Source organism: Panicum virgatum, chromosome 5K (genome assembly GCF_016808335.1).
Source record: "Panicum virgatum strain AP13 chromosome 5K, P.virgatum_v5, whole genome shotgun sequence".
Lineage (NCBI taxonomy): Eukaryota > Viridiplantae > Streptophyta > Magnoliopsida > Poales > Poaceae > Panicum > Panicum virgatum.
Window position 1 is genome coordinate 5,886,382 of NC_053140.1, and position 136,341 is coordinate 6,022,722.

The window sequence follows — 136,341 nt, forward strand, 5'->3', positions numbered from 1 at the left end:
TGAGTATTAGTATACTCAGGGTTGTTGTTGAACCCCTTCTAAGCAGGTTGTGTCCCCGCTGACTTCGAGGAGGTATGTGCGTCCTGGATTGGACAACCGCTTCCTCCTGGGTGGACCGTCGAGTGGGCCCCGTCTTCCCTGTGAAGATCGGGCAGGTTGGCATCACATCGGTGGGCAGGATGTGGAGCTCACCTTGTATCGTCGTCGTAGTTATCGTATTGTATTTCGAACTCGGTTTTTAAACTTCCGTTGTGCTTTTGAACTCTGTCGTTTGTATTCGAACCTTTTATGTAAACCCTGTGTTGTAAATTAATTTGAAGATTTCTGTATGCTGGTATCACCTGTGCTCGTTTTCGTACGGGTCTACTAGTGCAATTGTGATCCTGGAGTACAGTAGTTTAATCGGGATTTACCCGACAGCCTGTCAGATTACACCGTTTTAAGTGCACAGTAACTTATTTAAGTATTAAGATGATGATTAGCGCACTTAAGCTGGTTTAATTTGGGCGGTTCTGCTACAGATAATAATTGACATAATTTTTTATGAAAGAAAAAGAAATCTGTATATTATTTTATGAAGGAAAATAAATAACATTATTGTTTGATGGAAGAAAAACAAAATACGTGCATGTGGCAGTACATCTCAACTAGTTTTTAGTAAAAAGGAAAAAAAAAGAGAGAGAGCATATGAGGGGCGTCTGTGGGCTGTGGCAGCTCAGTGAGTGGTGGGCCTGAGAAACGGTTTGTTATCGGCCTAGTAACATTGTCATGAATGCCGACACTTGGGCCTCTGTCAGCAGCGTTGCTCCCACAAATAACATGGGCCCTACTCTCAAAAAAAATAGCATGGGCCTCGAAGAAAGAGGGAAGCTAATGTATGGGCGGCCATGTTAAAGAAAGTTCGAAGTAAGAACGTGGGCGTCGCCGGCCCAATCATCACTCTTTTTAAAATTCAGCGGCCCAATGGTCATGACACCCGGCCTGTCCCGGGAAAGAATTGCTCCATTCATTATTCCACCACAGGAGAACGTAAGCCAATGTTGTGTACGGTCCAACTCCGTTGTACGGCTAGCCGGGGATACACGGTCCGTAGTAGCAGTGGACTCTACTGCACTCCAGTCCTGCACTGTTGTGTCACATGTAGCTGACATGTAGGCCCATGCAGCATCGGTTTGGTAACTGCGGTCTTTTTTACTGTCCAAGGCGGAGACGAGTTCGACGCAGGAACCCAAAAGCCCCTCCTCGAACCGAGCTTGCTTTTGCGGCTCCTGCTCCTCCCCCTTTTCTCGAGCGAAAAAATCTCTGATCAAAGCGATGCTGCGATGTTGCTCGCGAGCGCGAGCGTGAAGATCATGGAGTCGCAGCTCCTGTGGGAGTTCATCGCGTTCCTCAAGGCCCGGTGGTCCGCGCGCTCCCGCGTCGACCAGCGCCGCCGCCGCCTGCGCCAGCTCGTGTCCATGGTCCGCGCCGTCGCCGACGCCGCCGAGGGGGCCGCCGCCGTCCGCGCCGGGTCCCTCTCCGCCTGGCTCCACGTGCTCCGCGCCGAGGCGCTGCGCGGGCAGCAGGTCCTCGAGGCCCCCGGCTGCGACGCCGCCGCCGTCGCGGGCTCCGCCAGGCACTTCCTCGCGGGCCTCAGGGCGCTGCTCGCCTGCAGCGCCGAGGTGGACCGCCTCACGGAAGCCGTCGAGGAGCTCGAGCGCCTCGCGGGGCCCGGCGGGGACCTCGACATGTTCGTCAAGGTGCTCCGCCTCGACACCGCCCGCGCCGACGGGATGGAGGTCGACGGCGACATGTCCCACGGCGCTCGAGACCGCCTGGAGGAAGAATGGAGCAGCAGCAGGGCCGGCTCGGTCGCCGCCGGGCTCCCGACCGCTGGCGCCAAGAGGAAGCGCGCCGCCGGCAGCTCCGGCGCCGACGGGGGCTCGGCGTCGCGCTGCCAGGTCGACACCGCGGCCCACCTGCCGAAACGCCGGGCGCTCGCGTGGATGCGGCCTCACCAGTGGCTCCCTGCCGGCTTCGGCGGCCTCTTCGCGGCGCCCCGCGAGCCGCCGGCGCCGCTGCCGGTGTCTCGCTCGCACCGCGCCCGGGCGGTGGCGAAGGCGATGTCGAGGGTCCGACGCCGCATCGGCAAGCCAACGAGGCGCCGGCAGGAGCAGCAGCAGAGCCTCGGCCACCGCCTGTCGCGGATTTCCCTTTGATGGTGGCGAGGAGCTCTGGATCTGCTCCTGCATTTTGGTAGCAGAGTGAGGAATCCCCCTTGCAATCTGAGGGTTTCGGTGGGTGCAAATTCCTAGCTAGTTCTTCCTCCTTGAGCTTAGAATCCGTCAACCACCTAGATTTCTTCGACGATTAACTTGTTATTTTGTCTGCTGGAAGCTGGAGTAGTGATTTCAGCCTAGTATGAATCCTACATTTTCTACTGTAGTGAGGATTCCTCCAATCCTCCTGCAATTTGAGAGTTGCGGTGGATGCAAATTACTACAGTAGCTACTAGTTCCTCGTCCAACTTAGAATCTGTGAGCCTCCCAGATATCTTCGTCCTCGACTTGTGATTCTGTCAGCTGGAAGCTGCACCTGTGGTTTCAGTTCAGTACTGATCCTAATATTGACCGACATGGAGGTTAATGTCGAGATGCTCTTGCTGCGGTGCGTTGGGTAATGGAGGAAAGTTAAAGTAGAGGAGCATGCCGTTCGGGACTCCGCCTCGTCCGAGGCCTTGCGAGGAAACGGTGCGTCGTGGTGCGTGCCTGACAACCCGTCGTCGTCGTCGTCGTCGTGAGTGTGAACGCAGAGGCTGTGGCCGCCGACCGGTCAGCTGCCACGGCCCCCTTCCAGTCGTCCACCATCTCTACAGGCGATCGTTGCCTTTGCGAAATCGTGATGCAGTAAGCGAGCCGGGCCCAAGCGAAGAAGAAGGAGCCCGCTGTGCGTGCACGCCACTACATCGACTACTGCTACTAGACCGGGCCAGAGACGGTACGCCAGCCCGGCCCATTTGAAGCCGCCAGGCCTGACCCGGCGGGCTACAAGAGCTGGGCTTTGCGTGGCCATGTCTTATTTTTCTGGCAGGGTGATTTGCTCAACCAACTTGCTCCAATTCATCATTTTTTTTAAAAAAAAACTATTGCTGTTGAATTTGGTCAAGATTGCTAACTGACGTTGAGTTAAGAAAGCAACAGCCCGTTTGTGCTTGCGCTAATGATGCGTGTCTTCACTATTAGCGCCCAAATCATTGCGCGGAATCTCAAAGCGGGGGGATCGAACTAACATTATTCCCTGCACCTGCAGTGCGGTGCTATGATCGGGATTGGTGGTGGATCCTCTTTTTGTTTACGAAAATAAAGTCGCGGATGAAAATGACACGCCGGGTACAATATAGTGAAGCTTTATATACAAGCTCAGGTTTTTAATTAATCTACATTTTGAATTTGGCCTCTCTTTTTGTGTCACTGTTTCTACTAGTTCCTCAGGAGAAAATTTCAGGAACACTCACACTGTTCACCCAAAAAGGAAAAAGAAATTACAAAAGCTGTTCAAAAATCGATACAAGAAGATCAAACTCGTGGCACAAGGATTTACACTTTTTTTTGAACGATAAAACAAGCAACAGAAGAAGACACGGACGAAATTTACATGGGGGAAGCAAATGGGAGCCACGGCATCGTCCGATCACACCACGCGCGCGAACAACTCCGACTCAGAAGTCCTCGGCGATGCAGGCGAGGTGCGGCTGCCACGGCGCGGCGTGGCTGCCGGTGCTCATGCGCCTGCGGTGCTGCTGCGCGGCCGTCCGCTTCTTCGCCGGCGCCTTCTCCGGCGGCGACGCGCCGGCGGCGGCGAGCCCCAGCTGCCGGTCGCTCACGACGACGCTGCCCTCCGACTTGCTGCGCACGTGCCGGGTCGGCGTGCCGCCGCCGCTCTTCTTGGCGTCGGGCACGGACGCCGCCGGTATGAGGAAGTAGATCTCCCCGCGCTCGAGCTCCGAGTCCGGCGACACGATGAGGATCCGCCGCACCACCCCCTGCGGCGACGAGCAGGGCCTGCTGAGCACGTGGTTGGGGTGCGCCGCCAGCACCTCCCCGGCGGACACGGCGCGGCCGTACTCGTCGACGCGGCCGCTGAGGTGCACGATCCGCACCAGGTCCAGCGCGCCGCAGGGGAGCACGCACGCCAGGCAGCACCGCAGGCTGTTGCCCATGCTAGCCGATCGACGGCGACGCCGTGATCCCGCGACGCCCGCGCGCCGGCTTCCTCCTCCCGAGGCCTCCGTCTCCTCCACCTCCTCGTCCTCCTCCTCTATCTCTCTCTGTTCACTGTGGCGATGTGGCCAGCACGTATATATAGTGGAGGACAAAGAAAAGGGCCAGGGAGCAATTAACAAAGCTGATCGGGATTAACAGTTTGGTGAGGGGACAGTGGAGATGGGAACTCACCACCCATCTTATCTAGTAGACTCTGAACCCTGAACCACACCCAAATTCATCAAATGGTGGGAGGCATAATTAATCGTAGCTATATGTTTTCTTGTGAGGATCAATTATAACTTAATTAGTGCCCATGTTCCGGTGCTGATTTTATTTTTCTTTCTCTTTTGGAGCTAGCGGATGCGCCAATGATTCGCACACGGCACACTCATGCGCACAGCCATGCTGCCCTGCTGGAGCTTGGCTGTGCTGCATCCTTCCTTCCCTTCCCTCACTGATGATGTGTGTGGTTGGATTGCATGAGTAGTGCTGCAAGCGATGCAACGAGAGAGCTACAAGTGTGAATGCACGATTGCGTTGGATGTGAGAGCTTACTGGGTCTGAATTATTTAGGGGCATTTTAAGTGGAATTATTTTTAGAGAGCAATTATTTACTAGCGGTTCTGAAGTTGTGATTGATGTTTGGTTTGGGTACGCGCGTACGTACATATATGCTCCAAAACGAACCCGGCCGGGCAACGTCTTTTTCATTAGGAGAGAGGGTGGTGATCACATTTCAGAGAAATGAAAAAAATGAAACTAATGAGGAGAGGGTGAATGGGGTTGGGTCAAGGCCGGCGACTAATACTTCTGTTGGATCATTGAGTAGCTAGGTAGCTCCGAAGCTGTTCTATAATTGTGCTGGAACTAATGGCGTGATTAGCTTCCCGCTTAATACATGCCGAGCCAAGCTGGACGGAAATTATTGTGCAAGGTTGGTTGGCTAAGCTGCTTAGCTAGCTAGCTAGGTTGCTTGCTCTCTGGTCAACCCGGCTGGAGCTTCGGTGCGTGCTCGTTGTGGCCTGCCACCGTGGACCTGCTAGATTGCGTTACCGGACAAATTAATTATGTCGATCATTTTGGTATGGGTTTTGCTATGGTACACCAAAATAACTGTGGACCGTTGATTTAATGTTATATTACCCTTTAAGAGGTAATAGTTTTATTATCTATTTTATATATTTATAATTAGAAAATATAAAATTTGATCTATCTTGCATGCATGTTTAGTTGAAATCTATAGATTTCTGTTTTTTTCCACGTCGTCACATATACCCATAAGCAGATTATTTCAAATTAGAAAATATAAAATTAGATCTATCTTGCATGCATGTTTAGTTGAAATCTATAGATTTTTGTTTTTTTTTTCACCTGATGTGCCGTCACATATACCCATAAGCAGATTGCATGTAACGTTTGCATTTTTTTCTCTCTCTAAATATGACATGGTTGTGTTGTAACATTATTTTTCGTAACGAGACATAGGTGGTGTGTAATATTTATTTCGTAATGCGACATGAATGAGTTTTAACATTTAGATCTCACGATGTGTAACGTGACAATTTATTAGCTGTGACAATGTGTAGAATAGAAAGTAGAATAGAAAAAAATTAATAAGCTCCTTAACTAGGCAGGCATGTGTGCGTTTTGGCAAACAACGAATATTATATGGAAGCCAACCTAACATACCTACTGAGATCCCCCTCAAATGCATTTATGCATGCAGTTTGTTTTACAAACGCCGCGATTTTAGGAAGGCTAACGCCGTAACAGCTTTTTCTTTATTTTGCAATTGAATTTTTCTCTATAAAATTAACGGTCTAGATTTAATTTACATCCTACCTCCTGAGAGGTAAGAGGGTGTACCGTAGCAAGGCCTTTTGGTATATAGAATTAGTATTCTAGATCAGCAGGACTGACAACTCGGGCTAGAGCTGAGTTGAATGCCTGTAAATGTTTTGGCCACTGACAGAAAAGGGCCTCACGATGTTCACGAACTTCTTGGGTTCGATTCGAGGCGTCGTCCCTGAGTTTGTTCTTCGCCTAATCCAACCAGCCAGTCAGCTGCAGTAAACATACAGCTGGGATGTACGAAGTAACAAGTTGCAGTGCTCGAGTACGACGAGTGAACTCATTACTCTCTTCGTTACCGTACATGGGTACATTTGCACGTGGAGGCCGCACGTGGGAGCTTTCCGCGGGAACAGCGATCGATCGAGTGGAGAACTGGAGATGCCCCGTCGTCGGGCGATCCGATCCGCCGCGGCGGCCCATCACGACACGTGGCCCCGCGTCCACGCGGGCGCTGTCACCCCAGCCGTCCATCGATCCGACGGGCCGGTCAACCGAACACGTTCCCGAGTTCTCTCCTTCGCGAATCATGATCCACCCATGTCCTACGGTGGGAGTACGGCCGACGACGACGACGTCACGACGACGGGGTGCAGCGCTTTTTATATTTTTATATTTTTTATTTCTATTTTTTACAAAAATATATTTTCGATTGGCGGCCGGGATCTGGCCGCCCGACTGCCGGGCGGCAGGGACTTGAACGCAAAAAAAAAAGAAGAAAAAAATTACAGACAGGTCCCTGGGGCCGTTCGCCCGGCAGCTGGGCGGCCGGCCCCCGCCCACCCTATATAAGGTGTTTGCCCTGTCACCCCCATTTGGCTTACTAAAAATCCAGAAAAAAAGAAGAGAGAGGGAGGGAGATGAGGGGTGAGGGAGAGGCAAAGCGGCAAAATCCTGTCGGATTTTCAAGGCGGCGACTTTAGATAACTAAAATTGTCTACATTTTATAAATAGATTATGTTGTAATTATTTTTTTGAAACTGTAGATTAGCAATTAGTTCAATTATTGTTAGGAGTGATTAGTGTTATATTTAAGTGCAATTATTTGTAGTGATTAGCGTTGATATAATACATTTAGTGTTAGATTTAGTATTAGAAAATACTAGAAAATTGTTAGAGGAGTATTAGAAAATCAAAAAAAATGCAAGATAATATTAGAAAATTGTAGAAAATGTTAGAAAATTGTAGAAAATTATAGAAAATGTTAGAAAATTGTAGAAAATTATAGAAAATGTTAGAAAATTGTAGAAAATGTTAGAAAATAGTTTAGCAATCAGTTTAATTATTATTAGGAGTGATTAGTGGTACATTTACGTGTAGTTACTGATACTGATTAGCGTTGATGTAGTATATTAGCAATCTGATTGCTCACTTGTGATTGCCAGGGCTCAACACCATGGCATCCTCAGGATCCACGTACATTCCATGGAATAGACGGAAATAGTCCCCCAAGGAGTCCAGGTGCCTATGTGTTTTTGCGGATCCTTGTGCAAACTAATGAAATCAAGGGTTTTGGGGGACGACTTTGGCAAGAGATTCTTCATGTGCGAGAATTACGAGTACGACCCGCCCAAGCATTACGGCAAGGACCGAGCAAAGGTACTACAAAACACTATCAGAGTTTGTCACTTTCTGATCTAGTAATGACTTCTAACATGATTTGGGGAAAGACTCCACCGCCTCTATGTGATTTTGTGCAGTGGTTAGACACCGAGCAATCTCAGCAGGATATGGACCACGTGGAGCGTCAAGCAAGGTGGGCTGCACAAAGGTGGCAACGAATGCTGCATGAAGAACAGATGGAGGAGAAGCGCAAGAAAAATCAGGAAGACATTCAGAAGAGGATTGCAGAAGTGGAACGTCAGAAGGCAGAGGAACGTGAAGCTGACAGGGAGAGGAAGCGAGAGAGGGCCCGCCGTGCTAAGGAAGCAGGGTCTGAAGCTATTAGGAAGGGAAAATATCCCCGGTGCACTCAGTAAAGCACCACCATGTAATCCCGGCATTTTACATTTCCTAAGGCATGTTAGGTTTACTCACAACACGAGGTTATCGTGTTGCACATGCCATGGTTTTCATTGTTCAAGTATCTAGTAGTACGAACGTCTTAGGCCTCTGCTTTGTAATCGTAGCATTGTTTACAAAACTGTATTGCAAACCGAAAATTTATGATTCGTAACTACCCTTCTATTTTCAGGACAATTTCCAGTTTTTCCATTGAGATATGAATTTTGAGTTACCACTCTCTTCTGTGTTATTGGATTGTTCTTCCAACCATCATATATATATAATCAGGGAGCGTACAGTGGAAACTCTATTAAATGCATGAACACTTCTCATCTTGTAAAAGCGGAGTCTTTGATTTTTCTTTTCATAATTCGTCAAGGAGTGTTGAAAAGTACAGAACAACTCAAATAAAACAAAACACATAACAATTCAAATAAAGCAAAACACAGAACAATTCAAATCAAGCAAAACACAGAACAATTCAAACACAGAACAATACCTTCGTAATATTACATGCTACAATCTGGTGCAAATACATATCCATACATAACGAAATGTAATTATCACATACAGGTCGGAATACATAGCCATACATCTGTTTCAAATACATATGCACACATAACGAAATCTAGACGCGACGGGCTCCAAACTCCGGAGGCAATCCATCGGTGGGATTTCCAGAAGGTCCAACTTCAGCACCAGCATTATCTTCTTGCATTTTAGGGCACTTCTTATAAGTGTGACCATCTGCTCCACACAGGTTGCATCTTTTTTTCTTCTTTCCTGCTTCAGACTCATCCATTCCGTTACGGATACAAAGTGTCTGCCGTCGACCTACCCCTCTCCTAGCATCTTGATTGGGAATGTACATTGGAGAGATATTTGGTGTAGTGAAGGATCCCAGACTGACTATGCCATATATCTCATGGCCCCAAGTGTGCACAGCGGTTTCTTTTCTGTAATATTGTGAAACAAAAACCCCAGGATCCAACCCAGATTCTGAACATGCCGCAATGACATGGGAGCATGGTAAGTGAAGAAGTTGTGGCTTCTTGCATCTGCAAAAAACCTTGCCTTCTGGCGTTATCAAGCAATCCTGAACGACCCTTTGTCTGCGGACACCCTGCCCTGTCCTGTCCTTGCATGAAACCTCAAACCTTTGATCCTTTGTGCCCATAGAGACCACTCTGTGATATTGAGCCTTTTCAATCTTTTATTTCATGTAGTTAGTGACCCTATTACAAAAAGTCACACCTGGATCATTAAGTAAGACAGTAGCTGCCTGGTACCGCTCTCTGAAGTACCTTGTGCATCCGTATATGATGAATTCAACTATGCCAACAAGAGGAAATCCACGAACATGAGTGTTACCATATTGTAACACTGCGTGGTTGGTTGTCTCGATACCATATCGACGACCACCAGTGTCGTATAGAATTGACCAATTCTCCTTAGGTGCATCCTTAATCCACTGTGTGAAAGGTCCGCCGCCGGAACGTCTCCGGTTGGAGGTTGAGGTCTGTTCCTTTAGCAGCTCGGCGCACATGTTATCTAGTACCTGCCACAATGCATCAAACTTCCGCTGCTGATTCTGAGTGCACAATCTCTTGAACAAATTCATAAGTTTCTTATTCTTAAAGCGCTCAAAAAAATTTGCACCCATATGCCTTATGCACCACCTACTCACAACATCTGGCCATAGAGGAGGTTGTCCTCGACTTCCTTCATGTAGTTGCCTTATTGCTGCTAGAAGACCAGCATGTCTGTCACTGATGAGGCAAACATCAGGCCTTCCAGCAACAACGTGAATCTTCACACGTTCAAGGAACCAATACCAGCTCTCTGTGTTCTCATTCTCAACAAAAGCAAAGGCGATGGGAACCACCTGCTTGTTGTAATCAACTCCAATTGCTGTCAGTATTGTCCCCTTATATCTTTCTGTCAAGAATGTGCCGTCAATACATAGAACAGGAAGCCAATACATGAATGCCCTCACACATGCACCAAGGCAGAAGAAAGCACGAAGCAGAAACCCAGGTCCCCCATCTAAACTCGGTACAATATAGGTATCAGCCGCGCTTCCAGGATTTCTCTGCACAATTGCGGACAGCATGTGAGGCAAGTTATCATATGATGCCTCATATGTGCCAAATCTCATCTCAAACACCTTTTGTTTTGCCCGCCAAGCCTTTGCATAGCTGATTTTGTATTGAAAACGGTCGTCGATGTCCCTCATTATCAATTTTGGCTCATAATCAATTTTCTCCAGAATCACCCCATACATCTTCTTGGCAACAAAAGTGGATGTGATGTTACGGTGAGTTTGAGCAACAACAGTTAATCTACATGTATGTGGTGTAACAATTGAACCCTCCCAGTGTGTCTTGTACTTGCCCTTGTAGGCATGTAATCGTCATTGACACACTTCACCTCATATTCTTTGCTGCTAGACTTGAATGGCATCCGCTCACCCTCATCAGCTAAACCTTGCTGCTAGACTTGAATGGCATCCGCTCACCCTCATTATCAATTCGAGCCTCTTGGTCTTCATTCTGTACAGCTTCCACAATTCTAGGTATCCGCTCACCCTCATCAGCTAAACCTTGCGGCTCAGGTTGAATGGCATGCACGTTCTGATCTTCTTTTTCTCCTACCTGATCAGCTATACCTTGCGGCTCAGGTTCTGTGACATGTATGTTCTGATCTTCATTTTCTTGTTCCACTTCTGGGTTCATATGAGGCGATGTACTTGTTGATCCTTCACCGAAATTGCCTGCCTTCTGGTGAATCTGAATTAGCATTGCAAGAGGCCACCCGCGGTCAAGAGCTGCTTGCATGTAAGTCCGCCATTCTTCAGTGTTTGCTATAAACATCAACTCCCAGAAATCCCCTTCAGTTCCCTAATTTGTCACAGTCTGAACGGTTAGGAAATGAGTCTTTGGATTCACATTGAATATCTCGTGAAACCATTTGCGTATGGAACCAAAACTCCTCTCTAAGGGTTTATCTATTCCGCACTCTCTTCGTTCAAAAGCTGATAGATCTACTCCATACGCACCATGAGAAATATATCCGTCACCATAATGAACTTGAAAACGAAGCTTGCTCGACATATCTGGACACAGAATTATGATATTAAATTGATTGCTAATCTACTGTTTCAACAAAAATAATTACAACAAAAATAATTACTCGACATATCTAGACACACAATCATGCTATTTGTAAAGCGTAGAAGAATTTTGGTTACCTGCAGTCGCTGGCTCGAAAAACCGGCAGGGCTTCGCCTCTCTCCCTCCCTCTCTCTTTTTTCTTTGTTTCTGGAATTGTAGTGATGCAAATGAGGGATGGGGGGACCAGCCAACCCTTATATAGGGGTGGTAGAGCCGGCCGCCCAGCTGCGGGGCGGCCATGGGGGCCGGCCGCCTCGCTGCCGGGCGACCGGCCCCAGGGACCTGTCTGCAAATTTTTTTCTTCTTTTTTTTGCGTTCAAGTCCCTGCCGCCCGGCAGTGGGGCGGCCGGGGTATACTTCTGTAAATTTCCAAATCGAAAATATATTTTTGTAAAAAACGGAAATAAAAAATATAAAAATAAAAAAAGCGCCGGGGCGCACGTGTGTGTGAGCGCGTTCGATGGACGATGGGCCACGGCCCACGGCCACATACATGGTGTAGTAGAGCCTGGCTGACCTGCGCTCACCTGGGCCTGAACTCAAATTCACCGGGCTCTTAGTTGAGCCATCTAGATGTCCGAAGCGGCCCAAAAAGGACGGAGATCTCTTGCAGCCCGTCCAAGACGCGGGCCCCACTCATTCTCTCTCCAAACCGGTCTCTCGCCGACCGTGCTCCGGGGTCCCGAGTCCCGACACGGCGACGCTCCGCCCCTTTCCCCGGGGTTTTTACATATTTATCATTATATCACTGAATTATTTTTTAAAAAATAATATCTATATATTTATTATTTTTATTTTGTGTCTTTTACAATTTTATCATTTTGGCTAATATGGCACGCCACAGCGGTTTGACATATGACACTAAGTCAGCAAGGCCACGCGAAATGTCCTCGCTATCCCAGATCTCCTCCTCTCTTCTCCCTCTCCGACAATTGGGTCCCGCGGCTTCTCTCCCTGCCAGGTGGACCCCACTCGTCAGCTTGGTCTTCCTGCCCGCGACGCGCTCTGCTCCGACTCGTAGCGGGGCCAAGATTGGACTGGTACTGCTTGTTCCGCACCGACTCGTAGCAAGGCACTCCGTCTCGTCACGCCCGTCCTGGTCCCGCCCGGCCACGTCTCACCGGAGCGCCTGCCCGCCATTAGAGGGGGAGCGAGAGAGATCGGCCATCGATCCACACTCCCTGCCCACCTGTAAATACCATACCATATCGACGAGCCCTCCACCACACGTCGAGACGAGACTTGCTCTTTGTTCTTGTTGTTGAGGAATAGAGAAATACAATTCAGAGGCAACTAGCCGAGGAGCCGTCCGGCCGGCCGTGCTTGCTTGCGCCATTGATACATCCATCTACTAGCTAGAGAGAGAGAGAGAGAGTTGCAGTAGGCAGCAATGGAGACCAGAGACAGCGCGTCCTCCACCACGCGCGCTCCCCTATTCCTACTCGCTGCTGCCGGCCGCCTCCGACGAGGTCTCCGGCGCCGGCCGCGCCCACGGCCCGCTCTGCGCCGCCGCGTTCGTGCTGTTCACCGCGCTGCTGCTCCCCATCGCGGCTCTGGGCGGCGGCGAGGAGCAGGGGCCTCGGGGCCGGCGTGTCGTAGAAGACGTCCGGCGCAACGCACGGGATGCTTGGCGGCGGCAACGCCTTCCCCTGGAGCAACGCTACGAGTCGGAGCAGAGTGCGTCGCGGGCGAAGAGGAGGAAGAGGAAGACGACGAGTGGGGCCCACCTGGCAGTGAGAGAAACCGCGAGACCCAGCCGTCGGAGAGGGAGAAGAGAGGAGGAGACCAGAGGCAACAAGGACATTTCGCGTGAGCTTGCTGACTCAACGCCACCGTGTCAGACCGTCGTGGCGTGCCAAAATAATTAAATTATAAGAGACGCGAAACAAAAGTGATAAATATATAACGTCATTTTAAGAGTGATAATCCAGTGAATGCCATCCGTTATAATAGTAAATATGTAAAAAACCCCTTCCCCTCATTCGCCAGATCCAGAAAGGCGGCAGCCAGTTAGGCCCTGTTTGGCATGGCTCCGAGAGCGGCTCCAACGCCGGCTCCGGGCGGAGCCCTGCCAAAGGGGTGGAAACGGAGCAGCTCCATCCTAGAAGCAGCACCTGGAGCCGTTTTCGGCTTACACATGGGAGGTGAAGCCACGGGAACGTGGCTCCTCGTGGCTCCTCCTCCTCCTTCCCATCTCTGCCCCTGGGCACGGACTGCGCGCGGGCACGCGGCCGCAGGCCGCCGTTGGGGCGCGGCCCAGCAAGGACGAAGACGGCCAGACTGCCGGAAGGAGCAGGAGGCGCGGGCCGCCGGCGTGCGGAGGAGGAGGAGGCGCAAGTCCCCGCCGCCGGGAGGAGGACCGGAGGAGGAGGCGCGGGTCCCTGCCACCGGGAGGAGGAGGAGGCGCGGGTCGCTACCGCCGGTGTGGAGGAGGAGGAGGCGCGAGCCCCAGCCGCCGGGAGGAGGACCGAAGGAGGAGGCGTGGGTCCCCGCCGCCGGGAGGAGGAGGAGGCGCGGGCCGCCGCCGGGAGGAGAGGAGAAGGAGGCGGCGGGGCTGGCGACGAGCGCCGCGAGGAGATGGGGACGGGGTGCGGCGAATGGATAAGAGGAGAGGAGGAAAAAAAGAAAAGAGGAAGAAAAAGAAAAGGAGAGGAGAAAAAAATAAAGACAATTTAGACATTTTATAACCTCAAAACAATGGTGAAACTGTTTTGCCAAATATTTTTGAAAACAGCTCCAGCTCCACTAGAGAAGCCGCTCCATCGGAGGAGTCAGAGCCGGAATTGTTTTCCGAGGAGCCGGAGCCCTGACAAATATGCCCTGGCTTCCATGACTCACCCCGCCGTTCTTGGCTGCTCGCAACGCGTTGCTTCTCGCGAGGGTAGCCATTTCTGGAGCGGTGCGGTTCGTTCCTCGATGGAGACGCGCGCGCGCGATCGGCCGGCCGCCTGTGCTATTTACCTCGGCGCCTGCTTTCGCAAGTGCTCGCTCGATCAACTCGTCTCTTTCGGCCTCTTGATGCGTCAGGGGGTGGCCTTTCTGCACCTACTAGCACGGGATCGACCATGGGCGACGGCCACCACCACGGCCGCTGCCGCGCGGGCTGCCTCTGCTGTTGCATCTGCTGCGCCAAGGCCATCTGCAACTGGTATGCGTTCCTCGCCGAGGTGGCGCTCACCGCCGTGCTCGTCGCGGCGTTCGGCGTCGCCCTCCCCGTCCGCACCGCCGTCACCGACGCCTCGCTGGCCCGCCTCGACCTCATCGACGGCGGCGGCCCCCGCAACGGCACCGCCGCCGCCGTCTCCCTCGCGTACAACCTCTCCCTCACCGTCGTGCACCAGAACCGGAACTGGGCGATGCGCGCGGAGCTCGCGGCCCCGCTCGACTCCGAGCTCCGATTCTCGGGGCGGCGCTTCGGCGGCGCCCGCCTGGCCGGCGCGGGGAGGAGGATTGCACCGCGGGAGGCGGAGGAGCTCCGCGTGCTGGCCGTGTCGCCACCGCGCGGCGCGGCGCTGGTCGGGGACGGTGGCGGTGGCGCCGCGGCGGAGGAGCTCGCGAGGGAGCGCTCCGCGGGGGTGTTGGAGCTCGAGCTGAGGCTCGCCGGGGAGGTCAGGTACCGCCCGCTGCACGTCGGCCGGAGCAGGCGGTTGGGGGCAACGTGCCCGGTGAGGATGCTGATGGCGCCGGCGCCGCCGACCGCGCCGCGGCGGGGGACGACGCACTTGATGGTGTTCGACAAGGTCGTCACGTGTTATTAACTAGATACCAGAAAGCACCAAACCACACAACTAGACAATAGTAGTAACGTGCTCTTGCTTAGCTGCATTGGAGGACGCAGATTAGGAAGGCATGATCGGATCTGCTGCATGAACAAACCAACCTAGCATGGATTCGGATGCATTTGTAATTATGAATCATCCCATGTCTGTCATTCCCCTTCTAGTGATGATCGGCCTTCATCGCGTGCACTGTTCCATCCATCCAACACCTGCTCGTTCGTGCCTTCAAGATTCGAAGTAATTGATCGACGAGCGCAATCGATCATCTAACTGCGTGACCTGGCATTTCACCGACCGTGTCCATGCCATCCACTCCTCTACGGCACCACGAATTGGGCAATTAGCTCGCTTGCAAGCTCGGGTTTGCGATACGTGCCCTGACCTGGCTGACCAACAGAGATCAGAGATGCATGATCCATCATATGTGCCCTCTGCGCTAGCTTGTTCGTGTTACTTGCACTGACTACTGAAGACCACTTTTTAGCTGTTGAACTCTCCTTGTTCTAGTGGCGGCTACAACTAGCCCAGATAATTGAGCATGTCCAAAGGTACCAAAGATTTGGCGTGTACGGCTTCAGTTTTTGCCATCTTGGACAAGCCATTTGCAATTCGTCTTTCCCTACGAAAGCCGGACAAGAACTTAGTCACAGTGAAGTTATTGTTTGGATATAGCAGCGATTTTGAAATTCATAGCAATGCCGCGTGCCTGCGTCGAGGAACAAGCCATCATGGTAAAGCAAATCACAAAAAATGCACAATCAACATTGTCGGTACCCCAGGACTGGGGTACCCCCTCTTGCTATGTCTAGGCAAGAAGAGCCTTGTAGTTATCCTTAACTACGTCCAGCAGTCGGATCCCTGCGGTCCGGAGCCCTGTTCACCCGACAACGATCCCGGACCCGTCCCCTGGTTGGGAAAGGTCCGGGAGCACCACGTGTTCCGGAAGAAGCAGGCGCTCAGCCCGAACAGTCGGAGGCTCCGGACATCCAGCGGAGGTCCAGATCCCCGCGGAATCCCGGACCCCCCATGGGGTCACGGACCCCTGTATAGTAACCGGACCCCTCACCAAGAGAAGGAATCGACACCCCGCCTCAGAGTGGTCCGGAGCCGCCACGTGTCTGCAAGCACAGACACGTATATAAGGCCGCTTGGTCTCCATATCAAGGCTCACCTACCACTGCATTCATTGCGGTAGGAGGACGTCCGCATTGATGTAGCAGAAGCCGAGGCGATTCTTTGACCAGGGGGCACTATTACCAAGATGCATAGTGGAGCTGCTGGCGCCGCCCACGCCGCGCCTGTCAGTCTGCCATAACAGATGGATACGACGGCTCGGCTTCACCCATTATGACGCCTACATAATAGCCTCAACAGGTCACGCCGCAAGCTATGTTCCCCCAACGGGCACCTTGCTGACGGAACAAGAGAAGACATCCCTTCGTCAGAGGGTCAGCAGGGCATGGAAGCATATCGGAGGAAAGATTCGCAACCACTGTAGCCATTTAAGTACTCTGCGCAGTATGCTACACAGTCACGTTGGGCCCACCTGTCGGGGCCTCAACGTCCTATGTATCCGCACCCCTTGGTCTATAAAAGGGGGGCGTCCGGTAGAAGAAAACTCAGGCTGGGTGAAAGCCGAGACCCGGCAGAGGATAGATTCATACACAACCAAGATCAATACCTCTCCCAGTGGATGTAGGGTATTACGCTCCGGCGGCCCGAACCACTCTAGATCGTGTGTTCTTGTGTGCTTGTCTCAGAGCTAGATTAGCCCAATCGCCTAGTACTTCCCCGAGTACTCCCTCTCTGGGAATAGGCAGGTGCGTTCCGCCACCCGGCTGTGGGTACCCTAGAAATCCCGCAACATTTGGCGCCGTCCGTGGGGAGGTCAGGCGCTGGCTGGATCTTCAGGCTTCTGGGGCTGTGTTCATCCTCTGCAACGGCGAACGAGAAGATGAAGGAAGGCAGGGCATCACCCACGCCACATGCCGTGGCACTGGGGCGCCAACGCCCACGGTGCGGCGGCGCACGGCAGCGGCGTTTGTTGTGCGTCGCCACTGCGACACCTCAGAGCCGGCGCGGCAACGCACAGCGGAGGCGCCGCTGGGCGCTGCCGCCCCTACGTCGGCTCAAGGTTTTCTCTCAAGCAACGGCCACGCTTCCTCTGCGGTGGCATGGCGTCGGCTCAATGCTTTCTCTCAACATGGAGCCTGGAGCCAACGGCCATCCCGGAGGAAGTTGACCGTGTCGTCTCCGGCACCACCCGAGGTTCTTGGTGGTGCTGCAGACAAGACCCCGCCACCAGGTGCGGGGGCCCCTGGCGCTAGCACCAAGGGCAAGCCGGCGAACGACCGCCCTTCTCCACGATCCGTGCTCGTCCATACGAGCACCCATTCTCCTGCTGCGCCAGGGTGGAAAACCAGTTTCTGCCGCTGCGAGCGGCAGGTGGGCTGGCCTCCGGTAGTAAGACGCCGACGGCTGGCGGCCTCTCCCATTCAAAGCCAAAGAATTTGTCTCATGCTACCTAAGCATATGACAGCTCTTAGGCAAGGAGTGGCCCCTCGAGCTCCCGAGGTGATGCTGGATGATGCAGTTCAGGCACATCCAGGGCGCTTTCGCCTCCGACGACTATGAAGAATTCAGGAGTGGCCGTACCACTTCCAACCGGAGAAGAACATGCTGTATAGAAGGCAGCTATAGGTTACCCCTAGATAAGACTAAGAGAGTTCCTCCTTTGTAATAATGTGGCACCTACGTGTGGTCCAGAGCGGTCAAGGTCCGGCCTTGTAAACCCGATCTCTGGTTCTACTGCACAAACAGGCAAAAAGTGGTCCGGAGCGGTAGAGGTCCGACCTCGTAATCCCGACCTCTGATGTATACCATGATAACCACAATAATAAAGGAGATTTATTTTTCTTAGTCTTATCTCGACTCCACCCTGATTACATTCATTCATTTTGGTTGGCTATTTCTTGGTTAACCGTCTCTTTCTCCCAAACAGAGTCTTTTCTTTTGTTGCTAGCGATCCAAGTTAAGTTGCTGGCTTGTGGTCAGGTGGGGACACCCCTTCTAGCTGGAAGGCAGTCCGGACCCCTAAGGACCTGCTCTGGAGAAGTGGTACTTGTATCCTGGGGTAGAGAAGCTCCGCGTAGCTTAGCCTGGTAATGTACCCTAAGTTTACATACTTCACTAGCCTGTTACAGGTACTCTAGTATCCGAGACTGCTGTCTTTAGAGGTCCCGGGCTCCCTTCTAGTGTAAGGCTTGGTTTCTTGCACCTTACTGTGAGGTCCGGTGACATATTTCATCGGTTCGTCAGCAATAACTCAAGTCCACTCCGGTGGCCCGCTCCGGCGGAGACCGCCCGCCACGGTCGACTCAAGTCCACTCCGGTGGCCCGCTCCGGCGGAGACCGCCCGCCACGGTCGACTCAAGTCCACTCCGGTGGCCGCTCCGGCGGAGACCGCCCGCCACGGTCGACTCAAGTCCACTCCGGTGGCCCGCTCCGGCGGAGACCGCCCGCCACGGTCGACTCAAGTCCACTCCGGTGGCCCGCTCCGGCGGAGACCGCCCGCCACGGTCGACTCAAGTCCACTCCGGTGGCCCGCTTTGGCGGAGATCGCTCGCTACGGTCGCCAAGAGCCGGGTCCGAGAAGTGGTGCTTGCTCCCTAAGCGATCCGAGGTCTGTGTAGCCGCTTAGCTTGGTTCCGCACCCTAAGCCTACACCTTCGTCGCCCTGTGGAGAGCGCTCTAGAACCTGAACCAGGCAACCGGTGTACCGCCCTCAGGGGTCCGGAGCACCCGCTCTTTGCATGAGCACACCGACGCAATCAAGTTTGCGTGGAAACACATCACGATAGTAGGCCCCACCCGCGGGTTCGTGCCTCTCCCGAGGTGGGCCCGGGGGCCACTGTCGGTACCCCAGGACTGGGGTACCCCCTCTTGCTGTGTCTAGGCAACAAGAGCCTTGTAGTTATCCTTAACTACGTCCAGCAGCCGGACCCCTGCGGTCCGGAGCCCTGTTCACCCGACAACGGTCCCGGACCCGTCCCCTGGTTGGGAAAGGTCCGGGAGCACCACGTGTTCCGGAAGAAGCAGGCGCTCAGCCCGAACAGTCGGAGGCTCCGGACATCCCGCGGAGGTCCGGATCCCCGCGGAATCCCGGACCCCCCATGGGGTCTCGGACCCCCTGTATAGTAACCGGACCCCTCACCAAGGGAAGGAATCGACACCCCGCCTCAGAGTGGTCCGAAGCCGCCACGTGTCTGCAAGCACAGACACGTATATAAGGCCGCTTGGTCTCCATATTAAGGCTCACCTACCACTGCATTCATTGCGGTAGGAGGACGTCCGCATTGATGTAGCAGAAGCCGAGACGATTCTTTGACCAGGGGGCACTATTACCAAGATGCATAGTGGAGCTGCTGGCGCCGCCCACGCCGCGCCTGTCAGTCTGTCATAACAGATGGATACGACGGCTCGGCTTCACCCATTATAACGCCTACATAATAGCCTCAACAGGTCACGCCGCAAAGCTATGTTCCCCCAACGGGCACCTTGCTGACGGGACAAGAGAAGACCTCCCTTCGTCAGAGGGTCAGCAGGGCATGGAAGCATATCGGAGGAAAGATTCACAACCACTGTAGCCATTTAAGTACTCTGCGCAGTATGCTACACAGTCACGTTGGCCCCACCTGTCGGGGCCTCAACGTCCTATATATCCGCACCCCTTGGTCTATAAAAGGGGGGCGTCCGCTAAAAGAAAACTCAGGCTGGGTGAAAGCCAAGACCCGGCAGAGGATAGATTCATACACAACCAAGATCAATACCTCTCCCAGTGGATGTAGGGTATTACGCTCCGGCGGCCCGAACCACTCTAAATCGTGTGTTCTTGTGTGCTTGTCTCAGAACTAGACTAGCCCAATCGCCTAGTACTTCCCCGAGTACTCCCTCTCTGGGAATAGGCGGGTGCGTTCCGCCACCCGGCTATGGATACCCTAGAAATCCCGCAACAAACATTGTCAATTTCACATGTAAGACACATTATTTTGATTCCCGTTCCTCGCTAGAGCAGAGGGGGCAGGTCGGCCGGAGCGTAAGAACACCCGTGCCTAGCGTCCAGGTGACGCAGGGCTATTCTAGCCTCTGACCCCTCATGTAAGGCACATTACTTGAATGTTCTGTTGTTCAATACATTTTAGCGAGCCAAAGGAAGTTGGCTCGAGCTTTTCATAAACCAAATCAAACTACACAAGATATGAGGACAATTTTTTTCCATGCTTTCATTTTTTTTTAGCAGGGAATGATGAATGTAAGAGCATCTTCAAGAGCTCTTATATATTTGATGAGTTAGCTAAAGAAAGAAAATTTTTATTAAAACTCGGATCCAGCGTACTCTGAATTTTGTTCAGCTAGATATCTTGTTTTCTGTTTCTTCCCCTATCTAGGGAAAAAAAAAAAACATATCCCACTAGCCATCTTTCGTGGCCCACTACCCGGCGCACCTCCGCGGTCCGCGGCGCCCCTGCCGTCGACGACTCGACGCCCCCGCCATCTCGGAGCGCCGCCGAGTGCTGCCCCCGCTTCCATCGTCCCGGGCCGCTGCCGAGCGTCGCCCCTGCCGTCGCCATGGGCGCGGAGCAGCTCTCCCTTTCCGGCGCCCGTTCTCGCACGCGTGCTCCCCGCGGCCATGTCGTGTGCGGCGGTGGCCGGCGGCCGGCTGGCCGTGCCTCCATGGCACGTTCTGGATTGAGGCACGTCCTTGGCACATTCTGGATTGAGGCATGCGCGGGGTGGCACTCGTTCTCGTCACGGCGTGTCATGTGCGGCGGTGGCCGGCGGCCAGCCTTCTGATTGAGGCATGCGCAGGGTGGATAAAGAAGAGAAAGAAAGGAGATGACATGCGGGACCACGCGTCAGTGTATGTGGAGGTGAAAGGTGAAAGGTGAAAGAGGTATTAGGATTTGGAGGGTGAGAAATGAAGACTGTTGGATTTCATCACGCTGTTGTTAGCTATTTTGTTTTATATAATAACTAAATCAGAATTTTAGCTAAACGTAGATACAAGAGGTTTTAGAGATGCTCTAAGTGGTCTTCCATTTGCTGACCCTTTAGCGCACTGGTTTTTCGGTGGAGAGAGACAATAGTCAAGTTGTGTGCAGGATAGATGAGAGGTCAAAGAAATTTTAATAGTTTGCTTACTCATAGTATTTTTCTATTTTCTTTTTAAAGGGAACAAGCTCCTTAAGGTCCTGTTTAGTTCCTAAAAATTGTTTTAGAGTACCCGTAATATCAAATATTCAGACACATGTATGGAGCATTAAATACATTTGAAAAATAACTAATTATACAGTTTAATTGATTAGCATGAGATGAAATTTTTAAAATTAATTAGTCAATAACTAAATATTATTTATCAAATAACAACAAAATGTGCTTACCAAAACTAACAATTTGGCGGACAGGCGGGTACTAGTCCCACGAAAGCGCAGTGCTGGTCCCTTATTCACGGAACGGGCCCGCTGGCAGTCCCCGTCCCCTCAAACGAGCACCCACCGCCCCTGCGCATAGGGTTGAAAACGGTCGGGATATATCCCGTTCCGTTCCGCTCCGATTTCTACATTTTACCGGCTCGTTTTCGTATTTTCGAACAAATTCGGAATCAGTACGAAATACGGGATGTCAAATTCGAAAACGGGTCGAAAACGGTTTGCCCTGTATCCCGATCGTTTCCGTATTTCCCGTATTTGATCGGGATATCCCGTTTTCATAAATTCGAACTATCCCGTTTTTTACAGCCCAAATCCACATCCTTGACGGCCCAGCCCAAATCGATCTAGGGTAAACTCACACGGTCACACGCACTAGTCAGGCTGGCAGTCACCACTCACCACGCCCCCGCCTCCCTCCAGTCCTCCCGGCTCCCAGCCTCCTCTCGGGCGCCGCCAGGCCGCCGGCCCCTCCTCTCGATCCCCGCCTCCCTCCAGTCGACCCGGCTCCCTGCCTCCTCTCGGGCGCCGCCAGGCCGCCGGCCCATCCTCTCGACCCCCGCCTCCCTCCAGTCGACCCGGCTCCCTACCTCCTCTCGTGCGCCGCCAGGCCGCCGGCCCCTTGCCCCCTCCTCTCGGTCGCGACTTGCGAGCCGCCTCCCTGCCTCCTCTCGGGCGCCGCCAGGCCGGCCGGCGATCCTCCCTGAGACAGCCCCTCCTCTCCTCCCTGCGACGGCCCGCACACACGGCCTGAGACAGCCCCTCCTCTCCCTCCGGTCCTCCCCCACACGGCCGGCGAGGTCTCACCGCCAATCCCTCCTCCGGTCCTCCCCAGACGGCCGCGAGGCCTCACTGCCGACGTGCACGGCTGAAGGAGAAGGACGTTGCATCCTGCAAGCTGCAACCACGATGGATCCGCCGCCTCGTCCGGGAAGGGGCAGGGTAAAGACCAAGAGCGTCCGCCGTATTCTCGATCCGTCGCCGCCCCAGCCACAGCCAGCGTCTAACTCAGGTACTGTCCTCGGTTGTGAATTAGAAGTGATCTCCTAGTATGCTGTGCTTGTGCTGTGCTTGTGCTTGTGCTTGTGCCTGTGATCCGTCGCCGTATGCTGCCTGTGATGTGAATTAGAAGTGATCCGTCTATTGTAGTGGCTGTTGAGCTCGAATTGGAGAGATGAGCAGAGGAGCGGTGAAGAACAGAGCAGGAGGGGTGTAGGTGTGGCAGCCAGGAAGGGAGAAATGAAAAGAGAGAGTGGATTAGCTGGCAGTAGATATGGACAATAGCACCTGACATGGTTATCTCTGTCATCAAAATAAGCAAATCCACTGTCTATTGTTAAAACCAGTTGCTTGGCTGACCAGCTTATGTTTATGTATTACGCCAGTTTTATTTCAATTAGAGATGTAGAGCTACTTTCTGAATGTGTATGGGTCCTTTTTTTTATACTGCAGCTTATCATCACTTTGTTTTATACTGCAGCTTATGTTAATGTTTAGTTATGCTGCTGATGTTACATTTTTTTTGCTGCAGCTGCCCTGCTTGCCTCCTATGTGTTCATTTCATTGCTGTTACAAATGGCCACCAAGAAGCCTCTTGTGTGTTCAGCTCCTATGTGTTCTTTTCATTGCTCCTAGTAGATAACTTTTTCATTGCTGTATGCTGGCTGTGATGTGAATTAGAAGTGATCCGTCGCCGTATGCTGCCTGTGATGTGAATTAGAAGTGATCTCCTAGTATGTGCTTGTGCTGTACTTTTGTTTTATTCTATATGTGGAACAAATTAAACTATTTGTTTCTGAGATTCTCTCCTTTGCACTACTATGTGTGAAGTGTGGTCGTGTCGTGGCTGTGAACAAATTAAACTACTTGTGCTATTAATATTTGTCTAGTGTTTTCGTGTATGTATGTCAAGTTTGTCGGATGATTGGGTACGATACTGGGTCGGTGTTTCCGTTTTGCCTTTCCGTAGACCGTTCGCTTTCGACACATTTCCGTTCGAATTGGTTCGTTTTCGAAATACCGTGAGTCCGTATTCGTATTCGTGTTCGACTTGTTCGTTTTCGATATCGTTTTCGTATTAAAATATAAAAGTGAAAACGGTAAAGGGCTTATCCCGACCGATCCCGACCGTTTTCAACCCTACCTGCGCAGCACCTGCGGCACGTGCTGCGCACACACTCCCGCGGCCGCACCTAGGGGTGGTAATGGGCCATGGCCCTAATGACTTCTTCACAGCCCAATAAAGCCCTTAAAATTTTTAGTTCAAAAATACATATGTTTAGAGCCCGGCCCTTTTAAGACCCGTTCCTTACATTTTTTAGTTCAAAATGTTAGGCCCTTTACCGCCCCTAGCCGCACCACACGAGCACACGACACAGGCGCCACCACAAGCGTCCGATGGTTGCTGCCTCTCGCCGCCGCCGCGCGCAGGCGAGCCGATCGAACTAGCGGCGGTTCTCAGCAAGCATCCCGCGATCAACCCCGCTCCCCAGTGCCTGGGCATGTAAGCGACCCCTCCCCTCTTCTTCGTGCCTCGATTTGGGCCCGACTGGTGCTGGTTTCCCCCCGTCTCGGTGGGGGTTTAGGAGGGTTCTGTCTGTGGTCGGGGAGGATGGGGCACGGATTGAGTTCGCTTGTGTGTGGTTGCTGCAGCTGGCGATCCGGCGCCGTTTTGGGTAGTTGGGGGGTTGGGACTAGGGTTTGTGGAGATGGGGGAGAATGCGCGAGCCCGGGATGCAGCGGATTGAGGTGGTTTTGGATTTTCGGTGATTTGGGGTTGGAGGTTGCGAGCTTTGTAAGTGCGGAAGTGAGATTAGACGTCTTCTGCGCACTTGGCAAGGGGGCGGTGCCTCTGATTGGGAAATTTGTGGATTATTTCGATTTTTTCAGACCTGCATTTGCTGTAACAGTTTATTGCGTATGGCTCGGATGATTTTAATAGCTTGGCCACCCTGAATCGCTGGGATTTTGGTAATTTTGGATCTCGGAGGTTTGTGGAGGCGAGATTGTGTAACTGTTGAATTTGATGTTTATTTAAATTGCATATAGCAAAGCACGGGAGTGTTGTAATTGACTTAATCTCAGAAGTTATTCCAATTTTCTGTGCCGCTCTTCTCTATGATGTGGAGTTTTTTAGTAGCCTTTTGACCTTTTTTTTTACTGGAGGTCTTGTTCACCATGATCCTTTTGTGACTGTCCTGAATGGGCACTAAAGAAAACATGGTGGAACATCACATGGAATATTTGAATGAGCGCGGTTTTTTAAATTGTTGTTTTAGCAAGTGTGGCATTTTGTCCTTCTAGCTCACCTGCATGTATAATGTCCATGCATTGCTGAACTTCAATTTTTATCAAAGAATGGGGGTTGACGCAAGCTTTATACAAGGAAGAACTTGTAACTGAGATTCAAAGTTTGTTTGGAGAAGTTTCAACTCGTAGATTTTTTTTCCTTTTTCCCGTTATAGTAGATGATGTTCTGTATATCGCTATCTGTACTTTATATTTCCACAGGATTTGAGGTAGTGTTACTGTTTCAAATCCATGTTTAGCTGTTTCTCATTATTCTATGTTGCTATCCAGTTATCTCTATACCAAGTTGTTTGCTCCAGTGCATCTGCATGTATGCATATTCTTAATGTTTGCATTTTGCATATTTTTCATAATTTCAAAGAATGGGTGCTGGAAGGAAGACCGAGACTTTCTACGCTGGAACACCTAATACAGCGACGCAAACTCAAACCAATTCATCGTACGGGACTTATTCTAATGCTGCTCGTAATCTCCGGGATGATGAGCTGGGAGGAGTGATTTTTGGCTGCAAGAACAACACGATGAATGAATGTCTCTCTAAACAGCTGTTTGGTTCGTAAATTCCTTTCCCCCTCTTTTTTTTTTCTTTTGAACTAACAGGTCCTTTCCACCTTATAATGCAGTGCCATTACTGCAAAAAAATCGTCATCCCCATGAAACTATAAACTGTCATTGTCACATTAGTTCTTGTTTTTTTGGAACATTGATTTATGCAACATCAGCATTTCATGCTACCTCTTGCCTGATTGGAATGGATTGGCTTGCTGTATTTTGTTCATAGGTTTGCCGTCAGGCCATTTCACATATGTGAAGAATGTTAAACCTGGCATGCCTCTGTTTCTGTTCAACTATAGTGACCGGAAAATGCATGGAATTTTTGAGGCTGCATGTGCTGGCCAGCTTAACATTGATCAATTTGCTTGGAGTGATGGTGGTAGAATAAAGACACAATTCCCTGCACAGGTATCATCAAATAACAGCCCTTCCATATATATGGCATAGTAAATTCATCCATGTATGTATGCTTAAGCTGTTCATAGTTTTATAAACTGACTGACTTGTGAGTGATTTGTGTATTCTTCAGGTCCTCATCTCTATGAAGACTCAGTGTTACCCAGTTCCAGAGTCTCACTTCAAAAGTGTGATCAGTGACAATTATCATAGACCTCGGCACTTCTACTTTGAGCTAGACCATGCACAAACAAGAGCTTTGATATCTTTGTTTAAACCTGCCTCTGTTCATGATGTTACAAACAAATGGGATACTTCCAGATATCTTCAATCTCCAACAACCAAAGCATATCTTAATCCTGGCCCAACAAAGTCAGAGTCTTATGCAAAGGATCTAGATCCATTTGGTGTTTCTTCTGAATCACATTGCATTGCCGCTTACAAGTTGGTTGATCCAGATGGTGAATATGCTAGTGCTAGTGGAACATCAGCGAGCCACCTTGATGAGGAATCTTCCAACTGGGATGATTTGGATCCTGCTGCAACCAAGGAAGGAACAGAATCTGTCAATGATGACCATCCACACATTAATCCACCATATGAAGAACAGCATGACACAGTGGCTGTTAGGCAGAAATTACAAGAGCTGTTTGTTTTACGACAGCAGGAGGTCCAATCCTCCATGGACACTGTTGATTCTACTTCAGATAAATCAATGCCTCAAGAAGCACAGTTTGGTGCTGCTCTCCCAACAGACCCACCTGATTCCACCTCAAAGGATGATGCACATATTGAAGACCTGACATCATTGGGAAAATGTCACGGAAATGCTGAGGTGCTTTAAGATAATACTGCAATTATTTTGATATTATGTTCTGTATTTTTAGTGTATGTTTTGTAAAAAAAATGGCGATTATGTCCTGCTATCTGACGTGACTCATTGTCTGTAGCTGCTCCACATCATCAATGAGTTATACAAGAGGACCCAGGCAATAGAGAAAAAGCTGGTACTGATCTTTGTGATCGTTTGTATAAAAATCAATAGCACCATTATCTGTTAGAGAAGAAAGTGTGAATAAATGAAGTTACTTTCCTCATTGGTGTGTCCATGGTTTATGGTTACTCAGGTTTTGAGTCTAGCTCAAATGTTCCTAAATTGTGGTTGTTCTTTGTACCAGGTTGAGTCAGATAAAGAAAAACTGTTTCTGAGGGAATTGGTAAAGGGCACAGAAAGTAGAGTTCAGCAGCTGGAATACCAGTTTGAGAAACTACAGTTGAACTATAACTCTTTAGCGCCACTCCTTGGTAGACCACATGATAATGTGGAAGTACCATCAGTATTCCTACTAGGTGGATACAGGGCTAGTACTTGCTTGTCATCACTTGATGCATTTTGCCCCAGAACAGACAGACTAGTGCCTTTATGTCCAATGAGCTCAGCACGTGCATATGCAGCTGCTTCTGCACTGAATGATCGTATCTATATTTTTGGTGGTGGGAATGGCAGTTCATGGTTTCACTCAGGTAAACATTCTAATAGTGTCGAGTACTTTATGTAAGTTCCAAGCTGTTGACAATCTCCATTTCTTTTATTGTAGTGGAATGCTATAGCAGGGAAGGAAACAGGTGGATGACATGCCCACGCTTGAAACATGCGAAAGGGAGCCTTGCTGGGACTATGTTGAATGATAAAATATTTGCAATTGGTGGAGGAGATGGGTCTGCAGTTTTTTCAGAAGTTGAGATGTTTGATCCAGCACTTGGGAGATGGATAGATAGTGTGTCTATGCGGCAAAATGTATGGTGTCAGTCTCTCAGTCCCTATCACATTTGTTGTTTGGTATTTAGTAGAGTATTCCAAACTTATCTCCAGTGTGATTTGATTTCAGGGCTTTACTATCTTTCTACTCTGATATTTAATAAGGTTCAGGATCCATAAGACATCAGAAATGAAAAGGAAATTTTACTTAGTGAAGGTGTTTGAACTATCATATGAATTCATCATCGTTTACCAGTAGAATTGTTGGATGCTTTTGCGATAACTTATCATATTGGCACACTATTGTTAATAAGTATAGTAAGATCTGCACCAATCTAATGCATTAGAATACAGATAGCTATTTGAGCATTAGAACAGTGCGTGTTGTATTCTAGGGCGCCTGCATTATTTGGACAAATTTAATCTATTCTTTAGAACTAGCATAGATCCTAGATATTTTGATATCCAGGATGTATGAAACTATGATAGCAAACTACAATGCATGTCAGCATATTTTCTGGAGAGAATGAGGAGCCAGATCATGTGATTTCCCACAGGATTTTGCGCTCTGTAGGATAAAGATACTCTGGATCTGTCGACAACTTTATCATTCTGTGCTCATCAATTGATTCCTTTGTCCAGTTTACCCTCAACGGTTTGATTTTGGAATTAACATTCATGCTTTTGTGTGCTATGTTGTTCCAGCGATTTGCTCCTGCTGCAGCCGCATTTAATAGCGCGCTCTATGTAACTGGTGGTTATGATGGCAACATGTACTTACAGTACGATTCCTAACCAATATCTCCCTGTTGCAGTTGTGGTTTAGATATCGTTTTGTACTCTCCTATTGAACAAAATTGTTGCAATACACAGATCAGCAGAAAGGTATGATCCAAGGGAAGGTTTCTGGGCCCTGCTTCCAAGTATGAGCGTGAGAAGAGGATCCCACTCGGTAGCTGTCTTGGGGGAAGCCCTGTAAGACTCTGTCTCTTGACTGGATGCAATCCCTTTTAAGTTTTATCATATGTGATGTGACCTCACTGCTGCAACATGAAACTTGCATGCTTGCTTCATTGCAGATATGCTGTAGGAGGGTATGATGGAAGCAACAGGATATCTACTGTAGAGATTTTTGACCCGCGCACCAATTCATGGAGAATAGGCAGCCCATTCAGCATCGCAAGAGGATATGGATGCGCAGTTACAATGGATGATAATTTGTTCTACATTGGTGGGGTCAACGATGCTGGAGAAACCGTCGATACTGTAAGTCTGTTTGCCGTTACTATTCAATTGTTCATATTTATAGAACTTGGTAAATCTGTCTGGTGTTACTATTCCATTGTTCATCTTTCTTGGACTTGATAAAGGACCCTAAAACACTTCCATTGATGTTTTGCAGGTGGAAGTTTATAATGAGAGGCAAGGCTGGTCGATCTCCGGTTGTCAATCAGTAGGGAGGAGGGCCTTCGCCTGTGGTATTGCCATTTGACAGGATGGCAGGTCCCATATCCTGCTATCTGCTCCATGCTTCGGTTCTGTACATTGCCCAAAAATCACAGGGTTGAGGAAAATTTTTGCTTCCCCCACCCGCGGGTCCACTGATATACAGAACAAAGCCATTCCCTCTTCTGTGCATGTTTCAGAACCGACAGGTTTGACACCCGCAGTGTAACATCACCATGTGGCTAAGGCCTCCATTAGGTCTCGTTCGGTTAGCCTGGAATGAGTCTAGGTCTCTAGGAACCGTTCTGGCTTAATTTGTACAGTACAAATTAGCTAACCATTCTGGCTGGCAATCTTTCCAGGGTTCCCAAAGAACTGAAAGAGGCCTTAGCATGCTTCTGCTATGCGTCCGTTAAGAAAGTTTGCTGATGTTGTGGCAATTTTGATAAACTAGACATGGTATGCTATAACATGTAGATAGTGAGGGAACAAATTAAACTGTTCATGATCCATGCGTGTCTTCAGAAGTTGGAAACGTGCATGACGAGAATTTGCAGCATTTGAGCGACTCTGTATTTTGGAGCATCATTTCTTACTCTGTAATTGCCGAATGCTGATGGTAGAAAACTATCTAGCTCGTTAGGGAGTCGTTGGGAACTTGGGATCGCTTTTCAGTTCGCGACGGTATACTGGTAGCATTTCTATTCTTCTCCATGACATTATAGTCCGAGCGGTTGGTGGAATCTGAGACTCTTGGCGCAGTGCAGTTTTGCTTGTGAATGAAATGCAACGCTACTAAGCAAGGAATATGGTCCTAACGCTCGGGGTTTAGCCTGCCAAACTGCCTACCGTAGGCCAATGATGCTGTGCGACCGCGAGCATGTTGCTTCTTGCTTGTGCGAGATTTCAGGAGGATAGTGGAACTGGTCCGTTCAGAGATTCTTCGCAGGGATGCCGCGGAGCCTGATTGCGCATTTCTGGGTTTTCTTTTTTGCCTGACGATGCTTGTTTGCACATGCCAAATAGGATTTCTGATCAATTAATCTTAGCTACGACTACGATAATAATGTTTGTGTGTGGGGGGTGTGGGTGTGGGTGTGTTGGGGCGGGCGGCAGGGGCGGAATGGTTACATTAGATGAGCGCAAATGATAAGCAACTGGAGCTGATCAACCCTGAAACCTTACAAAAGCAGAAAAGGCAAGATGCTTCCGGTGCCTGACTGCCAATCGACGGCATAAGTTTCCCGTACAAGACTAGCATCCATTCCTCATCCAGAAAGGCAGAACCTACCATCACGGCTCGTTCCTCCACCCATAATTTTGCAGTGCAACACCAACACTGGACTCGAGCAGACGTACACACCAGCCAAACCAACACTGGTCATCACTGCAACCAATTATCCAGTAGCTGCACCAACTTATCCGCTTAGCACCGTGCTTTCCCAGCTTTTCTTTAAAGCACTATATTCTCCTCATTTCAGACAGAATAAATTACCAACCTGAGTTTGAAATTCGTTGCAGCAATTTACCTTCTGCTCTGCACGTTAGTATAAAGGGAGATTCCTCAAGGTCCAATTGACAACAGGAATTCTTCAAACCAGACACTAGTTATCAACCAGAGAATCTGCTTTGCCCCCAAACTTTGCCGGGCCTTACTGGACTCGATCATTGAAGGCCAATATTTCATCCACAAAACATTGCCTTCATTCTCTATAAAACCTCCCTAGTTCCCCCACCGATCAAAGCACCAGCTTAAGTTCCCAACACCAAAGCAATGGCCTCCAACTTTGCTCCTGATGCATGGGCTTGGATCACCAGCCTCCCCCAGTTCTCCCAGTGGCGCACCAATGCCATGTCCCTTTGTATTTGCAGCACACCATCGGCACTCGCGTCATCACAGCCAACGATGAACCTCTCGATTGTGAAAAACCCTCCCATCCTCCAGCCATCCTATGTTACCTTCTCCATCTTTGCAAACTACAGTGTGCCGATTTCCCTGTGGACGTCAAAACCAGTCCACCTGAAAACAAACACACAGCAAACTCTAGATGAACAAGATATGATACAGGTGTTCGTCGACATTGTCAACTCAGTCCTGAGGTATGGCCCAGACAAGAAATCATCCTTTCGGTTCCCTGGGGCACAGCATCATGGCAACTTCAAGGATGTGTTCAACATAGTTTTCTTGTCCCTGGCCTTCCTGGTTTGCATCTATGAGGCTCCTCGTGACCTCCGCCCTGGATGCTTGGATTCATTGAGAGCCCAGCTTACTGGTTCAAAGTGCAGAACTGCTGCAAAGAACCTTGTTAAAATGCTTGGTGCAAACCTTGAGGACCAGTGGATGCAGACAATGAATCTTGCAGTAACTAACTGGGTTCTCGAGCTTAGATCCTCAAACCACTCATTTGGAGTGTCATCGCCACTGTTCTCATATGCCCTCTCGGCAAGCGGGCTCTGGAAGGTGCAGCTGTACTGCCCAGTCATAGCCATGGGTATGGAAGAGCCTGCAGAAGCAACACAGGATGAGCGCCTTCTCTTCTCACTAGTTTATCAGCAAGTCGAATGTGTGATTCAGCTAGCTTACAGAACAGTCAGAAGGGACAATTGGATAGACATTGAAGTGAAGGTGGATAACATAAGGTCAGTGATTTTAACATATAAGGAGTTGGCTATTTTTCTTACATTAATCAATAAAATCACTATTAATTTAGGAACCAATTGTCAATTACTTTCCTGAAGTAGAAAGAACAACTTTGATCTTTCAGTAAAAAGGTCAAGAATAATTAGATATTAACAGAGATAACTCAAAATTTGGTTGATCCCTAAGGCAAGGTAAAATTGACCTGGAGAAAGCAATCATGTATATTTTCGTAACATGTTCTCAGCTATGAAAAAAGGCTATGTTGTTGTTGTTGTTTTATGTTCTCAGCTATGAACAATATAGATCTTAGTAAAAATCATGCTTGACTAGTCTAAATCAGAGCTATCTAGAAATTCATTAGCATACTGTAATCTAAAAGCTGGATTATTTCACAGATTATGGTTAACCATAGAAAGCATCTTTGTACAGGAAACAAATACAAATAAAAAAGCACCAATTGTCCACATACACGAACTTACTAAAAAGGGAAATAAACTAAAGAACAACACTTACTTTTGGCTTCCATCGCAGGTGTGATGTGGACTCTTTGGTCTCTGAGACCCTCATGGCAGAACGCGGATATGGCTCCGAGGAGAAGCACTTCCCATCGCGTGTCATGCTGCAAATCACACCTATGCAACAATCCGATGTACTATCTGTATCAGTCGGCAAGTCCAACGATAACCCAACACATGAGTTCGGTATTGAGAAGGGCTTTGAGGGTTCATTCGATCCCCCAAACTCATTTGGTATTAAGGCATCTGTCACTGAAAGCCTTACACTGGCCATAAGGCCCTGGAAATTTGAACAGTCTGTTCATGGCAACACTGCAACCTTGAATTGGTTTCTTCACGATGGTGTAAATGGAAGGGAGGTTTATTCTTCAAAGCCTTCAAAGCTTTCGCTGCTTCAGCCAAGAGCCTGGTTCCGTGACAGATACTCAAATGCATACCGCCCATTCACAAAGCAGGGTGGCGTCATTTTTGCACGTGATGAGTATGGAGACAGTGTCTGGTGGAAGATCTGTGGTGCAACATTAGGAAAAACTATGAACTGGGAGATCCGGGGCTGGATTTGGCTAACCTACTGGCCTAACAAACAAAGGACCTTTCACAGCGAAACAAGGTGGCTTGAATTCAGAGAAAGCGTGCAACTTCCCCTAACAAATTTTTCATAAATCACTTGTAATCTGAATAATTGTATAGCTGTGTGGCATCTAAGTATTGAAAAGTCCATGCATGTATCAGGCACAAAAAGTAAGATTATCTATTGTAACTGAATGTGCCGTTACAGAGAAATAACTTCCTCATATGACCGATTGAGCAATTTAATGCAATCCTAAAGTCTTATTTGGTGTTCTCAAAACACCTTTTCCTGAGCTAACTTGAATTCTCCCGCGCAAATGTGCAATATTAACAACCAAGAGAGCTCATTAAACATGGACTCATTTCCTACTATGGTACAGGAACTCAACACACAGGACAACTTCTTGTACTGGTTGGCTCATAGTATAACTCTATGACTCAGTAAGATGAAAACCACAGATGACTACGAAGCTTCAGGTTGAAGTGTTTCCTAACAGCTAGAACAAAGTTATTCCTACTGCTCCACATGACCACACTTCTAATATGCAAAAAGACTAAATCCATCATCTCCACCGAGACATTCTTCATGTACTTCAATTTTTTTATCTGCATTCAATTCTATAATTATCATCTCAACAACTTCTTCGACGTTGAAGTAGTCACAACTTACGCTCCCTTCTTTTTGTAAAACACTCCCCCCTGATTGAAGTACCTCCACGGACTTGCACTCCACGTGGACACTTCCCAAGTCATTGTTCACTTCTGCCTTCACATCATGCACCTCAGTCTCCACAGATTCCACCTCATCCTTCTCATTAAACCCATGCAATGCAACAGCTGGTACACTAGACGCCAACAATGAAAGTGCTGACGTGCAACCGGAGTTGGCATCAGGAGAGTTTTCGGAAAAGTTGACACGTGCCTTGGCACCATACATCGCCTTTGCCGCCTCATCGTATGCATAAGCAGCCTCCACAGCAGTAGGGAATGAGCCCAGCCACAGCCGCCTGCCACGGTTGGGCTCGCGGATCTCAGCCACCCACTTACCCCAAGTCCGCTGCCTCACACCGCGGTACGCACAATTCCCATTCTCAGGACCTCCTTTCCCTGCCATGCACCCTTTCTTGGAACCCTTGGCAGGTGCTTTCCTGGAGCCACTCTCATCCTGGAGCTTTTGGTTCTGCTCCTTCCACCACTTGATTGTCTCAGCAATGGAGTCGGGGCCGGTGCTTTTCCTCCTCGTTCTCTTCTTCCTGACCCAACAATGCAAATCATTTCATAAGGCCCAAACCCGAAACATTCAAATGAAAATCATAGGATATGGAAGTCATCTATGATCTATTATCCAATAAGCTTCAGTGAAACAAAAGAGTACTCCTCATTCATGTCTCCCAAGGCCAGTGGCCAGCAGAAATCAAACCCAACCAAAGAAAACAAATACGCAAACTGTACAGAAGAGGAGGGTTTTCTTTCCTGGATGCTGTGCACAAATCATCTCTTCCACCGTAGCAGCATTCCAGCAGGTAGCAATCGGCGTGCACCACCAAGAACACGAAAGACTTTCACATCCGCTACCAAGGACAGCATCACCTCACTCAATTTCACAATCACACACAGCTCCCAGATCTTTCTCAACTCGAATCCCCCACAAAGCAGCTCGATGAAGAAACACAACCTCATCGAGAAACATCGCTTGGAAAACAGATACTAGAAGAAACATATACTTTGCAAAAAATAGTTGCAGGAGCGCAGGGAAGACCGGAGCGATTCGGCCTCAAATCCACCCCCGCCGCGCGAGACACGAGCGAGATGGACCAAGCTCCAGGCCGGCACGAGCACTCCGCAACACCAGCAGGCAGCAGCTACCAAGCACCAGCGCCGCCGCCACACACCCACCGAATTCACTCAGCGCCCAGCTGCTCCGCCGCCAGCCGCGGCAGCACCGCCCCGGGCCCCAGCAATGCTCAGCGAGTAACACAGCGCGAGAGAAAGAAGAACGCGGGGTAGAGAGCGAGAGAGATGGAGGAGAGGGGCGCTGCTGACCTGACTTGCCCCCCGGAGGAGTCCCCTTCCCCTCCCTGGCCGCCATGTCCGAGGTCCATGGAAGAGCGAGAAGGGAGATCTCCGTCCCCCTCCCCCTCCCCGGCTCCTCCCTAGATTTCCTCCGGCTGCCCGCTCCCTCCCTCCCTCTCGCTGGCGGTGGTATCCTCGTTGTTTCTTCTATGGGCACCAACCAGATCTTCTACGGCCGGCGCGCCCCCTGGATCTCTCCCACCACCTCCACCTCACACCGCCCGCCTCGTAACGCGGCAGGTGTCGGTGTCCCGCACCCGCAGCGCAGGCCTCTCCCTCCTCTGACGCTGCCGCCGCTTCGGTTTTGACGTGGACGCCAGCTCGCGGTGCGGCTAACCTGGCGGTGGCCGGGCGGGGTCAACAACTCAACGCAGGCGTTTCCATTTCCTTTCCATTCCAATTTCCACCCACTAGCGTCACGCATCCGCCGCCCGCCCGCCCCCCCCCCCCCCCCCCCCCCCCCCCCCGCCGCCGCCCTGCGAGCCTACGCATCCTCCCTCGTGCCAGAGGTTGGTGGTTACCCCGTGCGGCCGTGCCACTGTGCCGGTCTAGTGGTAGTAGTATCTCTTCTTCTCTTCGAAGATCGTGTCCGTGTAACGAAAACTTTGGATGGCATTTCCCATCTTAAAAGACTTCACATCGCCTTGGCTTACGATGGATGCCGCGGCTTGATGGTGTGTTGGTGTTATCATCATCGCAATGATAATGGTTTCCATGGATGAATGTTTTGGGGGTGCTTACCACTCTACGATCGTTCTTGGCTTCTCGCGCGCGCGCAGGTTCCATGGCGAGGGAGCGTGGTTTGAAAAATATACTGTACTATATATTCCCTCGCAAAAAAAATATATACTACGTTTTTATAAAGAATTGTTGCTAAATTTTAGAGGTATGCCGTTCTATCAACAGAGTGGAAAACCGACGTAACGACAATAACAATATGTAACGGCAATAAGATTTAGAGCCTTGAATGAGATAGATGCTCATGCAGATTAGAACTACCTTTTGTCGGTATCGACAAGAATATAAGCTGACTAGTACTGAAACACGAATGAGATTTTAAAACATTGAATAACAACAATAATAAATATATAACAGCAATAAGATTTTAGAACCTTAAATAAGATAGATGCTCACGCAGATTAGAACTACCTTTTGTCGGTATCAACAAGAATAGAAGCTGATTGGTACTGAGATACGAATGAGATTTTAAAGCATTGGATAAGAAAAACGCTTACGAAAGCTAGATGTTGTCGAGGGCGGAGCTAGGTAGTACTAGTAGTTGCGTGTGTGGGTGCGGCTGCACCTAGAAAAAAAAACCGTAGTTATTTATCACTTTTAGATTTTTAACATGTTTGCTTGAATGTGGCATCATCAAAAGGTAAGGGTGTATTTAGTTCCCTCGTTTTGCAATTTTGAAAGAGAATCTTTGCATATTTGAAGTACTAAATATAGACTAATTACAAAATTAATTACGGAACTCGTCTGTAAACTACCAGACGAATCTAATGAGCCTAATTATTCCATCATTAGCTTATGTTTATTGTAGCTTTACTGTAGCAATTTAGTGTCTAATCATAGACTAATTAGGTTTATTAGATTTGTTTCGCGATTTACGGTCCATTTGTGTAATGCAATTTTTTTTCAACTACATTTAATACATCACGCAGGCGATTTACAAATCTTTTGGAATTTTGAAGTTTAGATCTAAACAAGACCTAAGGGCATTTGAACAATGTAATAGTGGCATGAACGAGTCATAATTTTTATGGACCAATAATAACTAACTGCAGTTACCTTTTAAAGTTTTTATATGTATGAGATGTGATTTGAAGTTGTGTATATATAGAGTTGTAGCAAGCTAGATAATAATTTTGCTTATTATCTATGGTTAATGAAGGTTGAAGGAATCTATATACACCAGTACATGTTACCTTATCAATTGGAAGTAGAAGCTGATGTCACGACACTGAATATGAAAACACTAATTTTTTTTGGAGCATCCAATAAGATATATCCTCATGCAAGTAATACCTGTATCTTGTTGGCATCGTAAGAATGCAGCACTTAATACAAAAAATATAGGCAACATGCATAACATGTTATGTTTTGTCACGTCATCAATAGCCAATGATAGATGACTTGCTCGAAGAGGGAAGGATTGTGAAGCGAATAGAAAACAACACTGGCATTTCCATATGACATGCTCGTGTTAAAACTTCACGAGCCTAAACAGCAGAGAATAGAGTCAAGAGTTTTCTAAAAGTGTCAAATAACATGTATATAATTGAATATCTTCATTCCTCCTTTGCACTCGGTCTCCTTTTTAACTTTGAGCTTAGCTATTCTCCCTCGGCTTCGTGTCTCATCAATGGATCGTGTTGTGATTCCCATGGTAATCAGGTTATCGGGCTTTGATCTCTAGTCGCGACTAAATTAAAGGAGTGGTTGATTGTAGGCTACAATAAAGTGAAAATTTCAATTTTATGCGTTCACATATTAGTTAACGAATAAATTTTTTATGTATCGACTTTTGCACGATTTTGGTCCTATAAGATCAGCAACAATACAATAGACGTCGACGATTTCACATATCAACCAGTGAACCAGATTTAGATTCCAGATAGACGTCAGGCGGAAGTCTTGCAGAAAAGGATTCTGCAAGGATTACATTTTGTTGAAAAGTTTGTTGCCGGTAGCCAAAGCCTAAAGGAGAAAAGTGACAACATCTTCGATGGTACCTTGGTGTTTTTTTTTATTGCTCACATGTATAGCGGAAAACATCAGTTTTTTTTGTGCTGTTGCGTCGGGCTTTCCCTGAGGCTGAGATCGTCACCGCCGTTCAGGCGTTTATCGTCCTCGTACATCCACAACCGGTGCCGTGCCGGCAGTCCCGGCTAGGCGGCGCTGTACTGGTGGGAGGAGTCACGCCGTCACACCCGTCGGAGGATAAACAGCAGGGGTCTCTGGGGGGTGCTGACGACGACGTCAGATGAGGGCCGTGCCGCCCCTTCCTACTTTTTTCCCTCAGTGGCAGCCGAGGCCGAGCGCCGCCATGCGCGTTGGCAGCTACGTAGCTACTCTGAGTACGCCGCCCTTTTTTTCTTTTTTATATTTTAAAAAAAAATCAAAATTTCAAAAATATATGTCCGTTTTGAAAAATATCAAAAATACCCCCGGTCGCCCCCATAGGGCGACAGGGCCTAGGTATATTTTTTTTTCAAATTCGCAACGAGGTCCCCGGGCAAAAAAAATGCAAGGGGGCCTGTCGCCCCCCTCGGGCGACCACTGGGCCCCGCCCACAGGCGCGGCAGGGGGGCCTGTCGCCCCCCCTCGGGCGATCGGGGTACCCATCCCTATATATGCCTCCGACCCCATTTCCTCCTCATTTGAGCCCGAAAATTCCACCAAAAATTCAGAAAAAAAGAGAGGAGTGAGGAGAAGGGAAGCAGCGAAGCCCTGCCAGATTCAGCACTTGTGATCTGCAGGTTAGTACATTTAGTTTATGTATTTTTTCATTGGTATTGTAGAGTAATTTAATTTAATTAGTGCTATAGTAGAACCATTTAAGTAGGAGTTTAATGATACTTTAGTTTTTAGTTACGTAGTAGTAAATTAGTTTAGAAAATTAGTACTACGTATTTATTATTACAATTGCAGTACTATTAGAGACGTGTTTATAAATTAATTATGATTTAGAATAGAATTTGGCATATGCAGTATAGAATTTGAGTGTCATCACGTAGTTATGAATACTTATACGTTGTAGTTGAATTTCATACTTAGTTTTTACGGATTATTGAATAAGGTAGTGAAGTAAAGAGTATAACTCGATAAGTATTCTGTGATATACAGATATGTCGAGCAAGATGCAGTTTCAAGTATTTTATGGTGACTATAATGTTTTGTATGGGCCAAATGGAGTAGATCTTTCTGCCTTTAAGTGCACATCTAGCGCCATAAATAAACCTCTGGAAAGGAGTTTTGGTTCCATATGTAAGTGACTGCAGCGTGGGTTCGGTGTTGATCCGTTGACACATGTGATCACCGTCCAGTCTCTTGTTAATTGGGAGGTAGAAACTGATTCATGTGAATTGATGATGATACACAGCACTGATGACTGGCTGAAGTACATGCAAGCAGCTCTAGAGCGTGGGTGGCCTCTGGCCATTTTTGTTCAAATCCGGGAGAAGACACAAAATGAAATCCAACATGGTGCAGATCAAGCAACTCCGTGTCATCGGGGTAATCCTAGCATATAATTAAAAAACAATGTTACTGTTTCTTAAATATGGATTCGAAATGACGGACGAGATTACAACTGAATTAGAGTTACCTTAATGTGCATCTCATACACCTCTAGCCGCATCCATATCTTACAAGAACTTTGTAAGAATCCAATGATATTAGGATGATTCGCTAGTTCACATACTCTCATGTATATCTTTCGACGTTCTAGTAGGTGTCCCTTTACATCTTGCGTCGTAATATCTTGCGTCGTAATACCTCGAAATAATGTGAAATCTTTAAACTCTACTACTTTAGACAACACCATCTCTATCGTACCATCCGCTAATGGATCCAACTTCTTACTGATAACAAGATGTGTCATGATATCAAGTATTATATTAGATTTTTCTTCGGTCCATGAAAATCCTCCATAATTGGAGGCAGCCATTGCCTTATGATGCAATATCAATAAGGTACTTTCATAATTCTATTCTAATTCATAATTAATTTAAAAACAAGTCTGTAATAGTACTGAAATTGTAATACTAAATGAGTGTTCTAAAGCACCAAATCTAATTCAGCTAATCCGCTAATTAAATTAAATTGTTATACAATATCAATGGATTCATACGGAAGTTACCGGTAGATCACAAGTACACAATTCGGCAGAGCTTCGCCGCTTTTCTTCTCCTCACCCCTCTCTTTTTTCCTGAATTTTTAACCTCAAATGACAAAGGAAATGGCGGCGAATGACGGTCAGGGCTTATATAGAGGGGAGGGACCCTGTCGCCCCCCCCCAACGGGCGACAGGGGCGACAGGCCCCCTTGTATTTTTTTTTTGCCCAGGGACCTCGTCGCGAATTTGAAAAAAAAATACACTTAGGGCATGTCGCCATATAGGGGCGACCGGGGGTATTTTTGAAATTTTTCAAAACGAACATATATTTTTGAAATTTTGATTTTTTAAAAATATATAAAAAAGCGCGAGTACGCCGGACCATTCCTGCGGGCCGCGACCGCGGGTGCTGTTGGGCCGTGCGACGCCCGCGCACGCTTGGCAAGGTCGTCTCGTTGCCGGCCCGTCGGCTCCACTTCCTTGGGGCCCACCGAAAACGGCGAGAGATAAAAGCGTCACGCTCGCTCACGCAGTCACGCGGAAGGAATTCAGCTCCGGCGCCAGCTCGATCGTTTCCCTCCCACTTCTCCGCCCAATTTCGAAAACATTTTCCTTCTCCCGTTCTTCACCGCGTCTCCGTCGCCGCCGCTCCGCCTCCTCGCCGCGGTCCGGGACCCATGCCGATCAAGTGGCAGGTCTGGACCCAGCCCGACGGGAGCCTCGTCTGGGTCCCCGCGACCGAGACGCCACCCACCCCGCCCCCGCCGCCCCTGGCGGCCCCGGCGGCGGCGGGTCCGCCTGATCCTGCCCCTCCTCGTTCGCCGCCGCCCGACGGCGCGCCAATCGAAGGTTCGATCTCCACATCCATCCGTGTATACCCCTGCATTCGAGTTGGCCTCAGTTATGGATGGGTTGCTAATCCCTGACCCTCTCTCCCCTCGCCGTCAGAAAACCTAGGCGCCGACGGGGGGCGCTTGCCCTTAATGGCCAGCCTACTCCTCCAAGGTATCCGCCTTCTCTCCATACACGCGCGCGCGCGCCCGTTGTTCTGTGTCTTCGTGTGTGTTTGCTGCTTCCCGCGGCGAGTGGCGCGGTGTCTAACTGGGCGGTGACCTCCTGTTTCCCTTGATGGGATTCGCAGCGCTGGACAAGTTGACTGAACGAAATGGGAATGATGCACTGGCTGAGGGTGTCAATACGGGTGGAATGTTCTCCACTGGGTCGGGGAGGTCGGTGGCCGTCAGCGAGAGGGCCATAAGGAGAGCCAGTGCGTTGGTCGGTGAGGAGATGGAGGAGGCTACTAACAGTAACAGGAAGAGAAGTAAGAGCTTTTGCACCTGAATGCGGTTTGATTTGGTTTAATTGTTGTGTATTGTTGGATATTTGGTTGCTTGGAACTGGCACTGTTTATGTTCATTTCTCTGTGCTTCAAAGAGGTTGATGTGTTTGTCTATTGCAGAGCAACCATTTGGTGATGATGCTGGTCTGCAGGGCGAACAGACAAACTTAGATGTTCCACTGGGAGGTTAGATTTGTTTCGTCTTTTCTGTTCTGAAGATTAGATTGCAACTTGCATCTAGAGATAAATGGTGCAAGTTTTGATAACTTTTATGAAATTATGTGATTCCATATTGATATAGTATAATGTGAAATTTAGGTGGTGCAGGTGCACATAAAGATAACTTGTTGCCAATGTTCCAAACTGGATCAGGCAAAATAGTCCCGCTCAGCAAGGACTCGGTTCAGAAGGCAAGAGCTGTTTTAGAAGGTAGGACTAGGATCTTATTTCACATGTGATGACTTGATGGCATTTAGTATCCCTCTGTGTTTTATGTCATTAATTATGAAATACCTTTCTCTTCTTTTAAGAAAATGTTGAGAATGCTGCTGGTGCCAAACAACCAATGTTCCATACTGGTACGGGTAAATCGGTCCTAGTCAGCAAGAGCTCCATTGATAAGGCGAGAGCTGTTTTAGAGGGTCAAACCGTCGCAAATGAAGGTAGTTTATCCTAATAACAATCTATGTTAAGAAGTGTTGAAGATTTTTCTGAATGATTTCAGAGTTCAGACATGCCTTATTTTGTGATTAACGAGCACTATTGTCTATTGCAGGAGATGCAGGAGGCATGGAACAGTTTCCAATGTTCCAAACTGGTTCAGGTAGAGCTGTATCAATCAGTATTGCATCTGTACAGATAGCTAGGGCTGTGCTAGATGAAAATAATGTAAATACAGGTAAATTTGGTTATTGTACTGTTCACATATATTATAAACCATTTACCTAATTACTTCGGAATGGGCGCTTCTGTGACATGACGCAATTAGTCTATTGTTAGGGAACGTTGAGTGTCCTGGTTACCCCGATCAGTCTCTGATATTTCAAACTGGTTCCGGAAAACCAGTCTTGATCAGCGAAAGATCCATTGAGAGATCTAGGGCTGTGCTGATGGATGAAGGTGTTGAAAATACTGGTAAGATATGAAAATTCAACTACATGTCTTTGCACCTTTCTAAATTCAATCTTGACAATAACTGTTACTTCTTTGTGTGAAGGACAACGGGATACTGGCTACCAGCTCCCAATTTTCCAAACAGGAATGGGAAGGCCTGTTGCTGTGAAACAGGGCTCTATTAAAAAGGCAAAGGCAGTTTTGGAGGATGGAGATGTTAAAAGAAGTGGTAAAAACACTCTTACAAACTTAATTTCTTTCTTTACTAATTAAATGCCCAGGATTCACTAAGTTTGCTTCCTGTGTGAGATTCAGGAAATGGAGATACCGATATTTGTGCTACATCTTTCCAATTTGAAACCCCAACGTCTGTTTTGATGAGTAGCAGTTTGATTATGAACGACAGAACTGTTACACCAAAGGAAAATACTTCAGTGCAAGGTATATATTCCTTTCCCGACTTCACTGTGAAAACCTGTCTCTTTTGTGCCATTGTATGTGCATCTATTCAATTTATTAACAATACAAAATGCCACTATTTCTACATGTTAGATGTTTCTCACTTGTTAATCTGTTTCCCTGCAGGAAGATGTTACGAGGGTGATGGGCACTTGCCGTTGTTCCAGACTGGGTTAGGGAGGTCAGTTACAGTAAGTAAGAGCTCAATTAAAAAGGCAAGTGCAATTCTGGAGCCAAGGAACATTGCAAAGGAACTGGAAGGTACATCATGCTCAAAACATCACATATCACCATTTTGTAATTGTCGTGCACATGTATCTTTTTTACCTGACAAACATGTTTTCTACTGTGATTTCCTCAGATGAAGCTCATCTAAATGATGTTTGTGCCACCTCAACAATTAAAACTGGACTTGGAAGGTCTGTTTTAAGCGAGAACTCAAGGGAGAATGCACAAATTATCTCAGAGGCTGTAAAAAGAGGTATATTTATGTTCTAAATTGAGAGTTCTTTCTCTTGGATTTTAAAATTGCTACAGATGGCTTTTGTGTAGCATGCTAAATACTCATGTAGTCATGTCTTGTGCAAACCAGTGAATAGTGACATTGGGGATGGCGTTGCTGAGACCCCAATGTTCCAGGCTGGAATACAACAGTTTTCACCTGAGAATGGAAGTTCAAAACATAGGGCCACCCTCTTGGAGCAAGGCAAATTGGCAACAAAAGGTATCTCTTGAAATACTGGGTTACACTGTAAGGTTTTTTATACAGCTGATTTTAGTATAAATTGTAAAACCTGACTAACTAGTTTGGGAAGGAAGAATGATGCAATGGAGAGGAACCAATGGAGCTAAAAGTATGCTCTTTATTGACTCACAAAGGTTACATAGAGTTAGAGCACCCCACCTAGCCAACCCGACCATAAAACCCAGGTGTTATAGTGGGAGGGGTGGGGGCCTTTATCCTTGGTCCAACATTCCCCCTACGGCGTGCGAGCCCGGCGTAGCCCGCAGCAGGTCTCAGCACACGAGAGACGTAGGGGAAATCGCGCAGCGGAAATGCGTGGCCGGGAGGGATCGAACCCAGGACCTCGGCTCTGATACCAAGTTAGAGCACCCCACCTAGCCAACCCGACCATAAAATCCAAGTGTTATAGTGGGAGGGGTGGGGGCCTTTATCCTTGGTCCAACACATAGACTATGGGGGTACATGTCCTTTTATAGGACTTACAAACTGATACACAATTACAACTCACCATTAGCTAAACACTAGCTAGTAGTAAAATCCTAGTTTACTTGTACAACCTCAACTTTACAACTAAGCAACACCTAGAAATATAGACATCATGATCCAACTATAATGATCATGTATGCTCCTCAAGCTAGTCAAATTCAATATGACTTTTACTTTCTCAAGAATATAAATTAACTTCTAACATAAATTTACACATTCAATTCCTTTGTTGACTTGTAAACTTTTGTTTACAACATTATTTTGAAAGGATATGAAGACTGTGGAAATTCATTGCCAATGTTTCAAACTGGATCCGGAAAATCGGTCTTGGTTAGTGAAAGCTCAGTGCAGAAGGCAAGGGCTGTTTTAGAGGAAGAAGGTGATGTAAACCGAGGTATTTACTATTTAGCATGCATATCAAACTTTATAGGCTATTTTGCTGTGCAGCAACTGATACTTCATACTCAGTAACCTCATTTCTGACTTTTTCTTCTGTAGAATAGATTAGTACTCCCTGTATTAAAAAATACAAGGCATATTTTTTTGTTTGCTTTTCAAAGTTAGATTTTGACCAAGGTTTTCTCACAAAATATATAATTATAGCTGTAAAAGCTATATATATTGTGAAAGAATTTGAAATGTGAATCTAGTTATATTATACACCTGACATACTTTATAATTTTACTAACTGTTGGTGAAAGTATCCAAAGTTTGACTTTCCCGAGAACAAAATAGGCATTGTATTTTTGAATCAAGGGACTACAATTCAAGAAATTTATAATATTATAATGGCAATTCTGATGATAACCCTACTCATGTAGTTACTGTTAATGCACAAATTCTAAAAGTCAACTAAAAAAGAGCAGACAGAGTATAGAACTAGAGTATATCGGCAAAGATTATTTTCATAAGGCACACTCACCACCATTATGATAAGATATCTTCTTGGTTAAATCTGAGGTCATATCATTCCTTTTTAGTTGTGGAAATTAAGCTAGCAAACACAATTTACAATACTGCTACTAATGAATCACCGGTTTTTTTGAGAAAAAAAAGAATCACCAGTTTTTCTAGTTACCATAAAAAGAAGAAAGAAAAAAATGTTTCATCTTTGTCATAATCTATTTCTTTGGTTATGTAAACCATCCATTCTGGCATGCTCATTTAGAGTGTTGGACTTCACTGTTCAGACAGTTGCATCATCCTTATGGCAAGGGTCCAAATTGAAATGTATGATGTGTGATCAAATTTCAAGATTGTGACATGATCAGTTGGCAGTTAAATCAAGTACTGAACTGCTGATATAGTTATATGGCATGATGATGATGTGTTGATTAATAAAAAAAACTTGTTCTGGGAGTATGTGTGCATTTCCCCTTTATTCATTGCTGATATGAGTTGTTCTTTGTCAGAGAACTGCAAGTTGGTTAAAATGGACAAAAAGTTTCCAGTCTTCGCTTCACCTCTCAAGAGAAGCTGTGCAAGAACAGTAAATGTATCTTCAGCTGGTGTTTCTCGAGCTGCTACCTTATTGGGCTTGGAGGAGGATACCCTTTCAACACAATTTTTTGGACATGTGGGTGATAAGTTAGGTACGAAGATAACTGTTAAGCTGGAAAATCCAGAACGAATGCTTGATGTTGCATCCACACATGCAATTTCTGGTGGCCCTCATAAGGGTTTTTGTCCAACAGAAAAACCCATACTTATAGAAAGACATCAGCAGTTTGGATTTTCTAAAACTACCTCTGATGCTGGTGGGTATTCTATTAGGTTCAGCACTGCTGGTGGCCGATCAATGGCTATTTCTACTGATGCATTACAACGTGCAAAAAACCTTTTGAGCGATTCAGGTTCAGAGATTTCACCAAATGGTCCAGTAGGCTGCTCCCTGGCATCAGCTAAAGAGAAGCAACCAGATTCAACTATTTCTCCAAAAGGAGACGAATCTAACTTATTGCACGGGACTAAAGTAATTGGATATGATGTACCTGATATCCCTGTAACTAAAGGAAATGCTAATAAGTTTCATATGGGGAGTCAATATCTCTCAATCAACGAAATTCCAAAGGCCCCAAAGCTTCCCAGATATTTATCTGAAAGTGACAATGCAATTGACACCAAAGACAAGACCCATAGGCACCATATGCCAGCTGGACCTTTGGTTGACATCACTAACTACATGGCTACTTGTTCTGGAAAAAATACGGACCACTTTGCTAATGGAAAGAGAGTGATCGGAGGAAGAAACTCCATATCTCCATTCAAACGGCCCCGTTCTACCAGGTCCTTTGATTTGCATCCTGTCTAGCAGTTGTATACTCCTTGATGTCATGCTTCTGATACATCCTTGATAAAACTGGCTAGGTTCATCACACCAATAAAAACCAACAAACTTTCCTCTTCTGGTAAGCTGATGGTGATATGTAGTTAAGCACATTTTTGAGATTCATTCCTACTTGATTGACTGGACTGTTGTTCACAGGAGAATCCAAAGTAGCACCAACTCAGATCAGCCCCTGTAGGACAAAGCTGTCTGCTCGTTATCCTTTCCAACATCAAAGGAAAAGCTGCAAAGAATATTTTGGTGGTCCTCCTTGCTTCGTACAGGTGCTGTATCCTTGTATTTCATTCCTGCAGGTGTGTTGTTTCCTCACTTTAGTAACTATGAATCTTTCTTGTGACTAGAGTGAACATGTAGCTGATGATGTGAAGCTCATGGATGCAAAAGGAGCTGAGAAGTTTAAATTTCAGCATATGGGTACTGGAGCAGAAGATTTCCAGAAGATGCTGCTCAGATGTGGTGCTTCATTATCATACGCAACTAAAGAGTAAAGATCGTTCTTGGATGTCATGCTCTATTATTTCATGCTGATGATACAAGATTGACCCTTTTGGGTCATTTGAATTGTGGGATACAAAAGAATGAAGGGTTCAACCCACCAGAAAAGAAAAAAATCACAAATCAAAACAAACACTATGTTAACTTAACTAACTTGATATGGTGCTTTTGCTCAGCAAATGATGAAAAAAGCGTTTGATCATTACCTTTCCGGTTTATTGTGTTTCTAGTTAAGGTTAATGAATTTTTTATGGACCTGTTCATCTAGTTCTTACTTTTCTTTTGCTTCATTTCAGTCATGCTAGGATTGATAAATACTGACCTAGATGTTCTCCTTGCTAGATGGCAATAAAATTACGAGAATGTTTAGACATCCTGTATATCAAGTCACTTTGGTTTTCTTGTTTTAGATGGGTCAGTAATCACTATAAATGGATTGTGTGGAAACTTGCTTCACTAGAGAGATGCTACCCAACTAGAGCTGCTGGTAAATTCTTGACGGTTGACAATGTTTTTGAGGAGCTTAAGTACCGGTGAGATGATAGCATGCTATCTATTTATCGATTTCAGTTGTATGGACACATCTCATTTTATACATGAAATTTCATGAATTTTAGGTATGATAGGGAAGTGAACCATGGCCACCGGTCAGCAATAAAAAAGATTTTAGAAGGGAATGCCTCACCATCTTTGATGATGGTCCTGTGCATTTCAGCTATTTACTCTTGTCCTGACCAAAGTGACAATAAGTTGGAGGTTGACAAGATAGATAATAATGAAGACAGCAATGGCAATAAAAGCTTGTCAGCCTCTAATAGAAACATGTCTGCAAAAATTGAATTAACTGATGGATGGTATGTTGTCGTGCTCGCTCTATTGCATTGTATTGAAACTGAAAGACATCAACAATTTCCAATGTCTACCTCTTCGCAGGTATTCACTTGACGCATCGTTAGATATGGCACTTTCAGAACAACTAGAAAAAAGAAAGCTTTTCTTAGGACAAAAGCTTCGGGTACTATGCTATTTTCACTTCTCATGGGGACATGGCTATGATTAATTACTACTAATGTGTTTGACCTAATAATATGCACTCCATCTTGGCAGATATGGGGAGCTTCTTTATTTGGTTGGTCTGGGCCTGTGTCATTTCATGAGGTTTGCCTGATCCCCTGATCCATAAATTAGCTGTGAATAAGGACTAACATGTAATTATATATCTTTTTTGGCGTCATCATATTTTCAGGCATCTGGTTCTGTCAAATTAATGGTCCACATAAATGGCACCTATCGTGCAAGATGGGATGAGACCTTGGGATTCTGTATGTGCCTGATGTACCCATTCTTTTTAAAGAACAATATCATTATGATTACTTGTAACTGAATATTTGCACTCCGCATTCTGCTTATCCCTTATCAAACAGTCGTATTCTCTTTGATAACCATTCATACATATCAGGCAAGCATGCTGGACTCCCACTGGCATTCAAGTGCATAAAAGCTTCCGGTGGTAGAGTTCCTAGGACTCTGGTTGGAATCACAAGGATATATCCTGTTCTCTTCCGGGAAAGGTATATGACTGGATGCAAGCTAAACACGCCACAATTGCAGAAAAAGAACTAGGTTCAGATACCCACATGCTAGGTGCTAGGTGGGCTTTCTAACTCTCAATTGTGCACTTCAGGTTGCCTGATGGTCGTTCTATTGTGAGATCTGAAAGGATGGAAAGAAAGGTGCTGCAACTGTACCACCAGAGGTACTTGGTTATGTGACTGGTAAACAATATAAATGAATGCAATGAACATCACAACTCCTCTAATAGAAGTAGATTAACTATTCAACTATCGGAGCACCCTTTCAATCAGTGACATTTGTTCATCATGAGAAGGAATGTTTGGCATGTGTATTTTTGCTCAGTTTTGAAAATCCTCAGCATGATTTGACATATGAGGACTCTGAAGTTAAATTCTCTAAATGTACTTGTGCTTATCAAATATCTCTGCTCCTCATCCTGGTAGCTCAGGACAGTGTTCTCCCCTACCATTGCTTTTTTGTGCAATTAAGAGCATAGTTGACCTCTTAATATCTAATTAATTGTCTGTTAGATTAGTTAAAGTGCGCACTACTAATATTCATGAACACCACTGAATTTGTGTATCTGAACATAGGTTTTCCCTGATAACCAGTTGTCATCGGCAATTGGCTGGGCCAAAACTAAGCCTATTGGGCCTTCATTAGGGTTAGGGTTGGAGATAGAATTAGATATATTGCTTAAGGGTCAAGTAAGCCTCTCTATATAGAGATGTTTCAATTAGGGGAATCAAGTAAGAATTATCAGGAGAGATCCTCATCTAACTCTGAGCCTTGAGATTGGGTGCAGCTGCTGCCGGTGTGCCCGATCTCAAGAGTCCGGTTCAGCGTCCATTTATCCCTTGCAATCCCCCAATATCCCCTAGTTCTGCATGGTCCCCCGATCAGGGCCGTGACACCAGTAGGCAAGTATGTGTATGTTGGGGAAACTATGTTGCAAAATACACTTGCAAACATTTTGCTTCCCAACAAGTGGCACCTTATAAATGTACATGTGCACTGGTGCGGGTTGCCTGTTGGCGCCATTGAATTTTCATGCAATATTCTCTAGTGTAGAAATTTGCTTTATTAAATCTAGATTGCTGCATAGAATTAATTAAAGTTCATTCAGACTAGAGCCTTAAAGTTCTTGGATCAAAGTTGGTTTCGATTTTATGGTTCCTTTTTTTAAAATTATTGTCCTCTTTTAGTGCCATTGCAGTAACATTTACTGTTTCTTGTAGAGTATCTAAGATTGCAGAAGATATTATGTTTGAACAACAAGAAAATTGTGACAGCATAGATGACAATGAGGGGGCTAAAATTTGCAAAATGCTAGAGCGTGCAGCTGAACCTGAAATTATAATGGCAGGCATGACCTCAGAGCAGTTGATGCACTTCTCATCTTATAAAGAAAAACAGAAGGTAAGTAGATCTGGCTTCTGTTAGTTCATATTTATACGGAAAGCTGCACATGCTATACTGTTATGCTGCAGGAGGTTATGCAAAATGAAGTAGCTAAGAAGGTTCAAAAGGCCCTTGAAGTTGCTGACCTTAGTTCAAGAGATGTTACACCATTTTTGAAAGTGAGGGTGATGGGGCTTGTCAGTAGACTTTCTGCTTCAACATCCAGTAACAAGGAAGGGCTAATAACAATTTGGAACCCTACTGAGATGCAGGTATGGCGCAATCATCTGCAGTGTATAAGTGCGGCAAACATGTTATTCTCTGTTGAAAAGGGGAGACAGGATTTTTGGTGAAAAGCATTAAAGCATCATCATTTCTATTGACAGAAAGTCGATCTTGTGGAGGGACAAATTTATTCTGTTACAGGATTGATGCCTTCGAATCATTTTACTGAAATCCTCTACTTGCATGGTAGAGGATCATCTACAACGTGGAAGCCCTTAGCATCAGCTCAGACTACAGATTTTGAGTGAGAATCATGGCGGCACTCTGGTTACATTGTTCATGGCTGCACTCTGGTTACATTGTATGATTGCATATTAAACCTTAACCACATTTCTTGTTCCAGACCATTCTTCACCCCTCGTAAAGCAATTGAACTGTCAAAGTTTGGTGCCGTGCCGCTTTCAAGGTCGGTCTAATCCCAAATTTAACCTTCTGAATCTTCTCCCTGCACTAATAAACCTTTTGAATAACCCTTTTTATTTCAGTGAATTTGACATTGCAGGTGTTATTTTATATGTTGGCAATATGTATTTATGTAACAACCAGAAAAGGCAGTGGCTTTTTATAACAGATGGATCTAAATTTATCTCCGAACAAAAGTCCGAAGAGCAAGATTGTCTTCTAGCAGTTAGTTTTTCTTCCCCAACAACTGGCGAAGACTGTGCATTGTTTAGTAATACCCTCTCTGGAAACACAGTATGTGATATTTTGATTGTGGTTTCTGTACCTTATTTTGAAACCTCTAAAATCTAAATTCAACACCATTTTGGCCATCTGCAGTAGTTATTTTGTTATTACATCTGTTCAGTGTTAACCCTTTCAAAACCAGTGCAGCTTTAGCTTAATTCTACATCTGTTGCTCAGGTTGGTTTTAGTAATCTGGTCAAGCGACCAAAAGACCAGATGAGGCAAATGTGGGTAGCTGAGGCAACAGAGAGTTCTACCTACACTCTTTCTTATGAGATTCCTAGAAAATCTCACCTAAAAGAAGCTGCAGTTTCTGCTGAGAGATGGGCTTCAAGATCTTGTCATGTAAGTTTCTACACCACAGTTAGGTGCTACATTTTCTGACGATCCCAGTGTCGCTCATTGTTTCACCACAATGTGAATGGCAATTGCAGAAAATTCAAGAGCTAAAAGAAAGGGTTTTATGCATAGTTGGTGACAGTGGTGGCTGAGTTATAATAAAAGCTGCTGCCTGCTGTTTTTAGAAATGATGCAAGAATTTGTTTCGGGGTTCTTATAGCTATGTCAATATTTCTCACTGGCGGTAGTCACTGCTGGTTGGAGGCAACGTGTTACAGTACTGAACCAAGATGAAGCTTATTCCACGGGAATGTTCGTGGCCAGTGTGAAAAGGACAGTGTTCGAGCAGTGCAACGACCAAAGTAGGCCATACCCCACCACCCACCCAGGCCCCAGCCCTTAGCAAATGGCAAGATTTCAGCTTATGTGTTACTTGGGCTATCAAATGGCCACCCATCTTCCTATGCACACTCAGGCTGGCCCCCTGTAACAATTGGCTCAAGCTCCACCAGTACCACTGCTGATGGACAAGATAATGAACAACCACGATACAGGATGCAAGTGACAAGGAGATAGATTTCTTCACAGAAGGTATAGTGATTTATCAATATTGCAGATATCTATAAGCCATGATATGTGTTGTGATGTACCATCACAAGATCAGCAACTACTGCACATAGCATGCCCAAATTCCACAAGTTACCTAGCTGTAACCACTTGTACTTTTGCACTTACAGGGCTTGCCATCGGGGGCTGGACATAACTGAAGAATCAGAGATTTCTCTCCTCTCATGGGAGCTTTATGCAGCCCTTCCGGTGCAAGACTTGGGCCGCCAAGTTTTTATGCTGCCTAGGCGTATATGAGCAACACATTTTAAGCGAGCTGGCTAACCAGGCTGTCTTATATTATTGTAATGATGTACAGATAACTACTTAATTTGATAAAAGTTGTATAGCTGCATAAACTATCCGATGCTATTGGAGTATTGGAACATGGGGGGTCCCATTTCCTCTGCATGACGCATATACCTGTCGACTTGTGGTTCAAAATCGTACTGCAAATATATGTTGTATTAGCTTCTCATTTTCTTTTAGGATAGACGTAATTCTATCTTCTCCATTTTTTTACTACTATGTTGCCCTTGCCAAAGAAATGTTATCACTCAAATAAGTTGCACCCCTCTGTCACGTATTACAAATGAAGGGTGTCAAGTTCATTTGATTCGCGTTCTTAATCTTTACGCATAATTTGAATAGTATGCCCTTCAAATTAGAGGACAAAATATACTGTGCACATCTCTGCCATGCACTTATGCTACTCATGCTCCTCATATTACAAAAATGAAATAATAGCACGATTGGGATTTGTTCAGAACTACAAAAATGCAAAATCCCATTGCAAAATCAAAGGATTCAAGGAAGCTTATTGATAATGCCATAGCTTAAAATCAATGAGCATAAACCAGCTATCATTTTGATCGAATGTGAGCTACACAATCTCTGAAAATGAACAGGGCAAGGACAACAAAAAGGTAAACAGAAAAAAGGTAACAGAAAACAAAAATCAGTTACATATACTACAGGCGATCAGGAGTATATATCTTCATGCAGTAAGATGCCAAATGTATGGCCTTGGACATTGATGATTGAGGAAGCACATTCGGTGAACAAGAGCTGCCATTGCAGCAACTGTATTATTTCAGCCAACATAGGTGAAGGCATCAACATAAGATTCTTTCCTCATGAATTATATCTGCAGCATGTAGAGAACATTAGTAAATCTTGGAATCCTAGGCAGGTTATCAATTTGTGATTCCAACAGAGCGAGGAATTTAAGGTTTTAGCTAGAAAAATTTGCAAAAGCCAGCTGGTTCTGGCACTGTATACCATAAATTTAATCAAATACATAAGCAGACAAGCAAGACAAGATACGGTACCTTGAACATTTCACCGAAAAGTCCTTCTAGAGGGTTCTGGCGCTGGATATTGTAAAATTTTGCAGCTATTTCGTCCAGCAACTGCAAGATGCAACCAAGCCATCTCATGAGTTGCAAATGTTTGCCATTTTTCTTTGGTTTTTTTAGTGTTCTTACCCCTGCTTTGACCCCTTTTTCTTTTAGTTTTGACAGGATACTATGATAGCAAGTTAGTTCCAGCGATACTAGCTTCCCAAACTTTGTGAAGCAAGAAGCTACTCCTCCCATATCTTTCCAGTGATACTAATTTCTCAAACTTTGTGAAGCAAGAAGCTACTCCTCCCATATCTTTTGGAAAAAGTCTATATAACCCCCCAACATAGCAATGGTGGATCACATCACCCCCTAAACTATAAAACCGGATTTCTAACCCCCTCACCTTTGCAAAACTAGACATTTAACCCCCCAAGGTGGTTTTGCAGCCCGATTTTGCTACAATGGCACAGTTTTGCCTTTTTCTTTTTTCTTTTTATTTATTTCCGCTGAATCTTTTTAAAAAAAAATAGTAAATCACAGAAAAATCATAAAATAGAAAATCCAATTTTGTTGTGTTAGGTTTCATGCACCAACAAGATGAACCCAAAAGCTTAAGCTATTGTTCCACATTTGCGCCTTGTTCCGGCTGCATGTGAGTGGGAGTGTTGTGAAGTATTAGTGGATTGCCCACCACTTTTAGGTTCATCTGGTTGGTGCATGAAACCTAACATGTTGGACTCCACATGAGGAGATCTACACACTGAACATATATAGTATGCTTTAGTAAATTTTTCTTTCTGTACCTTTAGATCTATGCTTTTCTCAGTTTCTGTAAGTAATTGGAATAATTCAAAGATGCAGCTTCTATGGTCCAATTGTGGTGAAATTTTTATGGTGGGCTAATTATAGTATGCTTGAACTGTAGTAAAAATTTCGTACTCATTGAATCACATATAACTTAGTTATAGATAAAGCATAAATTTAACAAGCATAAACCTAAATAAACCTATAACTAAGTTATACATCATTACAATAATACAAGACAGTCTGGTTATTACTAATAGTTGTTTCCATTTTTTTTAAGGTGTTATCCTGTTTCCTGTCAAATTCATGGGTACAGCAGTAAAAGATGCGATGTGATGCTAAATAGCTGTTCTTAATGAGCTACAAAATATTAGAGAAACAGCACTACCTCCTGAAAAACAGGGTCACGATCTGTACTTGTCTTATACTTCTGTCGAAGCATCCTAAAAAGCGGGTACGCATCTCTTTCAAGCCTATAAAAAGTTACACATGCAACAAATGCCAGATAAGTACGCATCTCTTTCAAGCTGTAAAAAGTGACACATGTAACAAATGCCAGATAATGCTGGAAACAAGTACTACGTTCCATGGCATATACATATATACAAGTAACTGAATTTGAAACTACCGTCAAATCACTTTGTTTATATAAAGAAAGAAAAGCTACCTAGAGAACCTCTTATTATGGGAAAACATACCACAGAAGGGAGTCAAAAAATAATAATATGAAAAACATGATATCAGCACTTATGGACCTGGCATTCAAACAAAGCTCCTATGAGCTTTGAGCTTCAGAAAGCATAGCATGACGCAGTCTAATAACAAAACATTAACCACACCGAACAGTTTGAACTAAAGGCAATAGAAACATAACCAAAGCTCGCCATGAAGTTGTCAGGAGTGACATGAAACTATTCTAAGAGGAAAAAAAAGAAATGAAGCTACACCTGTCAGATTGTGATATTAACTTAGTTCAATGCCTTGCATTCATCATAAAAACAAAATTTACTTGATCTTAACTATCAACAAGAACTTGTATATATCCATGGACATTATTATTATTTTTTATTACGGGGACCAGGACATCAACACATCAGTTAAACTGTTACTAATTTTTCCAAATCATCAAGATCAAGACATGAATCTGGTGAAGATCACATAAGACTAGGCAATCTACTCATTTTGCAGTTGGCATTTCAAATCTATTAATGCAAAACTGCAACATTCAACCTGCAATAACTTTTCCTGTCTGAAAGAAAGGATATTGTACGTTGATAAAAGATGAATAAAGAAGAACCCAAACTTACGTCGGTAACAGATACTTGATGAACTGAATCAGATCTGTTTTCGGAAATTCCGAGTTAGCAGATTTTAGTTGTTCCTCCATTTCATCCATAAGTAAATTTGCATCTCTTAGATTCCCTTGAGATAGGTACCTTAACAAATGAATATTATGTCAGAAAATTGAATATCTCTACCCAACACTAATATATTGCTCCAACAATGAAACAGTCTAGTTTGCTTTAGAGTATGCTCTTGCCATTTGGATACAACCCGAAGGGAATATGTGGTGCCACATGTCAGGATATTTATTTGTCTATATTCAATCAAGACCATTGATCCGAGGCAGTGTTGTTAATCACGTATCAACTATTTAACTCGGGACCAATCTAGGAGGAACTAGATATTGTAAATATAAGAAATAGGCACCCAAGTTCAAGTTGAAGAGCATTCAAACCTGGGTGGGTGGTGGGAGTGTCTATCCACACCTCCCACTAACTAAGCTAAGTTCCCTAATTATAAAGCTAACCTCTTCCTAACACAGTAAAGATAACAGAAACCAGGAGGCATTTCCTGCATTGCAAATAAACTGAAGATCTCTACTCGTACATGGAAAGGATATCCTCCCTCCCCCTAAAAACATTTATGAAAGGATATCTTACATTAAGACCCCGCGTGCAATTGCAGTATCGTCTTCACCAGGGTAACACTGCACATCACGACAAAAAGGATTAGAGTATCATATTATGTAAAGGTGACAAGGTGTAAAACTTATTTGTTAAGAACAAAAACACTACCTTGCCCATGAAGTTCACCAGCATAGAGGCAAACTTTTTTGGATCATTTCCACGCACAAAATGACTTGAGACTCTAGTCATATCCTGCCATCAAGATCCTAAACATTAAACCTTGGAGCACAACCACACAGTACTACAACTAGTAATGACAGCAGCGGCTCATAAAAATTGCAGCTCTAACATAGAAAACATCCACATTTCTTATCAGCCAATGAATTGTGACAAGTTACCGTTTCTGGAGATTCAGAATATATGTATTCCGCTAACATAACGTGCATTTCAGGACAACCATTTCTTGATGCCTCAAACTCAGCAGACCACCTTAATACATAAATGACACATTATTAGTGTCTTATGAAAACAGCTTGATAAGGGGAGAACCATCACAATGGCCAGTAACAGAGTAAGCATGACAATAGTTGTTGCATTGTAATGTCAAAACTACAAATTTATTTTAGCATACCAGATTCATTGACATAACAGCATGACCAACTCTAGAAACAACAACCTTACGATCAATTCTTGAAGTACTCACTAAAACACATAAATGAGATACTAATATGGAAAAATATCTTTACATTTTGACTAACCAATTGGATAATTCTTAATTTTCACATGAGATGAGAGCAAATGAGTCAGAACCATGCATTACCCTACCACTATAATCTCAGTACCTCACTGATCTTATCTGCTAGGTGAACTATGGTTATGCTCATAGCACCAGTTTGGATGGAACAATTTGATGGTTTAATGGCAAAAGCTTGTTTAGTTTCATTTGCATTAAACCAATTTCATGTAAGCCTACCTGATAGCAGCTCTCAGGAATGATGAACAACTCTCTGCACGCGCCTTTGCAGCAGAAATAGCTTCAGATAATTGATGCCCCTCATCATCATAGTCATCTCCAAGGAAATGTGGAACAGACATCTTGGGGAATGCCTCGTACATCTTTCTGATACGACCTAGTTACACAATATAGTTACTATCACAAAATGTGATATCTATTAACCAAATCATGACTTCATTTACTAAAAAAGAAGTGCTTTATTCAGCTGTTTCAGAACCATAAGAGGACCAATAAGATTTTCTGTATGTAAAAACAAAAAAGAAGAGGAGCACTGAATGTGCTAAAAATCACATTTAGAATTAGAAGTCACTGCCTTCACCAACATTTTAGGCTCTTCAAGCTTTTTGCACAACGAGCTAAAATTGAGAAGCAGCTAAAAGTGACATATTGTACAAGATTAGCTAGGTAATTAAAGGAAAGACAAACTGGTAGACTTTAGAAAATGTTTTGATGATCAACTAAAGGAACTTATGTCCTGTACTGCGTTAAAAGAAGAAAAAAAACTGACCAAAAGTTTCTTCATTATATGGAAGCTCTCCTGTGACAAGGGTGTCAACAAAGAGGACAGCAAGTTCACCACCACAAGTAACCTGAAATTGTTAATAATAATATAAACACATTGAGACCATTTACCAACAAGTAAAAATGGAAGGATTTCAAAGTTCTACATGCTGCTGCAGTGCTGCTTCTACCATGGATTTGGTCAAATGCCAATTTAGGTTGCCACAAGTACATAAATAGATAAGAGTGAAATAAGTCCATTTTTCAAGAAAATCTGAAGCACCTCGCCATACTTTAGCATGGTTGCCTGCTACAGCTGCTACCATAACATCTGTTTCCAGTTAAAGAGTGAGATGGAATGCAGATTTGTAAAATTCGTTTTTTTTAAAATTACTCCTAAAGGGCAAAAAACAAGGGAAAATAAACATGAGGCATTATCAGCTAGCTGCAGAGGAAGCAACTGCATGCATAAAATAACCTAGGTTAAGCTGTTTTTCTCTTTTTGGTTTTGCAGCTCCTCGATGGAAAGAAAGTTGAAGAAAAATGTGCAGTTAGGTAATTCCTAGATAGAAATTAGGAAAACTCACATGATGAGATCGAATTAATGATTGACAAAAAATGATATATGCTAGTTGCTAACAATATATAATTATAGATTAACTTGCACTTGTGCATCACAAGGAGAAAGTAACCTGCCCATGCTTCAATTGTACCAAAGCACCTGACTCAAGAATGTCCAATGCTTCTGAATACTTCTGAGCAGCAATGTACCTACACAAGATGTGCCAAAACAAAGATAAGATGGCTTTATGGGCTTTATGGTATATTTTGATCCTTGGCACAATATTCTAACCTACCTGATTGTAGTAAAATGTTTGCATATTGTTTGCTTCTTTATTTTTCTATAATTATCTGGTACATTTTTATCATTGAAACACATGGTTTCCCACCCAGTTGAATCTTGTTAGCAACTTACATATACAGCACCAAATAATATTATTTCGGCTTGAGAAATGCATGCAAAAACTTTGTTCCTTATTTTACTTGACTCGAAATGCACTATATGTGCATTCTGACATGAGCACCTTATATGAGCCAAACTAATAGCAAGACAATTCAGCTCTTGCTTAGGGAGTCAAATTGAAGTAATGTTATCATGCGGCAAGTTGATCTCCATCATGTAATAAGAAATTTTGAAATATAGACTGAAGCAAAAGTTTGTTGAAATGGTGCAAAAGGGGATGAAAGGGAGACATCCACTCCCTATTAAGTTACATTGTATGCATAGTACCTTGCACTGGTTGACTTGTACATTTGTTGAGCTTCATAGAAGTTTCCTCCATCCACCATAGCCTCAAGCCTTTCAATTGTCTGAGACAAGTCACCATTATTAATTGAGTAAAAGTTCTACAGGACCTGTTCGCAAATACAACTTAATGCTGCCAAAGAAGCACAAGCTCGCATAAAAGGTAACACTAAATTTGTGCCGGGAAATAATTTAGAATAGACAGGACAAGGCTATATTGCTAATCCACTCTCATTCCAACCTTAAGCAATAGGCTCTAAAGTCACAACACACAAGCCACAAGGCAGGCAACATCAGGGAAGTTGATGAAGACGGGAACATGCAGCCATCTCTACCGTCGCCGACCCTAGCACACGATCTAGGCCCGCCACCGGCCTATTTCGAAGCTCAGGTTCCAGCGCCCGCCGCCGCTGGAGAAGGACGAGATAAGGACAATGAGGACCTCCGGTACGAGGGCTACTATGGAGGAGGCATGTGGGAAGACTCTGATGCAGAGGAGGAGCCTCTGGAGATAGCAGAGGAAGAAGCCCCAGCACCACCACCTGCACCTCCTGCTCCAGCACTTGCACCAGCTGGAGGAGACCCGGAAGACCCAGAGGATCCAGAGGACCCAGATGACGAGGATGATGATGAAGTTGATCAGGATGACGGCCCACCAGAACAGAGGGCACCGTACTGCGTCTACACCTTGTTCCATGAGGAGGGTCACTCCCCCCTGCTGCTTCGGGACATGCTGGACGAGCTCCACAACCCCGTGGCTCCCATGTACGAGACATGGCACTATGAAGACCCCGCGCTCGGCGACTACTACGTCACTCGGGTCCACATAAGGGTGGATAATGGGCCCCGAGGCATGATGACCGTCTCCGCACACGACTCCTCCACACCCATGGCGACCTACCGTGCCGCAGTCAGCCATGCCGCCAAGAGGGCTCTCTGGTCCCTCAACCACACCAACCGCCGAGACTTGGAGGACACAGACTATCAGCACCTTCCTCGCCGTGCTTGTGGTACGGAGGATACGGAGTTGACGCTTGGAGGGGGTGAGGAGACCCGCGTCAATGTCACAGTGCGGGCTCTCGCCGGAGTCGACTCGGACCTAAGGAGCGCCGTCAACCAGCTGGACGACACCCAAGACCGACTGTGAGAAACTCACCACAGGATTCGCCAGCTAGAGGCCCAGCTTGCAGGAGAGGCGCCTCCACCTGTTCTAGAGGAGGAGCCTCCGCTTCCCGCCTTGTCACCCCCGCGCAAGAGGCTTCGTTTCGGCGACCGTGGCTACCAGAACCGTTTCTATTAGATGATAGGCTTAAGAGTTTAGGTTGAGTCTTGTAAAGAGTCTTTTTGTAATCGCTAGTTCGTGAACGTTTGTTTAAGTGTGTTAGTTAATCAGTGTGTTTCAATGCTTGGTTTTGTGTTAGTTAATCAGTGATTTTGATCCTTGGCACAATATTCTTAATAAACGACAATTACACCATTGAATTACTTTTCAAAAAAATGATCCTACCATCTTAATAAACGACAATTGCTTTCTATAGCTACCAAAATTTCATGAGGACGAACTGAAACAGAAATGTCGAAGGAACATTCAGAGTTTAGATTGGAAATTGCATAAAAGAATTTTGGTTCAAGGTAAATAATGTGCTTAGTTTGTTCCAACAAATCGTGCCAAGCTTGGGAAAAAGAAAACACCAATATCACTTGCTAGGTCACTGATATGGCAATCTGGTGGTAAAAGCATCATCGTTGAAATTTTATGCAGGACGGCTCCTTGCCTCCATTTTTTTAATTGAAATGAGAAAAGTGTGCAGTATCGCGTTTGTGCAGACAACTAGGCTCAACCGAGCAAAACTTAACATTGTTATTGAATTTTTGCCCTCTCACATTCGTGCCCATGCCGCCCGTGCATTGGAGGCCTTCAGCACGAACCGGTACTTGAACCCTAGTTCCGACAAATTGGCCACGAGAGGCGACACCCGGAGGCGCCGGAGTTGGAACCCCGAGATCCAACGCGCCCATCACGCGCACACCCGAAAAGCACGAGCGCTCGCACTAATGCGTACGCGCTCACCGGACGCCCGGGGCTCGAGCAGAGGGGCCAGAGGGAAGGAAGGGGATAAAACATGGAGAAGGATCCCTCACCTTCTCGGGAGGAGGCAGGTCGCGGCGCGACCTCATGCTCCCCCTCATGCTCAATGACCGCGACATGGCTCCCCGGCGGGCTATAGGCCCGGCGCCGGCGGCAGCTGAAGGGAGGAGGACGGCGGGCCGCGGTGGTGATCGGAGTCGCCGCGTCGCCTGCGGGACGAGACGGCGTGGCCTGGCTCTTTTGGGTGGGCGGCCGCCGATGTACTCGAGGATGGCGGCAGTGGCGGCGGCGTGAGGACCGGCCCGCACCGCCGATGCGCAGCGGAGTCCGCGTCCTAGTCTCGCTGGCCGCCGGGCGCAGAGAGGACGGAGGCGAAGGCGGCGGCGGCGCAGGGCGAGGAGGAGCAGCGGCCGGCGGGCGATCCAAGGGGGGGGGGGGGGGGGGGGGGGGGCGGGGAGGCGAAGTGGGGCGCGCGTGTTACCGTCTGTTTGGTTGGAGTGATGGGACCAACCCGGACGGGTTCGACCCAGATTGGGTCGGGGATGGAACCAACCTCAAAATCCGGCGGACGGAGCCGCTCCGCTCGGGTTGGAAATATCAGGCCACCCTCAGCCTTATCCCTCACGGTACTCTCTCTCTCACCCTCCACTCGCATCTCACCCAGAGCCGCCGCCAGGGTCGAAGGCCACGACCGCCCGCCCGGCCGCCGGCCACCACCGCCCGCCCGCCCGCCCGCCGGCCAGGACCGCCGGCGCCGCCAGCCAGGCCCGCACGCCGCCGACCCCGCCCGCTGTCTCCTTTCCCGGCCGCCCCGCCGGCGCGCCGGACCCGCCTGGAAGCCGCTCTCCTGGCCGGCGGCCGCGCCCGCCCGCCCGCCGGTCCCCTGCCCAGAAGCTCCGCCCGCCGGTGTCCCAACCCCCGCCAGGCTCCTGCGCCGCCAGGCCGTCGGCGCCGCCCCACCGTTCCCCTCCCTCCACCGGTCCCCTCCATTGCTCAAGGTAAATCCACTGCTATTTCCCGTAGATCCATGCTGGATTGTTCATCCTTGTTCGTGTGTCAAAGATATTTGATGTAGATCCATGCTGGATTTGTTACATGGAAATCCTAGATGGTATTTTTGCTAGGTCATTTGTAGTCACAAATTTAATCTGTGGTATGTAGATGGATAAGAGGACCAAGGTATTCATTTGTGCTGCTGCTTCATATTGGTTCTTGTCGGTCATGGCAATTATTGGTCGGTCTAGAAAAAGAAAACGAGTTGCAAGAAGGGAAGGGATTACTTATGCCCCAATGTTTGAAAGGGATAGGAAGAGGATTGACTACCTGAATGACAAAATTTGGAGGAATGACACAACTTGTGTAGACATGCTGAGAATGAACAAAGCACGTTTCTTTCGGTTTTGTCAGTTGTTTAGAGATCATGCTTTACTTGAAGATACCGTTCATATGTGTGTTGAGCAGCAAGTGGCAATGTTTCTACATACTGTTGGACATAATGTTAGGAATAGAGTAATTGCAACCAATTTTGGTAGATCCGGAGAAACGGTCAGTCATTATTTTAACAAAGTACTTCATGCTATTGGTGAGCTACGAGAGGATTATATTAGGCCCCCTTCATTGGACACTCCCACTAAAATAGAAGGAGACACAAGGTGGTATCCTTACTTTAAGGTGTGCAGCTCAACCTTATGTCACATTCTAAATTTATTTTTTGACAAACCTATAATTGTCCTAATCTTGACTTCTTTGAACATCACGTAGGATTGTATAGCAGCATGCTTTTCGTGGTAGATACAAGCATTGTACTCAAAATGTACTGGCAGCCGTAGATTTTGACCAAAAATTCACCTATGTCTTGGCCGGATGGGAGGGGACAGCACATGATGCATTAGTTTTACGTGATGCAGCAAACAGTCAGTTCTGAGTGAAATCTAGGATGGTCATACCTCTTAATAAGTACACAGCCCAGTAGCCAGAACTTCAGTCTTCTGATTCTCTTTAAATCTGCATATCCCCTAGGTAACACTTGGAATGATTTCCTGAGCTAGCAACCTGCAAGAAAAAAAAAAGCAGAGAGAAATTTAGATAGCCGGCTGGACTGTTGTAACGTTGCAATGCATCTTTCCAAGTGTTTCTATCATCAAAGCCATGAGTTGATTAATTGACGATAACAAATAGACATGAGTCATAACCACTCACATGATTCTGTTCTTTTGAAAACGCCAACATAGTAGAAGTTCTCGGAGATGTCCCCTGCGCTATCCGCAGAGATGGTGGAGGCACTACATCGCAACGGCATAACTGGATGTGTGAATCAGTGTAATACTGAATCATTCTGAACTGGATATTCTTACTGCACACTTATAGATTTGCGATGGTGCAGTGCTGCTTTGTCCGTGAGCCATTGCTTTTCCTAAGATATCTACTACTTTTTGCATCTGATGTGTATAGTTTAGTTTAGTATATCTCAAGATACATGTATATGCTCACAAATATCTGCGCTCAACAGATCGGAGCTCGTGCAGTGGCCTGTCGCTCTACCGTTCACCTCTGCAGCAGGTAATTAATAGGACATGCTCAGCTGGTCTCTTATTGTACGTGCATGCGTTTGGGTTTCACAATTGAGCAATTAATTGCAGTTAGTTTTTTTTATGATGCTAATAAGCACCCAGCATAAAAGAGCCACACCACAAATCATCATGCATTCTCCTTTCAGCTGCCATTGCAGCAGCTTGTACTGGACTAAGCACACTCATAATAGAAACCAAAAGTTCCAAGGTTTCTATTTATTTAGCTTGTCCTATTGTGCTATATATCTGTAGTCCACCAGGTCATATGAATTTTGTAGCAGTAGAGACAAAAATATTTTTTTAGGGTCCTTCTTTCTGCGCATGTTAGAACCAGCATGCTACGTAAAACCCTGCAGTAATCAATCAGCTATGTATTTATTCAGACTTGTTTTCTGATAGTGCCATGATCTGTGCAAAATTCATCTGTACGAACTGTTACCTGAGTTCTCATATTAATGTCGATGTACTTAAGCCAGGTTTCAAGTACTTTGATCTTTTTCCGGCTTCTTTGTTCTGATCAGTTAGTAGCCAACAAGTTGTCAAGAGAATTTAAACTGATTTCAGAATGCTGCTGTGATCCATATCCATGAGCTGTGAGGCTAATCTGTATATTTTTGTTGGTGCTCGAAGAATCTTCACTCTACTATTTGAGTTGATTTGTGTAGTGATATATGAGGATTGCACATTAGCATGTTCACTGAAGGAGGTGACGATGTTTCAGGCTTGCAGGAATCCAAAGGGCTCCTTTGATCAGCTATGGTTTGATGTTGGTGGTTTCTGCTTGTCAGATCAATCCAAGGTAAACCTGATGTCCATCACTGTTATGCCCGTCGGATCACAGTTTGTATGCTCTGGAATTTTTATCCTCTATACTGCTGAGCTATTTAGCTTCCATCGGTTTGGCCTGAAACTCTTGGTCGTTACTCTCTACGATCGATGAATATATGATGAATATTTTTATTGATTGGCAGTTTTACATCTTTTTACACTTGATTTTTTTACTCCCGTAGCAACGGTAGATTTGAAAAGAGAGAATGTGAAAAAAAAATTAGCGCAAATAATCATCTAATCCAAAGGTTTATCACACGCGTGTAAAGGTTAATTAATCTAAATTCATGATAAAAGTTATCACACACATGTAAAGAGTGTTTTATTAGTATATGGAGGCCCATTATTGGATTAATTAAATTAAATTTCACGATGGGAATGACAAAAATTATCACACACATGTAAAGATTGTTTTATTAGTATATATATATATGTGATGTGAACACCTAATTACTTTCAATTTAGCGAGCTTCATGACAACGGTCATCACACTCATACGTCATTTATTTTTAAGGCTTTATTTATTGGGCACTCTTGATTCTTCAAGATGCTTTTGTGACTTGGGCGAGCAAGAAGCCATTAAACCCGCCTTCACAGATCACAGAAATACGCCTTCAAAGCCGGGACACGTATTAGTGGCCGATCCGCTTATAACCTTCGTTTTGCGCGAGCAGGAAACGCCTAAACCCCACCAGCAGAGGCCCGAACCCTAAGCACAGTGCTTCCCAATCCCCAATGGCCACGTCCTCGCCGCCGCCGCCGGCGGCCGCGCATGGCGCGTTGACGGAGCAGAAGTTCTTGGAGATGTCCCCTGCGCTATCCGCAGAGGTGGTGGAGGCACTACACCGCGGCGGCTTCCGGCGTTGCACGCCGGTGCAGGCGGCGACCATCCCGCACCTTCTGTCACATAAGGACGTTGCAGTCGACGCCGCTACCGGCTCCGGGAAGACCCTTTCCTTCATCGTTCCCGTCGTCGAGATCCTCCGCCGCCGCTCCTCCCCGCCCAAGTCCCATGAGGTTGCCTCACAGCTCCTGACCTCCCTGCTCCCTTCCCTGCTCTGTTCGACTTTTCCTGTGCTATTCAATAATCAAGAAATGGCCAAATTGCATCCTTCACTCACTTCTTAAGTTCTGACCAATAGTCCAATTGATTTTTTTTATCGCAGGTTCTTGCTGTCATCGTCTCTCCCACGAGAGAATTATCCTCGCAGATATACAATGTGGCGCAGCCCTTCTTCGCGACACTGAAGGGCGTGTCGTCCATGGTCCTGGTTGGTGGGCTGGACATCAAAGCAGAGCTCAAGAGAGTGGACGAACAGGGTGCAAACATATTGGTGGGCACTCCTGGGAAGCTGTGCGATGTTATGCAGCGAGAAGACACTCTAGATTTTAAGAATCTTGAGGTGGTGTCGGAGATGATGGAAGCTTATGTGTCGTTCTTTTTAATATGAATTTGGTGAAAATGTTGTGGGATGCTGATGTCGTCTCCATTTGTTTTTGTGTATGCTTGGAAGCAGATTTTGATTCTGGATGAGGCTGATAGGCTCTTAGACATGGGATTCCAGAAACAGATTAACTTCATACTTTCAAAGTTGCCGAAGCTTAGGAGGACTGGGTTGTTCTCAGCTACCCAGACAAAAGCTGTTGCAGAACTTTCCAAAGCAGGGTTGAGGAATCCTATGAGGGTTGAGGTTAAGACAGAAGCAAAGGCGACAAGCAAAGGTCCCGGTCAACAAGAGCTTGGCCCATCCAAAACACCATTGGGGCTTCGGTTGGAGGTATCACAAAATACTTTGTAAAAACAGCTGGATGGTTTTCAGAAGTTGCCACTGTATATATGGCTATTCATAATACTCTTTGTTTTTGTAATGATCATGCCTGTTGCCTTTCTCGATTGATAACTGTTTCCTACAAAATCATAAGCTTGTTTTTGCAGTATATGATATGTGAAGCATCAAAAAAGTCGTCTCAGCTTGTTGATTTCCTTGTTCAGAACAATGGAAAGAAAATAATGGTGTAAGTACATGTTGAACTGAATGTACGTGCACTTGTCTTCTTTTTAATGTGTGTGGCAGTACGCTAACTCTTATATCCCACTTGATCGCAGATATTTTGCAACATGTGCTTGTGTAGATTATTGGGCCGTGGTTCTTCCACTGCTTAACTCATTAAAAGGTTCACCAATAATTGCCTACCATGGGAAGATGAAACAGGTCATGGCAAAGAAATTTGTCTTCATTTACTGTACTATTTAATATTGATATGGATGCTTTCAAATAGAAGGGCAGGTTTGGTGCAGTTGGTGAGAAGCTCACCCACCGAGCACCAGGTCCTGGGTTCGAAGCAGCCTCCCTGCATATTTGCGGGGGTAAGGCTTGCTTCGGTTATCCCTTCCCCAGAACCCCACTCAAGTGGGAGCCGCCTGGCACTGGGTCTGCCCTTTTTATGGATGCTTTCAAGTGATTTACTTCACAATGGTTTTCTTCATACTGATTGCCTCCATCCTTTATTTTCTAATCTATAGGGGCCTCGAGAGAAAGCTTTGGCATCATTTTCTGCTCTTTCAAGTGGTATTCTAGTCTGCACTGATGTTGCAGCAAGGGGCCTGGACATACCAAGTGTTGATCTGATTGTGCAGGTTAGATTCTACTCCTTCTCTAAACTGAATATTCATGTTTGGGCGTCAGCTGATAGTAAACGTGAATATTTGTTCATCCAGTATGATCCACCTCAAGATCCCAATGTTTTCATACATAGAGCTGGCCGAACCGCACGTTATGATCAAGAAGGAGATGCTATTGTATTTCTCTTACCAAAGGTATTTTGTTCTGCATTGAGTTCATTCTGAAGTGGAACTCAGTAGGTGTATTTATTTCTCTATGCATATCCGTAGAATTCTTATTTGGAGAAAAAGGAACTTAAGGCTACTTTGCACTGCAGGAGGATACTTATGTTGAGTTCTTGAAGCTTCGAGGTGTTCCTCTCACAGAAAGGGAATGTCCCTCAAACACTGAAGATGTTGTACCACAGGTGGTTTTTTTCTTGTACAAATTAGGCACCTTAGTTTAAGTCCAAATACCACTTGAAATGTCATTCATATCATGCTGTCATCATATAGAAAGGCTACCCTACTTAGGAGGGCAATTACTGATTAATAACCTTCCCTACTTAGGAGGGAAACTACTGATTAATAACCTTCCCTACTTAGGAGGGCAATTGCTTATTAATAACCTGTTTACCACTTTGGGCTGTAGATTAGAAGCGCTGCACTCGAAGATCGCAATGTCATGGAGAAAGGACTTAGAGCATTTGTTTCATTCGTTCGAGCATACAAGGAGCACCACTGCTCTTACATTTTCAGATGGAAAGATCTTGAGATTGGAAAGCTAGCTATGGAGTATGGTTTGCTCCAGATCCCATCCATGCCAGAAGTGAAGCATCATTCTCTTTCACTGGAGGGATTTATTCCTGTTGATGATGTTGATGTTACACAAATCAAGTACAAGTAAGAGCTATATCCAAGAACATATCATAATTTGCATTCTTTCCAGCTTCCCTTGTTTTTAAGTAACAGCTAATCTGCTGCCGTTGTGATGGTTGGTCGTGCTAATGTTGGATCCGTGGAATTTCCATGTCTGAATAATAATCTGTGCAAATATTATGGCAGAGAGATTAAGCATTTTGTTTCCTATAGTTGAAAGCCATTGATTCTACTTCACATTGGGGTTGACCTGATTAACGTGCCTATTACCGTGCTTCACTTGGCAGAGATAAAGCCCGAGAAAAGCAACGCAAGAAGGCATTGAAAAGGAAAGCAGAAGAGGAAGCTCAGACCCCAAAGCCAGAGAAGAAGAGAGCTCGGGAGAAACCTGAGAAACCAAAGCGAAAGAAGACAGGCAAGCAGCGGCAATCCATCCAAACCAAGGAGGACCTGGATGAGCTGGCGCATGAGTACCGGCTTTTAAAGAAGCTGAAGCGTGGAGACATCGATGAGGACGAGTACGAGAAGCTCACCGGGTTCGGAGACTCTGATGGTGAAGCCTCATATGGGGATGCGAGCGACTTGGACGAGAGGAAGGAGAGGGGCAACAAGGCACAAAAGAATCTCAAGCAGAGAGGGAAGGGTAGAGGAGGGTCTAGGAGGTTTGAAGGGAAGAGTAAAATGAGGAGCAAAAGGAGATAGGAATACATACAATGTTGTTGGGAAGACCTTTTTTTCGGCAATCATGATTAAATCTTTCACACTTTTCTGAGGATGTTTGCGCAAGGAGTATGCATGTTCTGCGACTAACAGATCGTGCTAACTGATGGGTGGAGGGTGGGAATTGTTGGGAGATTGGAGGGAGCCCCTGCTGGGAAATTTATCTGGCCTAGTGGCTTCTCTAAATCTAACGTTCAGCTAAAAGCTGAACGAAAATACTGAAAAGTATGCTGCTCTGCTTACATGCTAATCCAGTCGCAAAGCTAAAGTGATGCTACTCCTGAATTATTACTATTCTGGGTTGCGTTGCCGATTGAAACTTGGGATTGCTAGCAAACAGATAATACTGTTACGAGAACAAATGATACTCCCTCCTTCCCCGTTTATAAGGCATGGTGGAACATGACACGGTCTTCTAAACAACACTTTGACCATTTATTTATCCTATATTATATCACTTTTGATTATAAACTTATAATCATTGTAAACTATATTTGATTATGAATCCAATCATATGAAATTTGCATTATAAAAATAAAAATTTAGTAGTCAAATTATTGGTCAAAGATGAGAAGGTTTGAATCTTGATATACGTGTATGCCTTATAAACGGGGAAGGAGGGAGTAGATTCGAACGTCCTATCACATTTAGCGAACCAAATACAAACGGTCAGGACCGACCCCGAGACTGTAATATCCACCGGCTTCGTGTTGTCATCATGAATTGAGAGCGATTGATAGGAAGTTGAATTATATTCCTGCCCTTCCAAATACGACTGAAAGGAAAACGTATCACAAGGATGATGATGGGCCTTAAAATTTAGCCTAGATAATTTAAGGTTATGGGTAGGCCGGACTCTAATTTTATATAATTTTGAGCTAAAAATTAAAATTTAGCCTAGATAATTTAATGTTACGGGTAGGCCGGACTCTAATTTTATATAATTTTGAGCTAAAAATATATAAAAGTCAAGTTAGACCGTGAAGAGTCCACTAGGGCCATCGTTAACAATTCACAAGTCTGTAACCCTACAAAATTGACCAGTTGAATTCTTCCCTACATCAAATTATATTTCTACCCTTCCACATAAGACCGAAAGGAAAATGTATCACAAGTCTATAACCATGCAGAATTAACCAGTTGCATTCTTGGCTATGTCTATAAAATGTGCCCCACTAATAAACTCAATTGTAAAATCGTCTATCTTAGCTACACAGCACCCATTTTTTGCATTCTGGAGACCTGCACCGACCAACCCCACATCGAAGAGATGAGGGTCATGCCATTTATTTTTCTTACATAAATATTTTTAAAATAGTATAGATTTTTTTAAAATACCATCTTGAATTTACTGCTTATGAGCTTGATTTATCTAAGTTGTCACAAATTGTCATCATAAACAGTTTGATGTATGATGCACACCTATTAGGTCTATAGCTTCACTCCTGCGAATGTCGATTCATAGACTAAATGACGAACACGAACCCAACAAACCCAATTTAGGCAACTTATTATGGTTAATCATCAAGCAAATGATAATCATTAGTCTTTTTTTAGCCAACCAGGCAAGCATGAAAAAGAACTCAAAGTTTCTTTATAGCCTAAATTTGGAAAGACGATCAAAAGATTTTGTGAATAATCTTGCTGGTAACACCATTTATGACAAACATTAATGATTGTCATATAATATTGTGCATTTTGTTACAAAAAGCTGAAAATCTTCACAAAACAATGGTCCAACCTGCCCAGTCTGTTGTGACGAACCCGTAAAATTGTCACTTATGTTTTATTATCTGTGACAATTTATCTTCTCGTGATGAAGGTTTTCATCATAGAAGGCTGGATTTGTTGTAGCGCCCGCTTCACTCTTTATCCCAATATCTTAATCTTTCCCCTCCATCCTTCACTCTTTTGAAATATCGTAGTGTGATTCACTGTAGAAATTGGGTCACTAAATCTGGTGTTTTTTCGATGATCCATTTTGACGAGCCTCTTAAATTAAATGTAGCCTTAAAAATATAGTTAGACCCAAGGAGGGCTGTTGCACTGGGATTAAGAAAACATTGCCACTACTGTTAAGTATCTAGGCATACAACCACTAAGAGATGATTTTCAGGTCGTGCCATCGCGGGTCATAGGATTTTCCAGTCATGTGAGGATTTTTTGGTCACTCATAGCTCACAACTGTAGAAACATGTAATCCTTAACCTTAAAAAAGAAGACAAACTGCAGAAGCCTTACCGACACTAAGTGGTCAACCATGTTTTTATCTCACCGAACTATTCATCCTTAATCAGAGGTGACATCTCACAGTTCAAACACACTTGTGATCTATCCTATTATTAGTAGTGCGACGAAGCAACACCACGAAAACATAGATGGCCAGCAATAGTATTGATCTAATTATCCAAAAGGGACACAAGGATGCATGCTAAGACGACATCCACATTGTTGAACACAAATTAAAATTGTTAAGCAACACTACAAAGTATAACTTAAACTACTCTGCTCTACGGTCTACGGAGCACCAGACACCAGACGAAACAAAAACCATAGAACATGACCCAGACACAAATCACCATGCACGAATAGAACTGGCCATATGCATGGATGGTTGGGGTTGGAGCCTGAAGCAACCTTCTCACTCCATGGGAGAGAGAGGGAAGACATCCTGAGCCCATGGGAAACCTGAGCAGAAATCCAGGTTGTGATGAGCCGGGGTCATGTCACCTCCATTGCTGCTAGGGCTAGCGTGGCCATTGCTGGTACTGGCGATGGCGTTGCAAACCACATCCCCAATCCCCACATCAGCTGGGGCCTGCAGGCCGGTGGGCCAGTCCTGCTGCAGTGGCTGCTGGAGATCCTCTGATTCCGCCAGCATCTGCATCTCTGTGTAGGGTGCTTGTGGCTGTGGATGGGCTGAGGACGACGCCGGATGCTTGGGGAGGGCGACCTGACTGGCGATCTGCTGTTGGAGTAGCTCCTTAACCCTGGCCATCTTCTTCTCCGCCGTCCACCTGAGGTTGGCAAGCTCCTCGACGCTGGTGCAGATGAGGCCCGGCCGAGCTCCGTCCATGCTCTCGTGGAGCAGCCGTGCGGTCTCGTGCTCACGGTTCGCGAGATCCAGCTTGGACACCTGGTCGCGGAGCTTGGAGATGCGGCTCCGGATGAAATCCTCCTGGCTCTGCGCCTTCTTGAACCTGCCGATCTCCGGCGCGGCCTTGAACTTCTCCAGGACGCGCCTGGCCTCCGGCGGGGAGGGCCACACCTCCGGCTGGGCCTCGCCGCCCTCCCCGTACACCACCACGCAGGCCTTGACGCCGCAGAGCGTGGCGAGCTCGCTCGTCTTCTTCATCAGGCTCTTGCAGCGCTTCTTGTACGCCGCGCGCCGGGCCGAGTGACCGAGTCGTTGGTGATCCACCTGAGGTTCACCTTCTTGCGCGCCATTGTTGGCTGCTTAGCGTGCTAGCTTCAGATCGAAGCAAGAACGACCTACTAGCGAAGCGAGCGAGCTTGGACTGGAGCCTATGGAAATAATGGAACTCCACAAATGAAGGGGGAAGATTGCTTTGGTGGGGAGGTGAGTGGAGGGGAAGGTGGGTATTCCTTATATAGATCTGAGTATGTGAAGCCTAAATGAATATATCGTGATACAAAATCGCCAATAGAAATGATATATATCTTGGTAAGCATTTAATTACTTCTTTACAAATCTATATCTAAAACGAAAGTTGACAAGTACTAGTAAATTAAGCATATTTTTGCCTTTTAATTGTACCCTTTAATGACTGGAAATATAATGCATTCCTTACATACGCATGAGCATTGCATGATACTCCCTCCGTCCTGAAATGTTTGTCATTCTAAAGTTTGAAATTTGTCATCAAATATATGTCATTCTAGGTTGAGAGTGGACCCAACCATCTTAATTGTGCATCGTTTTCGGGTCTTTCCTAATAGAAAGATGTGCATGCAACCATGTAGAGGGAGGTACATGTGGGGGAGGTGCATGAGAAAAGACATGCTAGTTTAATTAGTACATTCCCAATGTTTAATAATTAGAGGTAGAAGAGTCTTTTCTACACAACCATAATTTGTTTTAAAAACTCTAGAATGACTTACATTTCAGGACGGAGAGAGTAGGCAAGAGCGCGGGCCAAATGTTCCATATGAGGGCTCTCAACAAATCACGTGATCCAGCAAGGTGCCCCCCCTTAAAATACGTATTTCAATTTGGGCCGCGTACCGTTATAATGGTTTCACCTTGTTATTCTAGAATAGTAACCTCTGTGTTTGGTTGGTAGCTCAAGCCCCAACAGCTAAAATTGTGTGCACTTTGCCTTTCACTATCTTCTCCCTAACGTTGGGATCTTGACATAGAAATATCGAGCAGAAGACAAGGAGCCATATTTTCGTGTTACATCGACTGCCATATCCTCCTTTGTAAATCTTAATCTATCAGATTCTACCTTAACATAGTTTTTAGATTAAGGAAATAAATCTGATCTCAGCAAACGTGAACTGATAGCTTACAAACGAAAAGAACGACACGACCCCAAACAGACTCAAAGACTGAAAACTTGACAGCAATAAAAGGGAACCAAAGTCTGAAAATAAAACACTAGCACTTGATTCTCCTCAGGTGGTTCCAACCTGCCTTTGTTGAAGACTTTTCATGACTCTGATTTCCAAAGCTTTGTCATCCCTTCTTCAATTGCTTCTCTCTCTCTTTAGATAGAATCAACCGACCTCTAATCCAAAACGTCCCCCTTAATATAACCTGCACAAACAAGTTAGGTATTAATCTTTGAAAAATCACATCATTGCTAGACAACCACAATGCCCATCAAAGAGCAGCAGCATATGTACTTTTGTAAGCATCCAATCTGTTGCATTTCGGGCGTCATCGTGCTTATTCACGCCTATTCTCGGTAGAAGTGGAGTGGTGGACGACAGCCATCTTCCTCCTCTCTCTTCCTCTACTATTATATGTGAAGATGTGAATCGTGAGAGCCCAGCCGATGTGAATGTTCTATGCTTATTACTGCTCGGCTCGTTTGTTTTGATCGGGGATAATTTGTTGACCAGAATACGAGTTGACTGAAAATCTCTTATTAGGTTGTACAACTGGTGGAAGGAAATAAGAGTAACTTGAAAATCTCGTTTGTGTGATGAGAATGAGTTTTAGTAGAACGAGGATTTGGAGGGAGACTTGTTCAGTTTGGAGGGGATCGGAGGGAATTGGAAGGACTAAAACCTTACAAGCCCTGAAGGTATTAAGCGGAGAGTGAGCATATGTAACGATCCATGGATTGCGTGAGGTGTTATGAGCAGGCCAAAGACGTGACGACTGACGACGCCTCGGCTAAAAAGCTTCGCAATTTCAGGTTATCTGACCACTGTCCAGAACAGGAGGCGACTGAGTGAAAATGGACAAAACTCGCAATGCCTTGACCTGTTGAATCAGAACCGCCACTTTCTCAATGAAAAGAGCTGATAACGCAGCAGTATGATTGCTGCCAAATTGTGTTGCGGAGATATGGTGCCACACAACTGATCCAGCAGTTACGTGTACACTGAGATTTTCTATTACTAGGGCAGAATCAAGTAATCAACACCCAAAAGAGAATGTTCTTTCCGACCGAATTTTTACCAAGATTACCTACTATCTATATGAGATCAGAAGTTAGCAGGAACCTAAACTAAGTACATGCCACATTCTAGTTCAATCACACGTCAATGTTAACTGCAAACGATTTGGTGCAGTGTGTATTGACGCTACTTGATACGTTTAATATATGGAACCAAAACCTATCACATAACAAAATGCCCTGCCTGTGTTCTTCGCAGCAAAATCCAAAGCTTACAGGAGGTATGAGTACAAGTCCATAGGGACAGGAATAGAAATGGTTTCACAGAAGACAATCATAGTAATAACATTGGTTGTTTCAGTAAGGTCGTGAACGCGAGCCACCACCCTGGTTTCTATTGGGCCCATGCCCACCACCATCTCGGTAATTGTCCCTGCGACCGCCACCATAGCCACCACCACGGCCACCACTGCACATATCACACAGTATGACAATCATGATTTAGTACACATACAAACACATTAATCATGCAAAGCAGTTCCATTTCCCCTTGCATTTTATATTTATCAGATAGCAATCGTAGTTCATAGATTATCATTTGTTGCTGAAAGATTGTTGCAAATGGCAATCCCTAGACCATGTAATTCAAATAAAACATACTATTAACTTGATTCAGAAAAATGTGCACAAGTCGAATCAAGAGGCATTCCGCAATTTAAGCAGACAAACATGAGGTACTTACCCATGACCATAAGAGGGTGCTCTGGGTGCTGATTTCTCAGCCATCGTAACACTGATTTTATAGCCTCTCATGTCATAATCTAGAACATGAACAGAATAGCTGCATTAGAAACTGAACCGGACTAATGCAGTGGACAAATTGATATAATTGAACAGTGCAAACTCAACGGTTATCTTACTGTTATAGAATCCACCAGCCGAATGAGCAGCAGAAGGATCTTCATAAGCAAGGCAAGCATCTCCTTTGGCTTTTCCAGAGTCATCAGTGTAGATTTTTATGTTCCAGGGCCACTGATCTTTATAGCCGCGTTTTTGCTTGATCCTTCCAACCTTTTAAAAGAAATAGTTGCAGGCATTCAAAAAGCAGAACCTCATGCAAATGATAAAACAAAGATAAATGGCAAAGAAAAATAAAGAAAGATATTGGTTTCACAACATAACAACTCATGTAGAAACAAAATGCAGCACTAAAAACATATGAATTAACTACTAAGACTCCACATAATGTAAAATCAACTGTATTCTATTCAATACAGAAAGGAAAAAGAAGAGAAAACTGTTTCCATTACATAGAAGCCATACAACAATAAAATGGAATTCTGAAGAGTATAATGATTACAAAGGATGCAGTGAAACATTAAAACCACCTTTAATCTACTCGATAATATTTTTCCATCATTAAGAATTATAGAACTAATCAATTTAGTTGGAAAACTATGACATATCAGAGAGTAATAATCTTGTAAAATATATAAAAAGGAAGTCAAGCAGAATTAAATAACCTGTCCGATTCCTCCAAATAACTCCTGTAGTTCTTCAACAGTGACATCAGGGGGCAAATTTGAGATGTAAATTCTTGCATTGTCACATGTCTCGTCACAGTTTGCATCACACTGCTTAACCTTTGCAGCTGGCTCAGGAGCAGCACTACCAGTATAACCACCACCTCCACCGCCGCCGCCACCACCATGATAAGGTGGAGGTGCACCACCAGAACCTCCACCCCCAGGCATGGACCGACCACCATAGCCACCATCATATGTAGGAGGCAGACCCCCTTGCCCCCCTGGGGCGCCACCACCATATTGGTTTGGAGGAGGAGCACCATAGCTTGGTGGGTATGAGGCTGGGCCACCGCTATAGCTATTAGGAGGTGGCACTGCAGAGTCTGAACCATATGCATTATTGCCTCCATAGGAGTTCGGAGGCGCTGTGTAGTCACCGGCAGGCCCACCATAGGAAGGAGGCCCTTGCGGAGGAGCTTGTCCATAGCCCCCAGCATTGTAGCCACCTTCACTGCCCCTTTGGTTTTCCTGGTCTCGTCCCCCAAAACTGCCACCTCTACCACCACGCTGGTCATCAAAACCACGGTCATTACCACCACTTCGGTTGTATCCTCCTCTCCCCCCACCACCAGCACCATCTCTGTCAAAGCCACCTCCTCCAGAACCGTAATCACCACCGCCACGGTTGAAGCCCCCACCACCTCCACCAGATCTGTTGTAACCGCCGCCGCTGCCGCCTCCACCTCCAGCTCCACTTGGGCAAGGTGTTCCACACTTGTTGCACTCAGTTCTTCTTGCAAAGTTCACATTGCCACAGCTGCATCAAGAATTCAAAATCTCTTAGGAAGCAGAGACATAGAGGAACCGCTTGTACTAAAATATTTAAGCTTTCTGAATCATGGAAGAAGTAAAGCTGCATACAGCTATGTTCTTAAAAAGAAAAACTAGAGGTATATACAAAAAAAAGCATATAAGAAACTATAGTCCTAAACCACTCTTATAACCATAAACGAGCTTATACATTTGTACATCACAACTGCCAGCATGGCATACAATTTGAATAAATTTAGAAAGCCACTAGAATCTGCAATTAAAATAGTCATCCACCAGAACTTTTTTTGAAAAAAAAATGATAAACTATTTTTTCCCGAAATTACAATCACATCTACAACCTAGGCTCCAAATCATAAACCTTACATACATGATTGCAATTGTGCAAATCGACAAAGGAACATAGAGCTAGTTACTATACACCATCTCGCATACAAATCATTATTGTGGCCTAATAATTTAATCACGAAAACACCGCATAAAAGAACGGAAACAATTAAATAAAACCTCAAACCTGACAGACATAACAGCATCATTAAATCAGTCTAGTCTGACAGAGATCGAAGAGCAAGCAATCCTAAACGCACCTCGCATCAGGGCAAACCCAGTCGCCCTCGCGTCCTCCCCCGCGGCCGCCGCCGCCGCCGCCGCCTCGGCCACCTCCACCTCGCCCTCCGCCACCGAAGCCGCCGCCGCCGCCGCCGCCGCCTCCACCTCTACCGCCCCCGACGCCGTAGCTTCCACCGCCACCGCCATAGCCTCCTCCACCACCACCTCCATAACCTCCCCCACTGCCACCCCCATACCCTCCTCCACCGCCTCCGCGACCGCGGCCGCCTCCACCGCCACCTGCAAAAGCACAAACACTCAGACGCAGATCCAGATAAAGAGAGACCTGCACGCATGCCGCAGGATCCAAACGCGACCTCGGCCGCCGTATCCTCCGCCGCCGCCGCCGCCGCGGTAGTCGTCGGATCCGTAAGACCCCGACATGGGCTCAGGTCGCGCTAGGGTTTGGGACCGTTCGAGAAGAGGGGCACAGGGCGGAACAGAGTGTCCGCGATGCGGGCGGGGCGGTACGTGGATTAGGGTCAAAAGGACGCCGCAATTGGAGCTGGGGATAAATCGGCAAACAGTAGTGGGCTGCTTTGAGGCCGTTCCAGCTGGATTCGGTTTTGGGGGCACCTTTTTCATTTTTATATTTTAAAAAATAAAATTTCAAAAATATATGTCAAATAGGAAAATTTTCAAAAATAGATTTCTCTCGCCCCGACAGGGTGCCTCTCGCCCACTGGATGGGCGACATGACCTAAATGTAAAAAAAATTTACATTTAGGTCCTGGCACCCAGGGCACATTAAACAATGAATTTGTAAAATTAATATAAAATTGTAGAAAAAATCAGAAAAATACAAACTCAACTGTTCTGGATTCTATGAAACAAGATCTACAACTTTTGTTACATAAAGTTTTTCATTTGATCAATGTATCTAAATCAAGAAAAAAGTTCTTGTACCTAGAAAAATCTGAAATAATTCATTTGGTCTAGTTGTGCTTATCTAAAATTTACCAAACTTTTTTTTAGCTCTTAGGAAATAAAATAATAGTACTGTAAAAGTTATGGCTTCTAATACTCAGTATAGCAGCATGTATAAATAACCCATTTAAACTATACATATTGCAAGATCTAATTTAAAAAGTTATTCTAGAAATGTTTTCTGGGCCTACCAATTTTATACAAGCCTATGCTTACCATATGCAACACTCTGGCCAAAGATGACATGCATCCAAAGGATGGATCTTGAGATTTAAATAAAAGTACATTAAACTGGTATTTAAAATAGAACAAGATAATTTGATCAAATGAAAAAATTTATGTAACAAAAGTTGTAGATCTTGTTTCATAGAATCCAGAACAGTTGAGTTTGTATTTTTTCTATTTTTATACAATTTTATATCGATTTTACAAGTTCACTGTTTAATGCGCCCTAGGCGCCAGGACCTAAATGTATTTTTTTTACATTTAGGTCATGTCGCTCATCCAGTGGGCGACAGGCACCCTGTTGCCCATTAGGGGCGACAGGGACCCATTTTTGAAAATTTCTGTTGCCCATTAGGGGCGACAGAGACCCATTTTTGAAAAATTCCTATTCGACATATATTTTTGAAATTTTGTTTTTTGTTTTAAATATAAAAATGAAAAAGGTGCTGGTTTTTGGGGGACTAGAAGTGGGCCGACTCCATAGTTGGGCCCAGTGTGTCACTCTCGTCGTCAGGAGAGACCCAACATGTTTTTTGGGCTTTAGATTGCTTCTGTTTGGCCCAGCAAATACGATGGTGAGATGGTCATTAGAATTTTTTTTATTGTTTTTGTAGCTGACGCCTGACGGTCGTTAGACACAACACGGGTGGCACAATCTTCGAAAAGCTACACATCTCATTATTGGATGCCGGCAAGCATGTTTCTATTTTCTTGATCATCGACGACATGACTTAACAATGTACTCCCTCCTTCCCAGTTTATAAGGCATACACGTATATCAAGATTCAAACCTTCTCATCTTTGACCAATAATTTGACTATTAAATTTTGTTTTATAATGCAAATTTCATATGATTGGATTCATAATCAAATATAGTTTACAATGATTATAAGCTTATAATCAAAAGTGATATAATATATGATAAATAAATGGTCAAAGTGTTATTTAGAAGACCGTGCCATGTTCCACCATGCCTTATAAACGGGGAAGGAGGGAGTATATAGTATATATATAAAGTCTGCAGGAATGGATCAAGTTCATTTTGATGATGAGCACACAATCTTTTAGTTAGATCAATCATTATCTTATCTGCAGTGCAACGTGACGCAGTCTCCTGAGCTCCAGTCGAAACAAACTGGGCTTCACGTAGCGCACCGGCCGACAAGGCGGCCACGACGGCCGATCACCCACCGCGCCACAACATGGCCGCACGTTCGCCCCATTTTTTAACATTCTGACCCTTACCCTGTCGATCGCGTATATAAACCGTGCGCCTCCCGCCATTTAAACGCAACCAGAGCTCAACCGATCTCCCTCCTTCGAACGCTCGATCGAGCAGAGCAGCAATGGCGGCCTTCCTCCCCATCGCCGTCCTCGTGTCCCTCCTCGCCGCCGGCGCCACGGCCGCCGGCGGATACGGCAGCAGCCTTAGCCCGTCGACACCGGCGCCCTACACCCCGCCGCCCGCCACGCCGAAGCCCGCGCCGTACACCCCGCCGCCGGCGCCCGCCCACGGCGACACGAAGAAGCTGGTGGTGGTGCGCGTGGAGGGCCTGGTGCTGTGCCAGAGCTGCGCGCAGCAAGGCACGCAGAGCCTCGCCGGCGCGGCGCCGCTGCCGGGGGCCAAGGTGACGGTCACCTGCCGCGACAAGAAGAACCGCGTCATGTCGTGGCGGTCCCCCGCCGCCGACTACAACGGCTACTTCCACTCGGAGTTCGGCGTCGAGCGCGCCGGCGACTACTTCGGCAAGGACCCGCGCGCCGCCTGCTTCGTGCGGCTGCTCTCGTCGCCGGACGCCAAGTGCAACGGCGTCACCAACATCGGCGGCGGCATGGAGGGCGCGCGGATCCGCGACGAAGGCAAGCGGTGGACCGACCACCGTGGCATCGAGAACGTCGTCTACGCCGCCGGCCCGCTCGCGTTCAGGCCGGCGGTGTGCGCGCCCGCGCGCCACTACTGAGCGTAGAGAGAGCAGCTAGCGTGCCACGCCATCGATGAAATGATGAGCACGCATGGGAGCCACGCCAGTGATTGATGCGACAAATATAATGTGATTCGTGTGTTGTTTCGGAGGGTGATTTCCATTTTTTTTCCTTCTGTTTTCGTTGGCGTCGCTTTGTGCGCAGCATGACATTCTGTGTAAACTAATTTTGATTTACTGGTATGTGAGAAAATTTAAATTTTTAAGATTTGATTTGAACTGCACTTTGCACCCTGCCGGTAGATTTGTTAACTCTAGCGAGATTATTGCTGTCCAGCGCTTTGTTCAATGGAACTCGCAGGAGGTCAACAAACACACGAGGAGGTGGCCGCAACGAAGCATATATATGCTTCCCACATCTGAACTGTGGCTAAGGTTTTTTTTAGAAAAGGTTAAAACGCAGAGACGGCTGAATGTGTCGAATCAAGCCTCCTATCAACGGAAGAGTTTATCATCTGCGGGTTTCCAATACTCCAACGGTTGCGGTAGCTGGCATTGAAGGCATATTGCTATGCTCCCCCCCACCACTCTCACTACAGAATAGGCCTTTGTTCCAGGTCATTTATCCCGGTTACCTTTGGGCCCGGGACAAAAGGTGGCTTTTGTCCCGGGTCCAAAGGCTAGCCGGGCCAGCGAGGGGACAGGGGCCTTTTGTCCCGGGTGGAGCCACCAACCCGGACAAAAGGCCCCCCTTTTGTCCCGGTTGGTGGCTCCACCCGGGACAAAAGGTCCAACCCCTTTTATCCCGGTTGGTAACACCAACCCGGACAAAAGGGTGACCCTTTTATCCCGGGTGGTGGTACCAACCGGGACAAAAGGACCCTTTTGTCCCGGTTGGTGTTACTAATCCGGACAAAAGGTCCCTCCACGTGATAGTTCAAAAGAGAGTTATTCTTTGCTGAGTCACATGTACTACTTAGATGAGTTGGCAAGGAAGCCATGCGCTAGGCAATAGGTCTTGGGTTCCAATCCCGCAGGGCGCAAATATTTTTTAGCGCGAGGGACATTTTGTCCCGGTTCTACCACCCGGGACAAAAACCTCCAGCGCTTTTGTCCCGGCGGCCTTGTCCCGGTTCCAAAACCGGGACAAATAGCCCTTTGGAACCGGGACAAATGGCCCGATCTGTAGTAGTGTCTGGAACTGGCCGATGCCATTGCAAATACGAAAAAGAATAACAGGTAGCATTGTGCAGTGAAATAAAATGCTCATGGAATCGCCGGAAGAAAAGCCTCATGTGGACATGTGGTGAATGGTTACGTACTTTGCCATGCTTTGTCTTCGTTCCAAGAATTTGAATTTTGAGAAAAGTTTGATTACTTATTTTATTGACTTGGCTAATAGATATTCTCTACTGTTACAGGGCCTTAGGAATTTAGATTGTGGCGGATAAACTCTCCCGTACTAATTTTTGTACAGATCACACAAAATAGTTTGAGTTATAAGTTCAGCTAATCTTTTTTTTGCGAAGGGATATGGATTTCATTAAAGAGTGATAGTACATCCCCAAATTGCAACCAGAACCTGGCAATAAAAGAAAATTACAAAGAAGTGCCCGAAGGACTTGTTTGTAAAAAGTTCAGCTAATCTCTACCTTAGCGACGATATCTGTTGCTTGAACTTGCAATAGCATTAGCAATAACATGTTGACAATTTTTTTTTCAGACAAAATAGCAATAAAGGTTTACAGGAAGTCAAGACTGCCTTGATTGAGTATCCCCTAACATAGAGTTTATTCACCACGGATCTCGTAATATAATTTTATGAACTTGCAATAGAATTAGCATTAACATGTTGACGATTTTTTATATAAAATAGCAATAAAGGTTTACAGGACGTCAAGAGTCAAGACTACCTTGATTGCGTATCCCCTAACATGAAATTTATTTCATTTTAATACATCATGGAAAATGGTTCCAGTACTTCTCAAGTTCGTTTCCTAACAGGAATTCCCCATGCCACTACAATTGCAAGTGCAAATCCAACACCAAATCCTATTCCAACAAATAGGAATAATATAAAGTCTACAGATTTCTTCTTCTTGGAGGGCACCGCATTTGACTTTACATTGTTGTTGCACACTTTTGACAGTGGAGGCCCGCACAAATCTTCATTTCCGAGAAATGAACTGTTGGAGAATGTCAAGAAATGAGGTGATTCTGGTATGCTTCCCACCAGCTTGTTGTTGGATAGGTTCAATGTTGTGAGTGAGTCCAACGATGCTAGCTCCAGTGGGATCTCCCCAGAAAGCTCATTAGAGGACAGGTCCAAAGACTCCAAGTGTGCCAAATGACCGAGCTGAGATGGAATTGGCCCTGTGAAGGAGTTGTGTGACATGTTGAGCACGTCCAGCAAAACAAGCCCCCCGATATCTGTAGGAATGCTCCCCTGGAAAGCATTATTAGAGACATCAAGGAATCCATGGGTCCTCCATATCTTATAAAATTGGTGCTCTGATCCTTTGCATGTGAGTTCAGTGCTAAGCTGGTAGACTTCATTTTGATCAGCGTAATATTCCATCACCAATGTCTCATTACTAACTTCGACTATCATGCCCATTAATTTTGAAAGCCATTCTTTGTTCAGTGTGCCTGAGAAGTTATTGTAGGATAGATCCAAAATCCATAGTCTTGGGAATCCGCAAGTGATTTTGTTTTTGGCGCTAGATGGCATCACCACTCCAAAGAAATTGTTGTGCTTTAGGATGAGAACTTGAAGTTTTGGGAGTTTACTCATCCAACATGGAAAAGTGTCTGTTATCTTATTGTTTGCGATAGCAAGGACCTCCAACCTTTTGCAAGCCACAAGAGATCTGGGTAACTGTCCTTCAATAAGATTGCTACTTATGTCTAGCAACTCAAGAGTGCAGTTTTCATTGATAGTGTCAGGAAGCTCTCCGTCAAGTTGATTTTCTTTGAGATTTAGAACTCTCAATGGATTGGCATCCTCCATCAGGCAAGAGGGGATTGAACCATTAAAGGTATTGTAAGAGAGATCTAAAATTTCATAAACCATACAAAAAGATGTTGGAATATTCCCCGAAAGGTTGTTTCGAGATGCCTTGAAAACGTAAGTATCTCCAAGTTGAGTAGAAAAAATATGTGGCATGGATGAGAACATGTTGCCAGAGTAATCAAGCACTTCCCCACCATATTGGGGTAGGGGTATTGGCCCCTCAAACATGTTGAAACTGAGGTCCAGCTTTATTGAATGAATAGGAAGGAAGGTTTCATAGCCAACACTATTTAATTTATTGTGTGAAAAATTAAGAAAGACAAGGCCACTGTCTGGGGCGAAGGATGGGTCTGTCGACCATTTTTCCCATACCCACTGGGGTATGCCCCCATGCATTTGATTATTTGAAAGGTCAAGCCCAATGTAATGATTTAGATGCTTTAAACTGCTAGGGAACTTAGTGATGCTACATGACGCCAATTTTAAGAAATTTATGTTAGGGAAGGATACCATTGAAGAATTTTCTTGTCCCTCTAGTACAATTATCTTGTTGTTTGATAGGTCTAAGAGGGATAGGTTTGGTAGTCTCCATAACGAGTTAAGTTCCACTGTCCCTGTGAAATTGTTCGAACCAAGGGCTAGTTCTTCTAATTGTGTCATATTAAAGATGTGCGGAGGTATCCCCCCAGAAGCTTTGCATTGTATGACAGCAAATGTTTTTAGTTTGATCATCAAATGACCTATGGAAGAAGGTATTGGTCCATATAAGCCACATTGAGAAAATTTAAGAACCTCTAAGGAAGTTAAGTTTGTTATCCATGATGGTATAGGTCCTACTAGATTTAAACCTGATACCTTCAGTGTGTTCAAGGATTTGAGCTCGCCAATTGATGAGGGCAGATTTCCCGAAAATCCAGGTGCATCAAGGCCTAGCCTTTTCAAAGATCTGATTTTACCAATGGAACTTGGTATCGTACCAGAGAAGTTGGTATGGCCAACTAGCAAATTTTGTAAACAACTATCAGCTAAGATATTTGGAAGGCTACCAGAGAGTTTACTATTACGGTGAAGATCGATAGTCACTAATTTCTTATGTTCGAAGATTTTGGGAGAAACCCATCCTTCTAGGTGATTGTAGCTAAGCTGGAGAACGCTGAGCAAGGAATAGTTGGCAAAGAAATCTGGAACTTGACCGTTCAAAAAATTGTATTGTAGATCAATCACATATAGTAAGCGTAAGGCAGAGAGTGATCCACATATTGGCTCTTCAATATTGCAATATGGCAACCTAAGGACACGAAGATTTTGAGCGTACATGGATAGAGCATCACACCACTCTATTGACTGGGATAGGTCGACACAACCAAGATGAAGCTCCCTCAAACTACTGAGGTTTGCGACTAAGGATGTGAAGTTTGTCACGGATAGCTGCCAAATGTTGTCAGGGCCATCCACCATATACCTATCCATCTCGTCGGCCAACTCTACAATTTCGAAGGAAACGGAGAGGTCAAGAGAGACCAAGTTGGTGAGACGACCTATGTTGTGAGGAACTTGACCGGAAAAGTTGGTGTTGGGGAGATTGAGACTGGTGAGATTGGTCAATCGCTCAAATCCAGTGGACGGGAGTTCTGACGAATTGAAATTGTTCCAGCCAAGGTTGAGGTACCTGAGGGAGGTTAGATCGAAAAGCGCAGGGTCGAGACCTGCGCTCTCCAGACCCCAACTCTCCAGGTCCAGGGAAGTCACATGGCCGTCGGCATCACCGCATTGCACGCCCGCCCATCCGCAGCAGTCCGTGCCGAGCTTCCATGACCGGAACGCCCTGATGGAGTCGGCGGTGGCGGTGAACGAGCGTTTGAGCTGCAGCAGCGCCGTCTCCTGGTCTGGCAAGCACGAGACCCACCGCGCCGCCACCACCGCAGCAGTGTTGTTGCCGGTGAACGCAACGGCTGACGAAGGGAGGAGAAGCGAGCACAGCATGACTGCGAGGTGGATCTGTAGCAGCAGATGTAGTAGCGCTACTACTGCTGCCGGTGGCCCGTGAAGGGCCATGGTGGTGGGCATACAGCAACTGGCTTGGGGTGGCTAAGATCTGTTGCAAGTGACGATGAACTGCTTCTGCTTTTGATGTGGGCAGATTCTTACCATGCCTCGGGTTATATATACACAGTTGCAACCATCGGGCGTGCCGTTAGTACCGTGGGCCGTGTAGTGCAGTAAGCGACATGTTCAAACCCATTCAGGGCTTGAGTCTAACGTTTTTGTGTAGTATTATTCAAATTATCTGGAAGAACTACTAGTGGCTAGCTAGTATTTTTCATGCCGTATGACTTGGTTTGATGATTAGTCAAACTCATCAGTCGTTTTTGAGTAGTATTATTCAAATTATCTGGAAGAACCAACCTCATGAATCGTTTTTGTGTAGCATTATTCAAATTATCTGGAAGAACTACTAGTGGCTAGCTAGTATTTTTCAACCTCATGAATAGAACATGAGTAGTTTAGCAATGATTTTTCTTCGAGTTTTTTCTAAGATTGCTGCTGCATCTGTTCGTTTGCTTGCAGGGAGGTTCGAGCTTCGGCGCATGCCAGATGCAGCGGGGGGCTCGGCGCCGTGAGCAGGCAGCGGCCAGGCGCATAGCACACGGCGCTCACGCAGGTCGACGGCCAGCGGCGGCGTGATGAGGTAGGGGAGCGGCAATGCATCACTTCAGTTACCATCACTTCAAGAAATATTTGCATGGACTGTCAGCTCAATAATCTAGATGCATAATTTATTTAATTTATCTATTGTACTCTCGGTCCGGTCTTCTAGTTCAAGATAGAGAATAGGCGTGCATACATGCAAAAAAAAAGACAAAACTAGTGATATCATCCAACGTGCAAGAAAGTTTAGAGCTTAAAAAACTATAAATTTTCAACCGCGTATCCAAATTAAATTTGGACTGCATCATTATTTTTCTTAAGATAAGATTTTCAAAACAAAACTACACTTGTCTATATTTACATGATATTTTAAAAACATTTTTTAATACTTAAAAATGAATGTCGGCTACCGGGAATAAATATTTTCGACGAACAAAAAGTTAAACATAATAAATAAAATATTACACATCGCAAATATTTGATTGTGTAGAATAATAATGAAAGACAAATATCGCGAATAAATACATCAACATAACGAAACAATGTAAGCTACAAAGCGAACAAATATTTTGGTATTGCGAACTAATTAGTTACACATAGATAAATAACTTTATGTAAAAAGAATAAATTACTAAATAACTCTACATGACTCGTACATAACATACATATATTCTGTAACATGATTAACAAGTTTGTTAAATAAAATATGAAAAAAATGAAAGGGATGGAAAAATGAAAACTTAGTGGCACGAAAAGGAAGAGAAAACCAGAATAAAGACAGGTAGAAATATACTAAGTAGTAATAAATATACTGAATCTAGTAGTGATTAAATATATACTTTTCACAATAAAATGATAGAAAATAAAAGAGTTTATAAATTTAAAATTAGTCGTATGAACTCACGTAAGAAATTTGGATGCAAAGTAACCTATCGTACAAGAAAACAAATAGAAAAGGTAACAAAAAAGTCACCTTAAATTAAATACAAGGGAAAAAGAAATAGAAGGAAAAACATGTTAAAATTGAGAAGGGAAAATAATGAAAGAAAAATATGGAAGAAAAAGAGCAGTTCAAAATAAAAAATAAAAAGAAAATATTAAATACAAAAATGAATTAAACCAAGAAAGAAGAGAAATAAAAAGAATAAAGTGAAATGATGATATGTTTTTCTATTGTGAAAGATAGAATTATAAAAACAAAAAGAAATAAATAAAAATAGGAAAGTAAAACACTAGACCAAAAAGAAAGGAAAAAATAAGAATAAAAAAGTGGGTCGATCATTTATTGCTCCATAATTGTCAGACAAAAGGTCACATAGTATCTTCGTGTAGACAAAAAAAATAATAAAGCTGCTACATGACTGCTGCATTTAGTATAGAATTGCCACCGGTCTGGAGTCTTTTATCTTTATACCATTAAAAAGTTGATACTTAAGTGGGAACTTTTTTTTCTCTATGTACCGTTCCATCCGGATTCTATTAGGAGTTAACGGTTTGAGAGCCCTGGCATGTGGGACTGGGTAGTTAAATGGTCTATATTACCCTTGGAGACACATGTGATATAGTGGCCCTGCGTGTCGTTTTCTTACTCTTATCTTCTTCCAAGTTCCACCCTTAGTCACCGCGGAACGGGAACGATACACGTTCCGGGAACATCGTTCCGGGACGGGAACGCGGGAACGTTTTCGTTCCCACAATGTAAAAATGCATTGAAAATGCCGTTCCTCGTTCCGGGTTCATGTTCCTCGATCCATGTTCCGGGAACTCCGGTGACTATGCTTCCACCTCCGCTGCCGCATTCTCTACTTGGACGGCAGCCCAATCGCGGCGCTCGCAGGTGGGACCGTGGGGGTGATCGCGACCGCACCAGAGGAGCAGCCGCGCCCATGTGAGCACCACGCCTCCCCTTGAAAGCTTCAGCCAGCGGTCCGGCCGCCGGATGGGACGCACACGTCTCCTCCTCGGCTCTCGCTCTCAGGCGGCAAAAGGCGGTGCCCAGTGCCTAGCACGCACCCCGCGTGACGGGATGGGGGGTCGCAGCTCATGTGCTGCTTCTGGCAGTTGCCAAATGGTGGGAAGCCCATCCTCGCGAGCAACATCTTGGCGTGGAAGGTACGCGCCACTGAGCTCATGTGGCCACTGCCCGCCTTCGCCCCGACATCGGCGCTAGTCGGCCCTGTGCGCCACTCCTGGCGAGTCGCTGGCCTTTCGCGCTGCGGAGCACACCACGGTGATCAGGGCGGAGCTCGCCGGCGCGCTATCGCGGTGTCGAGCGTGGATGAGATGAGGAAGGCGAGCTTCGTGGGCCTTAATGGCTCCCAGCGAGGCGATGGTGAGCTGCCGTCACTCCCTCGCCGTGGGCTGGACTTCGAGCTCCGGCATGGCTTGTCAGCGCGGAGCTCTACCGGCCAAGATGGGCAGAGCTGCGTGCGGCGGGCCGGAGCATAGTGGCGCACGACGGCCGTGGCGGCGTGCTGGAGCGGGGGGAGGTGTAACACCCCAGGTGTTAATATCTTGTAATTAAGCCTAAGTCCACGATTAACATGATTATTAGCCTCAAACACGCATGAACAAGATCGCTAAATAAAATTTTTGCTAGCAAGTTAACTTATGCGAGAGGGAAATAACTTTTAAAATTGTTTTCAATAACGGTTCGAGCCACGTTTGAAATCCAAATCGACCCAATATCAAATTTTCTCCTCGGAATCAACCTGGGCCCGGATAGTCCGGGTATTAGCCCAGATAGTCCGGACTAACGTCCGGATACTCCGAACACCCGTCCGGATACTCCGGACCTGGATTTTTTCTATTTTATTTTATTTTGTCCTCTGGGCCCCACAACCGTTAAATATCTCACTCACAGTTCACTCTCTCACTCTCTCCCTCTCTCACGTCACTCCCTCTCCCTCTCACTCCCTCACCGTGGCCTCCCTCTCCCTCACAAGTGCTCTCCCTCTCCCTAGAGCCTAAACCCCAAATCCTCCACCCCAACTTGAGCTCAAGGCCAAGAAGGCTTCAAGATGGCGAGGAGCACCTTCTTCTCCACATGTTCCTCCCCGGGAAGTCTTGGGTTTCAAGTTCTTCGCGCGGGGAAAAGCTCATTCAAGGTACTGCAACTTGTGCCGGCCCGATCTATCTTTCTAGGAGGTTCTAAGTGATTTCCTTAGGTCAATCATCTCCTTATGCATCCTTGAACTAGGATTCAAGAGGGTTTCAAATTTGGTGGGGTGGTTTTACCAAAAATCAAGATTTCAGTTTTTGGGGCGAAAATGCTGTCAAGTCCGGAGACTCCGGGTATAAGCCCGGATACTCCGGGTTTTGAACACTCCGGGCGAAACTCCGGGTATAATCCCGGATACTCCGGGGGAAACTCCGGGTATAGGCCCGGAAACTCCGGACTTCGGAGTCCGGATACTCCGGATATGAATCCGGATATTCCGGGTTTTATTAGAACTGTTGGATGTAGAATTTGGTAAATTTGGGGTAAATTTGTAGTGTTTCTACTTGGGCATTTCAAAGTTGTTGTTGTATGTCATATTTGCATTCTCATATCATATGCATCTCATGTAGATGCGCTAGATGTACAGTGCGTGAGCGTGAAACACGCGATGTTGGAGCCGGACCCCAAGACGGTGTTTAATGGATGTATCCTAAAGAGAGAAGGACCAGCTGGCGCAACTGAAGACCCGGCCCAAGGCCTTAATAGCATTAACACTGACTTAGTGTTACCCTCAGGCAAGCCCCGGTGCACATCCTTCTATTTTTAAATTATGACACCTATATATATATATTTCTATTACTTGTGCATTAGGTGTCGGAATTATCTGGAACCCTAGTTGCATGATCCCTAGGATCCCCTGAGTTATACTAGTATGTATAGGACGATAGAAGTGCTATGCTTAATAGTCTCGATAGAAGTCGAGTGACTTTTGTCACCCGCGAGATATAGGACATTTAGAAGTTGAGTAATTTCCGGTTACTCGCGAGAATTAGGATATATTTACATTCCAGTACATGAGTTGTTGAATTTTGATATGGAAAGTTGGAGACCCGGGCGGGGGAAAGTTAGCCCCGTCTGTGTCGGTTAAGGACCGTTCGTTGTCTGGCCCTGTGATCGAGTTTGAATTGTACTAACCGCATGCCGGGAGTAGGAGGTAGTCGAAACCGGTAAGCCAAGTACTACTTTGCTTCGAAAGTACAGGAACCCGCACCCAACTCCTGGGGCGAGTCGAGTAGTCGCGGAGAATTGGGTTGCACATGTTTACTTTTGGTGGTCTCACGTTGAGCTCGGCTGACCATATGTCGTTGGGCTGGTTCCTGTAGTTCGAGGCGGGGAGGGGAATGGTTGGCATGTATAGTCCGACGGGGCAAATACGTGCCGTGTTGGTTAGGTCCACCTTGCAAGGTTAAATCGAATCGATTCGCCGTCAGTCGCATCTCGGATATGAGCACCTTGATCACAGCACCGCATCGTAGTAATGTTATATGGAATTAAAGTAATGTTGGAGATACCTATCATAAAGTAATACCTCATGTTGTTATGATTGCTTAGCAGGTGCAAATATTAGTTAATGATTGTTATATATAGAATTTGGGCTAAAAGTGGAAAAATAAGGACTCATTTTTAGAAGTTTTTTATGCAAAAATAACCACCAGCCAGAAAGCTTTGTATGTCCAGATATGTGGGCTAAATTATACCCACCGGTCGGGTAAGCCTTGCTGAGTATTAGTTGCTCAGGGTTTGTTGTTTACCCTATTTCAGGTTTAGGAGCTAACTAGGTGTCATATCGGTGGGCTCGATGTGGCGCCTTGTCTTCACGTCTCGGTAGTTCTCGATTTATTTAGTTTGTTTTATTTATTCTCTAGTAAAAATGCTCTGTAAGTTAGATTCTCTTCCGTGCTGTCATTTCTTTTGTAAATTTTAAATTTAAAGCTGTTTTGTAAAAGTCTTAATATAATTTGCTATTTTTAAGATTTTATCGTGCTGGTACCTTCTGCGCTCGCCTTCGTGCGAGACTTCTGGTGTGTTTCGGTCGGCCTGTGGGTTGGAAACAGCCTGTCAAGTTACACTTAATTAAGCTAATGCGCCAGATGATGGCGGTTACGCTTAATTAAGCGTTTTAACTCGGCGGGTCTGTCACAGGAGCGGCGTGTTGGAGTGGGCAGAGCTGCGCGCTGCGGGCCGGAGTGTAGCGGCGCGTGGAGCAACACACGACGGACTGGAGGTCTGGAGCTAAGGTGGGAGTTTGGGGGTCGGGGCAGCGAATGGAGTGCATAGAAGAAAGTTTCTGTCAATGACAAAAGGACCCCACTTGAGGGCAAATTGATCATTTCACTTGTCTGTTTGACACTGTTAGATGGAAAAACAGACGGAATGGCGTACAGATAAACAAAAGTTTGTGCAATTGTATGTTGGGGGCACCACCTTCGGCCATCGACCGGAGGCCCGCGCGCAATTTGACTGCAACGACAAGGTCTCCTCTAAGCTTCGGGCGAAGACTGAGGCGCCTGTGGCGAGGACCGGTTCGCCACAGGCGAAGACGAAGAGAAGCGAAGAGTGGCGAAGACTGGGGCGCCTGCGGCGATGACTGGTTCGCCACAAGGCGAAGACGAAGAGAAGCGGAGAGAGGCGAAGACCGAGGCGCCTACGGCGAAGACCAGGGCGCCGACTGCGAACTCGAAGACCGGAAGGGAAGGCGTCAGAGAGTGAGCGCTTCGAAAGCCGCGCGGAGAATCTTGTAATGGGCCCAATTGGCTGTAATGGGCCCAATGAGCAGAAGAGGCTCGGATGTAATTTACCAGATGATGTAAAAATACGGTTGTACCTCGGGAATATTCCGGGAATATAGTTGTTAGGGGGCATTATGGTGTAATAACGGAGGGTGGTAGGTGAACCGTCACCTATAAATACCCGACCCCTGTACATTGATGGGACATATTGAATACAGAGAGAGAATCCAATTACTGTGTGAAGCCTCGTTTCTGACTTGGAGTTGTTCACTTCGTCTGGTGCGCTCCTTCACTGTTATAGTGTTCGTCCGTCCCGGAAGCACTCGCCACCAACATTGCATACAGGTGTGAGTGGACTTTTTAATAGTACACATATAACTACGAAAGGTACACCGGTAACGTGACCTCGAGAGCTATAACTGCTATTAGATCAAATAAACTAACAAGTAGCCCACCATTGAACGGAGAACTGCTTCAGGCGATGATTTTTTTTAGATAGTACCACCTTCAATTAAGAATTATAGTTGGTACAAACTCTATGAGTAGGAGCAAGAAGCCAGACATGCCGTCCTACAGCTTCATAGATCGAACTTCTAGCTAGTCTGTGAGCATCACCATTAGAATTCCGACCTTCGTGAACGAACTGAGGATCCACAAACCGAGCCACCCCTGCCTTGATCTCCATAACGATATGGCCATAAAATCTCATACCTTGCCCATATATGTCCTTCACCACATTGACACAGTCCGTGGCAATTCTGATCTTCTGCAGGTCCAGATCGCTTGCGAGAGCAAGTCCTCCCGGCAAGCCATTGCTTCCGCAACCTCCAGCGAGGTAATTCCCTCAACAACCAGAGCTGATGCGCCAAGAAACATCCCTGTTTCATCTCTAGCCATCGCAGCCATGGCTGCAATATCTGAATTCTTGGATAGTGCAGCATCAATATTCACCTTCAACACTCCTCGAGGAGGTGGGATCCAGCGCGTCACCTGAGACCTGATCCTCTCCCATTGTCTCTGTTTTACCTCCGTAGGAGTAGCCATTTCCAGGTCCGATAAGAACTGCTCAATAAAATTATGAGTACATAACGGGCTTTGGAACATCTCCTCATGAATGGCTTTTCTTCGAGCGTACCAAATCGCCCACATCGTGACTGTCAAACGCACAAGGTCTTCATGTCTTAAATTTGCCATCGCCTCGTGTAGCCATCCCCTAGCATCCTCATGCTGTGCCTAACTTAGAAATTTCAGCACAGGTTCACCTTGCAAAATACAGACACACTTGGCCATGTTGCACTCTAGCAAAAAGTGGCACTAGGAATCCGGCTTCCCACATATGAAGCAGTTGCTGTGCTGCGCCATGTTTCTATGATACCGAACATCTCCGGTCGGGATCGATTGTTTTGCAAGTCTCCACAAAAAGACTCGAACTTTGGAAGGAACTTTGACACTCCATAAATCTGTCCAGCCCTTATGTTTTGCTCTGACATCTGACTGACCTGGATTGTGATCAATCTAATCAGTCCTTTGCTCTCGGTTAGACACCAACATTCGGTACGCAGAACGAACTGAGAAAACTCCCGATTTCTCATAGTGCCAGGCCCAAAAATCCTCCTGTCTTCGAGTGGATAGGGGTATACTCTTGATTACCTCCCAGTCCATCGATCAGCTCACTGACCACTGCCGGTGGTGTGCTGCTCAAGCAGCAGATTGGCCTCATGAGGCCATCTCTTGGTAACCAATTTGTTCTCCACACATCTGTGTCCTCACCTGTTCCAATTCTTTTGATCAGACCCAATTGTAGAACTCCCTTGCCGTCAATGATAGCTCTCCAAACTCTGGATGGAGATGGGCCATGTTCTGCATCAAGAAAGTCTGCATTAGGGAAGTAAACTGCCTTCAGCACCCTCGCGCTGAGCGTGGCCGGCTCCTGCAAAATGTGCCAGGCCTGTCTCACAAGCAGTGCAAGGTTGAAAAGCTCAATATCTCCGAATCCGAATCCTCCCATATATTTTGGTTTTGTCATCTCCTCCCATGCTACCCAGCATGTCTTCCTCTTTCCCTTCTTACTCCCCCACCAGAAGCCTCACAGTAAACTATCGATATGCTGACACAGCCCTCTCGGCAATCTGAAACAAGACATGGAGAAGGTTGGCACCGCTTGTGCCACTGTCTTGATGAGCACTTCCTTTCCACCAGCTGACAGTGTTTGCTCCATCCACCCCTGGACCTTCTTCCAAACTCTATATTTGAGATACTTGAAAGCTCCATTCATAGCAGTACCAACATTCGTGGGCATTCCCAGGTACTTCTCACTTAGAGCTTCATTGTGCACATCCAGGGTCTCCATGATTTCCTCTCTGATGCCGCCACTCACCCCTTTGGCGAAGTGTATAGAAGATTTATTCATGTTTATCCTCTGACCCGAGGCCTGGCAGTATGTGTTCAACACATCCGTCACTGTCTCTGCACTCTCCCTGTTTGCCTTGAAGAACAGCAGGCTGTCATCCGCGAACAATAAGTGGCTAACCATCGGGGCCGAGGCAGTCACTTTAATCCCACTGAGGCTCGATGATTGAATTTTGGACTTTAACAGGCACGAAAGGCCCTCCACTGCTAACAAGAACAAGTAAGGCGAGATTGGGTCTCCCTGGCAGATTCCCCTTGTCGGAACAAAACTATCCAGACGATCTCCATTGAGTAAAAAATGACACCGTAGTGACCAGTCTCATAATCATTTCAACCCATATCCGGTGGAAACCCAGCTTAATCATTATAGCCTTTAAATAGCCCCATTCCACACGGTCATATGCTTTCATCATGTCCAGCTTCAGCGCACAAAATCTGTTATCTCTTGCTCTCTTCTTCTTCATAAAATGCATGCACTCATAAGCTGTAATTATATTATCTGTGATAAGTCACCCTAGAACAAAAGCCGACTGTTCCTCAAAAATAATCTCCGGTAGAATAGACTTCATCATATTCGCCATCACCTTTGAAGCTATCTTGTATATTACATTACATAGGCTAATAGGGCGAAACTGACCCAGTTCCTCCGGGCACTCCACCTTTGGTATTAAAACAATGCACGTGCAGTTAATCAAAGATGGATCATCCTCACCTCGCAAGACGCGAAGTACCACTTCAGTAACCTCATCACCACAGAGCTCCCAGTGATGCTGAAAGAAATGTGCCGGCAAACCGTCAGGCCCCAGTGCTTTAGTGGGAAACATCTCAAACAATGCCCTCTTTATTTCATCTTTATTATCAAAAGGGGCCACCAAACTCTCATTCATAGCCGCTGTCACCTTGGCTGGAACTGTATCAAGGACCAGGTTCATATTTACCGTCCCCTCTGACGTGTACAACGTCCTATAGAAATCCGTTGCCATAACTCCCATTTCCACTTGATTATCAGCGAACTGACCATCCTGCTTTTTCAGCTTGGAGATGTAATTTCTTCTGCATCACTGACTCACCCTAAGATGAAAGAAGCGAGTATTCCTATCACCTTCCGTCAGCCATGTGATTCTGGAGCGTTGCTTCCACATAATTTCTTCTCTGTGGTTCAAATCTATAACTCTCTCCACCACTTTAATTTCCGCATGAGAAGGTCCCCCATCTCGCGTGGTGTCTGATCTCATCCTTTCCAGTTCCTCATTCAAAGCTTTAAGCTCGCTGCGAACATGGCCAAAAGAATGAACTCCCCATTCGCTCAGACTACCCGCCAAGCGTACCACTTTCTCGTTTAGCTCCTGCAGAGTATGTGCCTTCCCTCCTTCCTGCCACGTTTGAGCCAACATAGCAATAAAATCTTCATGAGATTCCCACATCACCTCGTACCTGAAAATCTTCTTCTTTTTTTCTTCGCCGATCTCTCTCATCCTGCTCCCATCGGAGCAATATTGGGTCGTGGTCCGACGCTGCTCCAGTAAGATGTGAAACCCTTGCCTCAGAGAAGTGCGAGCACCAATCCGCCGTGGCCAGAGCTCGATCAAGTCGAACTCGGTGCAGTACGAGCCACCTGCAACTCTCTTTTCAAAGGTCCAGCTCCTTCCCTCATAATCGAGGTCATAAAAACCACACACATCCACCACCTCGCGGAAGCCCGCGATATGAGCGTGCTGCGCTCTTGCACCCCCTGGTGCTCCTCCCTCAGCAACACTTCATTAAAATCACCCATACACACCAAGGGAAGATGCGATGAGGCTTTGATAAATTTCAGCATGTCTCACGTCTTATGGCGCTCGGCAGTTTGAGCATCACCATAAACACATGTCAATCTCCAAGGCTCCTTCCCATACTCTGTCGCAATTGCATCGATATGATATTGCGAGTACGGTAAAAATTCCAATCTAGTGTTATTATTCCAAAAGATACCAAGGCCACTATAACATCCCGAAAATTTATCCGAATAAATTACTCGCTAAAAATGTTTTTCAAAATCTTGTTTTGTCGCTGAGCTCAAATCATTTCGAATTCTGTCCGAACTCCAAATTCCCCGTAATCTTTCCCGGCGATTCCGCCGTCCCGGCACCAAAATCAATCGTTGTCCCGTCTCTGTTCTTCCTCGTTCCGCACGCGCCGCTTCCCGCCGAAGCCGCTGCATGCACTCACGACCGCCGCCGCGAATCCCGCCGGCGTCTCCTTTTATTTTTCTCCATTTTCCTCTCTTTCCCTCTTCTCCATTTTCTTTTCCCTTCTCCTTCTTCCTTCTTCTCTTTCCTTCTTCCTATTTCCTGCCCACGCACAGGCTCCCTGTGCCCACATGCTGCTCACGCGTTCCCTGTGCGCTCGCTGTGCCCACGCGCTGCACGAATCACTGTGCTCCCATGCGTTTCACGAGACCCCGAATGCTCGCCGCGCCCTGTGCCCGCCTTGCCGCCCGAGCGGCACTGCTCGTGAGCAGAGCTCGACGCCGGGCACAACGACCCGGCCACGCGCCACCGACCACACCTGCACGCCGTCGCCCTCGACGCTTGCGCCGCTCCGCGACGCTCGCAAGCGGCCGAGCTGGCCCCGACGCCATTAAAACTGCCCCGCCGAGCTCGCCGGCCGGCCGGCCACCGCGCCCCCTCCTCCACCGCCTCGCCTCGCCTATAAAAGGCGGCGCCGAGCTCTCTATCCCGGCCACCCAGTCCTTGCCACCGCTCGCAAGTCACCTCGCTCTCGCTCTGCTCTTACCGCCGCACTGTCCTCGCTCTCGAGCTCTTCCCTGTGAAGGTGAGACCCCCTAACAGGTTCTCCATCAGCAGCTCCACCCACGCCGTCATCCCCGTCCTAACTCAAATACTAATCACACAGTCCAGCCCAACTCAAACCCATCACGTGCAAGCAAAGAGCCCACTTTATTTTATTCCATGCTTAATCACTAGCCTACACCACACGCTTCACCCATCAAAGCTCCGAACCACTTTTTCCTTTCCTAAATTCTTGTTAAAATCATTCCATCAATTTCTCCCTACTATTCTTCTCCTCTTTTAACTCATTTTATTGTTGTGCTTGTTTGTGTGCGCCGTAGATCACGGTGTGAATGAGAGAGAACCCATCGAGGAGTTGCCCGAGCCATACCGCGAGCCGGAGCTCCCGGGAGGATTCGAAAACGGCAAGTTCAATCTCATCCTTTGATACATTTTTTGTCCCAGTTTTATAAAAATAACCCATTAGCCTGTTTTACAAAATTGCATATGCTTTTACTGCTGAACCATGGTTGGATAGCCACCCCTTGATTTGTTATAACCATTCCTTGATCACCTAGATTAATGTCTAAATATGATTCGTTATATTTGGATGTTAATCGCTGCTAGAATCGCTTAGGACCTTATACTCATCAAATATGGTGTGAATGTTTATAAAGGAAAATGTGTGAGTGTGTGGGCGGGAAAAAGTGGATTTGTTGGAAAATAAATGAAAGATGTATTTGACGAGACGGATGGCATTTCGGTGCCAAAAGGGTGTGCTTGACCCGGTGTGGTTGAGCAAGGGTGGGAGATGTCCGTCTTGTCACAATTAAGGACTGAGTTGATGTGACGTCTTGCCTAACCCAAACCATCGTGCAACCACTCGACCGTTGTATGTGGAAACGGCTTAGCATAAATCCCACTAGCTAGTCTGTTAGTCATCAGGAGAGCTGAGAGCAACGGGTGGCCAAGGAGACGGGATAAGATCGTGGTGACTTATGCCCCGGTTAGTCCTCGTTGGTAGGATAACCCCTTTGGTGGAGTCCGTGTTGGCTAGCCAGGCTTAGCTAAGGTGGGTAATGACTTTGTTGGGATCTGCACCGACACTAAAGTGTTCGTGCTGCGGTACCCCACTTGTGGGTAAAGTGTACAACCTCTGCAGAGTGTAAAACCTATTCGAATAGTCGTGCTCACGGTATTGAGCGGGTTATGGTTTGGTCACATAACTAGCATTTTTCTGGGGATGGTTGGGATGGCGTGAGTTGTTTTGGAAAAGTGTCCGCAGTAGTGCCGTGTGCTACGGCGGATGAGGAGTCCGGTAGCAGCTTTTAAAACTTTGATCCTGTGAGGATCAGCCCCATTTTGTTACTCGGTTACGATAAGAATTGTTTCATGAAAACTCTTTTTCAAAATAAACCCTTGCATAAAATTAGCTTTCCGCAAATTAACCGACAGCATTATCCTTGATTAATCCCATGCATGGATTCCGTGTTATCCCCCTCCGTGGGTGGGGTTGGACTTGCTGAGTACGTTTGTACTCGCCCCTGCTTAATTTTTACAGAGGAAGATCCAGAGTTCATTCCCGAGGACGTTGAGTAGGGGTTTCGTTCTGCACCCAGCCTTGCCTGTGGTTAGGGTCACCCGCAGGAAGTTTCGTATGGCGCAAGACTCTGATGACCTCAACGTGGTTCATGTTCTTATTTGGGTTTTAGTTCTTGTCCTCGTGATAGTGGCGCTTCTTTGCCCATTACTGCGTAGAGTTGTACGGTGATGTACCATCTGATGTAATAAATGTGTTATCAGACTCCTGAAACTGATATTTGTATCACATTTAAGTCACCTATTATGAGGGGACGCTTCAGCCACCACTGCGATCTAAACTACTGACAGCAAATGAATTATCATACCCTAGAGTACCCTTTAACAACTCCACCTGTGACTTGTGAATCTGAGTTTCCAAAACACATAGCACGGTCAGGGCATACTTCTTCGCAAGATTGCGAAGCTCACCAACTGTCACGGCATTGCCCAAGCCGCGGCAGTTCCAGCTCAAGCAACTCATTGGTCCTGGCGGTACTCTGACTGGAGCCCGCCGATGAAGTAGGACCAGTGCCTTCTTTGATCTTCTTCTACTTCTTCTTATCTGCCGCCATGATCCCACCCCTGTTCCTACTCTCGTAGATCAAGCTGATACCCCGCCAAGGCCGGAAAACTAAGTCAGTTCAGTCCCTTGATCAGCTCGAGCGGAGGACGGCTCAACCGGATGCGAGGAGGACTGGTGTCGGTGAAAAACCTTCCGTCGGCACAAATCACCGCCGAAGTCGCCAAGCCCTAGAAACCTGGTCAGCGCAGCCGCGCCTGCGCGTTGGCAACTTTGACAATTGGCTCCGCTTCAGGCGACGATGGGTTTGAATTTTGCAGCACGAGCGACATATAGCCGCGGCAGTGTGGTGGCGGCCCACAGCGAGGCACTCGGCCCACAACAGGCCACCGTGGGGGCCGCAAGCCTGCACCAGCAGCCGGAGCTGGCCAGGCCGGGCCTTGCACGCACAGCACGCAGCCTGGTGGGCTGCGCGAGCAGGAGCTGGGCATGTGGCCCAACCAAGCAGCACGGCAGGCAACACAAGTGTGATAAATGTGCAAGTGTCTCATATAAATGTGCACGGCAGGTATTGCAAGTGTATCATGCACAGTAAATTTCAATTAATCTCGCTCGATACACAATTAAGGAGACCATCGCTCGCTCCTTCTCGATCAGGATCGCTTTCTAGTGGGGATTATTCCCCATGACACTACAACTGCTATTGCAAATCCAACACCAAATCCTAGTCCAACAAAGAGGAATAGCACAATATCTACCGATCTCTCCACGGAGCGACGTGGCACCGCAGGTGGTGGTGTTGTGTCCATGCACTCTTTTGACAACGGAGGCCCGCACAGGCCATCGTTTCCCAGAAACGAGCCATTGGAAAATGTCATGAAATGAGGTGACTCCGGTACTCTGCCTTCCCAACTTGTTGCAGGAGAGGTTCAACATGGAAAGGAAGTCCAGAGATGCTAGCTCCTGGGGAATTGCTCCTGAGAGCTCATTGAAGGATAGGTCCAGAGTTTCCATCTGGCCCAAATGGCCAAGCCGAGACGGAATTGGACCCGTGAGTGAGTTGCGTGACATGTTGAGCCCATTTAACACTGCAAGCGCCCCGATGGATTCAGGGATGCTACCACGGAGCGCGTTGCTTGAGATGTCAATGTACACAAGGGTCCATAATGTATTAGAAATTGTGAATTCAAATCCTTTGTATGTGATCAAGGTGGTAGTCTTATATATGTCATTTGCTGGACCCACAAATTCCACCACCGGCGTCTCGTTTCCAATTTTACCAATCATGGACTTCAGTTTTGTAAACCATGCCTTTGTTAGTGTACCTGAAAAGTTATTGGAGGCTAGATCAAGAATTCGTAGACTTGAAAACTCACAGGCACCTTCCTCATCAGCGCCAGGAGGCGCCACGTTTCCATAAAACCTGTTTGAGTTCAAGACAAGAACGTGAAGTCTAGAGAGTTTATTCATCCAACACGGAAAAGAGTCACTTATTTGATTTTTTCCGATATCGAGGACCTCCAAGTTTTTGCAAGCAACAAGAGATCTAGGTAGCTGCCCTCCAATCCGGTTGCCACTCAAATCTAACGCCTCAAATGAGCATCCTTCCTTGATATTGTTCGGAAGTTGCCCCAGAAGCTGATTTTCTTTTAAGTTTTAACGATTGTATCCCATTGACATTCTCCATTAAACAAGATGGAATTGGACCACTGAAGTTGTTGTAAGAGAGATCCAACATTTTTATATTGATTCTATGACAAAATGATGATGGGATTTTTCCATACAACTTGTTTCTAGAGGCCTTGAAGATGGTAACTTCACGAATATGAGAGCTAAAATTAGAAGGTATCGACGAGAACCTATTGTTTGAGTAATCAAGCACCATTGCTGGACCTCGGGGTATAGGTATGGGCCCTTCAAGCTTATTGTTGCTGAGATCAAGCAACCATGATTGCCCAGGGAGGAAAGGACCACCGAAACTAGTAAGTCTATTGTTTGCAAGGATCAGAATAGAAGGAAAATTTGAAGTCTCCAAAGCCCATTGTGGCACAGCCCCATCAATCTGGTTATCTGAAAGGTCGAGCCATATGATTTGACCTTGGTGCCTCAAGAAACCAGGATACTTACTTATGTTACAACCTGATAGAGATAAGTAACCAAATTGGGGCAATGATGCTAATGAAGAGTTTTTATCTGCTCCCTCGACCACAACTAGATCATTATTAGAGAGATCCAACATAATAAGGTTTGTCAGTTTCCTAAAAAGGGTAAACTCTATCTTGCCGATGAAATTGTTTGAATATAGCAATATTGTTTGCAGTTGCACCAACGTTGAGATATATGAAGGTATTTCCCCATAAAAGCTACAGTTACACAATGCTAATTTCTGCAATTTGGTCAAATTGCGAATAAAGGATGGTATTGGTCCAGATAAGCCACAATCAGAGAATTGGACAACCGTTAGAGCTGTTAGGTTTGCAATCCATGATGGCATGAGCCCTTCTATTACCATCCCAGAAATCTCTAATTCACTCAAGGATTTGAGCATACCGATGGATGAAGGAAGCTCACCGGAAAAACCTGTTGCACTAAGGCCTAGCCTCCTCAAAGCTGTGAGATTGCTAATTGAAGCTGGTATTGTGCCTGAGAAACTAGTTTTGCCAACATCCAGATTCTCCAAACTAGTACGAGTTATGAAATTTGGCAAGTAACCAGAAATTTCAAGATTATTGTAAAGATCAATTGTCACTAGTTTCTTGTGTTGAAAGATTGCTGGCGAGATCCATCCTTGAAGCTTATTGTGGCTCAGTTGAAGAACACTTAAATTTGAGAAATTGGTCAGGAAGTCTGGGATTGGACCAGACAAATTATTTAACCGTAGATCGATAACTACCAGTGAGAGCAAGGTATACAGGGAACCACAAATGGGTCCAGAGATCTGACAATTTGGTAACCTAAGAACACGGAGTTTAGGACAGGACTTGGCTATGATACTGCACCAGTGCGACTCACCGGAGCCAAGATTCAGTTCCCGTAAACTGGTAAGCTTTGCAATTAACCTTTCCAAATTTTCTTCTTCAAGTCTTCTATATGAAATTGAGATCATGTGATTATAACGAAGTGTCTCAAAAATCTTAAAGCTGGAAGAGAGGTCAAGGGATATGAGATTTGTCAGGTGTCCAATGCCATTTGGCACCTGGCCAGAAAAGCTTGAACTCGAAAGGTTCAGATGGGTGAGCTCGGTGAGCCGCTCAAACCCGGTGGATGGGAGCTGAGATCCATTGAAGTCGTTGGAACCGAGGTTCAGGTACCTGAGGGAGGTCAGATCGAAAAGCGCAGGCTCGAGGCCTCCGCTCTTCAAACCAAGGTCACCCAGGTCGAGGGAAGTCACGCGGCCATCATGGTGGCCGCAGCGCACGCCCGTCCAGCGGCAGCAGTCCGTGCCGGCCCTCCACGACCGGAAGGCAACGGCAGAGTAATCGGTGGCGGCGAAGGATCGTTTCAACCGGAGCAGCGCCGCCGCCTGATCAGGCAAGCATGGAACTGGCGGCGCGCCGGCGGTGCGGTTGCTGGTGTAAGCCCCGGCGGAAGGGAGCAGCGAGCAGGCTGTGATCGCGAGGTGGATTTGCAGGAGCAGCTGCGATACTGCTTGCCTCGGCCTGTGTTGGGCCATGGCAGTGGCCATATTATTGGCAGCTACCGTTGGCCTTTGCATTGGCTGGGCTGGGACTTCCTTGCAGGTGAGCTGCTTCTACTTTTTGGTGAGGAGAGTTTCTCACCGTTCTGCCTGTCACCTTACTGGTTACTGGTTACTGTCAAGGTCGCCAATATGCATGGTTCAGTTAGTCGCGATAATCTTGCTTCTATGTTCTATCTTTGAAATATTTTTTAGGGAGGTTCTGCATCACGCTTAGCTGCAATAGGTATGGTTTTGTCTTTTCTCCTTTCATCGTATCCTCAGCTAGTCATCAGTCAAATTCACGTGAAAACCGGGACGAAAAGTCTTACGTAGGCCATACATGGTGTCCTGTCCTTTTTTTTAAAAAAAATTCTTATTTACCGTCCGTCCGTCGAGAAGCACTGAAAGCCCTGAAGGAAAGAAAAAAAAAGTGAAAGAGGTCGGTCAGTCCCCTTGTCGCAGTGTTGATGTGGAATCAGGTTGGATCGTAATGAGCCGATGCTCAGTTAGGTTGTGATTTTAGCCCGTTTGCAATCGAGTGGGATTTGAGACATGAGATGGCATTTCGAAAAAGTTGCAGAAGCGTGTAGCCCGTAGCTGGCCTTAGTTATCAGGATCTGAGCGTAATCACGTGTTACCACTGTCCACTCTGCGTACAGTCGTCGGGGATGCTGCCTAGCAGGCCTAGAATTAGGAAAGCTCCCCTTTGCAGGACAGGATGACAACAGATTCAATATGGAAGGGTAAAGTTGTCCAACTAGGGTAACGAACACAACGCAGTGTTGTGCCGTACGCACCGCCAGCAAAAACATGCGACAATTGGACGGCACTGACGAAGAGTTTACCATGGCACCGAGTTCTGAAATGGTGTCCGAAGCAGAATACCGAGCGGAGGTACCTTCGTTGCGGCGTTGGAGCTCACACGGACGAGTGGATCCAACGACACAATTTGATGCAACTAGGGGGACGGCTATGCTTGCCTAAACAACAGTAAACATGAACTATCTACATAGGTGACCTGCACCTGCGGCAACGCTGGACAGGAAAAGCTCCGAGTAGCATCAACCTTGGGCCATCTGCACATGAACATCAAGGAATCAGAATTTTTACTGCAGCAAACCACAGGCTATTTCGAAGTTGTCCCAAACAGGTTGATTGAATAACCCAATTAATATGAAAACTTGCTCATCATGGGATTTTCTAAGAAAGCAAAAGTCACCAATAAGTTGCAAAAGGGACTATGCAACCTGGTACCACATGTGAAAGGACAAAGCACATATAACTAAAGCATCCATGAACAAGAGACATACCAATTTTGCAGCATTTCTGTTCTTCAATGTCAAAAGTGCTGCTTCAGCAAAGGCCTGGGCAGCTTGGGCCTCTGCTTCCGCAACCTCTGCCTCTCTCACAGCTGCTTCAGCTTCTGCCATGATAGCCTCTGCCTCTGCAACTGCACGAGCAGCAGCCGCCGCAGCTGCCTCCGGGGTCATAGTTGCCATGCGAGCCAATTCAGCATCAACTTGAGATCTTGTAAGGCTTTTACTAGCATCATTCATTACTTTCAGGGGCTCCTTTTGCACATCTTCCAGCAGCAGCATCTTGGGGCTTCGGCCCTCTAAGCGTGGTGAACTAGGTGCTATCCTGTACTTCCGATTCACCTGCGAGCTTCCAATGGGTCACATGCTAAAATACTTAAGGTTCTTAAATTTGAGTACACGGAACTTCTAATTGAATTAAAATAAGAACTTCAGCATGAAAAGGTAGGTCATGGACATCATAGTGCCCACAAACAAACAGTGCAGAAAGTAGCAAATTTTGTAGTAAAAAAAAAGCAGTTCAACAAGGATCCGACATGAAAATGAACAAGAAATCAATATGGTTTATAATTGAACAAGAATCAGTTATTGCCAATACTGACTGAACAATTTTATGGACCTATTATGTGTATGCCCAATAAAACACATATTTGGAAAACATTCATAGATCCTGTTTTCACAAATATGGCATGTGAATTGTTCCAGTTGGATGCGAACTAGCCTTTTGAGGGTTTCATGCAAAGGTTATATTAGTACTTATCTATTTCAATAGATGATGCCATTAATTGAATTTACCCACGTGATACCACCTAGTAGTTTCACTTTTGAATGGCTTATATTTCTTGCACAGGCAAAGCATAAGAATGCTGTAGGGAGCTAAAATGGCAATTACCTTTATCAATTTCCCACTGGAGGCCAAGTCTTTCAGTTTTGCGGATAATAAGTGATCAAAATCACTAGGTGGCCAATATTGCTCCTACATAAAACCAGGGTAAGAAACTGAATGTGCATGCAACAAATAAGACAGGCATGGCTCAGTTCATGAAAATTTGTTGAAGCAAGGCAAGTGAAAACATGAAGATAATTTCAAAATGACCCTGGTTATTAAAACGACGTTTAAACGTCGTGAAAACGACGTTTTCACGAGAAAACGTTCTTGTGAAATCGACGTTTAAACGTTTAAACGTCAGTTTAAACGATAAAACGTCCATCGTTTCGTTAAAATCTACCCGCTATTCGTTTCGTCGTTTTATCGTTTTAATAACCTTGAAAATGACATCACAATTCTGCAAGAAGACAATGCAATAGCTTTTGAGCAAGCTGGAAGAGAGGAAGAACAAGAGGTCAGTTGCCATTCTTGCACTTGTGTACCAGCCATGTTCTAATTATTGGATTCTACTAATTTGATATCTGCAATAGCTCACTTTGATACAATCAGGTTAGATGTAGTGGAATTTTGTTTCCGGTATGAAACCATATTTGCTATATATTTAGGTATTCGGCAGTAATGATCCTTGAAACAGATATAGGTGGCACCATCCATCATCGACTAAGAAGTTGTGTGGTGCCACCTAATTTGTTTTTTATACACTATAAACATTGAACCTACATATGACAATCTGTTTGGTATGTAAAATCTTTGGCTGACCAAACACAAACAGAAAGTGGACATACCGTTTGACATTACACTCAAAATAAAAGGTGATGGTCTTTGTATAATGAACATAAAAACATAATATAACTCTAGTCCTAAGAAGATACAAAAACAAAAGAAGGATGCACACCTCAATGTAATTAGCAATAGTAGTTCTGTGTGACCCTGTAGGCTCATTCAAGTTCTTTATAGCCTCCATTATAATATTGTCTAGCCTGCATGAAAGCCATTAAGCTAAAGTGGAGCATTCAAACTACCTAGTTTTCTATTGATAACACAAAGAGAGAAAAAAAGAGCTAAATGCCAGAATTATGAATTACACTTCTACAGAAATACCTTGAGTGAGATTTCTTTGAAGTAGAAGCATTCCATGCTTCAGCAGACACTGATGCTATAGGCTTTGCGTCAACAATCTCGTCATCAGCATCAGAAGCAACTGTGATGATTGCTGCCGAGTGATCATTGTTCTTAGGAGCAGCTCGGGTTCTCTTCACGGCAGTCCTCGCCTTGTCACGAGAACCCGATGCGGTGACAGTTACATTCATGTTACGCCACTTGTCCTAAGTAGTAATAGTAATTAGTATAAAGAATGGATAATAATTTAGAGTGAATATCAATTCTGGAAATTTGACTGGAATACAAAAAATTGGCAGTTCCTTCAACAAAGAAAGCTTAAGTGGAATCAAATCAACAGTTTTAACCTTTAGGTCAACATTCGAGCGGTAGCGCAATATGGAACTAAGCTCTGGATCATTCAATATTGTGCGCCAATTTCCAACTCCATGCTTTGCGACTCCAGTTCTAAGAGCAGCCTCTTCCTCAGAAGTCCACCTCTGCTTTGGAGCCCCCATGCGTAGACCTAATCTCCTCAGTCAAGTACACGAGTGTGCTCCTTCTGACCTGATTTGTCCACAAGTAGCTGAAAGGAATATAACCAGTGCTAAACACATTTGGTTAATACTTGCAGGAAACAGGAAACAGGAAACAGAAATAAACTATTCTTATAATATGTACAAGATCCTGCCATCCTTGGCTAAAGCAGCAAATCAGATTTGTAACGCAAATAGCATATACTAAATAATAGGGGCCAAAAATTATTGTAAAAAACTTTTGCACCATTCAGTCTCAGAGTCTACATTATCATTCATGGAGAATACAGCCTATCACATCCGCTCACTACTAAGTAGAGTTTTTGGACTTCAAAAAGCCCTTAATACACAACTTTCGCTATTAACACAACATAAGAAACTATACCATTATGAATCTAATGGTCAAGATGAATCTACTTTTTTCTCGAACAACCCAGGAGAGCTGTGCGTCATTTCATTAAGGAAGAAAGAAACATACAAACAGTCCAGTTAAAGACCAAAAAGAACAAGCACAAACCCACACCAACACACCCGACAGAAACAGATGAATCTACTCATATTATTTTCAAATTGTGATTTAGGTTCAAAGCAAAAGGCCAAAACACATCGCTTATCAGTCACTGGAGTACATATGAGTCAAAGTGGTACTAAACTCAACAATGGCCTCTGTAATTTGATCAAACAAGGCTTAGAGCATGCAAAGCAACTTCAGAACTAATTGTTTATAACAGGAAAGTGGCAATTGGCAAGTGCAACCATCACCAATAAGCTTGTGCGTTTGATGCATGATAATTCCATTGCTATGCCATTAACATCATTCCGCAACATACTAAAATAAACCAAGATAAATATTGATGCAAAAAAAAGGTGAAATAGGATGATTTCAAAGAAGATGGAAAATTCTTCACTGTCCCCATGGATGCCATTTTCAAACAAATCTTAACATCTTGGAAATATGCATGAAAACTGCTTCCTCATAGCTTAAGCTTTTGTTAGTGTAACAAACTCAGCAAATTCTAAAAGAGAAGATGATTCTCAAAAAATCCTATCTGACATATTCCATCATCCTTGTAAAAAAAAGATATGATTCTGGCACTTATATATGACTACTCTGAGTAGTGAGTACAAATGAACGCATAGTGAACTTTAGTGCCTACATGACTGGTCCTGCCAAGCACACAAGTATCAGCGTACCATATTAAGCAATGTCCCAGGTTCTGTCTGAATCAATCAAGCTAAAACAGGAAAGAGTATGCTGAACTATGAAAAGAAATGGGCAGTGGACGCTGGAACTTGGACAGGTGTTGCAGTATTTTTGTCTATTCAGGAATTAATCAAATATGACTTCAGAGAACTTAACTGATTTAGCACTTAACACTGCATTAGAAAAACAAGGCAGATGATATCATGCAGCACAACAGTGAGAAAACCTAGAAATCCCGGGGCTAAACATCATTCAGCAAAACCATTTTCCCAATCAGAGCACAGCACGCACAGACCACAGTCACATACCACCCAGTGGAAACGGAACTACAGGAGAAAAATCATCCAAGGTGCTTGCTTGGGCCATCCTTCTTGTTTTGTTTTGTGAAAATACACTGCGCTGGCAACTTTGCCTACATTATCCTACGCGCTGCCGAACCGCAAGGGGGGATTTCAGCTGGGTCACGGGGGTTCAGTTGAAACCCCGAAATTTCTGGAAAACTAAACTGCACGCACGCCATCCTAATCGGAAGGAAGGAAGGTTTTGGGGTTTGATTGAGGATGAGACGAAACCATCCATTCCGCTCACGGGGAATCCATCAAAGCGAGAATTACTGACCAACGCAAGCGGAGCAGGCCCTCGCCTGCGCGGATCTCCACCTCCACCAGAGGAGCGGCGGGGGGAGAGAGTGATCGGCGGCGATGCGTCACAGGAGCGCCCGAGAGAGCGTCCCCCGGTGGTGGTGGCGACAGGTGACGTAGCTAGCTGGCCGCAGGTGGACCGCTTCATCCGGCCTAATTGCCTCGTCAAGATGGACGGAGCCAGCCATGTCAACCTCAGCCCATCTGCCCAAAAAAAAACTCAGCCCAGCCTTCCTTTTTCATTCAGCGCTTGCGAATATGGTTTGTAGCCCAATAGGTTTTTGGGCCGAACCTATAGGCAACCATTTCAGAATATAATCTTTTTTTAAAAAAATAAAACTTCATAGCAGAAAATGAACTTGGCTCTTCTTCTTTAGGCATTACTTAGGCGTCCGGACATCCAATCACAATTTTATCCGTCGTAATATTGATAAATAATAATTGTAATATTAGAAATCTAACATCCACTGTGAAATATAAAAATATAATAGTTGTAATATCGATACTCGATTCTTACAATACGGGTTGGATCATCCGATTTTTTCTATCATTGCAATATTAGAAATCTAACATCCACTGTGTAGCATAAAAAAATAATAATTGCAATATCGGTATTAACTTTTACAGGTCGGATCATCTAATTTTTTTCTATCAAACGTCCTAATCGTAGAATTACCATTTTTCTTTTCTTTTTTCCGGCCGGGACCTGGTCCAGTTATAGTACCTTCTTTATCTACTCCGACTCTACTCCCCCTTCGAGCTTCGACACCGTGTGCGGTTTGCTTTCCTCCCCTCGAACCCCAAACCTACCCGACACCAAATCTCCACCGGAGTCTGATGGACGGTGCCGTACCCAGGAAACGCGAAGCTAACCACGGCGGCGACGGCGAGGCCAGCGCGCCGGACCTGATCAGCCGCCTCCCGGACTGCATCCTCGGCACCATCGTCTCCCTCCTACGCACTGAGGATGGCGCCCGCACCGCCGTCCTCTCCCGCCACTGGCGCCCTGTCTGGCGCTCCGCGCCGCTCAACCTCGACGACGACCTCAATATCTATTGCGACGACGACCTCCGCGTCCAGGTCGTCTCCCAGATCCTCGATGCTCACGGGGGCCCCACCCACCGGCTCGCCTTCAGATCTCTCCCCCTCGACTCCAACGCCTCCATCTACGACGCCTGGTTCCGACGGCCGCAGCACCGTGCGCTCCAGGAGCTTGTCCTCCATTTCCCCCTCGTCTCCAGCTACCACGAGCTGCCCGCCTCCGCCCTCCGCTTCGCCTCGTCGCTCCGCGTGCTCGACATCAGATGCTGTACCTTGCCGGCCGCCGGCTGGGGCCCGCCTGCCTTCCCCTGCCTTACCCACCTTTCTCTCCGCGAAGTCGGCGTCAGCGAAGACTTCCTCCAAGGGATGATTTCTGGTAGCCCGAGGATCGAGGTTATGGTGCTCGGCTCCAATTTCGGTCACCGCCGGCTGCGCCTCTGCCTGCCTAGGCTTAGGTCCCTGGCCGTGTCGGTCAGGTGGATTAGAAGGAGGGAGGAACGGATCGAGCTGGATGATCTCGTGGTTGAGGGTGCTCCATGTCTGGAACGATTGCTGCTCAGTCATGTGACCTATGGCCCATCGGTGAGAATCACAGGCGCAACCAAGCTCAACATGTTGGGCTACCTTGGAACTGGCTTTCCAACTATTCAGGTCGGCGAATCAATCTTTAAGGTATGATCGATGCATGTTCTGATTCCTGCCCTGCAAAGTTTCTGTGTTTTCGGTGTATTAAAAAATAGTAGCAAAGAAAGCAAAATGCAACCATAAGTGATACGGAATGTGGCCCATGAAATTGAATGTTCCAAATTGGAAGTTTCCCTCTTCTAAATCTGATCTCCCCACCCCCACTTGACGTGCTTGCTCTTCTCTTTTTTTATCTCTTTATGTGAAATGCGTTTGATGCAGGCCATGGTTCCTGTCAAGTTGGCGGATAATTTGTTCGGTGTGAGGATATTGGCACTAGCTATGCCTGAACCAAATTTGAAGCTTGCCATAGACTACTTAAGATGTTTTCCTTTCTTAGAGAAGCTTCACATCGAGGTACCGATCACCACGCTAAGCCATGTTTATTGTTCTATTGTTACATTGCGTTGTTGACTTCCTATCTAATATATTGGTGTTATTTCTAGTTTTCAAACGGATGGAGTTGGGAAGGTCCCGGGCTCTATGATCCGCTTAATCCCATTGAATGTCTTGACCGCAGTCTCAAGACCATTGAGCTGCAACCATACGAAGGACTTAATTCACATATCGAATTCGCCAAATTCTTCATCAAGAGGGCAAAGATCCTTGAGCTCATGAAGTTTGGTAGGTGCCCATGGTGTGCAACAAAATGGATCGAAGATCAGCACAGGAAGCTTGATGTAGAGAACAAAGCTTCTAAACGTGCTCAGTTTTCGTTTGAGCAAGAGGGTGACTTCTCGACATTCTGGTTGGATGAGGCCCTATCTGAAGAAGTCTGCTTCTAAGGTGGGTGATTTCTTGTGGGCAAGCTTTCAGGTTCTATCCTGGAAGTGGTTGTCAGAAATGCTCATTTCATTGTTAATGAGACGCTCTTTTACTGAACTCTAGGGGTGGCTATCTATATTGTGGAAGATATATAAGCCATCCATCTTTAAACCCCACTACGGTCCAATTAGCTTATACAAATGTTCAACATTTTTCTTAAATATTTCAACATTTGATGTTCAAAATGTTGAAACTAGGTGGACAAAATGTTGAAATGGTAACTTCAAAATGTTGAACTGTCTATCTGGTATCTTCTTCTTCGCTTCCGGCAACCTAGTGGCGGCGCGCGGCGGCCCAGGGTGCGGTGGCGCCCAGGGGGCAGTAGTGTGCGGCGGCTCGGCCAGTGCGCAGCGGCGGCCCAAGGGCGATGGCTCGGCCAGGGCGTGGCGGCAGCCGGGGAGCGGTGTCGGGAAGAGGGGCGGGGGAGCAGGGGTTGGGGGAGGCGGCACGACAGGGAGCTAGGGCGGGGGCGGCGGTTAGAGGAGTGGTGGATCCGATGGCTAGAGAATGTTGCACGAATCTCAAACAGTGGAAGGTGAAGAAGTTAAAATCTACCGGAAGATGTTTGACTATTATCAGTTGTTGGCAAATTACAAGAACATCCTTTTTATGGTGGATGAATTGCATCATCCTCGTAGAAACGGAGCCAAATCCATCCAACCAACCAGCGCAGCCTATCCATGAAAGCCCACGAACGTGTGGTGTCACCCAAGCAAGAGGACAGATGATGGACGTGCGCTTCTAGAACGGCCCGTTAGGGAGGCCTGGACCTTGTGAGTATGGCTGGGCATTCGGGTAACCCGAAAAATTCGGGTCGAGAATTTCGGGTTTTGAAATCTGTAACTCGAAATCAGCTAGAAAAAATCGAAATCCAAAAATTCGGGTTCGGGTTCGAGTTTACCCGATATACCCGAATTATCACACTCTGCACAACACAGTCTACACAACACACATGAGGACATGATGAACAACAAGTCAACAATAATTATGAAAAACAACAGTACATGATCAAACTTACAGTTCACACATCACAATCAATAAACATAGTTTTGAAGCACACAAATCATAGATCATAAAACTACATGACTTTGACTTGCATCCAGATGCAATTATGATCCAACTCCAAGCCTCCAAAGTCCGAACCACTGTGCAGCAGCACCCTACATGCAAAGCAATAAGACAGGGATATTAGAACATTACTTTTTTTTTGGAAACAATGACAGTATTACCTTTTAAGATGTAGATGACCCGGGTTTGGAGATGGACTTGGAGTTGCTTCCTGTTGGTGTTGGTGCTGCTTGTGTTTTCGTAGTGGAAGCCTCTTTTTCTTTCCCTTTTCCTTTTCCAGTATTCTGGGCCTTATGGTTACCAAATTCTTCAATTAACTCTTCAGCTTGGCTCTTTCTTGAAAGTAAAGGCGTACAATATCCCTAGTACAGGTTCTTCTAGATGGTATTTGGAAACGTGGGCAAGCTTTGCTCATAAATTTCCTAAAGCCTGACCTCTCACCCATAGAAAAAGGCTCCTCATCTTCTACAACCATCTCAGCAAAAGCCGCTCTAAGTGCCTCTTGATCGAACCTCCATGTGGTAATACCTTCCCCTTGCAATGTGCCTTGTTTTGTGTCATTTTCAAACTTGTTAGGATTTCGCGAGCAACTTTGCAAGTGTCGAGACAACGAAGATGTACCGTGTCCCTTTGATTCAGCCTTCATATGGCGTTTGCAATATTTGCATTCTGCAGACTTGAGAAAACCCTTGCTATCCTTGACCTTGTTGAAATGATTCCAAACATTTGACCTTGGTGCCATTTGCTTCCTTTCCTTCTCTTTCCCTGTGTCATTCTCTAGATCAATGACCTCCTGATTAGCAGCTTGTCCATTTGACCCTGATGGCTGTGAATCTTGAATCTCCATTGGCACAATTGAATTATCATGTAGAGTCTCAGTGTTCATTGACTGTGTCTCAATATTATCTTCAGTTTCAGGCATTTGAAAGATAAAGAGCATTGGCATCACCTATTTTGTAAAATTGACCAAGAAATATAAAAACAATGAAATACAAGAACCTGGAGAATTAATATGGCACAGATACACACCACTAGAATGTAAGAAGTAAAAAAAGGAGAAGCACATTACACAAGTTACTGCTGACCTGCTGTATAGCAAGACCATTCCTATCCTTATGCTAATCAAACGTTCTACTAATTCAGCCAAAAAAATGGCATTCAAATAAGAGTAGAACCGTGGAATGGAAGCAATGCTACTAGATCAAATAGACCGCACTAGATCTGTACTAACATGAACAAATAGAAGAGGAATGAGAAGCTGAGTTCTTGGACATACGTTGCAAGATTCCTCCGTTTGTGGTGCCGTTCTTTACTCGTCTTCCCGGCCAGAGAAGCCCCTCACCCCTGATTGCAGCATCGCCGGGCACTGGATGCCGATTGCCGATGCGTGGCGACGGTCGACGAAGAAGATGAGGTGCTGGTGTCGCGGTGGCCGATGACGGTCTGAGAGTGTCCGCCGCCTCTCGAAGTTCCTGCGCTGCGTGGGAGGCTGTCCGTCTCCGTCTGGGGCCTGGGGCGGGGCGGCGCCGGCGGGCTGGGGACTTCCTGCGCCTCGCGCCTGGTGCCTGGCGGTGGCGGCCTGGCGGGTGGCGATGGCGGCTGCGCTGCTGCGTTGGGCTGGGGGGCTGGCCGGCGGGCTAGGGTTGGTGGCCGGTTGGGGTCTGGCCGTCTGGGGGTAGTGGTGGCCTGGTGCGATGGGATATTGGGATGGGCTAAGATAGTAACGCAATGGATGGTGGGCTGGGCTGGCTCAAAGTACTTGGGCTGGGTTGATTTTCGGGTAGTTCGGGTATTTCGAGTACCGTGGCCCAATACCCGAACTACCCGTATTAATTTCGGGTACCATGGGTTGGAACCCGAATTAGGGTTCGGGTTTTTCGGGCTCGGGTTTTTCGGGTTCGGGTTTCTGTGACATCTCGAAAAATTCACCAAAATAAATCACTCGCTAAAAATAATTTTTCAAAACCTTTTTCAACGCTGAGCTCAAATCCTTCCAAATCTTTTTCCTTCCGAGCTCCTAATTTCCTCGAAACCTTTCCCGGCGATCCGCCGACCCAACATCAGTACCAATCGCCGTCCTATCCCCTTTCCCATTCTCTCGTTCCGCGTGCTCGTCGCCGACCGGCCGAACGCCACAGCGCGCGCGTGGCCGACCGTCGCCGCGAATCCCGCCGACAGCTCTCTCTCTCCATTTTTTTCACTTTTTTCTTTTTTTTTCTTTTCCCCCTCCTTTCCTTTCTTCTTCTCCCTCCTCTCCTCATTTCCCTCACGCGCTGCATGAGCTCTGCTCGGCACGCCGGCCCCCCTGCGCCGAGCCCTTCCCTGGGAGCCGCCTCCCCCGCTTGCGGCCACCGCTCGCCGTCCCCTCCTCTGCACGCGACGTGCCCACTTGCCGCCTCGGTGCGCGCGCGTTCCCGCGGCGAGGGCCCCCGCACAGTGCTGCCGAGCCGAGCTCGGACACGCGCGGTGCCTCGCCATTGGCCGTCTTCTCGTCCCCTGCGCCCCTCCCCTCGGTGCAGCCGCCCTCCACTTGCGCTACACGCCATCGCCCACGCCTGCCCACCGTCGCTCAGCGCCGCCGCCGCGCCCCCACCGCCATTAATGGCCGCCGAGCTCGCTGTCCTAGCCGGCCACCCGCGTCCCCTCTCCCTTGCCCCGCCGTGCCCATAAAAGGGCCCCTCCGCGCAGCCCTCCACCCCCACGACCACCTCCGCCACCGCCAGCTCCCTCCCCGGCCCTCCAGCGCCGCCTCCACGCCCGCCTCTGCCCGCCGCCGCCGGCCCTCGTGGCCAGGCCCCCTCGCGCCGCCCCAGCCTCGGGTGAGTGGGGGAATTGGTTCCCCGCACCTCCCTAGCGCTTTTCCCCTCCCTCCGGCCGCCGCCGCCCCCTGGGCCGTCGGGAATCGGGCCGCCGGCGCCCCTGTCCCCCCCTGTTCCTGTCGAGAGGAAGAAGAAAGGGGGCGATTATGCCCTTAGCCCCCTCCCCTTCTTCCTTTTCTGTTAAGAGTCCACCCCCTCTCTTTAGCCCTTTTACAAAAGAACCCCTCCCTTATTCCTTTTCCAAGAATAGGTCCCTCCACTATATAGAAAATATTTATGAATAGATCCTTGCCCCTTTTTAGAGTGACCCAGACATTTTCAAGAATTCCAACCAAGTCCTTTCACTCTCAAAATAATTACAAATAGGCCCACGGATCCTTAATTCTCCCCTAAATGCCTCTTCAACCTATCATTTCATGCGCCAAAAATTCTCCGTTCACCCCGAAACTTTACCACGCCATTTCTAACATAATTCCAGCCATGCCATTAAGACATCTCCCAAAAAATATTCTTTCTACCATCGTTTCTTAAGTTATTCCTGATTCGAGCTCAACGATAAAATGTTTATTTCTTTTTATTTATTGTGTTTTTGTTTGTGTGCGCCGTAGATCACGGAGTGACCGAGGAAGAAACCGTCGACGAGCAGTACCGCGAGCAGGTGTGCGAGGATCAGTACTGCGACCCCGAACCCGAAGGACAGTACCTCGATCAGGACCTCCCGGAAGGCTTTGAAGGCGGCAAGTTCAATCTCATCCTTTGATTGCATATTTCAACCCAGTTTTATAAACACAACCTATTGTTTTGTTTTATAAAATTGCATATATTTCTACTGCTGAAAACATGGTTGGATAGCCACCCCTTGATTTGTTATAACCATTCCTTGACCACCTAGATTAATGTCTAAATATGATTTATTCTATTTGGATGTTGATCGCTGCTAGAGCGCCGCTTAGGACCCGGTACTCATTTTATTACACTCTAAAATGGTTGCAACATGCTTTATAAAAAGGAAAATGTGTGAGTATTGAGAAAAGGAAAATTGGGTTATAAAGAATAAAGTGTTAAGATGGGATGGATGAATGGCATTCTCTGGGTGGATTGTCATGCGTTGGAGGCTCGTACCATTGTGGTAGAGCAAGGAGGTTGGGAGATAGCCATCCTGTCACAATTAAGGACCAAGTTGATGTGTCATTTTGCCTGACTCAACTATCGTGCAAACCACTCGACCGTTGTATGTGGCAACGGCTTAGCATAAACCCCACTAGTTAGTCTGATAGCCATCAGGAGAGCTGAGAGCAACGGGCGACCAAGGAGAAGGGATAAGGTCGTGGTGACTTATGCCCCAGTTAAACCTCGGTGTCAGGTCAATGGCCCCTTGGTGGAGCCCGTGTTGGCTAGTCAGGTCTAGCTAGGGTGGGTAATGGCTTTGATGGGATCTGCACCGACACTAAGGTGATCGTGCTGTGGTACCCCACTTGTGGGTAAAGTTGCACACCTCTGCAGAGTGTAAAACCTATTCGAATAGCCGTGCTCACGGTATTGAGCGGGTTACGGTTCGGTCACACAACTAGACTTTTGGGAGGGATGTTTTCACGGTGTGAGTTGTTTTGGAAGGTGTCCGGCAGTTGTGCCGTGAGCTACTGCGGATGAGGAGTCTGGTAGCATTAAAACTTGGATTCTTTGTGTAGGATCAACCCCACTCATGATTCGGTTAAGAAGGAACCACTTTAAGAAAATCTTTTCAAAACTAAACCCCTGCATGTGTAAAATCTAGCTTTACCGCAAATAAACCTCAGCCCTATCCTTGATTTATCCTGTGCATATCTGTGTTACCCCCTCCGTGGATGGGGTTGGACTTGTTGAGTACTTTTGTACTCACCCGATATATTTTTGTGGTTTTTTCTCCAGAAGAAGATCCAAACTTTGTTGTTGAAGACGTCGAGTAGAGGTTGCGTCCGAACCCCAACCTTGCCTGTGGTGTTGGCCCTCTGCAAGATGATTCTGCTAGCGCATCACTCTGAGCCCGAGCTGGAGACTGTCTGGGTCATGCTTTGGTGTATCACCGTAGCTGTTTTATTACTTATTATCGTTTGTATCGAGTGTCCACCTCCTCGGAGGTTTGTACGGTGACTGTACCATCTGTTGAATAAATGTGTTATCAGCCTCCTGGGACTGATATTTGTATCACATTTGAGTCACCTCTTATGAGGGGACGCTTCAGTTTCGGGTATCGGGATTTCTGCCCAGACATAGTTTCGCACACGCCTCACCCCTGCTTGTGAGGCTACTCTGCACGGAACCCTTGAGAGCCGTGTGTAGAAATTAGGAAAAAGTTATATTTACCTCCTCCATCTATCACGAAAAGTCTGTTTTTCCTCTCTCAACTATAAAATCGGACATAAGTACTCCCTCATCTCTTTAAAACCGGACACATAACCTTCCTGGTTGTTTTTCTTTTATGTTAACTTCAGTTGAATCTTTAAAAAAATATAGCAAATTATTTAAAAATTATAAAATGGAAAATTCAATTTTAATGGTATAGTATTATTTACTTTGGTTGAATCTCTGCAGTGAACATATGCTATAGTATACTTTAGTATAAAGTTTTTGTTGTAGCTTTAGATATATATTATTCTTCAAATTCGTAGCTACAATTTCTGTGGTCCAATTATGGTAATTTTTTTGGTAGGCTAATCATTATATGCTTCAGTTATAGTAAAAATTTCATACTTACTAGATCATGTGTGGCTAAGTTATAAGTTTGTCTAGATAAACTTAGATAAATCTAGATAAATCTATAACTCAGGCATATATGATTCAATGAGTAAGTAATTTTTGCTATAGCTAAAGCATGTAATTATTTATACCACCATAAAAATTTTACCATAATTGGACCACATAAACTATAGCTATGATTTATTATGATTTTTTAAAGATTCAGATGAAATAAACATAAAAGAAAAATAGAAAACCCACTTAGAGAAACCATAACTTATGCATATTTTAATCTGATGAGCATAAATTTTTTTACTACAGCTCAAACATATAATGATTAGCATACCATAAAAATTTCACCATAATTGGATCATAGAAACTATAGCTACGAATTAATTATCAAAAAGTATATATTTAAGGCTACAATAAAAATTTTGTACTAAAGTATATCAAATCATACATTCACTGCACAGATCTATTCATTTGAAGTCCAACATAATTAGATTTTTCATTTTATGATTTTTTGTGATTTAATATGATTTTTTAAAGATTTAGCTAAAATAAACATAAAAGAAAAATTGAAAACCACAGAGAGAAACAACTATAGAGGTCATGTGTCCGGTTTTAAAAAAGACGAGGGAGCATCTATATCCGATTTTGTAGTTGAGGGAAGAAAAATAGAGTTTTGCGATAGTTGAGGGAGATAAAAAAGATTTTTTTTCTAGAAATGATCTGGGCAAAAAAGTCCAATTTTATATTGGGTTGAATTTCATTATTTTTGAACTGCACATAAAGTATAAAATACTTATAAAAATCCAATTAGTCTAAGAATAAACTGATCAGCCTGTCCTACACGTCGGATATCTAAATACAGAGAGAATTAATGAACCTAGACTTATGGTAACTAAAAAAGGAGTTCAGCAGAATGGTGAAGACTGCGTAAAACAGTTGTCTGTCTTCATTTGTCAAGCAGAAATATCAGGATGCTTTTTGAGGAATGTTGAGTACTCTATCTGCTCGTGATGAGTGAATTGTCAACCGTGAGGTGTGATCGTGCGCTTGGTCTTTGGATTGCAGGTACACGGGCGTCGAGTGTCGACGGGGAGCTGCCGTGGAGGTGCTGTGGCCGATGGACCGTGCGGTGGACGGCAGTGAAGGGCAGCCGGGACCGGAGCTTGGACCGGGCGGCAGCTGTGGCGTCCACTCCTGGATCGAGGGCGCAAGCGGCGACGGAAGGCGGGTTTCTTGGTTTGCGCCACAAAACCAAGGAGGCGGACGGCGGTTGAAGACGCCAAGTCGTGGAGGGACGGGCGTCGGTCTCGGGACTGACGGAGGCGACGGGCGTCGACGGCGTCTAGGGCCTCGCTGCGGGCGAGGAGGTGACGGGCGTCGGGCGGCGTCTAGGGCCGTCAGAAGGCCGAGGCGGGAACGGCGTCTAGGGCCACGGCGTGGAGGCGGGAATCTTCCCGCGCGTAAAATTTTGGCGGTTTTCTCAAAACCGGCCATCTACCCGGGTTTCGCGGACCCTTCAAAACCGCGAACTGGATCTTCATCAAGATGGCGGCATCGCGGAGAAGACTTCGTTTCGAAGAAAGAACCTCGGCCGTCGGATGAGATCTTGTACAGGGGGTGCTGCAGGCCAACCGGTCTGACCGGTCCCTGGCACCGGTCTGACCGGTCTAACACACCGGTCTGTCCGGTCTAACACACCGGTCTGACCGGTCCAGCGTACCGGTCTGACCGGTCCCGCGTACCGGTCTGACCGGTCCCGCGGGTATAAATACCCCTTCACTTGTGTTAGGTTAATGGTGGCTTTTGTAACTCGTCCGTGACTCTGTTTTCCCCAGGCCGCCGCCCCTGTGTTCCTCTTCCTCAGTTCATCTCTTTAGGGTAGATTTGAATGTTGTTTGCGTGAGAACTCTTGTGGATTTGATTGGGAAAGGAGGCCCTAACCTCCTCGTGCCCTCTGGGCGTTTTGAATCAATCCATCTCCTCATTTTGTGACTTGTTTGATGAAATTTCGATTTCGTTTTTGGTGCACTTGATTGCGAGGAGTCCATGAGTTCTTTGCTGTGATTCCCGTGCTCACAACTCTGACCTAAACCCTCTGGAATCACTGGGTGTTTGAATTCGAGCTCTTGAGTGTTCGAGAAAACCCCAATCCCTTTTGATCTCCCCCATAATCCTCACGATTCGTTGATCTTTGGGACAAGATCTTTTGGGGATATGTCCAAAGGGTAGGGGCGAAGCAATCCCCCAAATTTCATCGGTTTTCGTGGTCGTTTGATCGAGATTCACCGTTTGAATCTAAGTTTTCGGGGGTTTTCTGGGTGCCACCGGTCAGACCGGTAGGCAATACCGGTCAGACCGGACTGCTCTCTTTTGCACAGCCCCGACCGGTCAGACCGGTCCAGTGCACCGGTCAGACCGGTCCAGGCTGATCAGATTGGCTGATTTTCCCAAATCGCTTCCGAATTGCTTTGGGTTTTCGCTCGCTCGTTCGAGGTCTTTTGTGTTGGTTTAGCTTTTCCATAGCTATTCCAAACTTTGGCCAGAACGCTTGAGGGCTCGGGTGATTTTCGGGATATAGGCCGACGGTTTGAATTTCGGAAGAAATTTTGATCGGCTCCCATTCACCCCCCCTCTGGTCGCCGGCTTCGGTCCCACAATTGGTATCAGAGTTTGGTTGAGGTTTTCAGTACCTTAACCGGTTCGAAAACCACTCGGCGACCATGGCGAGTCTTGGTAAGATCCCGGTGTTTTTCGGCGAGGACTATGCCTACTGGAAGGTTCGCATGAGAGCCTTCCTGCAGAGCATGGGAGCCGAGGTCTGGGAGATTACCAAGAACCAGCTTTACGAGGTGCTGGCTGTTCGGACCACGCCTCTTCAGGTGACCCAGCATGAGGCTAACGCCAAGGCCGTCAATGCCTTGTTCGCTGGCGTTTTTCGTGCGGAGTTCTCACGTGTCCAGGGTTTTCAGGAAGCCCACAAGATTTGGACGTGCCTTGAGAACTACCACGAGGGTACACCTCAGGTGAAGGCCAGACTGTTCGAGACTCACCGGCGTGAGTACGAGAACTTCACACAGGAGCCGGGTGAGAGCATTGACCTGATGTTCAGTCGTTTTCAGTCGATTGTGAACAAGATCAATGCGAACAGATCTGCTGGTGCCCTTGAGTACACAGAGCACGAGAAGGCCCTCAAGTTGCTTTACGCACTTGATCGCTCTGTGTGGGATCTCAAGGTGAACACGATCATTGAGTCTGCAGGCTATGAGACTCTGACCGTGAACGAGCTTTTCAGCAAGCTCAAGGCCACGGAGGTGGATAACCAGACACGAGCCAAGCTCAATGGTGCCCCTCCTTCCAAGAGCGTTGCTCTTGTGACTGGCCCGGGTGGATCGAGCTCTAACGCTTACTCTGCTCTTGGCTTTTCTCTTGCCTCTTTGCCTTCTGTTTCAGATGAGCAGCTGGAGACGCTGGGCGACGACGACTTGTGCCTCCTCATCAGCAAGTTCCAGCGCGTCTACCACAACAGGCAGAGGAAAAAGAACCCCGGGTGCTACAACTGCGGCGATCTGAACCACTTCATCGCCGATTGCCCCAAGAAGTCCGGCGGTGGCCAGAACAACTCCTTCGACTACTACCGCCACCGCGACCGCGACGAGGGAGGCTCCAACAAGGAGCGTCGGCGCCACAAGCACCGCAGTCATGACCGGGGAGGACGCTTCGACAAGGAGTCGCTCAAGAAGCGCTTCCAGTACAAGGCCAAGAAGCGGGAGAAGGCCTTCCTGGCGCAGCTCAGCGACCTCGACAAGAGCTCCGACACCGACCGCTCTTCTTCACCGACCTCCGACGACGACGACAAGAAGAAGAAGAAGCGGGACAAGGAAGCCACCGGCTTCATCGGCCTTTGCTTGGTGGCCGGTCGGCGCAAGAGCTTCTGCGCCATGGCGGGCGAAGCCAATGGTGCTCGTGCGTCTTCGGGTGGACACGCTACACCGATGCACTCCGGCTCTTCTCCTGGATCCGAGAGCGATTCAGAGGTAAACTCCACGATCGACCTGCTTGATACAGAGGTTAGGGAGTTGTACGCCGCTCTCGACAACCAGAAGAGGCTGCTTAAGGAAGCAGCTAGAGAGCGTAGAAAGCTTAGGGCTGAGCTGGCTTGTGCTAGGGAGAAGTCTAGTGAGGATGAGTGCGCTGGCTGCATATCTCGCATGAACGATCTTGTTGCTCTCCGTGCCAAGCATGATGAGAACGTCGCGATCTTAGATGTTGCTAAGATTTCGCTTGCTGATGTGTCTCATGAGCTCGCTAAGGCCAAGCATGAACTAGAACTGGTTAAGGATGCTCCTATTTGTTAGCGATGTGCTTGAATGTGAGGAGTGTCCTATCTTTAAGTCTGATCTAGCTTCGTTGCAGTCTAAGTTTGCTACTGTTGTGTGCGAGCTAGAGGAGATGAAGTCTAGGCCAGTTTTGCTTGGTGCATGTAAGCTTTGTCCCACGCTTAGGTTGGAGCTAGAGGAGAAGAACGCTTTGATCAAGTCTTTTGGAAAGACTATGGTCATAGAGTCTAGCCCACCTATTGACTGCTCTGTTTGCCCTGGTTTGATCTCTGATTTGGATAATCTTGCGGTAGAGAAAGCCAACCTGGAGAATGAGAATACCTATCTTAGGGCGATTCTTAGTTGGGTTTCTGCTAGTGAGCCGCAGTTGGGCATGATGATCAAGCAGTTCAAGCGTGGTGATGGGTTTGGGGTCGGTTACACGTACACGAAGTCAGACTTTGACAAGTTGTATGGTTAGATTGGCAAGGCTGCTGGAAACACTGCTAGCACGAGCACGCAGCCTTCGCTTGTTGACCCCGCGGATGGTGTGCTTAAAGAACCACCGAAAGCACCTCCGCAGAAGCAGGTTTGGGTTGCAAAGCCCAATGAGCTGAGGAACTCCCTCGACACGCTCCCTGCTGCCACAGCCCAGGTTGCCCAGAAGAAGGGGGCTGCTCCTCCCCGTCCGCAGGCTAGGCCTCCACCTCCCAAGCGTGAGGTGAGGTACCACTGCGAGTTCTGTGACAGGGAAGGTCACTTGGAGGAGTTTTGCTTCAGGAGGAAGCGGGCTGTGAGGAGAGAGCAGGAGAGACGGAACGCGGACATGTACTCTGCTCGGGTGCATGGTCCTTCTCGGCGTGGTGATAGGCGAGATGCTAGGGCGCGCCGTGTAGGTGGAGGTCAGGGAGACGGTGGTGGTTACCGTGCTCCAGCGGGTGGTCGCTTTGCCGGCCGTGCTCCTGGTCGTTTTCAGTACGGCTATGGACCACGGGACCGAGGCTTTGGAGGAGGTTTTGAGGCTCCACGCTTTCCTCGCGGTGGTATTCGTCAGTCATGCGGTAGACGGGACGGGGGATACGCTTTGTCTGGTTTTGCTAACCCTTCTGTAGAGCAAATGGCTCGACACTGGTTTGCTTCTCACTTTGCAAACCCCAGTGTTGAGACATTTGCTCACCCTTTGTCTCACTACTGATGTGCAGGTCGGAGGCTTGGAGAACAGGTGGATCATGGACTCCGGTTGTTCGCGCCACATGACCGGAAATGACAAATGGTTCTCCAGCCTCACCCCGATGTGCTCAAAGGAGTACATTGTGTTCGGGGATAATGGAAGAGGAAAGGTACGTGGACTTGGCGCTGTTCGAGTTTCTGATCACTTTACCCTGAGAGAAGTTGCTTTGGTTTCGAATCTTGGTTTTAATTTGCTCTCTGTTTCGCAACTTCTTGATGAGGGGTTTGAGGTTCGCTTTAAGGAGGGCTGTTCGCGTGTTTTGGATTCCAGGGGAGATTTGGTTTGCCGGATTACACCTCGCGATCGAGTTTTCTTGGTTGATTTCTCTGGAACTCCTTTTGGCCCTTCTCATTGCTTGATGGCTGGTTCTTCTTCTGATTTGTGGAGGTGCCATAGGAGACTAGGACATTTGAGCTTCGATTTGTTGTCGGGACTGAGCTCACTTGGCCTGATCCGAGGATTGCCCAAATTGAAGTTTGAGAAGAACCTTGTTTGCCATCCGTGTCGCCACGGGAAAATGATTGCTGCTTCTCATCCGCCTGTTAATCAGGTGATGACTTCTCACCCTGGAGAGTTGCTACACATGGACACTGTTGGTCCTTCCAGGGTGATGTCTGTTGGTGGGAAGTGGTTCGTGCTTGTGATTGTGGATGACTTTTCTCGCTATTCTTGTGTCTTTTTCATGAGAACCAAGGATGAGGCTTTCGAGTTTGTTCGAGACTTGATCTTGAGATTGAAAAACGAGCTACCCCAGGCCATGCGAGCGATCCTCTCTGACAATGGCACAGAATTCAAAAACGCTCGTTTTGATGTCTTTTGCAGTGATCAAGGGCTTGAACACCAGTATTCTTCTCCCTACACTCCACAGCAGAATGGAGTTGTAGAGCGGAAGAGTCGGACGCTGGTTGAGATGGCGAGGACGATGCTCGATGAGCATAGGACTCCTCGCAAATACTGGGCTGAGGCGGTTAACACCGCTTGTTACGTGTCCAACCGCATTTTCTTGCGTGCTTTCATGCACAGGACTTCTTATGAGTTGCGGTTTGGACGCCAGCCCCGTGTTGACCATCTCAGAGTTTTCGGTTGCCGGTGCTTTGTGCTGAAAGATGGAAATCTTGATAAGTTTGAGTCTCGCTCGTCTGACGGTATTTTTCTCGGTTATACTTCTCACTCTAGAGCATACCGTGTGCTGATTATTGATACTAACATCGTCAGAGAGACTTGTGAAGTCACTTTCGACGAGACTGCACCGTGCAATTCTTCTGTCTTTGAAGTTGCAGGAGATGATGAGCTCGGCACCTCCATCTTTGAAGATGAGGAGGAAGAAGCTGCAAATGGCGAGGCTGAGGCTACCACGCGTGCTGTGGACCCAGCTATCTCTGCTACGAGCTCGGACGATGACGACGGCCCCGACCCGACTACGTCTACTTCCCGGGGGTTGTTCGAGGAGGTGACTCAGGCTACACCAGCTGATTCTGAGGAGACACCAGCCTTGATTGAGGAGGAGGCGACTTCGACACGGGAAGCACCGCGACACATTCAGCGCCGCCATCCACCTCAACAGATGCTAGGTGACCTCAACGAGCGAGTCACCAGGTCCAAGGTAACAAGTATCGCTGGCTTTGCTCATTCAGCGTTTGTTGCCTCTTTTGAGCCCAAAGATATTGGACACGCTTTTTCTGATTCTAATTGGGTCAATGCCATGCATGAGGAACTTGAAAATTTTGAAAGAAACCAAGTTTGGGTTTTGGTCGAGCCTCCACCTGCTTGTAATCCCATCGGAACGAAGTGGGTTTTCAAAAACAAGCAGGGTAAGGATGGTTTGGTTGTTCGGAACAAGGCTCGTCTTGTTGCCTAGGGGTTTTGCCAAAAAGAGGGTATTGATTTTGAGGAAACATTTGCTCCTGTTGCTTGTTTGGAGGCTATTCGAATCTTTCTTGCATTTGCTGCTTCCAAGGGTTTTAAGGTTTTCCAAATGGATGTTAAATCTGCCTTCTTGAATGGTTTTATCGAAGAAGAGGTTTATGTGAAGCAACCCCCTGGTTTCGAAAATCCCAAGTTTCCAAACCGTGTTTATAAACTTCAGAAAGCTCTTTACGGTTTGAAACAGGCACCTAGAGCTTGGTATGATAGATTGAAAACCTTTTTGCTGGCTCAGGGCTTTAAAATGGGATGTGTTGATAAAACTTTGTTTCTCATGCGATCCGGCACTGATTTTCTTTTAGTTCAGATATACGTGGATGATATTATCTTTGGTGGCTCTTCTCACGCTCTTGTGTCCAAGTTTTCTGAGCAGATGTCCAGGGAGTTCGAGATGAGCATGATGGGTGAGCTGCAGATCAAGCAGACTCCTCAGGGCACTTTTGTCCATCAAGCCAAGTTTCTGCTTTGTTCTTGGCTCCTGGTTTTCCTCGTTTTCCCTCTGCTTCGTGCATGACTGCGTCGAGCGTTACCTCTGTCTTTGAGGAGTCATGTTTTGGCTTTTGATCGATTGCGTCGAGCCTTTGCCCTTGTCTTAGGGGATCGATCTTTGCTTGAGTAAGTGACTGTTCTTGCCTTTCTGAGCCTTTTGTCACTTGCTTGTGCTTCTTTGTTCTTTTCTGGTTTCACTTCTCTTGGTTCGTTTGTGGTGTGTTGACAATGCACTCATCAAGGGGGAGATTGAGGAATGTTGAGTACTCTATCCTGCTTGTGATGAGTGAATTGTCAACCGTGCGGTGTGATCGTGCGCTTGGTCTTTGGATTGCACGTACACGGGCGTCGAGTGTCGACGGGGAGCTGCCGTGGAGGTGCTGTGGCCGATGGACCGTGCGGTGGACGGCGGTGAAGGGCAGCCGGGACCGGAGCTCGGACCGGGCGGCAGCTGTGGCGTCCACTCCTGGATCGAGGGCGCAAGCGACGACGGAAGGCGGGTTTCTTGGTTTGCGCCACAAAACCAAGGAGGCGGACGGCGGTTGAAGACGCCAAGTCGTGGAGGCACGGGCGTCGGTCTCGGGACTGATGGAGGCGACGGGCGTCGACGGCGTCTAGGGCCTCGCTGCAGGCGAGGAGGTGACGGGCATCGGGCGGCGTCTAGGGCCGTCAGAAGGCCGAGGCGGGAACGGCGTCTAGGGCCACGGCGTGGAGGCGGGAATCTTCCCGCGCGTAAGGTTTTGGCGGTTTTCTCAAAACCGGCCATCTACCCGGGTTTCGCGGACCCTTCAAAACCGCGGACTGGATCTTCATCAAGATGGCGGCATCGCGGAGAAGACTTCGTTTCGAAGAAAGAACCTCGGCCGTCGGATGAGATCTTGTACAGGGGGTGTTGCAGGCCAACCGGTCTGACCGGTCCCTGGCACCGGTCTGACCGGTCTAACACACCGGTCTGACCGGTCCAGCGTACCGGTCTGACCGGTCCCGCGGGTATAAATACCCCTTCACTTGTGTTAGGTTAATGGCGGCTTTTGTAACTCGTCCGTGAATTCTCTGTTTTCCCCAGGCCGCCGCCCCTGTGTTCCTCTTCCTCAGTTCATCTCTTTATGGTAGATTTGAATGTTGTTTGCGTGAGAACTCTTGTGGATTTGATTGGGAAAGGAGGCCTTAACCTCCTCGTGCCCTCTGGGCGTTTTGAATCAATCCATCTCCTCATTTTTGTGACTTGTTTGATGAAATTTCGATTTCGTTTTTGGTGCACTTGATTGCGAGGAGTCCATGAGTTCTTTGCTGTGATTCCCGTGCTTACAACTCTGACCTAAACCCTCTGGAATCACTGGGTGTTTGAATTCGAGCTCTTGAGTGTTCGAGAAAACCCCAATCTCTTTTGATCTCCCCCATAATCCTCACGATTCGTTGATCTTTGGGACGAGATCTTTTGGGAATATGTCCACGGGGTAGGGGCGAAGCAATCCCCCAAATTTCATCGGTTTTCGTGGTCGTTTGATCGAGATTCACCGTTTGAATCTAAGTTTTCGGGGGTTTTCTGGGTGCCACCGGTCAGACCGGTAGGCAATACCGGTCAGACCGGACTGCTCTCTTTTGCACAGCCCCGACCGGTCAGACCGGTCCAGTGCACCGGTCAGACCGGTCCAGGCTGATCAGATTGGCTGATTTTCCCAAATCGCTTCCGAATTGCTTTGGGTTTTCGCTCGCTCGTTCGAGGTCTTTTGTGTTGGTTTAGCTTTTCCATAGCTATTCCAAACTTTGGCCAGAACGCTTGAGGGCTCGGGTGATTTTCGGGATATAGGCCGACGGTTTGAATTTCGGAAGAAATTTTGATCGGCTCCCATTCACCCCCTCTAGTCGCCGGCTTCGGTCCCACACTTTTACATGATGCAACCGTTGTCCACCCTTACTCCTGATCAGCTGCTCAAAATCATCGGTCGTCTTTGCTGTCCGTATTATCGGTCTACAAATGGGCGGCCGCATAGCCCCGGCCATTCACTGTACTCTAACTACTCCGTCATGAGAAGGCCTTGGCTATTTTTTCTAACTACACCGTGGAAGAAGATCAGCTTATTCAGCTCTTAACCGGGGTGTACCGTGGGAACATGAATGCGGGCTGTCTCCATCGCCATTTTTCCAGGCAGGCGCAGATGAGATGAGATCCTGACGGAAATGCTGGCATGCGTGGAGCGTAGACGCAGGCCCTGACGAGCATGCCTGACGCCACATCACCTACTCCCATCCTCCCAGTCGTCCTGGACTCCTGGTACCGACCGCGATAGAGACCGGCCACGAATTCCCCCCCAGTTGCACGGCGAGCAAAGCTAGGCCCCGTTTGGTTTGTGTGCTAGCGAACATTAACACTTTGATCCTTAATTGTAATTGTAGTGTCAAACAAAATCAATTTACAAAACTAACTTTAGAACCCGCGCTAGGACCCCTGAAAAATCGACTAGAAAATAGTTACTGTAGCATCACTATAGCCAATTATCTATTAATTAGCGTCATTAGATTCGTTGTGAAAAGTTACACACGTCCCTGAAAAATTTTTATAAATTAACTTCATTTACTGTTTTATTCATAGAAGATTCTCCCGCAGCATAGCGTACGTGAACCAAACGGGACCTAGATCCATAGACGTGTAGCTGCTCATGTCCTTTCGTTTCTGAAGACGCCATCAGAGCAAGGATTATGGTCCTCGCCCGCTGCCGGTTGGGAGACGCCAGATGGGCAGTGGATTCCACATGCATTTAATGCACGTCAGTGACAGTGCCGTGCGATTCAGCCGGCTACGAGCGGGCGGATAGCGGGACGCCTGCTCGACTCTCTCTCCTCTTCCACGCAGGATCCAGCCGCCTATTCGGCGGTCCATAATACTTGCTCTCAGACAAGTGCGTGCGTGACGATACAGTATGCCCAAGAACCTGTTGGCTGTTGCAACAAAACAGAAAAAAAAAGAAAGAAAGAGGAGAAGCTACACTAGTAACAAGCAACAGGCGTGTGTGTAGCAATCAATAAACGAGGCCAGATCGTGGGCAACGGCAAGAATTCTGCTGCTCCAGTTCTCAACAATGATCTCCTGTACCAGCCACCAGCAGCTCCTGCCGCACTTGCTCGTTCACCTGCTCCTTGCCAGCATCCAGCTCTCCCACTCCACCAACGAAACCGCCATGCCGCCAGCAAATGCCCCGTGCCGGCCGGACCAGGCCTCGGCGCTGCTCCGGCTGGGGCGCTCCTTCCACTCCACCAACGAATCCACCTGCACCCTTGCGTCGTGGCGCGCCGGCACCGACTGCTGCGGCTGGGAGGGCGTCGCCTGCGCCGCCGCCGACGGCCGCGTGACCGCCCTCGACCTCGGCGGGTGCGGGCTGGCGAGCGCCGGCGGCATCCACCCCGCGCTCTTCGACCTGACCTCCCTGAGGCACCTCGACCTCTCCGGCAACAGCCTCAACGAGTCCCGGCTCCCGGACGCCGGGTTCGAGCGGCTCACGGAGCTCACCCACCTCAACCTCTCCTACTCCGACTTCATCGGCAAGATACCGGACGGGGTACGGCGGCTCAGCAAACTGGTATCTCTGGACATCTCCAACTGGATCTTTCTCGTCGAAGGAGACAACGACTATTTCCTGCCGCTTAGCGAAGGCCGGTGGCCCGTCGTGGAGCCGGACATTGGATCACTGGTCGCTAACCTCAGCAGCCTGAAAGAGATCTACCTAGACACCGTTGACTTGTCCGGCAACGGGGCAGCGTGGTGCAGTGCCTTTGCTAATTCCACTCCTCAGCTTCAGGTTCTCAGCCTGCGAAACACCAAGCTCAATGCTCCAATCTGTGGATCACTGTCTCTCATCCACTCACTGACCAAGATCAACCTGAAGTACAACAGATTACATGGCCGGATTCCAGAGTCCTTTGCTGATTTGCCTTCCCTCAGTGTTCTTAGACTTGGCTATAATCTGCTCGAAGGGCCGTTCCCGTCAAGGATCTTCCAAAACAAAAACTTGACAGTGGTTGATATCAGTTATAACCTCAGAGTATCGGGCGTGCTGCCCAATTTCTCATCGGATAGTATTCTGACGGAGCTGGTTTGCAGCAACACGAACTTCTCTGGTCTAATTCCGAGTTCCATAAGTAATCTCAAATCCTTGAAGAAATTAGGTGTTGCAGCGGCTGACTTTCACCAAGAGCTTCCCTCCTCACTAGGTGAGCTCAGATCCTTGACATCGTTACAAGTTTCTGGGGCTGGTATAGTGGGAGAAATGCCATCTTGGGTCGCAAATTTAACTTCTTTGGAAATTCTGCAGTTCTCAAACTGTGGCTTATCTGGTCAAGTACCTTCCTTCATAGGCAACCTCAAGAAACTAAGTACATTGAAATTGTATGCATGCAATTTTTCTGGCCAAGTACCTCCGCATCTGTTTAATCTAACTACTTTGGGAGTAATAAATTTTCATTCCAACAGTTTCATTGGTACCATCGAACTCAGCTCATTCTTCAAATTGCCCAATCTATATAGGTTGAATCTGTCAAACAACAAGCTTTCCATAGTGGACGGCAAATATAATTCTTCATGGGAGTCCATCGATAATTTTGATACTCTGTGTCTAGCATCTTGTAACATATCCAAGCTCCCTGATACCTTGAGGCACATGCAGTCCATTGAAGTTCTTGACCTTTCAAACAATCACATCCATGGCACTGTACCTCAGTGGGCATGGGATAATTGGATCGACACGCTCATCCTGATGAACTTATCACACAACCAATTTAGCAGTAATATAGGATATAGCTCTGTCATCTCAGCTAATATGTTTGTTATTGATATCAGTTATAACCTATTTGAAGGGCCTATACCAATACCAGGACCGCAAAACATACTATTTGATTGCTCAAACAACCAATTCTCATCCATGCCATTCAATTTTGGTTCTCAGTTAAGCAGTATTTCCCTTCTCATGGCTTCTGGAAACAAATTGACTGGAGAAATTCCACCATCAATTTGTGAAGCGACAAGCCTTATGCTCCTTGATCTATCCAATAATGATTTGGTTGGCTCCATCCCTTCTTGTTTAATGGAGAACATGAGTCACTTGAATGTATTAAACTTGAGAGGAAACCAACTTCATGGAAGATTACCAAATAGCATAAAGCAAGATTGTGCATTGGGAGCATTGGATTTTAGCGGCAATCAGATTGAAGGACAGTTACCCAGATCTCTAGTTGCTTGCAAAGACTTGGAGGTTTTTGATATTGGGAATAATCATATTGATGATACATTCCCATGCTGGATGAATATGCTCCCTAAACTTCAGGTCCTTGTTCTCAAATCCAACCAGTTTGTCGGGAATGTGGGGCCTCCTGATTCTGCAGATAAAAATAATTGTGAGTTCACAAATCTTCGAATTTTTGACTTGGCTTCAAACAATTTCTCAGGATTATTGCGTAATGAGTGGTTCAGAACAATGAAATCCATGATGACTAAAGCTGACAATGAGAGGTTGGTCATGGAAAATCAATATGATCTGCTTGGTCAAACATACCAGTTCACCACTGCAATCACATACAAAGGATCTGACATCACTTTTTCTAAAATATTGAGAACCATTGTGGTCATTGATGTTTCAGATAATGCATTTTATGGTGCCATTCCCCAATCAATTGGTGACCTTGTCCTACTCAGCGCGCTAAACATGTCACATAATGTCCTCACTGGACCTATCCCATCTCAACTTGGCACTCTAAATCAACTCGAGTCACTCGATCTCTCTTCAAATGGTCTTTCAGGAGAGATTCCACAAAAGTTGGCATCACTTGACTTCCTTTCAGTATTGAATCTGTCCTACAACAAGCTCGAGGGGAGAATACCCGAGTCTCCCCACTTCTTGACATTCTCTAATCTCTCATTTCTTGGGAACACTGGTCTCTGTGGACTTCAAGTGTCCAAAGGGTGCGATAGCGGGACACCAGACATTGTGCTACATCAGTCGAAGAAGACATCAATAGATATCATACTGTTTCTTTTTGCGGGTCTGGGATTTGGTGTTGGATTTGCAATTTCAGTTACCCTTGCATGGGGAATCTCATGGAGCTCATCGCTAGCTTTCCAAGGCACGGCAATGAGGTACCTAAACAATGTTCTGACTTCGACCTGTCCAGCTGACTCACCAAACCATCAACAGTTTCTCAGAAGAGACCAATCAGTAATTGAGCCCAGATCGCCTGGTTGGCGTGAGAGGTGTGATCATGCATCCAAACCTAGTTTGGAGTCCTCTTCAACTCAAATTTGTGTGCCTACTTCTTCTAATTAATAAAACACCACTCAGTTCATCCTTTGTTATATCTCATTTTTCTGAGTTTTGAGTGAATGAATAGAACATCTTTTCTTTAGCTGCGTGACTGATCTTCCCTAAGAACAGATTACAATTGCAAATGGAATCCGACAACAAGTTGCAGTTCGGCAACAGGGAAACATTCGTTGCAGCATGTTTTGATTGATTTGAGAGATGGAGTTTTTTTTTTTTTTTGAGAAATATTTGAGAGATGGAGATGATTACTATGGCCCATGGGCTGTAAGTCTGGGCCCAAGATTGGTCTCGGCAAAACACTCCCCTCTGGGCCGAAGAGCCGAATTGCCTCCCATGCATCAGCAGCAGCATAAATGACAACTAGTTTCGACCCTTCTCTTCCTCTTCCCCGTGCTACAGTACACAGCGGAGGCGGAGGGCGATTTCATCGGCCCGGGCTCGATTCCGCCGCTTCCCCCTCCTCTCTGGTGGCCTCGTTGGCGCTGGAGAGGGAGGGGAAGACGAATCGGCCAGGGATTGTATAGTTTACGCTTAGGATTAGTTTCTAGGTGCTAAATAATTGATCCTCGATGGTGCATCCGTCTGGGGATTTGGTCGTCTTCATCGCTGCCGACGGAGTCCGTTGGGTTGGTTGCACAGCGGTGAAGTTCTTGGTCCTCCGGGGCGACACCGGCGAGTTCGTCGTCGTCATTCGACTTGTGAGCTATGTATACCCTGTGATGATAGGGTTGGATGTTTTCCTGGCGCGGAGCTCGTCAGGACTCTTTTGGTTCCTCTTGGACTCCTATGTCGGAGGTGGTTGGGGTCGGTCTGCTGTCGATGTTGATGTTCGTGTGGTGCACGGTGACGGTGTCATATGCAGAGGGTTCAGTGCCGGCGATGTTTTCTTCGAAGTTTTCTTCTGTGTTGGTGTTCCAATCCTCTGGGAGCTTCTCTGCGCCATCCGTGTCCTTATCGTCATTAACGGTGCCGTCATGATAGCCCTCGACATGGTTCCTGGAGTCGGGAGGATGGTTCTGACCCTCCGAGGCGCTTCTGTTTGGAACTGGCTTGTGAGGTTACTACTCCACCTTCCTGTTTGCACGGGTCGGTGTTCCTCCATTTCCCTAGCGGGATTGCTGCTTGGCGACTGGGCTTGGCCGGTGAGGCAATTGGCGACCGAGCCTGGTGAATGCGAGGATTGCCCGGGGCGTTTAGCGGATTCACGGCATGCTTTTGGTGTGCTAATGATGGGCTTCAAAAACCTTTTCGCCGATTCAGGTTCCGGCCTTGAGTTTCATCCAGAGTCTGTTTTCGTTGCACGAGGTGGAGATGGCTCGGCTTGCGGCAAGACTGGTCAGCAGGGGCGAAGATCGGTGGGTGCTCCTGCTGGACTTCTATGTATTTTTCTCTTTTATTGCGGGTGTCCTGTTTAAGGGGGTGGATGTAACAGGACTATGAATGAAATCCAACCCTTTCTAAAAAAATGACGGGTTAACGACACGCACGCGTGCGGTTTTTTTTTTTGAGCATCACGCGTGCGTTGCATTGAGAAGGCGTGACAAGAGGCGTCATGAATCGTGATCCACTGATCCGTGACGCTTTTTTCTCGTTATTACGGTGCACGGCGAGGGCCGCGACACGTACGCCGGCTATCGCTCGGTTCGAGTGTGTGATGGGAAAATGACCACACCATGGAGCCGAGCTGTGTACTCGCATATATAGATTGAATGATTGATAGATACTCGCATGTACTACACCTACTAAAAACAAATAAAAAGTCACCACCGAGCCGGCTGCTACTGTTAATTCTCGGCTAATCTCAACTGACAGTACGACAACTATACTAAACATGATCCAAGACTGCTCAGTACTGAACAATTCATCTCTTGACCGAGAGATACAGCACACACACCGCGCATGTCCGCATCCAATCCCCAACGCGTTCGACACGCGCTGTTAGAAACCTGGCAGAAAACTTTTTTTTTTTTAAAAAAACGCTTTGTACGCTGCGAGTATCTGCGCTGTCGTGAGACGCAGAGGGACGCTGGAGCACGAGAGAAGACCAACTTCTTCACGAGTGCACAACGTCCGGTGTTGCCAACTTGTCCTAAAAAGTCCTAACAAGCAAAGTCGCCCTAAAAAGGTCGTAAGCAATTCCACGCCGGGAAGCTGCTATGCTCTAGAAAGATTAGATTCCCCTGTTCCAGAAACAACGGGCGCCAAAACCTCAGGCCCGTATCTAGGCACGTGCGGGCCGTGCGACCGCAAAGGGCCTCCAAATTTGAAGGGCCTCCGAAATATTAGATATACATTAGATATAATTATGTAAAGATATTTAGTTGATTGTTGACTCAATTTGTGGCAAAATATGACCCAAATTGCTCATAAAGGATAAATCGTTGTAGGCGTATCACTTGCCACTTTCTTTTACATGGGTGCTGCTCGGGGTTACGTATGTGATCTCGAGTGGACCTGTCATGGCACCCCAACCTCTTCAGGATTTCGTATTTTGGACCTAAAATCGACATAATAAACCAGACCCCTCAATGCTTTGGTGTTAGAACAAACTTTTTTTAAATTTTCTTTTACTCAAACAATAACAATTATTCCAATAACAAAAGAAATTGTTCCGGAATAAAAAAAATTATTGGACCTTCTGTGATGATTTAACTGTCAGTCACACGTGTGACTTCTAATATTTGTACTTTCACACAGCAGATCGCGTTTGCTGGCTGCTATCGCTTAGTATTCGTCATCCTACACTACGCTACTAGGGCCGGTCTATTGTTTCGCACAGGCCTTAGAATTTGACAGTACGGCCCTGCAAAACCTTAACCACCGGCACTTGACAGTTGGCACGTCCAATCCGCCTCTCGATTATCCTCGAACCGCCCACCACATTTGTTAATCACCCTGCACAATCGCATCCGACACGTCTCCCACACGCGGGTCGCGGGATGCATTGCTGCCCTCTCCGTTCACAGTTCAAATCAGTCTTGCACTCTTGCTATGCTCCTGCCGTGGTTTGCCGCACAAGAAAGAAAAACTCGCGAGCCGTGACGAGGGCCGTGTTTGGTTTGTGCAGTCCAAGCTACTGTAGTAAATTTTGATCAATAATTAGAGGTATTAAATAAAAATATTTTATAAAATTAACTTCATAATATCTGTGCTACTTCGCGAGACGAATCTAATGAGGTATTTGACAGTACGAATAGAGAATAGTTACTATAGCATTATTGTAGTCAATCATCGATTAATTACTATCATCAGATTCGTCACGAAAAATTACACCTATCTGTGAAAAAATTATACAAATAAACTTTGTTTAGTGTTTCATGCAGACAAAATTATCTCGCAACATGCAAGTTGCAGGCGGCAGCGGATTGCCCTCCAAGGCTCCCCCAAAAAAAAAAAGTCCACGGCCACTAGACCCCACTTGTCACGCGAGCCGAGCGCCACCTGTTTCTAGTAGCCTCGTTGACACGCCCGGGCCCACGCACCACCACCCTAATATGCCCACGGCCCACCGTTCCCCACTCGCCTCCAAACCGCTGGACAGTGGACGCCCTGCTCGCCGCCGGAAAGGCAACCAACTTTTTTTTTTCCCTCTCGCCGCCCGAACCTTCCGCTCCCCTCCCGTCCCCTCGCCCTCGCCACCGGCCCCCGCCGCCATGGACACGACCATCGGCTCGGTCCCCGCGGCCGCGGACGCCGCCCCGCCGGCCCCGTCGGCGTCGGCCCCGAGGGAGGCGACGCTGGGCCGGCACCTGGCGCGGCGGCTCGCCGAGGTGGGCGCCCGCGACGTGTTCGCCGTGCCGGGGGACTTCAACCTGACGCTCCTCGACGAGCTGGAGGCCGAGTCGGGCGCCACGGGGGTGCGCCTCGTGGGCTGCTGCAACGAGCTCAACGCGGCGTACGCGGCCGACGGGTACGCCCGGGCGCGCGGCGGCGGCGTGGGCGCCTGCGCCGTCACCTTCACCGTCGGCGGGCTCAGCGCCATCAACGCCGTCGCGGGGGCCTTCAGCGAGAACCTCCCCGTCGTGTGCATCGTCGGGGGGCCCAACAGCAACGACTACGGGAGCAACAGGATCCTACACCACACCATCGGCCTGCCGGATTTCACGCAGGAGCTCAGGTGCTTCCAGACCGTCACGTGCTACCAGGTACTACTGGAAATCTGGAATTCCTCCTCATCTTGGCCATGTTTGGTTAGGAGTCAAATCACAATTTCACAAAAAAACGAATGTCTGCATGGAGTACTAAATGAAGTCTATTTGCAAAATCTTTTCATGAATGAGTGTAACTTTTCGAGACAAATCTAATGACTCAAGTTTCGTCATAATTGGCTACAGTGATGCTACAGTGACCGTGCTCAATTATTCACTAATCGTACGGTCAAAGACCTCATTAGTCAGAGTAACTGCTACAGTACCATAGTTGTGGAGTCTAATTTTATAATTAGACTTTATTTAATACCCTTAATTAGTGGTCAAAGCATCATTTCTCTCTCATGAAAACATTTTCACGCCTAAACCAAACATGGCCCTTCTTCTCTCTCTCGCTTTTATTTATTTATTTTTTATTTCGGGGGCGAGTGGAGGGTCCGGTTCTAGACTTTTGCTGACTAGTATAGCTGTATTCCGTGTCCACTGTTGGCCCCCCACAACTTTTGTCTGCATCTCAATGTGTTGCCATAATAACCATAATTATGTTGGAAATCATGATGCCCTGATCAGTTTCCTGCATATTTTGATGCTCCGGTTTAGTTCAAAAAAAATTGATGCTCCGGTAACTTTAAGGAACTGGGTAGTTGCAGAATGTTAGTGCGTAATTTGAGGGCGGTGACTTGCTTCGGGTGCCAACTTGAAATTATCATGTTCACTAAGAATCTTATGGTAGGATTTGCCATTTATTCCTTTTAACGAATCAGTCGAATTCTCGGAGCTTGCTAAGTTAGTAGGAGTATGTCTTTTTGCTCATGTGTCACAGGCTGTGGTGAACAACTTGGAAGATGCACATGAACAGATTGACACTGCCATATCTACAGCAATAAAGGAGAGCAAGCCTGTTTACATCAGCATCAGTTGCAACCTCCCTTCGATCCCACATCCCACGTTCAGCCGTCATCCTGTCCCTTTCTTCCTCTCCCCAAGGTATATTTTGTA

At 46.5% G+C, this 136,341-nt stretch overlaps 16 protein-coding genes and 1 pseudogene across 25 annotated transcripts in view; 9 read left to right on the forward strand and 8 right to left on the reverse strand.

The window, feature by feature from the left end:
- Positions 1–1,203: 1,203 nt before the first annotated feature.
- Positions 1,204–3,106, forward strand: LOC120705895. The gene has a single exon (XM_039990441.1). The coding sequence runs from the start codon at positions 1,323–1,325 to the stop codon at positions 2,196–2,198; it is 876 nt and encodes a 291-aa protein (XP_039846375.1). The 5' UTR covers positions 1,204–1,322; the 3' UTR covers positions 2,199–3,106.
- A 268-nt stretch (positions 3,107–3,374) lies between these two features.
- Positions 3,375–4,377, reverse strand: LOC120705896. The gene has a single exon (XM_039990442.1). The coding sequence runs from the start codon at positions 4,196–4,198 to the stop codon at positions 3,698–3,700; it is 501 nt and encodes a 166-aa protein (XP_039846376.1). The 5' UTR covers positions 4,199–4,377; the 3' UTR covers positions 3,375–3,697.
- A 19,514-nt stretch (positions 4,378–23,891) lies between these two features.
- On the forward strand, positions 23,892–29,563 carry LOC120705897. The gene is made up of 11 exons (XM_039990443.1): positions 23,892–24,042; positions 25,210–25,400; positions 25,630–25,811; positions 25,933–26,634; positions 26,750–26,806; positions 26,978–27,323; positions 27,398–27,597; positions 28,264–28,340; positions 28,432–28,533; positions 28,638–28,824; positions 28,961–29,563. The coding sequence occupies exons 2-11, from the start codon at positions 25,211–25,213 to the stop codon at positions 29,048–29,050; spliced, it is 2,133 nt and encodes a 710-aa protein (XP_039846377.1). The 5' UTR covers positions 23,892–24,042; position 25,210; the 3' UTR covers positions 29,051–29,563.
- Positions 29,564–30,169: 606 nt separating this feature from the next.
- On the forward strand, positions 30,170–33,010 carry LOC120705898. Its single transcript, XM_039990444.1, has 2 exons — positions 30,170–31,644; positions 32,177–33,010. The coding sequence occupies exons 1-2, from the start codon at positions 30,779–30,781 to the stop codon at positions 32,820–32,822; spliced, it is 1,512 nt and encodes a 503-aa protein (XP_039846378.1). The 5' UTR covers positions 30,170–30,778; the 3' UTR covers positions 32,823–33,010.
- LOC120705899 (dehydration-responsive element-binding protein 2A-like) lies at positions 32,820–35,128 on the reverse strand. Its single transcript, XM_039990445.1, has 2 exons — positions 34,774–35,128; positions 32,820–33,983 (listed from the first exon to the last, which is right to left on the reverse strand). The coding sequence occupies exons 1-2, from the start codon at positions 34,830–34,832 to the stop codon at positions 33,269–33,271; spliced, it is 774 nt and encodes a 257-aa protein (XP_039846379.1). The 5' UTR covers positions 34,833–35,128; the 3' UTR covers positions 32,820–33,268.
- Positions 35,129–40,195: 5,067 nt separating this feature from the next.
- On the forward strand, positions 40,196–51,999 carry LOC120705900 (protein BREAST CANCER SUSCEPTIBILITY 2 homolog B-like). Of its 6 annotated transcripts, none has more exons than XM_039990446.1 (33): positions 40,196–40,495; positions 40,595–40,651; positions 40,788–40,967; positions 41,106–41,171; positions 41,304–41,414; positions 41,516–41,647; positions 41,761–41,883; positions 41,985–42,119; positions 42,202–42,327; positions 42,414–42,539; positions 42,684–42,818; positions 42,919–43,038; positions 43,150–43,281; positions 44,057–44,182; positions 45,201–46,074; positions 46,156–46,196; positions 46,274–46,398; positions 46,477–46,619; positions 47,041–47,163; positions 47,248–47,484; positions 47,564–47,645; positions 47,738–47,788; positions 47,877–47,952; positions 48,090–48,201; positions 48,315–48,386; positions 49,444–49,624; positions 49,696–49,878; positions 49,993–50,135; positions 50,235–50,297; positions 50,377–50,587; positions 50,756–50,923; positions 51,013–51,508; positions 51,655–51,999. In XM_039990446.1, exons 1-32 carry the CDS (start codon positions 40,324–40,326, stop codon positions 51,067–51,069), a joined length of 4,683 nt encoding a protein of 1,560 aa, XP_039846380.1. In that variant the 5' UTR covers positions 40,196–40,323; the 3' UTR covers positions 51,070–51,508; positions 51,655–51,999. The 6 variants fall into 6 exon arrangements, with proteins under 6 accessions (XP_039846380.1, XP_039846385.1, XP_039846382.1 ...); XM_039990451.1 differs by having other exon boundaries at positions 50,394–50,587; XM_039990448.1 differs by having other exon boundaries at positions 44,057–44,167.
- Positions 52,000–52,329: 330 nt separating this feature from the next.
- LOC120705903 (protein GET4-like) lies at positions 52,330–60,889 on the reverse strand. Its single transcript, XM_039990456.1, has 12 exons — positions 60,548–60,889; positions 58,391–58,470; positions 57,792–57,870; positions 57,107–57,188; positions 56,557–56,713; positions 55,982–56,072; positions 55,752–55,835; positions 55,617–55,663; positions 54,981–55,109; positions 54,062–54,146; positions 52,855–52,935; positions 52,330–52,670 (listed from the first exon to the last, which is right to left on the reverse strand). Exons 1-12 carry the CDS (start codon positions 60,611–60,613, stop codon positions 52,665–52,667), a joined length of 987 nt encoding a protein of 328 aa, XP_039846390.1. The 5' UTR covers positions 60,614–60,889; the 3' UTR covers positions 52,330–52,664.
- Positions 60,775–68,183, forward strand: LOC120705902 (DEAD-box ATP-dependent RNA helicase 18-like). Of its 3 annotated transcripts, XM_039990453.1 has the most exons (14): positions 61,035–61,492; positions 61,656–62,165; positions 63,004–63,053; positions 63,786–63,863; positions 64,567–64,909; positions 65,059–65,295; positions 65,410–65,670; positions 65,829–65,908; positions 66,000–66,105; positions 66,417–66,530; positions 66,612–66,710; positions 66,833–66,922; positions 67,147–67,397; positions 67,661–68,162. In XM_039990453.1, the coding sequence occupies exons 1-14, from the start codon at positions 61,037–61,039 to the stop codon at positions 68,073–68,075; spliced, it is 3,090 nt and encodes a 1,029-aa protein (XP_039846387.1). In that variant the 5' UTR covers positions 61,035–61,036; the 3' UTR covers positions 68,076–68,162. The 3 variants fall into 3 exon arrangements, with proteins under 3 accessions (XP_039846388.1, XP_039846387.1, XP_039846389.1); XM_039990455.1 differs by lacking the exon at positions 61,656–62,165 and having other exon boundaries at positions 67,661–68,183; XM_039990454.1 differs by lacking the exons at positions 61,656–62,165; positions 64,567–64,909 and having other exon boundaries at positions 60,775–61,492; positions 67,661–68,158.
- A 2,274-nt stretch (positions 68,184–70,457) lies between these two features.
- LOC120705904 (agamous-like MADS-box protein AGL86) lies at positions 70,458–71,683 on the reverse strand. Its single transcript, XM_039990457.1, has one exon. The coding sequence runs from the start codon at positions 71,446–71,448 to the stop codon at positions 70,735–70,737; it is 714 nt and encodes a 237-aa protein (XP_039846391.1). The 5' UTR covers positions 71,449–71,683; the 3' UTR covers positions 70,458–70,734.
- Positions 71,684–73,381: 1,698 nt separating this feature from the next.
- LOC120705905 (transcription initiation factor TFIID subunit 15b) lies at positions 73,382–77,127 on the reverse strand. Its single transcript, XM_039990458.1, has 7 exons — positions 76,968–77,127; positions 76,629–76,890; positions 75,208–76,027; positions 74,605–74,755; positions 74,427–74,505; positions 73,966–74,153; positions 73,382–73,460 (listed from the first exon to the last, which is right to left on the reverse strand). Exons 1-6 carry the CDS (start codon positions 77,032–77,034, stop codon positions 74,042–74,044), a joined length of 1,491 nt encoding a protein of 496 aa, XP_039846392.1. The 5' UTR covers positions 77,035–77,127; the 3' UTR covers positions 73,382–73,460; positions 73,966–74,041.
- A 1,987-nt stretch (positions 77,128–79,114) lies between these two features.
- Positions 79,115–79,967, forward strand: LOC120710455 (non-classical arabinogalactan protein 31-like). Its single transcript, XM_039996138.1, has one exon. It carries the CDS (start codon positions 79,149–79,151, stop codon positions 79,761–79,763), a length of 615 nt encoding a protein of 204 aa, XP_039852072.1. The 5' UTR covers positions 79,115–79,148; the 3' UTR covers positions 79,764–79,967.
- Positions 79,968–81,562: 1,595 nt separating this feature from the next.
- LOC120705906 (receptor-like protein 7) lies at positions 81,563–84,845 on the reverse strand. Its single transcript, XM_039990459.1, has one exon. The coding sequence runs from the start codon at positions 84,802–84,804 to the stop codon at positions 81,709–81,711; it is 3,096 nt and encodes a 1,031-aa protein (XP_039846393.1). The 5' UTR covers positions 84,805–84,845; the 3' UTR covers positions 81,563–81,708.
- Positions 84,846–99,020: 14,175 nt separating this feature from the next.
- On the reverse strand, positions 99,021–102,171 carry LOC120709440 (annotated as a pseudogene).
- Positions 102,172–102,766: 595 nt separating this feature from the next.
- LOC120705907 (single myb histone 5-like) lies at positions 102,767–107,897 on the reverse strand. Of its 3 annotated transcripts, none has more exons than XM_039990462.1 (7): positions 107,738–107,897; positions 105,748–105,946; positions 105,383–105,606; positions 105,177–105,261; positions 104,285–104,368; positions 103,387–103,734; positions 102,767–103,152 (listed from the first exon to the last, which is right to left on the reverse strand). In XM_039990462.1, exons 2-7 carry the CDS (start codon positions 105,895–105,897, stop codon positions 103,138–103,140), a joined length of 906 nt encoding a protein of 301 aa, XP_039846396.1. In that variant the 5' UTR covers positions 105,898–105,946; positions 107,738–107,897; the 3' UTR covers positions 102,767–103,137. The 3 variants fall into 3 exon arrangements, with proteins under 3 accessions (XP_039846396.1, XP_039846395.1, XP_039846394.1); XM_039990461.1 differs by having other exon boundaries at positions 105,748–105,986; XM_039990460.1 differs by having other exon boundaries at positions 105,748–105,965; positions 107,738–107,890.
- Positions 107,898–108,508: 611 nt separating this feature from the next.
- LOC120705909 (F-box/FBD/LRR-repeat protein At1g13570-like) lies at positions 108,509–110,551 on the forward strand. The gene is made up of 3 exons (XM_039990463.1): positions 108,509–109,473; positions 109,708–109,842; positions 109,932–110,551. Exons 1-3 carry the CDS (start codon positions 108,598–108,600, stop codon positions 110,268–110,270), a joined length of 1,350 nt encoding a protein of 449 aa, XP_039846397.1. The 5' UTR covers positions 108,509–108,597; the 3' UTR covers positions 110,271–110,551.
- Positions 110,552–127,763: 17,212 nt separating this feature from the next.
- Positions 127,764–131,276, forward strand: LOC120705910 (receptor-like protein 7). The gene has a single exon (XM_039990465.1). The coding sequence runs from the start codon at positions 127,964–127,966 to the stop codon at positions 131,195–131,197; it is 3,234 nt and encodes a 1,077-aa protein (XP_039846399.1). The 5' UTR covers positions 127,764–127,963; the 3' UTR covers positions 131,198–131,276.
- A 3,455-nt stretch (positions 131,277–134,731) lies between these two features.
- Positions 134,732–136,341, forward strand: part of LOC120705911 (pyruvate decarboxylase 1-like) — a 3,513-nt gene continuing 1,903 nt past the window's right edge. The window contains exons 1-2 of the mRNA XM_039990466.1: positions 134,732–135,339; positions 136,166–136,329. Coding sequence (XP_039846400.1) covers positions 134,848–135,339; positions 136,166–136,329 — 656 coding nt within the window. The 5' untranslated portion in view covers positions 134,732–134,847. The remainder of the gene's footprint in view (positions 135,340–136,165; positions 136,330–136,341) is intronic.

What these genes read in the sequence shown, in the direction of transcription:
- LOC120705895 (XM_039990441.1), top strand. Translation starts at nt 1,323, where the DNA reads ATGTTGCTCGCGAGCGCGAGCGTGAAGATCATGGAGTCGCAGCTCCTG.
- LOC120705896 (XM_039990442.1), bottom strand. Translation starts at nt 4,198, where the DNA reads ATGGGCAACAGCCTGCGGTGCTGCCTGGCGTGCGTGCTCCCCTGCGGC.
- LOC120705897 (XM_039990443.1), top strand. Translation starts at nt 25,211, where the DNA reads ATGGGTGCTGGAAGGAAGACCGAGACTTTCTACGCTGGAACACCTAAT. An exon ending in TCTCTCTAAACAGCTGTTTG is followed by an intron (nt 25,401 to 25,629) that starts GTTCGTAAATTC and finishes TTTTGTTCATAG; the next exon opens with GTTTGCCGTCAGGCCATTTC. An exon ending in GTGTGTCTATGCGGCAAAAT is followed by an intron (nt 27,598 to 28,263) that starts GTATGGTGTCAG and finishes ATGTTGTTCCAG; the next exon opens with CGATTTGCTCCTGCTGCAGC.
- LOC120705898 (XM_039990444.1), top strand. Translation starts at nt 30,779, where the DNA reads ATGGCCTCCAACTTTGCTCCTGATGCATGGGCTTGGATCACCAGCCTC. An exon ending in GTGAAGGTGGATAACATAAG is followed by an intron (nt 31,645 to 32,176) that starts GTCAGTGATTTT and finishes CTTCCATCGCAG; the next exon opens with GTGTGATGTGGACTCTTTGG.
- LOC120705899 (XM_039990445.1), bottom strand. Translation starts at nt 34,832, where the DNA reads ATGGACCTCGGACATGGCGGCCAGGGAGGGGAAGGGGACTCCTCCGGG. An exon ending in TCCTCCGGGGGGCAAGTCAG is followed by an intron (nt 33,984 to 34,773) that starts GTCAGCAGCGCC and finishes TTGTTGGGTCAG; the next exon opens with GAAGAAGAGAACGAGGAGGA.
- LOC120705900 (XM_039990446.1), top strand. Translation starts at nt 40,324, where the DNA reads ATGCCGATCAAGTGGCAGGTCTGGACCCAGCCCGACGGGAGCCTCGTC. An exon ending in TCTTAGGACAAAAGCTTCGG is followed by an intron (nt 47,646 to 47,737) that starts GTACTATGCTAT and finishes CCATCTTGGCAG; the next exon opens with ATATGGGGAGCTTCTTTATT. An exon ending in CTGCAACTGTACCACCAGAG is followed by an intron (nt 48,387 to 49,443) that starts GTACTTGGTTAT and finishes TGTTTCTTGTAG; the next exon opens with AGTATCTAAGATTGCAGAAG.
- LOC120705903 (XM_039990456.1), bottom strand. Translation starts at nt 60,613, where the DNA reads ATGTCGCGGTCATTGAGCATGAGGGGGAGCATGAGGTCGCGCCGCGAC. An exon ending in ATATAATGAAGAAACTTTTG is followed by an intron (nt 56,714 to 57,106) that starts GTCAGTTTTTTT and finishes TTGTGTAACTAG; the next exon opens with GTCGTATCAGAAAGATGTAC. An exon ending in ATTGCACGCGGGGTCTTAAT is followed by an intron (nt 55,110 to 55,616) that starts GTAAGATATCCT and finishes TCATTTGTTAAG; the next exon opens with GTACCTATCTCAAGGGAATC.
- LOC120705902 (XM_039990453.1), top strand. Translation starts at nt 61,037, where the DNA reads ATGGAACCAACCTCAAAATCCGGCGGACGGAGCCGCTCCGCTCGGGTT. An exon ending in CATTGGGGCTTCGGTTGGAG is followed by an intron (nt 65,671 to 65,828) that starts GTATCACAAAAT and finishes TTGTTTTTGCAG; the next exon opens with TATATGATATGTGAAGCATC. An exon ending in CTGAAGATGTTGTACCACAG is followed by an intron (nt 66,923 to 67,146) that starts GTGGTTTTTTTC and finishes TTTGGGCTGTAG; the next exon opens with ATTAGAAGCGCTGCACTCGA.
- LOC120705904 (XM_039990457.1), bottom strand. Translation starts at nt 71,448, where the DNA reads ATGAAGAAGACGAGCGAGCTCGCCACGCTCTGCGGCGTCAAGGCCTGC.
- LOC120705905 (XM_039990458.1), bottom strand. Translation starts at nt 77,034, where the DNA reads ATGTCGGGGTCTTACGGATCCGACGACTACCGCGGCGGCGGCGGCGGC. An exon ending in TGGGTTTGCCCTGATGCGAG is followed by an intron (nt 76,028 to 76,628) that starts GTGCGTTTAGGA and finishes TTCTTGATGCAG; the next exon opens with CTGTGGCAATGTGAACTTTG. An exon ending in TATTTGGAGGAATCGGACAG is followed by an intron (nt 74,756 to 75,207) that starts GTTATTTAATTC and finishes TTCTTTTAAAAG; the next exon opens with GTTGGAAGGATCAAGCAAAA.
- LOC120710455 (XM_039996138.1), top strand. Translation starts at nt 79,149, where the DNA reads ATGGCGGCCTTCCTCCCCATCGCCGTCCTCGTGTCCCTCCTCGCCGCC.
- LOC120705906 (XM_039990459.1), bottom strand. Translation starts at nt 84,804, where the DNA reads ATGCCCACCACCATGGCCCTTCACGGGCCACCGGCAGCAGTAGTAGCG.
- LOC120705907 (XM_039990462.1), bottom strand. Translation starts at nt 105,897, where the DNA reads ATGGGGGCTCCAAAGCAGAGGTGGACTTCTGAGGAAGAGGCTGCTCTT. An exon ending in TCAAAGAAATCTCACTCAAG is followed by an intron (nt 105,262 to 105,382) that starts GTATTTCTGTAG and finishes GCTTTCATGCAG; the next exon opens with GCTAGACAATATTATAATGG. An exon ending in CTATTGCTAATTACATTGAG is followed by an intron (nt 104,369 to 105,176) that starts GTGTGCATCCTT and finishes GGTTTTATGTAG; the next exon opens with GAGCAATATTGGCCACCTAG.
- LOC120705909 (XM_039990463.1), top strand. Translation starts at nt 108,598, where the DNA reads ATGGACGGTGCCGTACCCAGGAAACGCGAAGCTAACCACGGCGGCGAC. An exon ending in TCGGCGAATCAATCTTTAAG is followed by an intron (nt 109,474 to 109,707) that starts GTATGATCGATG and finishes CGTTTGATGCAG; the next exon opens with GCCATGGTTCCTGTCAAGTT. An exon ending in TAGAGAAGCTTCACATCGAG is followed by an intron (nt 109,843 to 109,931) that starts GTACCGATCACC and finishes TGTTATTTCTAG; the next exon opens with TTTTCAAACGGATGGAGTTG.
- LOC120705910 (XM_039990465.1), top strand. Translation starts at nt 127,964, where the DNA reads ATGATCTCCTGTACCAGCCACCAGCAGCTCCTGCCGCACTTGCTCGTT.